The sequence below is a fragment of the Leptonotus elevatus genome, chromosome 15, assembly GCF_054856555.1.
Source record: "Leptonotus elevatus isolate MCC_2025b chromosome 15, RoL_Lele_1.0, whole genome shotgun sequence".
Taxonomy (NCBI): Eukaryota; Metazoa; Chordata; class Actinopteri; order Syngnathiformes; family Syngnathidae; genus Leptonotus; species Leptonotus elevatus.
Window position 1 is genome coordinate 15378637 of NC_141253.1, and position 141318 is coordinate 15519954.

The window sequence follows — 141318 nt, forward strand, 5'->3', positions numbered from 1 at the left end:
TTTTTACAATTCCAGTCCATACATTTTGTGATTTAAATTACATCTTTAATATCCATCCATCCATCCATTTTCTTAACCGCTTTTCCTCACAAGGGTCGCGGGGGGCACTGGAGCCTATCCCAGCTGGCTTCGGGCAGTAGGCGGGGTACACCCTGAACTGGTTGCCATCTTTAATATTTTCTTTCCAATTTTTTGACGTCAACCGGATAATTTCCAACCAATACTGTAGCGTGATGTCATCAGTAGGCGACCCCGATACAATCTGGCAGCCCGATCACATCTGATACCGACACCGATATTAGTGAATGGTAAGCATCTCCCTTAGTTAGTTCCCTAGGCCAGTGATTCTTAGCCATTGGGGCCGCGAGCGCCATCTAGTGGGCCCCAAAGTAATTTCCGTTTTGTAACTCTGGGCCCGCAGACAGCTTTCAATTGAGGCTTTGTACACATGGAGCAGGGTATTTTTAAAACCAAATATAGAAAAAACTATCTATATCACAAATCTATCTAAAATCTAAAATCTATTTAAAAACAAATATAATATCACCCGGTAATATTGCGCTGAATTCATTCATAATCCTCGGTATTCTGTTTAGCCACGCTGCTGTCAGCATGTTTGTGGGGCGGCGCAAACAGAGCGGAATGGCTCCTCTGGGTTACCGCACGCAATCCACGAGGCTGTTCCAAAATTAGAAACAGCGTCGCTGAACCTCCGTTGAATGAGCTGCTCGTGAGGTTTGCAAATATCTTGCATCAAATAACGGCAAAAATATGCAGGGTAGTAATGCAGCACGTTGGAATTTCATGGTTTTTTTCTATTTCCGAGTTTCGTTATGCGTTCAGCCCGACGTGATTACGCAATATACAGTACTTTTTATACAGTATATAAAGCACAGTGAACCGCACCAAAGATTGATAATGTGAAGAACTCCCTTGAGTGAATCACAATTATCAATCTGGTTGCACTGCCTCGTTTGTGTAACACGTTGTTTGCCAATGTGTATTTTTATGTACTTGCAATTAATTGACTACTATTTGTTTTGTGAATTATTAATTTTGGTTTTGTATTTTAGTTGTACATGCTTAAGTGTTTTTGTACTGCGCATGTCATGAGCGCAACAAAAAGAGAGAGCGGTGTAACCGAGTGAGCCTCGTTCGAGAAGGAGAGTTCAATAAAGAGAGGCGAGCTTGAATCCAGTCCTGGAAATATCAGAAACTTAAGCTATTTGTAACCTGCCTTTTACCCAGACACTGAAAACAACAACAACATGTTAGATTACATTTGTTTTAAAAAACAAAACAAAAAAAAACAATCAACATAAACACACACAAAAACGCAGAAGTTGATTCCGGCTTGTTGAGCATCTTATTGGGTGTCAGTGTTTACACATAAATAAATGGCCGCCCCGAGATGGATAAAAACTGCTGGATTTTGCTGCGTAACTCATATTCCACTAATGCAATATTAACCAGAATACCGTATTTAGACTAGTAGGGCTGCATATAACATATTATTGTCCCAAAAATATTTTGTAGTCTGTACACAAGAATGCCATTGCAAGAGCAATCTGTTTTTGTTGATTTGTTTTGCTTTTACCTCATTTTGGAAAAGAGCTCTTAATTTGTCGTATCTGCACTGGCAATATGAATATACTGAATATTCATAATGTACAGTATGTATATGACCAGTCTACTAAAAGCCAGTAAATTATTGTGTGAATGCACTTTTAATTTGCAGATAGCTGTGCTGAGAAGACATTTGAGCAACAAGATGGTGAAACTAGTGCTGTTAAAGTTAAAGCGTTAACTAATTAATTAATCGCAAAAAATTATGGCATTAATCATGTATTAACGCAGATTAATCACACTATTAATTTTGACCGCAGATTATCCTTGAGCTGACAGCGGATGGTTACATTAAAGGTAGCACAGGTTGTGCTTGAGTAATAAACATAATTACATGCATGCAAGTAAAGCATTTAATAAATGTTTGCGTTTGCCATTCAGAATATTTGTTCATGCCAATCTATTGGGGTCATCCCGCCCCACCCCACCCCCCCCCCCCCCCCATTTTAAATTACGCATGTAATTACCTGATTAGAAAAAGAGGAGGATGAGCGTGTGTAGCGGATCAAATTTTTTTGAAGATGGCCTCCTAACATTAAATGTCAAAAGAATGAACACATAACAGGTGCTCTTTAAATTTGGCGGGCAAAAATGTTGATTTAAAAAAGCCTTTTTAATTAAGCGATTAATCGTGATTAATCAAAATTCTAAGAAGCGATTAATCTGATTAAAAAATGTAATTGTTTGACAGCTCTAGTTGAAACCCAAACATTGAAAGAGAAAATGTTATTCTAGGACGCAGGTGTCAAACCCAAGGCCACATCTGCCCTGCCACACCATTTTATGTGGCCTGCAAAAGCAAATCATCTGCTTCGACTTGATCGGCTAAAATACAAAAAATTGCAATTTGTTTTCCCTTTTAAAAACATTGAGAAAACATTGAGATACTGTTTACATGTTGTACAGGCAGGATTGAAGGAGTAAAAGAAAGTGGTCGGAGTTGAAAGTGGAAGTCCCACCCTTCCCCCAAATTGAAAATAAATAAATGAAGATCTATCGACAGTGTTGCTGCTCTTATAGTGACACACACACACACACACACACACACACACACACACACACACACACACACACACAAAGTGATGCAAATGTTGCTGCCCTGAAAATGATTTATGATAAATTTCCTTTTGAAAGCCACGATTCTCAAAAAGCCTTCCTTACTTCTCTCATTTCCAAACGACATGTGGAGAAAGCAAATAGTAATTGTTGTTATTGCCCGCCAAGTTGTCTTCTCTGCAGGGTACCACAAACAACCCTTTCAAACTCTGAGATGCAAATGTGCAATTAGCGTTGATCACTTTGTTTGTCAGTCTAGCGAAAAGTTCAAGACAGCACAAAGAAACCACATTTGAATGTGTCAACAAGAATAGTTGGAAGGGAGGATAAACACGTCCTGGGGAGTTCAAGCAAACACACTGCTATTGATTTGTATCAAAACGTGATGAACATACAATAGCCATCATTATTAGGACACACACTACAGACACTGGTGTTTGCTTCCCATCACTTCAGGTCACTTCAGGTCAATATAAGGTGATACAATAGTACGCTTACATTTGGCCAAGTCAATGCGCTCTAATATACTTTCGCCACCACCTGATGTAAGCTATAGCTTTAATTACCAAGACACTGTGACAGTATAAGACACTTCCCCCTTTTTTAGCATCCAAAAACTAAGAAATTAAGTCACTGCTCTCTCCACCATAATGTCCAATCTACTCCGTAAACATTCTGTTGTGTATAAAAAAAGAAGAAAAAGATCCAATGAACAATCCTTTGGCTATTTTATGAAATGAACTGCTTCGCTCATGTCACCTCTAAGCTTGCTAAAACAAAGCCATGAACAAACACGTCAAAATTGTGACAATCCATTGCTTGGGTGCAGTGTGGTTGTAAAAGGTCAAAGCATAATTCCAGTGACAGCAGAGTGCCAACGGTGCCTCTGCAGGGCAAGTTTGATTGAACAATGCAAGAGTCTATTCCATGCTCTTCACCTCCTTCAATAGGCAGGATGATTACAGACAACTGCACTTAGCAGCAACTGCAACATATCTGTCTGACTCCATTAACTGGTACCTGGCAAAAAAAAAAATAATGTGGAATCACTGATCTAATGGAGGAGCTTGTTCTGCCTGTCACTATCTATCGCTGTCATAGATGAACAGAGATATATTTCTTATTATGGGCCTGCTGATTAATAAATTATAGTTTTCAGATAAATTAAGTGAAACTGGATAACCCTAGTTACTAGTCAGGTTTCCATCCAAATATTTTGAATTTTTTATGCGAATTTTGTGAAAATGCGCAAAACGGACATACGACTTATGCCCGTTTCCATCCGCTCTCCTTTTGCGAATATGCGCCGCGGGATGACGTTGTAGTGACGGAAATGAGGGACAATGGGGAGTTCCAGGCGGGAATGTTGGTTTTGACGGACTGAACGGAAGTGAAGTGTGTCGTGACATTGAGAGCTGATGTTAATAAAGCAGGAAAGCCTTGGGCAGCTGTGCTGAAAGTATCAGGCAGATCTGGTTAGTATAAGATTCGTTTTGGCCCCTAGATGGCAGCGATGACTCTCTTTGCACAGGGTTGGATGGGCCACCCACCGTGGGCGTCAGTAGAAGACGTGAGGCGGAGCTAGAGTGTTGAGGAGACATGGCTGAATAAGCCACAATAGCTGACCAAGCAACCGGTTGCAAGCAGCTCACGCTTGAGCATTTTTTTCAAAGACGGAAAGCATCGATCAATACTAAAAAGCGCATTGATGTCGACGATGATGATGACTCCGAGCTTGACGCCAAAGTTGGAAGCCTTGACGCGACTGTTATGATCACGTAGTAAGCCTCACCGGCTAAGCGCGGCTAAGCGCGGCTAGCGCTGCTAAGGCCGGAAAACGCGCACAATAACCGACCGGGTACTTCTACACAATCGAACATTCGATCGGGCGATGGAGAGTTGGCATCGACCAATGCAGATTGATGATGATGATGATGGTGAATCCCGAGGTTGACGCCACAGTTGGAAGCCTTGACGCGACTGTTATGATCACGTAGTAAGCCTCACCGGCTAAGCGCGGCTAGCGCGGCTACCGCTGCTAAGGCCGGAAAACGCGCACAATAACCGACCGGGTACTTCTACACAATCGGACATTCGTTCGGGCGATGGAGAGTTGGCATCGACCAATGCAGATTGATGATGATGGTGATGGTGAATCCCGAGGTTGACGCCACAGTTGGACGCCACAGTTGGACGCGGCCTTTATTCTCACGTCATAAAGCATCACCGGCTAGCTCTGCTAACGCCGGAGCTTTCACATGCGGACATTTTGTCGGACAATGAAGAGTCCAATGCATATTCATCGGAGGAGCGGGTACAGTCTGATCACGGAGAAGACACTGGTTCTGGACTACGATGCCACCATGAATGGAGTGGATAAAATGGATCAGAACATCTCTTACAACCCGGTTTAGCAACTGAAGGACATGAGGAAGCGAGACGTAACACCACCGTAACGTAACCGTAGCATGATCCTGATATTAGACTTGATGGCAACACACACTGCAGTATATACTTGCTATTCCCCGGAAAAAACGGCCTGCAAGAAAGTGGAGCACGCGAAGAGGCAATCTGTTGTGCAAATGCGGTTGCGTCTCCTTGCACGCAGGGGAGAAAAAACAAAAAGAAAAACTCGTTGAAACATCCACATATTTGTAAATAGCACCACAGTTGCACACATTTGTAAATAGTTTGCCAAATTGTTGTCAAATTGTTACACTGTTGAATGTAAATAAACGTATTTTGCTATCAAAAAACACTTTTTCATTCTTGGTGGTAGTGTTTTATAGAAGTAAAGCACTATTTAGGTGTTTGTGGCATCATTCATGGACAAAAAGAAGTGTAAAATTCACTAGAATGCATGAAATAATATCGTTTCACTAAAAGCTTGATTTCTCCGTATTTGTGTTCAAAACAAGCGAAATCGGGTGAAACTAACCATTTTCTATTGTTGATTACTAAAGAACGGAATAAGGTAGAAACAAACTTTTTTTTTTCTGATGAAAGATGAAAGTCCAGTCTTTCATTTGGTAGTACGTGTGTTTCCATAGTCCAAACAGAACATTTTCTGTGGACCTTGAAAGATCAGTCAAAATGCTTAAATCGGCTGGCACTGACGGCATCCCTTTTCTGAAAACGTCTGGCAGTCAAAGAGTTAAATATAAAAAGAATCGTGTTTCTTCGCCTCCCCAAACACATCTTACTTTATCATCCGGCATTTATTGTGACTACAAACGTGCGTGTGACGTCGTATTGGTCAAAAGGTGCAACGTTAATCCGGTCTTGTAGTCGCTTATTCGCAAAACCTGTTTCCATCGCCAAAATGCGCATTTTCCTTTTTTCGATGTGTTTCAAAAACCACCCCCTCCAAGCGTAAAACTTTTTTGCTAATTTTGGGCCTTTTTTCGAATTTCTGCCGTTTCCATTCAGTTTCTTTTTTGCAATTCTTGAAAATTCGGATGAAAATAAGTGGATGGAAACCCACCCACTGCTGTCAATTGATTGGTCAACGGACGATTGTCCATGGTGCAGAAAATGGATAGAGACCCTAATTGGGCCAAGTGGTATTGAAAATGGATGAATTGATGATGCAAAGAAGGCTTGTAATGTATTACAATAATTGTTGATGGTATGGAGAAAATTAAATTCAATTAAACAACAGAGAGCCCAGCAATAGGAGCTCAAAATATAAGGTCCTTGGAAAATCGCTTCTGAATGCTGAATGAACATCATGCTAAAATGTGCATCAATTGCAACGTTTGAATAGATTTCTTGTTTCTGGTGTCATTAAGATTCAAGGCTCAGCTTGCGAAGGTCACATGAGCAAACCTAGAAAACAGCTGAGGTGTGATTGGTCGTTACCTGAGCCCTTAGGCATTGTGATGTCATTTTCAGTCAAGTGGCAAAATGGCCGCCCACTGAGTTGGATGAGAATGGGTGGATTTTGCTGCTTAATTCATTTTCCACATACACAATATTAATCAGATTGACATGTTTAGAATAGTGGGAGTTGATACAACATATTGTTAATAATTTTTTTTGACCTGACTTACACTTTAATAATGCTAAAATGTTACAATTTTGTACAATTCATACTGCTTTTTGCAAGGGCAAATTTATGCCTCGAACGGAATACATTATTTCCCAGGGAAAACATTATTTTAAAATTGAAACAAGAAAAGTCAACCAGAGTGACAAAGCTGATGTTAACATTAAATTGTTAGACTAATTCTTCCTCTGCCAAAGAAATCAAATGGCTCTGTTTTATTAACTGGTGCAAATCCTACAAGACACTCCTTCTGCTTGCACGCATTCAAGCATCAGGCTCTGTCGGTATTTGTGCCATGGCACAGATGTGCGGTCTGAAAATAGAGTCCAAAGTGTTTATTAAGGTCAGTTGTTGCCTTATTACAATAAGGGTTCTACTCCTGTTTATTTTGTCATGTCTTTTTAGCGCCATTTTCTTCTTAAAATATGGGCAAATAGTATAAAAAGTGGAGCCAAGTTGCAAAACACAAACATCAGGTGAAAAACTTTTTACGCCTCTCCTGTTTTGAAAAGACTGGATTCTATCTTTCAATGCAGTTATGTCCTACTGCTCTGAGTGAAAAAAACAAATAAAAGAATGCAAAAATAATAGAAAAGAATACAGCTGTATTGTGTGTGATGGCTGCCAGCTGTGGGCCACTCAAACACGCTTCAGTATTCTTGTGTTGCACCAGGCCTTTGATCAGGTAATTGCCCCTTGGGCTGCCGGAGTTTGCATCTCCCATATGTTGCCACGGCAACCACCTCTCCAGCATCCTGCCCCCTCCGCTGCCTTTCAAGATATATTGTTTGTTATGAGACTCAGAGTGGCAAAGGGAAAAGGGCATTGGCGACACACCCTGACCCCTGTAACAACAAATCTTTTTTTTTTTGGTGGACTGGTGACGTGTGTGACCCAAAAAAAAAAGTGTCTTTTTTTTCTACCGTCCATGCACACATAACACGATCCGACTTCTGTGCCATAAGGCCCCGTGTCACTGTCACTCATGTTCCTTTATTTACACCTCCCATGTAGTTACTCAGAATTTACCAAATCGAAATTAGTTCAGCATTTGTATACATTTGCTCCTCCTGAACTGTATTTAAGCATAAAATATGTTTCTAAAACGGATAAGCTTACAAAAATAAGTACATTTAGCAGGATGAAATCCTTCCATGCAACTTCATATGGCTCTCCACAGGAAAATGTAAAATGAGAAAGCTTCAAAAACATACATTAGAACACATCTTTTTCAGGCCGTGGAGCTACATTTAATTTACTGTTGGAGAAAATAAGTGAAAAAAACTTTGTGGTTGCCTCGGAAATAGGCATTTGCTGTAAACAACATATACTATATATATATATATATATATATATATATATATATATATATATATATATATATATATATATATATATATATATATATATATATATATATATATATATATATATATATATATATATATATATATATATATATATACGTTTAACCTGCAGCAGCTTATTACATAACACAAAGTGATTTTTCTTGCAGGGAAAGACAATAATAAATGCCCACATTATAATTTTTTTTAAATGTCAACTGTTTAATTAAAGCACAGATGAACCCAGAAGACATCAACAAGTTTTCATATGCATATGGAAAATGTTAGTCTTAATTTTATAGATACAAAAATTAAAAATGGTGATCTGATTATTATTGTTAAACATTACAGAACAAGGTGAGGACCATAGAGCTTTTTCAACGCACATACCTCATGGTAATATTTAATACTTGGATGGTGATGGTGGAGTCAGCGTATTTTCTTTTATGGTCAGTCGCTTTACAGTCTGTGCAAGCAGCTCCTGTCAGGTTGGCGAAATTAAAAGGTATTCAGGGTCTGCAGAAATGACACTTGATGATTTTCTTAAAAGCCCCCTGAAAGTCTTTGTTGAAGTATGCGTAAATGATGGGATTGAGCAGAGAGTTGGAGTACCCCAGCCAGTTGATCACGTCCTCCAGCCAGCGGGGCATGTAACACGACTCCTGGCAGAAGGGCATGACCAGGGCGACGATAAAGAAGGGCAGCCAGCAGAGGATGAAGGTGCCCATGATGATGCCCAGCGTCTTTACCGTTTTGCGCTCCCGAGCCAGGGCGATCTTCCTTTTGGCCTCGGTTGCCTTCTCGTGCCTGCTCTCGAACAACGGCACTGTGCTCGGAGTATTCGGCAACGGGAGGTTGCCTTTGAGGCTGCTGTGAACCTCGATGATCTCCAGAGATTCTCCGTCCTCCGCGTGTTTGACCGCGCCGTTGACGCACGGCGCATGGCGCGGCTCCACGCTCCTTTTCCAGCTTTTCGTCTGCGCCTCTCTGGGCGTCTTTTTGTGGAAGAGCGCGGGAGATACAGCCGAGCAGGAGTCGGCCACTTTCTTTTTTTCGCTTTTACGCACAGTCCTTCGAATGCGGAACCTGGCGGCTTTAAATATACGCCCGTACAGAACCAGCATAAGCATGAGCGGGATGTAGAAAGCACCGAACGTGGAGTAAATGGTATACCAGAGGTCTTGCCTGATCTTACACTGCTTTGGGTTCTTCCTGTCTTCCTCCACGCTGTTCGACTGAGAGCGCATGATCAACATAGGCGGCACCGAAATAGAGAACCCAACCAGCCAAGTGACGCTGATCAAAATCGCTGCTCTCCGAGGCGTCCTCTTATTCATGTATTCTATGGGCTCGGTAATGGCCCAGTATCTGTCCAGTGCGATGGCGCACAGGTGCAATATGGACGAGGTGCAGCATAAAACATCCAAAGAGATGAAGATGTCGCACGGGATCTGTCCCAGAGTCCATCTGTTTAACACCTGGTATAGCGCTGCCATGGGTAGAACCAGCACCGACACCATTAAGTCGGTGACAGCGAGAGAGCCGATCAAATAGTTGGCTACATTCTGCAAAGAGCGCTCCAGGGCGATGGCCGCCACCACACACGCGTTCCCAAAGATTGCGCACAGAATCAGCGCGCAAAGGAGGAAGGAGGTGAGGATTTGATAACTCAGCCTCACCTCCTCATCTTCGGCTGCTTTGGTGGTATTGTTTACAGGGAGGTCAAATTGAGACAAGACTGTCGTGTTGTTTGCGTCCTCCATGCCGCTTTGACACTATTTAGAAATGCTCCCAGTCGGCACAGAGCGCACTGTCTCACTTTGAAGAGCACATAGCGGACTACTCCACTGTTTGAGGCTCTGCAGCTTAGAGAGATGTTGCTTATTTATACCAATGCGTCACTGTGTGTGAGGGTGCAGGGAGGACGCTTGCAACGCAGCAGTCTATCTGGTTGCTTTTGCGGAAATAGGGATGAAAATAGTCATTAATAATTTGTTTACTTGTTTTCAAAAATAAGTATGTTTATCGAAGAGTTCTAGGCTTGTTTTTGTGTTTCTTAATTTGCACCAAAAACAATCTAAAAGCCATTTAGAGCCATATAGGCTACACTGAAAGCAATCTGCATATAGACTACAAATACGAAGAATAAGTCAATGCAAACAACCAGTCAAACAAACTGTCGAACAGCCTATATATTTGAAGACTAGGCTTTGTCTGTCTGCCTGCTGTCTAAATATAGTTTTCTACTTTTCCTATCGCATAGGGGCGGAACATTGTATCTCCAAAATCTTCACTTTTCAGGAGATCCCCAGAACGAAATTTGCTCAACCATTAACATTACATCATCAAAGAGAACAGGTAATTTTCAACACTTTAGATTGGTCAATAATGTACAAAAATAACACCCACACATGGACTGGCTAACAGAATAGGTTTTTTTTTTTTAAGTATGAATTTTACCAAATCGCTTTTTGAGGTTTCAGCTCGAAGCTTGCAGCCATATAAATAACTTATACAATATAGCCTATATAGTGGGCAAACTCGGTCCTCAAGGGCCAGAGTCCTGCAGGTTTTGGAGGTTTCCCGGCTGCAACGCAGCTGATTCTAATCAACAGGATAATTACCAGGCTTATGCAGAGCTTGCTGGTGAGCTGATCATATATCAGCTGTGTTGGAGAAGGGAAACATCCAAAACCTGCAGGAGTCCGGCCCTCGATGACCGACTGTGCCCACCCCTGCTATATAGGCTACATATCATACAGTGGCTATAGGCCTCTATCACAGTTGTTTTCTAGTCTAGGTATACACTCTAAAAATTGATTGGTTAAAAAAAAAAAAAATCTAGTAAATTACGCTCATATTGGCTGGATTAACCAATAGATTGGTCAGACACTGACCATTCCGGGTGGTTACGGACACACCAATTTTATTGGTTAGCCAAAGAACCAATTAAATTGGTTACAATAGAAAGTAAGTCTAGATCGATCACTTGGAAATATATTTATTGTATAAATTTATTATATTCTAAATGTATTTATTAATTATTATAAGTGATTACAATATACAATATTAGCTATAATATTAGCCGTTAGCCGTAGCAAGACGGAGTATCTGTGTGTGAATGGGAGGGACCCAAGTGTAAGAGTGAGGTTACAGGGAGAAGAGACCAGGAAGGTGGAGGTGTTTAAGTATTTAGGGTCAACAGTCCAGAGCAATGGAGAGTGTGGAAAAGAAGTGATGAAGCGTGTGCAGGCAGGCCGGAACGGGTGGAGAAAAGTGTCAGGTGTGATAGAAGAGTTTCAGCTAAAATTAAAGGAAAGGTTTATTAAATGTGGTGAGACCAGCAATGTTGTTTGGTCTGGAGACAGTGCCACTGAGGATAAGACAGCAGGCAGAGCTGGAGGTGGCAGAGATGAAGATGCTGAGGTTCTCTTTGGGAGTGACCAGGATGCATAGAATTAGGAATGAGTACATCAGAGGGACAGCACATGTTAGAGGCTTTGGAGATAAAGTCAGAGAGGCCAGACTGACATGTCCAGAGGAGAGAGAGTGAGTATATTGGCAGAAGGATGCTGAGGACAGGGTTAGATGGAGGCAACTGACCCCTGAAGGAAAAAGCCCAAAGGAAAAGAAGAAGATTGGAAAAATGGAAATGTGTGTTTTGATATATCACTAAGCGTGACCAGATTAGTTGCCTAGAGGTAGAGTGTCTACCCTGAGACTGGGTGGTTGTGGGTTCAATCCCTGGCTGGGTCATACCAAAGACTACACAAAATCGGACCCATTTGCCTCCCACCTTGACACTCAACATTATGAGTTGGGATTGGGGGGTTGGATCACCAAATGATTCCAAAACGCAGCCCCTGCTGCTGCTCAAATGCGGAGAACAAATTTCGCCCCACTTAGGTGAGTGTGACAATCAGTGGTAGTTTTTTTTTCCGGAACTCGTGACCCTCGGGATTCCCAGAAAAATGTCAGCCTCTAACACAGATTAACCAATATCTTGGTCAGAATGACCAATTTGTATCGGTTGGCCCGATCACAAATATATATTGGTTGGAAACACCTGCCATTCTAGAGTGGTTATTTTAACCAAAGGATTTGTTGGACACATAATTTGGTCAAATGTAACCTTTTTTTTTTTTTTTGTAAATTTGACCAATCCGTTTTTAGGGATGGATGGATTAATGGATAGATAGATAGATAGATAGATAGATAGATAGATAGATAGATAGATAGATAGATAGATAGATAGATAGATAGATAGATAGATAGATAGATAGATAGATAGATAGATAGATAGATAGATAGATTTGTTGATGCAGGACTATTTACGTATTTAGGCTTTAAATGAGCCATTACACATTTGTGATTATGATGGAATTATTGGTTAGAGATACACATACAGTATTAATATAATTTCATATCAATATATTCATAGTTTTGCATTGGTTACTGCCACTTTAAACGCTGAAAATATTATCTCTGTTTTTCCTATCCGACTCGCCGTAGCACATTGTCTCATCAACAGGAAGTGCATTGAAGAGTTTGTCTACGAAGGAGGGTTATTCTTGACTTTCTCTGTTAAACTCGACCTAGACGTGGAAAAACCTTTATGTAGCAACACAATTTGTTAACGGAGCCAAGTTTGAGGACATTGGCTTTTGGTCGATACGAAACTTGTGTTCCTGTTCTTCTTGTCTCAGTCTTAATGTAAACGTTGTGTGGAAGCCATTGACGTTCTCTTAACCAGGATTTCTTCTCAACGCGTCTTCGTTTTGCATACCTGTTTTTCACTATTGACGTAACTGGTGGGCTACAAACTGAGAAAGGACAGCAATGCTTCGCTGTAGGAAGTGCCGGAAGGTTGTCGTCGATTGTCTGCAAGAGGTGACTTACATCATCACGTTATCGTCACTTTTATGTTAATTCTTCTGAGATCGATTTAAAAAATAAATAAATAAGTGGAATTTGCTCCGTGATTTAAATACCACAAACGCAAAATTAAGCAGAATGCCGAGTTTAGGCTATCTTGGGGTGGTGGTGCACAAAAGGCATAAAATAAAAATGTTGATTTGGCTTCCCCTTTAATGTTATACTGAGTCAGCATTAGTCAAGTCATCTTTATTTATACAGTGCTTTACAGAAATACATACAAATGTAAACTATTCAAACATGTAGTACGAACTGCCTTAAATTGTCTTATTGAAATTAGCATAGACATGACAGCAATTACAAACCTTCAAGCAACTGTTGCTTTAAGACACATGAAAAATCAGCATACAGCATTACTGAAAGGTATATAGCAGGGGTGGCTAAGTTCGGTCCTCGAGAGCCACTATCCAGCCTGTTTTCCATGTTTCTCTCCACTAACACACCTGATTCATGATCAGGATCGTTATCAGGCTTCTGCAAAGCTTGCTGATGAGCTGATCATTAGATTCAGCTGTGCTGAAGGAGGGAGACATGGAAAACAGGCTAGATAGTGGCTCTCGAGGGTTGAATTTGACCACCCCTGCTATATAGTATTTCTGCTCTCTCTGCTTTCTCTCCTGTGGGATTAGTTGGGGACCTTCTCTGCCTCTTTTCGCTCCGAAGTAAATGTTGCATCTCTACAATTAGTTCAGTGCTGAGGGGGCTATTAAGATTTTGATTTAAAATGCATGCTGTGGCGGGCTCATGAACGACGAATTGCAGTATAATAGTGGTTAACACTTGAAGATTGCCATCATGCTTAGAATAAAGATTGGTTTCATGACTGATAATAGTGTCTCAGAGATTGACTACTTAGTGATAACCAAGTGAGTTTCAGCAATTAAAAAAAAAGAAAAGAAAAAGGCTGACAATCACGAAAATTGAGTCATGTTGAAAATGTCCTATCTATTATATGTTTGCAGGTCACTGATGAAAGTTCAGAGGCAGCTTGCAACATTTGGCACATGGATGTTGACATGCTTCCAGAGTGGATACTGACCTCAGTGCACATGGTACAGTGCAGTGCACAAGTCGTCTTGGGAATGACTGATTAGCGCTTTCAAACAGCCATAGCTGTCACAAAGCGCTTTACAGAAACACATAACATAAAATTAGCAACCGTCGTGACTTTCTTTTTCTCTCTTCCTATAGGCCCTGTGGACTGTGGGGAGGCTGAACTGTCCTAATTGTAGGTCTCGTCTGGGAGGCTTCAACTTCATCCATCGCAGTAAGTGTCCTTGCGGCCGGGATGCCACCGTCCACTTTAGCAAATGTCGCGTGGACCACGACCACAAGCAGAACCATCTCAAAGTCCAGGGCAGTTGGTCATGGCCGCTGCTGACAGACAAAAGCGACGGTTTACAGCTCAACACTCTTTTTCACATGCCCCTCCCTGACACTGGCGAAGCCTCACAAGTAATGTCCCAAGGTGAGAACACAGAATTATTTATTGCATCTCTCATTGGAGGAGCTACAGCTTGGATAACTTCTTTTTTTGTTTCTGATTTGACTCTGCAGACAGGTCTACACTGTCCGCTGTCTTGTATCCCATGAACAGAGAGGATGAAGCCTCCTCTAGTGCTGTCTTTGTCTCTGCTGCAAGACAGATGGTACAAACTGAGGAAGATGAAGGGTCATCTGCAGAAAATACCCAAGAGCAGATTTCATTGTCCCTCAGTGGAACACCCATTATTTACAGCCCAGCCCAGCAGGAAGAAAAGATAGTGGTATGTTACACTTTATTGTGAATTATTCAAATTATTTACACAAACGCTTGCTTTCATTTGTGACACGATGTTAAAAAAAATAACAAAATAATCAGCCGCTATATTTTCTGGCGCAGAGCAGTTTTCAAAGTTTGCTGTTTGACATACTCTACTCACAATCAAGGAAATTGCAACAGTTTCTACTCACACAAAGTTACTTACACGTTAGAGTGTAACAAAAAAAAGTAGACCAAATTCTGCATATTTATTTCAAATAAAAACTAAAAACTAAAATTCAATCTAGCGGACAGCGTAAATGAAGAACCAACTACTGTAACACTTTCACTACACCGTATATTCTGTAGAGTAAATTTGACTCCAGAGTGGGACCAAATATACTTTGTTTTAGAGTAATATTTACAATAGGGAGAGAGTAAAATAAAGAATTGAAAAAATAAATAAAAGTCACTCAAGGATTGAGGATCGAACTCACGATCTTCAGCTTAGAAGACAGCTGTGTGTTAGTATATCGCTCGTGTCAGCTGGAATCTTTTTAACTCCATCGTAAATTTTTTGATCTCCTCATGGAGGTAAGCAAACAGTAGGAGGGGCATAGCTCAGGTGGCAGTGCGGCCATCTCCCAACCTGAAGGTTGTGAGTTTGTTCCTCAACCCTTGAGTGACTTCTTTTTTCTTTATTTTTTTGGGCCCGACTGACTAATCAGCCGCCAATTATAATTGTCCGATTATTGGCCTTCAAACATCAGCCAAAGCAATCATCCAATTGGGCCAAATGGCTGATTACTTTTAGGGACTGCAACATGAAAAATCAACTTTTTGGAGCTTTTAGCCATGTTAAAATGCTAATTTCTCACCAAAAACATGACCAAAGTTGTGTTTTCCTCCATTCGCCCCTGTATGAGAAATTTGAGGTTATACTGCTTTCCAAGTACCAGCCCCTCCCAACCTGAGAAAACGAACTGTTGGCACAGTTTGACGTCATTGCGTGTGGCCCCACCCCCGCACCGCCTCTGCGGACTAAACGCACGCCCACTTTCTCTGAGACCTCCCTCCTTGGGATGACAAAAGTAGCCTTTGTCAATAAAGATTCTGTCCAAATGAATTCAAAGCAATCAATTATTCTTCACATTTGCAATGCCAAATTGCAATGAAATGACAATTGGCGGTCTTACAATCCATTGGCTGACACTAGTGTAAACTACATGTAAAACATTTACGCTGATGATTTTAAATGAATGGATGGTGTAGTGGATAGTGCACTCACCCTATAAGGTGCGGGTTCGCGACCCGCTGTGGAGCTTTTCTTTTTCTCCTCCTTCTTTCCTCTAAACCTCTGCATTGTATATATTTTTTAAATATATAATAATATAGATTAATAGGTAACCGGTATTTTTTTTCTGCCAAAAATCGGAATCACATCGGCCTAAAAAAAAAAGCATATCGGTCGGACCCTATTTTTTTTTTCAATTCTTTATTTTACTCTCTTCCAAGTGTAAATATTAGCCTACTTTAAAACTGAGTGTAGTATTTGGTCCCACTCTAAATAGCGTCAAATTGACTGTGCAGTCACTATCGTCACCTTCCCCCTCTTTGCCATCGTCCTCATTCTCTTGGCCATCCATAACGCTGCTCTCTGTTTGGCCAAAGGTTTTCATCCACGTCTGAGCCGATATTTTCCTTTGCAATGCAGCAAAGGGGGGGGGGGGAACGGCATGAATGTCTTAACCATGCTCTACACTGATCCCCTGTGATATGCTTGACTAATTTTGACAGTTGAACAGATGATTTTGCATATTGTGACTTACACTCTGAAATCCTGCTGACATGTTTTGGAGAGGACAACCATTAGACTGAAAAACAACTAATCCAGTTTGATCAGCAAAATCTATTCATTTGGAAGGTGTGCTAAATGGGGGCACATTGTGCTAACTGTAGGCTAAATGTACACAACCATTTGTGCAGATCCACTGAGGCAATTGAGACATGCACTAATGCTGCATTCGAGGATGGTCGAAAGTCAGACTTTTCCAAGTTCAAACCAAGAAGTGTGTACAGGAATGCCCCCTTGAACTCGGAAATTCCACTTGCAAAGTCGGGGGGAAAAGTACCCTGACTTCTCCGACGGACTACAATGTGACGTCACTCTACAATGGTGACCGTGAATGGTAAAATACAAATTACTCGAGTATAAAACTAGATAGCTTTCTTCATTCATAAATATTCGACTTACTATTAAATAGTAATATTTATTAGTATGTTGTGATTCCAAGCCAGGGTTAAAAAAAACATATAGGTTGGTTGTATCAGGAAAGCATTGAGCATAAAAGCTACCAAACAAATCGTGTGAGTGACTCGTTTTGGCGAACCCTGACAGGACAAGCCAAAAGTCACAACTGCAACTTAATAGTACTTAGTAGTCTAATTAGTCATAGTAGTTTGTTGGTCCTAATATGTTTGTGCAACCCGCTGCAGCCTGGATCCTTGCTGGCCTCCGCAACCTTACACAGACAACATAAGAGGGAGAAGAACCGCCTAAAGAGCCAGCGGCGGAAACAGAGGCGGCGGGAAAAATGGCTGCAGAAGCAGGTGAGGCTCAAGACACATTATTATTCCTTGATAAATATGTCAAATTATGGTTATGTACTTGCATTTGTGGGACTAATAAAGTTTTTAAAGGTTATCTTATTTTATCTTTCCTGAGCAGAAACATGTTTAGCTTGACAAAATTGTGACTTTTTAAAAAAGTTTGGTGAATTCATTTTGAGCATTTTCATTCCCATTCAAAATGGGAAAACAATACGATAACGATAACAATATCAGTGTTAAATACATTACTACGTTGTTGTTTTTTACAGTTTGCCAGTTGTATTTTAAGTATTTTTCTTAAAGTTTACAATCCGGTGCTTTTTTTTCAGGAAGAAAATATCCTATTGTGATTATTGTTGTTTATGTCCAGGCCAGCATTTTGAATGATTTGATGCTCAACGGTGAAGAAGAGAACGCGGGAGACACGCAAGGCCTCACGTGTGCGGTGTGCCTCGACGTCTACTTCCACCCTCACAGCTGCCAACCGTGCAGTCACATCTTCTGCGAGCCGTGTCTCCGCCGGCTCGCCAAGAATCGAGAGGAAAACACGCCTTGCCCTCTGTGCCGCGCGCTCATCTTGCACACTCAATTTCACACAGGTAAACAATGTCCAGAAAAACGGAACTTCCACGGCTAGAGAACAGTGGTACCTCAACTTATAAATACCCCAACTAATGCCAAATTTTTTACTTTTACTTGCTTGAAAGAATAAAACACTAAAAGCGAAACATTTTATAAATATATGTAAATCTATTTTTAGACAAGCAGGATAAAGTAGCCTAAAGTTGCAATGGGGGAGGCAGCTATTTTTTTTTTTTTTTGTCTGCACTCACACACATATATGGTCTCCCAGGCAGGGAAGCGAACTCGCGCCAACCTGCACCGAAGGCAAGCAACGATAACCACTCTGCCACCCGGAGGCAATAGATGGGGGGCAGCCATTTTGTCACATCCTGTCAAATGAAAATGACATCACAGTTGCTCCTGGCTCAGTTAACGACCACTCACGGCTCCCCTGGTAGATACTGATTTAAGTCGTGATGTTCGCAAGCTGGTCGTTACTTGAGCACTGAGCAACTGTGATGTAATTTTCAGTCGACGGCAAGTGGTAAAATGGCCGCCCCCTGAGATGGATAAAAGTTGGATTTTGCTCTTTAATTCAAATTCCACAAACGCAATATTAATCAGAATACCACGTTTAGACTAATGGGGCTGCATAAAACATATTTTTGTAAAGGACGTTTTTGGGTTGACTTTCCCTTTGAAGTTTTTGAAGCGAGCAATGTTTTCTGTATTCCGCGTTCTTTTTCAGAGCTCAGCCAGAAAGCAGAAGCCTCCTTCCCAAGAGTGTACCACGCTCGCAAGCAGTACTTCCAAAATGCCTCATGTCTTAAATGGCCTCTGCCCAGATGTCGCAAACGCTTCCGTAACTTGTGTGGTGAGTAACGCTGGCTCAATAAAGGTTGCAAAACAGTAACGCATACCATACATAATACATTGATTCTGGTAACAACATACGGTTAGAAAAGTGTGTTAAACGTTTAAGTCGGGTCATTCAAAACAAATCAAGAGGCAACTTGGCCATATGTAGCATGCAGCGGTTCTTAACTTAATGCACACACTGATGTTGAAGGCTATCAGATAAGACAAGGACTAAAAAGGAATTGCCACAAAAAGGTCTCGGGTTCAATGCTGAGCTGGGGTGAGAAATCACTTTGGGTGCCCCATTGTCATTTGATCTTTTTTTTCCTTTCAGGATATTGGAGGCATGCGGTAAGGGCTGGCAGAAGGTGGCGCGTCGCGCTGCAGACTTTCGACCTCTCTGTGTGCAGCTGGTTCTTTGATATCGGACTGGCCGTAGCGTACACCTTCTCATCTAAATGCTTGCTGGCTTTCCTGATCATTGTTATACACATGTACTACTTGTGTATTTGATACTTGGAAGATAACTCAGCAGATTGCAAGGACGATTTAACTGCTTCCTTTTGAGGAAAGTTTAGACGAGTCGTCTGACTTTTGTTACACATTGTGTAAATTGAAATTAAATATTTTGTACCAAATGTTCTACAGATACACATTTTACAATCAGTTATTGTTTCAGAGTGGTATTTTAATGTAAACAAAATCAGTCCTTTTTAATAGTGAGAGATGGATCAGAAGCATAAATAAATATGATTCTAACAATTCTGCAAATTGCACCACTGTAACACAAGAACACAGGGAGTGATTTCACTTGCAACAGAATCTATATAGTCTACACAGTGATAACAGGTAATTAAAAAACAGCACTGTAAGCAAAAGCACACTCATTGATTAAAAATAATTTTAAGATTTCTCAGCACCGCACAGCTGTGGTAATTTACACAAAAAGTACAATCATGTACACTTCAACGTTTTTTAACTTTAATCACCTCACGTTCTCTTTTGTCATTAAAAAAAAATATGAGTAGTGTTTGAAATGAATAAAGTATAAGTACAGAAGTTGGGATAACTTGTGTTAAAAAACAACCCTGGTAAAAGCAAATTGAACTACTTACAGTAAATAAATGTAAGCCTATACAAGTTCAGACTCTGAAATTTCAATTTAATACAAAAGGGAATGCAATTTTTACTATCAATTACTGTGCATACAACAGCTGTTGTGATAATTAGGCATAACAAAACTCCACAAAATAATTTCCTATTATTAACTGTTGTGGGGGATATCATCTATATTGTTTAAGTACGACTTAGTGTTGGCTATGCGTTAATTTTATTAATATGTGTGCTTATAGCTTTGCTAATGCTGCGAACTATAAAAAAAAAAATTAAACTTTTTTCCCCGTGACGATTCATAGTATTTTTGTGTGTGTGTGTGTCATTAAGTGACCTTTAGCTTTTGTACTTTACAGCTGTGCTCATAAGTTAATGTTACCCCACAGTATATGTAAACTTTAAAGCGCGACCACATATTTTACCATAGTTTTTTTTCTCAGATTAAACAACACATTTTAAATGCCTAAAGCTTGTGGCTGGCGCAAGAATGCATTAATTTTTTCATGTGGAGGTTGAAAAAAAGTATAAAGCCAATTTTGACAAAGAAGTAAAAGATATATGTACGCATCTCAGTATCTGTTTACAAATGTAGCTAGCAAGATTTTAAAAAATTGTCAGAAAAAAAACAACTCATGTCATACTTGTTTTCAAAGTGGTTTGCCTTGAAGACCCCTTTGATATTGGGAAAGAGGAAAAAAGTCACATGAAACCAAGTCAGGTGAGTAGGTAGATTGCTCCAGCACATTAATGTGTCATTTTCAGCCAGGCACTGTCAGATGCTCAGGGCTTTGTAATCAGGCGCATCGGCCATGAGATCTCACCCCTTTCTCGCACCCTGAACGAAGCAAATGCGGAATTATTTTCAAAAAACTGTAGTTAGGTTTACTTTGAACTGAAAATCTTGTTGTGACATTTCTGATAACATTTCATAAACAGTAGTGTAGGCTGAAGTAATTGTACTAAACTCGACTTAAATTGATTAAACACTTATTTTCTTTTTTTTATTAGATTAATAGTTACCTATAACATGAAAGCTAAACTCATGTCTTGTAAAGTAGGAGACTACAATAATGCAGGTTTCCTCGGGCTCAGTCTGGGAAGCATCTGAAGGGTTAACACAAAGTCAGGCGGGAGGGTGACGACTTGTTTCCCTCCTCACACGTGAGCGTGCGGCGGAAGACGTCGGAGCCTCCCCCTCGGCCTTCACGAACGGCTGAAGGTGACTCCTCTCGGCTGGGGGATGCAGAGGGATCTGCTGGCGGTCCTTCCGCCACGCTACACTGTCCTCATCCGGGGAACATCCGTCGGCCTCAGCCGGAGCCCCGCACGTTAACTGCGCTTCTCTGCGGTGTCCGAGGCGGTGGTGTCGGTCTTTGTGCTCCGCTGAGAGGACACAGCAAGCCTCCAGACGAAGACGGGCGCTCTCTGCATGCATGAGTTCTGCACCGTGCGGGCGCAAAAAGCGCCCCCGATCTGCAGGCAGCGTCTTGCCCATTACGAGAGGGGCGCAGACGGATTCGGAGCGCCGGGAAAGCACCGTGGACGGCAGCAGGATGGTGAGTTAAGATAATAGCCGGAGCTCATTTCAGGGTGTGTAGGTGCAACACAGACAAGGAGACAAATCGCTTTTGCCGATCGTTTTAAAAACACAGCACGTAAACAATATCCGCGCTTGTCTACTATAGGAAAACATCAAGACGATGCTTTTTGCTCAGACTGTGCAGGAATTCAACACCCTGGTGGCGCTGTACCGTGAGCAGGTTATTTCTGTCGGTGAGATGTCAGCCGACTGTCCATCTCTGCGGGCTCAGATGCACTACACGCGAGCGAAAGGATGCTCCATCGCCCGGACTGCGCACCAAGACCTCGCCCTCATTGCTGTGTCTGGGTAAGCATGAGAGTCACCAGAGAACCTTCTTTGCCAGTATAATACAGTTTTGTAGCACAGTTTCTTTGTAGGTAAAAAGAAAAAGAGAGAAACTGCAGAAATGACAAAATATTTTGGATCACCATGGGCCGGTATGAGCATATGACATATTACAGAGGTTACATGAAACATTTGCGTCCAATAAATTAACGTTTGCATTCGCACAAAAGTATTAGCATCAGTCATTTTCTATAAGGCCTTGCTAGGGTCATAAGGTGGAGCCAATCCCAAACTTTGGGTGAAAAAGCGGAGTGGTCACCAGCCATTCACAGGGTACATGGAAAAACATTCATTTACATCCGTGCTTCTTGATTTTCTCTGCTGCGCCCCACTTAATATCATTAAAAAAAAGAAGAAAAACATCCATCAACTTAAAACAAAGAATAACTTTTGCATTGATTTACCTGGGGGACGCCACTGCCATCTACTGTAGGGGTGTGCAATTGCACTTAATTTTAGTACTATGCAGCAGAAAGAAGGAAGGAAGGAAGCAAGTATGTTACTCTGGGTCACAAGCAGCCATTGGACCATGCCTCCTCAGTGTTATTTGAAAAGCATGGTTTTACACTCACACCTATGAACAATTTTGAGTTTTCAATTCATCGAAAACACATTTTCATGAATTGTGGGAGGAGCTGGAGTACCCGGACGGAGAGGTAATCTGGATTTTCAGGCGGCTTCCCGGTGGGCCAGGGTGTCATATTCCCACTCACAGTGATCTTTTTTCGATCGTTAAATTAGCATCAGCCCGCTAAGTAGCGCACTGGAAGTGGTGTGAATTGATTTCAAATAAGAGCACAAACACAAAGGGCCCTGTTAGCTGCCTAAATGTTACTGACATAGCAGTGTTGTATAAATGTGCCTTGTTAAGTGTAAAGTCTTATCCCATTTTATGTACACTTGCCCATTTGTCCCTTTTTGTCTATTTTAACTGTTTATGTAACCTGTTCAAATAAACTCTGGTGGTGATCTTGTATATGCAAATTCAGTTATAAATTAGATTTTTGAGCAAATAGCTATAATATGAATATTGTTGGAGGGAATTGTAAGATATACCAAATGTATTCTGTGGATATCTAATAATATGAACTCTGGTAAATACAAAAATGAGCATTTCCAATATAACACCAACCAGCTGTCAAAGCAAGCGGCCAGTGGTCACAGCCTTATAAATATCAGCGGATATGAAGAAATGTGCTGTTTTATTGATTTGTACCAAGCCATTCACTATTGTCTGTACTAAAGTTGCGCCTTGATAATTCTTCATACAGTCAATACATTACACTCATGCATCGTCTTTATACACCCTGGGGTTAAGATCTCAAATATACTGCATTATCATTTTAAAATATTTCTTTTTACATCTTCTGTTTTACCGATTGTGTGCCCCTCTCTTGAATTCCAACCACTCCCTCATCACCAACCTACCGATGCAGCCCAGAGGATGGAGAGATCCACCCTGAGATATGTCGGCTCTTTATCCAGCTGCAGTGTTGCCTGGAGATGTTCATCACGGAGATGTTGAAGTCCATGTGCCTGCTGGGGGTGCTGCAGCTTCACAGAAAAAGTACCGTCACTATACAGTACACAGCAACAGCATTTTATTAGGCAGATGATGTTCCGTAATACAAACTCACAAAATGCAATGCACTTATAAACTAATTTCAGGAACTAAGCTAAACGCAACTAGCTAATGCTTTTATTTCAGAGTATTCCCAAATATATTTACAATGATACAAAAATTGACTCCATTCACATTATATATATAGTATTTTCTTGATGTAGACCATAATGTAACCATATTATTATTATTCTTTTACTTCAAGAAATGTAATTTTGTGGCCCCCAAGGAACCGACTCCGAGCCGAAGATGGACTTCAGGGTGGACGAGAGTTCTGATGTTCCCATCCTAGAGGACCGCTCCTCCTCACCCATTGACTTCCCTCATGATCCGTGGCTAGTGGGAGTCCATATTGAAAACATTGAGAGGTATGCAGACTTTTCAGAGGGATTTTCCAGTTGTGCTATAAAATGGTTGTTCATTTGTGTAAAATTTTAAATAAAAATGCAAAACTTGTCATTACTTGTGCTTTTGTATTGGCAGAGATATGCAGGAGATGAGAAATCTGCTCAGCAAACTCAGGGACACAATGCCTTTGCCACTGAAAAATCAAGGTGTGTAAAATTAGTGAATTCAGATTTTACTATTCCTGTTACATTGTCAGTCTATCATGTAGTTTGTTTGTTGTACAGTAAAAATGCCCTTATACTTCAGCCTTGTGACATACTGACGGTAGCTCTAAACTAAACTATGGGACCAGATTGCAAAATTGTGGAAAAGATTATTAAACTGTGGTAACAGATTAGTCAACTGTAGGTACAGATTAGTAAACTAGGTACAGATTAGTCAAATGTATGAACAGAGTAGTAAACTGTTGGTACAGATTACTAAACTGTGGATATAGATGAGTAAACTGTGGGCACAGATTGCCAGATTGTGGGAACAGATTATTAAACTGTGGGAACAGATTAGTAAACTATGAGTACAGATTAGTAAACTGTGGGAACAGATTGATAAATTGCGGTAACAGATTAGTAAACTGTGGCAACAGATTAGTAAACAGTTGGTACAAATGAGTCAAATGTAGGAACAGAGTAATAAACTGTTGGCACAGATTACGTACTTAATTTTGGGAACAGATGACTAAACTATGGGAACAGATTGCAAAATTGTGGAACAGATTATTAAACTGTGTTAACGGATTAGTAAACTGTAGGTACAGATTAGTAAACTGTGGCAACAGATTAGTAAACAGTTGGTACAAATGAGTCAAATGTAGGAACAGTAGTAAACTGTTGGCACAGATTACGTACTTAATTTTGGGAACAGATGACTAAACTATGGGAACAGATTGCAAAATTGTGGAACAGATTATTAAACTGTGGTAACAGATTAGTAAACTGTGGGTACAGATTAATAAAATGTATGAACAGAGTAGTAAACTGTTGGTACAGATTACTAAACTGGGTATAGATGAGTAAACTGTGGGCACAGATTGTGGAAATAGATTATTAAACTGTAGGAACAGACTATCAAACTGTGGGAACGGATTAGTAAACTATGGGTACAGATTAGCTAAGAATCCGTTTTCCTCATACTCTAGCACCAGAAGTGCTCCATATATTTCACTTTGTTTCACAGTATATTTATTGTCTCAAATATTTTTGGACCCTTTTTCAGTTGGGTTGTACAGTTAAAGGCCACGTTATTGGTCGAAATTTTTTTGAAATAATTTATTGGTCTATTGTTATATATAAAAGCAAATTCATTCAACCTCCGGCACAATTCAGAGTCTTCAATTAACTGAACATTGAAGTGGATTAAATGATGTATTTTGGAATTGTTGCTGACTGTTTGATGTAATATTTGAACCCGAGCAATGTGTGTCGCAGACGACAGCAGCTTGTTGAATCTGACTCCCCACCCGCTGGTCCGCCAAAGGAAGAGACGCTTTCCGGGACTCTGCTGCATGGTGTCTGGTTAAGAGTCCTAACTCAATTCATCATGTTATTGTACATCAACACTTTGGGTGATTCTTTTATCCTTAGACAGTAAACTGTAGTCATCTTCCTCCAGCATTTATTGATACGTGGCTATTTCGTTCCACAAACTGTACTATTTAGATTCCATCTGCCCTTTAGCATTTAGTTATGTTTCCAGGATCTTAGAAGGTACTTACGTTTGCAATCATTCAGTTTTCAACATATACTGTATATTGAATTAAATTGTATATATTTGGGCTATGCACAAGCATTATCATTTTTTATGTTCTCACTGTGCTTGTATCCTGTCAAACGTGTGTCACAATACACATTGTTTTACTGTAGTCCCAGATACTATGTTTCACAGCAGATACACACTGGACAAAAAAGTGTATTGATGTTATGTTGCAAACGCACAACTGGTTCCAATTACAGTATGTGTTTCATTTTACAGAGTGTGAATGGAATTGCAGTTAATACTTGACACGTCTAAACGTTTTTCTTTCTAGATGTTGTTCGACTTTGATTTCAGCCTTCTAGTGTTGATGCATGGTTGTATTGGTTGCTCGGTGCTTTACAATCGACTATGACATGTCTCAAACTGCAAGATTTATTCGCATGCCATTTAGTTTTAATGATCCCCACTGTTGTCCTTTCCATCAGCAGTTAAAGATCAGATTATCTAGTAAAAAATAAATACAATAAAATGTTCCTAGCGATTACCAGTTAAAGCAAAACTGGCCTCATCTGGCATTCCTGTCTTTATATTCTCCCCCCGTGGACCCCAAGTGCTAATTGTCAAAGTCTGCATTCATTAATAAAGGTTTAATTCCGTCATGATAGTTTTCTATTCTGCATGTGTAAATTGATCATTACCCCCTCTAGTGGACACTAGTAGACCTTGCAGTTGTTTTAATAAACAGCATGCCAAGCTCTGTCTTTTTTCAGCGTAACGTCTTTTGGGAGGTGGAAGACTCCTACCCTCACACAGGCTGAACACAATTCCACTTAAAAACAACATTCACTTATAGCATTGATTTGTTATTCTAGAGTCGTTTCTCCACTGAATGTAAATGCAATTGTATTGTATGGTCATTTGTAAAGTTTGTATTTATGTGGAGCATTTGTTTTCATGTGTATTTCTTTATCATGGCATGTATCGTGTAGTTAGTGTCCTTCTATGTAGACAAGCAACTGCTATGTATGTATAGCTTAATTTTATAATGTGAATAAAGTTTTCTATCCAGTTAGGGATGCATTTCTTCTTTTTTTAATTTGTGGTTAACTCGTAACCATATACGGCCATTAAAAATAAGGATATTGAAATGTTTTAGATTTCGATTAAGTTACCAATTTATGTATTCACATTTGCTTTTCAATTTGATGTCCAGAAATTATCCATCAAACTCTTCCTAAAAGAAAAAAAATAATTTTCAATATGAACAAAATATGTGCATAGCATATATATTTTATGGTGAAATGCATGTATGAAAGAACAATTTAAAAAAAAGCATTTTTTAGGCTCTCGTGCTTAAAAATTACCATTCGAGAATGGCACAAAAGTGCTAAACAAACTTTTGTTTTTGACCCCCCCCCCATAAAATCAACTCACTCAAAATTTGAATATAATTTTAAATATATTTGTCCATTGTGTCATTCAAAATACTCAAATTATAAGACCCAGTACAAGCACATACCTGTAAGTGATGCTTGGCATCGAGTGGTAAATGGTGCTATCAGAATCTGATTTATTGGCCAAATGTGAGAACACACAAATAATTTGCCCCTGTAGTCATAATTCATCCAAGAAACACCAAAAATAACAAGCAACAGAACGGGAAACCTGGCGGTTTGCTAGTTAGCGCCCCAATTTTTTTTAGATGGATAAAAAGAGACGTGAGGAAAGAGGGAGGGAAAAAAACATGGGCTAATCTGTGCTGCTTGAAACGGCAGCACAGTATGCATGAACATAGTAATAAAATGTCGACTTACTAAAACTTATTCAAACTAATTTCAAAGACTTGCATGTGTGTGGAAACACTGACCATGAGATTGATATTAATTACAATTTAGTTGAGAAAACATGTTTATAATTCAAGTCATTTGGGTGGAATTACCATTGTTGACGGTATGGTAGTCGGGGCACCTGAAGGCCCAAATTTTGTGTTGTTTGTTATTTGCTCGAGTCGAAATTATTGATCTCTTTGGAAAGGCTGAAAGGACGACATTTTATTGTGTCATTTGGAATAGGCTGAAATTCCCGTGGCCTTGAACAGGATATTGTCACAGTTTGGTGCCATTAGTTCCCAGTGTTTTTCTACTCAACCCTCCACTCGGCCTGTCGGCCTTGCCCACCTCGGCCAATCAGACACACCTGTTAATTTAAGGCTCTCCTGAAAGTTCCCTCATTGCCAGATTATTCTATATATGCCCGTACAAAATTCTCCGGTGTTTTTCCGTGGATCACATGAGGTTCACAGGACCTAACCCCAAGCCCTCTCCTAATCTTCAAAAACTCTTTATCACGACTTTGAAGTTAACTGCCGTGATATTAACCCATTTGTTGCTGCACTGCTCACAGCTGTTATTAAAAGTAAATTTAAAGTCTTCCTGCATTTGGATTTCACACACACACACACACACACGTTTGGTGTCACATATAAAAATGGATGGGTGGATGTTATAGTGTGGGGATCGTGTGTATTATTGCACATAAACAAGCCAGGAAAAGATGGAAAAATCGCCCAAAAGGCATCAAATTACACATGAGACATTCTTATAACATTTAAAAAAAATGACTGCAATAAAACCCCAAAGCATGATTGATCAACCCCCATAATTAACAGTTGGACAGAGGTTATTTTTCTGTGCCCTTTTCCAAACGCACTTTTTGCTCATTTTGGCCAAACAGTTGTAATTTAACCTCATCAGTCCATATAACTTGTTTCCAAAATGCATCAGGCTTGTCTTTGTTTATTTTCAAATTCAATCACTGAGAATGTAGATGGGGTTTTCTTCTGATGACTCTTCCATGAAGACCATATTAGCACAAGTGTCTCTTTATAGTGGAATAGTGGAGCACAACTCCAATGTCTGTCAGGTCTTTCTGGACAAAAACATTCATGTGTATTAACGTGCATCAAGAAGCCAAAAAAAAAAAACTGAAAAATTTCCCGTTAGTCGTCAACTTATGTACAGTATTATGTCATAAACAGAAAAGAATTAGCCGCCTCTGAAATTTTAAATTTCTTCAAGATTTCACAAAGTATTTTTTATTGATCAAGGAATTTTCAACATAGCACTTCTGCACATATTAGTTTTCTCTAAGAGGCACAAATTATTTATATACCAATACAGAATGAATCAAGAAAAAAACAAAAATGACCTGGGACATTATTATTAGCCCCCTATAAGAAATGACCATTTATTAAGTCGTTGCACAAACCACTGTTGTGCAGTGATTTAACTTCACAGGTGAATTTCACTCAAGTTGAAGTTTAAAAAATGGTTTAAAAGCTTCACTATGAGTCATTGAAGCTGTCTGTTGAGAAATCACCATGACGAAAACTAAAGAAATCAGTTTGGACTTGAGAAAAAGTATTACTGATGCACACAAAGCACAAGGACAAACAAAGCTATCAAAGCAATCCATTTTTAGAAATGAGCATGTAGCACAACACAATACAGTAATTATCAATACATTAGAAAACATAATCAAAACAATGTATGTAACTATAAGGGACAACTTTTAAAACAGTATTCTTGCACATTAAGTTAGATTTTTTAATATAACAAATTATATAATTCCTAAATATAGTAATGTCATTGTGCATTGTGTGAAAGTGAGGCTAAGTGCAAAAAAGGGAGGAAAAGTTTTCTTCTGTCACAAAATGAAAGTGTAGAGATTGAACACAACACATCTGGAGCACATCTTGCACATGCAAAATTCCTGTTTTACTTCCCGTAATTTGGAGGGACAAATATTTATGTTACTTCGTGTTCCGAATTCTGTTATCAAAAAAGGTGCGCCAGTTTGAGACTTTTTGGGATGCCGAGAGGGAAGTTGGACCAAAACAAACTTGAGAAATTCCAGTGGGAGGTTTTTAGATATAAATATCTGTCAAGACAAACTTCAGTTCAGATTCAGCTCTGCCTGCAGTGCAGACAATATCCCAAACTCAACAGCTCCTCTACCCTGTGTGCGGTAAGTCAGACGATTTAAACTATTTCTGTATTGTGTATTGCTGTAACATGATGTAAACGACAGTTCTAAAGCAGTGAATTAAAGTTAATTGAAACATTTTATTTTTATTAAATTAGCAGAAAATGCTATAGATATTATTGATTGTTGCATAATGTATATAATACCATGGGGGTGTTGGGAGGAGGGATGGGTTATCTTTTTAACGGTACTATGGATGTTTTAATTGTTCGGCACCTTGAGTTGCATTTCAATGTATGAAAGGTCCTTTATAAATAAAGTTTGATTTGATAAATCATGCATTAATGCCATTATTATGTTGATATTTCATTCAAAATAATAAACACTTTATTATATTTGATATATTGCAACATTTGCTATAAAGTAGTTATTATGCTTGTAGCTTTTTGATGTAATTATTTGTTAAAACATTTTGAGGGGAAAGCATGAAAAAATGTGTAATAGTTTAAAACGTGTAGTAAATACATAATGTATAGGACAAGTTGTATATGGATAAATGGACAATTGAAATAATTATGTAGTGCAATTGAAGTTCCTTTAATGTGTGCATTAAAAAGAAAAAAGAAAAAAAGAATTCCTTTTATGTGAAGGTTTAACTAACCGATAAATGTATGGATATCCTTCAGCTCTGTCAGGGTCTTTCCTCCTCCTGATGGACTCTTCCACAAGTTTGTTCCTGCTGCTCCATCTCCTCAGTTTGATTTCTGCCAGCCTATCTTGTTTTTGTGATCGATACCCCTGGGGCACATGGTCCGCCTGCTCTCAGACATGCAACCACGGCACGCAGAGAAGACATAGGCAAGGATCACAATAGGTGGACCGTGGATGCCAATGACAAATACTTGCTTCATATTTGTTTTGTTCATATCCGTTTGACAGAGCATTTCAATATGACGATTACTTCTGGAAGAGCAGCTGTCATCAGTTGTGCGAGAAAAACGACAGGAGGGCTTGTAATGTGCAGGCTTGTCCCATAAATTGCCTGCTGACAGAGTTTGGGCCCTGGTCTGACTGCTCTCCCTGTGCCAAGAAACAGGCAAGACAAGCATTGCAAAACCAGCACAAGAAGTTCTTTTGTCAGCACATTTCAGTTTGTAATCGTATCAAAGTCGGATGGAAGACAGAAATTATTAGAACATCTTTTAGAAGCCTGTCTTTTAGAATTGCATAAAGCAAATAATCAAATGACTTTGCCGTGATTGGTTCTTCTTTGATGTCGATATAGTTACGGACCCGGGCTATCCAAACACCATCCCAGTTTGGTGGTGCACCATGCAGTGTGGAACTGATGGAGGGGAGGCCCTGTTATCCCGCCACAGAATGCAAGTTGGCACCAGTTGACTGCAGAGACAACTTCAAATGTGACAATGGTATCGGCAGTGCACATCTATTGGGATTACAGTTTTACTTAAGTAGTATCTATCTTCTAGTTTACCACGGTGTAATTTAACAAATAAATGCCCCATTCCAAAAAGATACTGAGCTGTAATAATGTAACCACTTTACACCATGTAGACATCAATACTTGCATGAGCTCCTTCAAAAGAATGACAGTAAAGAGACACCGTCCTTTGTGGTGACATTATCTGGAAAAAACAAGAAACATAAACTTCTTTCTATCCGTTACCAATTGTAAAACACAGGCCTTACTGTGATTGGTTAATTTTCATACGGCAATGTATTATTTCTATTTTTAGTTTTGTCAATTCCAACTTTACGGTCACTATCGTTTTTTTCCCCTCTTAAAGTGGGTTTTAGACAATATCGTATCGATGTAGGTACATATAAAATTAATATAGTATGGTGTAAATATCTGCTTGTTTTAAATTATTATATTGTGTCAACATTATCTTGTCTTGTATCTACAACTAAAATTAAAAAACCTGACACGAGACCAAAGGAAGGAGGACTCAGATGCAAAGTAGGAAAAAAGGCCAAACAATGGTTAGAGTTTTACACACACACACACACACACACACACACGCACACACACACACAAATCACCTCTGAAAAAAGGAGGGAAAAAACAAGGCACTGGCAGAGACAAACAAACTGCGATCTAATAAGGGAGGTAAAAACGGGAACAAAAACACTCACGTGACGTGACGTGACGTGACGTGACGTGACGCGACGACCATGGAACGAAGCTGAGAAAACCGCTTCTGTGGACACATCGGCAAATGACAGGGAAGACGCGGACTATTTAACAGCGGGGGTTAACAAGGCACAAGTGGGAACAATCAGGGATAACAATATACAAGGAAAAGCAAGCAAACTGAAACGAGATGAGTCAGACTTCAAAATAAAACAGGAAACTGCTAGTATAACGAAAACAAAGATAGACAGTCCACACCACGGTGAAACAAACCCGTTTTCATTAACAAAAGATTGCTTTAAACAAAAAACAAATAACTAAAGGAACATTTTTCATTATTGCAAAATTAACTAAAACTAACTACAATGGCTATGAAGGGCCCTCGCAACCCTGGCCACGTTGGGGTACATGCAGGTTGGGTATTGTCAAAAATCCTCTAAAATATTCATGTTTTTGCCAGGCCTTATGTATGTGCATAGTTTCTTGAGTATTACCCCGGTTTCAACCCTAAAAAATAGCATGATTTTTCTTTGCACCGACCCAGCATCAGCGTGCAACGAAAGAAAAGGTTTCCAATAACTTTTTATCGTCTTTAGATGAAACCCAAGGTTTAAAGACGATCAGATACATTTGTAGGAAGAGTTTGCTAAGATGGGACCTCTATAAGAGGGCAACAATAGCGCAAAATTCTAAAATAAATTCAAAATGGTGGACTTCCTGTTAGGGTTAGTATAAGACTACAAAATACTTTTTGTAGGTCTTGGGCTGTTACATATGCCTCCAAAAAGTCACAGATAGATGTTAAACCACGGGTGCTTTGTTAAAAATGTGTAGGGGGCACTACTGAGCCAATTTTAAGAAACTGCACAGTAACCCTGTCAAAAACAAATGTTTTTGCCTGCCAGCCTGATGTGTGTACAGAGTTTCATTAGTTTTCACTCAAGTTAAGACCCTTAAAAACAGCATAATTGTTCTTTGCAAACAACAGCTACTCAGGCCCTAATTTTAGTCTTTTTCAATTGCTTTCATACATGAGCATTCAGGGTTTATTTTAAACATTTATCGCTGTATAGGTTAAACAGTCGTTTGGGAATTGCAGTTTACTTAACTTTATTACACAATATTTATTTTTAACTTGTTTTTTTAATCTTGTACTCAACAAATACCCCAAATATACATTTTGAAAACTAAAATATTTAAACAAAAACAAAAAACACTATAGCATAGAATTTCCTGAAAAATATAAACTAATAAAAACCGACAAACTCGCTCTAAAACTGAAAAAAAAATGTTTAATTTGAAATGAAATAAAAATTAAATATATTAATTTAAAAAAATCCAAAACCATTTTAAGCCTGGCATTAACAATTAGAATTTCCCTCTCTGTTTCAGGACGCTGCATCAACGCCACACTAACTTGCAACAAACAGAACGACTGTGAAGATAACTCTGATGAGAGGGACTGTAGTGACTTCAAAGTTGTGTGTCCGGCCGATAAGAGAGTGGCTCCTGGTGCTGACCTGGTGGGGAATGGGTAAGATGAAGGTCAATACGTCACTATTGACGTCTTGCATTACTTCCTGCTCTGGCCATAAATCTATCGCTTCTCCCAAGAATATCAGATGAACTGAACACCGTAACTTGGCTTGCTAAAAAAGAAAAGTGGAACAGAAAATGGACAGGTGGATGAATGAAAAACACATAAACACGTAAAACGCCAGAAATTCAGCTATTAGAAAATTACCACAATGATCATACTATATCGATTCCCAACTATTTCTACATGCCCAGGGCTGGACTAGCCATCTGGCATACCAGGCCTGGTGCCTGCTGGACCAGCTACTTTTAGGGCCGATGCAGTGCTATTTAATTATTAATTTCCAACATTGTACCCCAAGAGATCAAATTGGTACATGGGCGGTTCCGGCTGGATGCCAGCGATACACAAATTCTAACAATACATTTTTCACAATAACTTTTTGTATAGCTGACCTTGATCTTATTTCATGTTAAAAGTGTTCCAGTTTGACCTGCTCACTGAGATGTTTTGAAAGGTTTGATGCGCTTGCAAATGAACCGCGGGGTGCAGTCCTGGACAACATGTTTATGGGAGGAAGTTGCATCATCAGGAGGCCTCAGAGCACACTGCTTTACCATCGGATACCTCACAACTTTGAGAGCTTCGACATTAAGGTACCGTGAAGTAGCTTTCATCCCACTGTGCTGCATTATGTCAGGAATTCAAGATGTCCAACACATCCAATACAGTTTGTAGTCACTATCTGACAATAAACCAGCCACATCTTTCTATTTTGTTTTAGTATTATATAATCACTTAATTCAGTGGCCAATTCAATGTTTATTTATTTCAGTTTTGTTAAAAATATATATTTGTTATATAAAAAGTTAAACTAGATTTGTAGATGAATAGGGTTTGGAATAAAACAAAAACAAAACAAACCGTTTTAGCATGCTCTCTTAGAAACAACGGGACAAAGCTGCTTTAACTCACAAAGTTGTTGTTCATTTTGTTGTGTTCATAAAGGTTGGTGTGATCGAAGACTTCAGCACGGATCCCAGTCCTCTGCACTCAGAGTCCATTAATGTAAAGAAGTCCACTCAAGAGGAGAGAAACAAAAATATATTTATCTTTGGTTGGCTTCTTTTCCGTCCTTTGACGTCACATATAGAATCAAAGGATGCATTTGAAGCTTCAAAGAAAACGGTGAGTGAGCAAACAAGTGCAAAAAGTTATGTCAATGTCAGAACGATTGGGCCATCAATGACTTCACTAACTTCTTGATCTCATCCTAAGCCTCACCACACCAGTTCCACCTAAAATAAATAGAGGTGAAACAACATCATTTGCATTGTGTGGAACCTTTTGGAATTAATTCTTTAAAGATGCTCGGCCAGTGGATTTTTGTGCAACTTTACAGGCTTGTTTTTTTTCTGAAGGTGTTGGTCTGAATTCTGAAGTGTACAATTACCGGTAACAGGAAGTTTGACATATATTCTACTCATACATATATATTTTTTAGCTGAAATCAGCTGATGGTAAATGCAACTGCATACCAGAAATTGTCAATTAGGCTGAATCTCATAAATTTATTTTATCAGATGAAAAATATTGTGACAAATGTTGAACGATTACATGATAATTGTTTCATCTACCAAACTATCTCAAGTAGACTAAATGTTACGAAATTCTTCTGCTAGGATTCCAAGTTTTTCCGGGTGCACCAGGTTCTGCCTGTGTCCACATTCAAAGTGCGGCACCCAAGCAATTTGGTCCTGTCTGGGCCTTTCCTCAAGTTCCTCCACGCACTTCCCGTCGAATATAACTATGCCCTCTACAGAAACGTCTTTCAACTCTTTGGAACACATTACTACAGCTCAGGGACACTCGGAGGCCTCTATGACCTGGTCTACCAGTACAACCGAGAGGAGCTTACCAGCTCAGGTATGATAAGTCTACATAACATCATTTAAATGATACCCTGGGTTACAACAGCAATTAACTAATTTGCTCCCAAAAACTTATTTGTACGGTTTTTATGGGGGTTTTTTTAAGCTAGAGGATAGAGAAGGCTTTGATGCAGCCACTGAACCGAAGAGAAAGCCTGAAGCAATGGTAGTTATTACAAAAATGGAAAGCATGTGGTAGCAAAGTATAAGAGACCAACCAGGGCCATGTTGCAAAAAGCTATTTTCCCCACAGTTTTAAACAGATTTGTGAATAATGATGAAACTTAGCTATATTCTAATGCTAATCACTGCCACGAAAGCCTTAAACCATAGTTTCTCTCCAACAGGTGAATCAGAAGAGCATGTTAAAGGTTGTCTTGCCCGAGAGACCAAATGGACAATTGTCCTCGCTCAACAGAGGGCTCTACCCATGTGCTCTGACAACAAAATGACTCAAAAATATAAAGGTTTCTGCCACACAGCAACAACAACCGTTATTTATTTCTTATAAAGAATAATGTCAGTATACAGTTGTTCTCATTGTCTTGTCCGGGTCAGGCTCGTACATTCAGGCAGCAGAGAAGTCTTACTCTTCCGTGAAAGGCGGACGAACCAGAGAGGCAGCATCGCTGGCCTGGGAAAGGCAAGGCCCTGCTCCTGATCGAAACTCCTACAAGAACTGGGCCAAGTCTGTCCTCGATAATCCCGCTGTAGTTAATTTCAAGGTTAAACAGAGAAGATTCAAACAAATGGAATGTGTTGAATTTAATTCAAACACCGTAACATTTGTGATTATCCAGGTGGAGCCAATCATAGCTCTAGTGCGTGGGATCCCCTGTGCAGCCACAAAGAGGAGGCACCTGAGGAAAGCCTTGCAGCAGTACTTGCAAGAGTTTGATACCTGCAAGTGTGCTCCCTGCCCCAACAATGCCAGAGTTTTTCTCTTTGGTACTGAGTGCAAGTGTGCCTGTCACACCGGTACATTTGGGCCCAACTGTGAGCAACGAGCTCCTGACTTCAATTCAGGTACTGTTTACCACTGCAGAATACTTACAGGATGTTACCAGACACATTATCATCAGCTCTACAATTTAAAGAGATCCAAAACAACTTTTGAGAAGTTGTCCACAGGCAACTTTTAAAAAGCTGTCCATTGTAGTGACTATAATTCCCGAAAGGGTTTTAATGACTCTTCTCCTTGAGTGTCACCTTATCATGGCGGAGCGGTTTGTGTGTCCCAGTGATCCTTGGAGCTAGCATCCAGCAGAATCCGTTTGAGGAGAAAGTCCAAATAACGATTATTTTGGGAGCAGGCTGACGATAATTTCGGTCAGCCTTGAGTCTTTTTGCCTGTGACTCTCAGAGAGAAACAATTAGTCGTATTGGCAATCTTCAAGGCAATTCGCCAACGTCTCCACGTTATTCACCAATTTGTGCAGTGACTCAAGACTCTAGTCTCCAATTGAGTTCACTCATTGACTGAATAGATAGGCACACCATCTTCCGAGTGTTCCAGGAATCCAAGTTTTACCCTGCCAGACTCACCTCTACCAGTTTTTCTGAAAATGCTGTCAATTGTGTCAATTGTTGTGAAACCAGATGACCAATTCAATGGATAGATACTGTCTATCTCATGGACTTTCATATGATTTATACATTGCATATGTACGTCCCTGTGTTTACTACTCTTCAACCCATACGTCCCACTTTTATGATGTCATACTCGTTCTTCACTGATAGGATCTTTTCACTGTCACGATCGTTCCCAGACTCACCCGCTGCTAAAGCGATGAGTCTGCTTTCCAGGCTAGGAATACCTGTCGAATATTTATGTGTGTGGGATGCTGTGTTGAGATATGACCATAAATGTTAACTGCCCGATGTTTTAATATTTATGTGTAGGGTCTGCCAAAGATTTTAAAAAATCTTATATGATTTGAAAAATCCTTACATGTGTACCAGTCTTCAGTTGACAGGCCGCAGTAAATGTAGGAAACAAATTAAATGTGTGTTTTTATTCAATAATGTGTCTTATTTGCTAATATTTTCAGCACAGTGAAAACTAAATTTCTATTAACTTAACATGATCTTTTAAATAGTACTTGTATGTTTTGAAACTCACAGAGGAAGTAGATGGTTCCTGGAGCTGTTGGGGACCGTGGAGTCGCTGCTCAGCCTCCATGAAGAGACATCGCAGAAGGAGGTGTGACAACCCTGCCCCCTTGAGAGGAGGCCAAGTCTGCAACGGTCCTGACAGGGATGAGGAACCATGTCACATCTCGCTTTTCAAACTGTAGGTGAAAACGACAACACGTGGATATAATCATCGCTGCTGCTACAGCTGCTACAACAAAAACGCTTATTTCACAATAATAGTAATTTTACAATCCCAGAAATTAGTATGAAGCTTTATTTTCCCGCATCCAGACATGAAACATGTGAGAATGACGATGACTTCACTATGGGATGGAGGGAGGAGCTTCCTCCAGGTGTCCAGGGTTGTCCCAGGCCAAAGCCGCCTGACAACAGCTTCCTCAGGGTAAAGACCATATCATTGATATGCACTTCTTTTGTGTGTGTGTGTGTGTGTGTGTGTGTGTGTGTGTGTGTGTGTGTGTGTGTGTGTGTGTGTGTGTGTGTGGGGGTGTGTGTGTGTGTGTGTGTGTGTGTGTGTGTGTGTGTGTGTGTGTGTGTGTGTGATGGCTTGGGAGATACAAATGTAAAATGTAACAATATAAGTGTGCTTTTCTAAATTTTGATGAATTGTGATGTGACACTTTGGCTGATTTACATACTTATTTCAACCCTACTGAGTTCCTCTGCCCAAAGATCTGCCATTTTCATGTGACATTTGTGTAGTTTGGCCGTCCGATCACTATTATTTGAAAGCCCAAATTAATCAGACCCATAAGTATTAGCATTAGCTGATAGCATTAGCAGCGCTAGCTTCAGATAAGCGGTACATATTTGAAAAGGGTGACTAGATTTTCAAAACAAAAAATTAGGATGCTACAATTTCTCGGAAAATCAAATACACAATGAAGCTAAATCCTTTTTGTCGACATGCTAATAATGCTAAATGCTATCTTGGGTAACAGCACAGTTCATCAGTGCTAAACAAGTCAGTATCCTCACCATTATCCAACCGTTTTTTGCTGTTTCGGCAGCTATTTGGAAGCTGGCTTTGTAGTTTACCTTGCGCTGGTCCCACATTGGAAACATGCCTAGGATGACCAGATTTTCAAAATGAAAAAGCAGGACACTATAATTTCACCAAATTTCACCGCTAATCAATCTTCGTCAACGGGGTGCGGGTTAGCGAGACACTGCCAATATTTGTATCAATCGCTAATGCTAAATGCTATTTTGTTTGACTCTTTAACAGCGCTAAACAAGTCAATGCAGTGCGCTCACCATTATACAACTTTTTTGCTTGGTCCCGAAAGCTGGCTGTGCCATTTACCTCGCGCCGGTCACGCATTGTAACAGCGGAAATATCGCTAAAAAACTCAGCTTGCGTTGTCCGACCAGTGACATTGATGACCGCAGTTGATAGTAGGACAACATTTCCCATAATTCCTAAATGCAAAAGCAGGAAGTAGTTGTAGTTCCGACTATGGTCCCAGTCAACGCCTGCTACAGAAGTTTAAGTCTATGTTACACAACTTTAGTTAAGAGTTAAGAGGTTATCTGGTAGGATACATTTTTACTTTTGTGATGGCGAAACAGAAGTTATTTGCTGGGTCTTAACTCATTCACTCACAGCCATTCTCGCTGAAGCAAACCCCCTTCGCTCCCGGCTGTTTTACTGGATTTTGACTGATTTTGCATGGCCCACAGAATAAATGTTCTATTGCTAAAAAAAAACATAGAACCTACCAAAAGAAAGATTAGAGTCTCTTCTTTCATCAGGAAAATATTTGTATTTGTTTCCGTTTTGCAGTAATTAGCATTAGAATATAGCTAAGTTTCATCATTATTCACAAACCTGTTGAAAACACTGGAGAAAAGAGCCTTTTTTGCAACATGGCCCTGATTGATCTCTTATACTCTGCTGTCACCTGCTGGCCATTTTTTGTAACAACTACAATTGCTTTAAGTGACCTTTTCAAGTCAGAGGCTGCATCAAAGCCTTCTGTATGCTCTTGCATTAAAAAAAAAACAACAACATATAAATACGTTTTTGGGACCATGTCACTATTTAAAATATAACGTTTTTAGACATTTTGGGGACCAAATGAGTTAAAACTTTCCATGTTATATGTCCAGAAAGCAAAGCAGTACTATAATTTTGGTGAGGATGAAGAGTTCCAGTGCTTCACAGGATTTGACCGGGAAGGTTTCCAGTTCATCAACTGTCTTCCTGATGGGACATGGAGTCAACCGAGAGGAAGCTGCCTCAGTGGGTTTGGGATTCTTGGAATAAGTTACCATATAACAGTGTATCATTCTTCATTACTGCATGTTCTCCTCCACCTTTAGGAAAGGTATGCCTTCCCCTTGATATTCCTGATGACATGACGCTGTTCAACAGCAAAGAAGAATACAAAGTGGGTGATTCAGTGGGTTTGAACTGTGTTGAGCCGGGTTTGTCGCCACTGCCTCGAGGCTTTTACAGGTGCAGCACTAGTCTCACCTGGGAACCTTCCTTACCTGCAGAATTGCGCTGCACTAATGGTACATGGCATGTCGTTTTACAGCTTTACGTGCCAAAGAAAAGCGTTTATTTGTCTAGAAGCAGTGTTATGTAAATGCATATTTTCCCCAAGAAATAAAGGTTTCTTGTTACTTTATAGAGGAGCCTTTTGAACCTGACAGCCAGTGTGGTCCAGGTGAGAAACATCAAGGCCCTCAATGTGTCTGTATACAGCGGGAAGACTGCCTGTAAGATTTTTGCAAATACTCTTTCATTTTGTACATTATACATACAGTAACATGTGTGTGTGTGTGTGCGTGTGATCTTGTTTTTATGACATAGTGGGGCCAACATTTAGGGATTTCACAGAGTTGTGAGGTCCAGCCGTCCATGTGGGGCCATTTTGCTGGGCCCCACAAGTTTAGACCTCTTTTTGAGGGTCAAGACTTGGTTTTAGAGTTTAGGTTTGAATTGGGTTATGATTGAGGTTAGGGTAAGAAATAGCGGTAGGCAATCATTTCTGATGGCTGGGGTTAGGGGCTATTAAATGCATTATGTTAATTAGAAACCCCATAAAGATAGTGAAACAAACTTGTGTGTGAGTGTGTCTGTGTGTGTGTGCCCAGATCCGAACCAGAGAATCTCTGCATCCTGAACATTGACCTCAACGTCACCGTGTCGATGTCCCTCTGTTCCTTCCACGCCGGCCGTTGCCATGGCGATCCACTCTTCTTTGTAAGCGAAGGTGCTTGCGATATCGTGGATGCCGATAAACTGGAGTGGGCCAGGTTCCGAGCCAAGTTTGCCTCAAAAAGTTCTGTCAAGGAGTCGTGTGATCTTGACACGTGTTATGAATGGGAGAAATGTTCAAGTAAGTGTGACTGTTTTTTTTTGTTTTTTTGTCCCCTTTACAACTGAATGTAAATAATAAAAACAAATTAATTTCTGTCCTCAATGTGCTTTCAGCATCTAAGAAGTGTGAATGCATAGCTGCTCGGGACTGTCCCCAAGTTGAGACGCACAAGTTATGTCTGATGCTGACCAGGATCCAGAGAACTCGCAGTGTGGACCTTTGCTCCATGGTATCTTTGAAGTGTGCCAACTACCAATTTGAGATCCTCAATGAAGGCGTCTGTGAATCCAGATAATCCAAAATGATGTCACTCGATACGACAAGACGCATTTGTGACTCACATTTGTTACTCCACCACTACAGCAAAATGTGCAACAAATTTGTGGTGATTGTGAATACACTGATTAGATTTAGCGGAACCTCCCAAAACATACAATTTTTGTTAAATATTGTTAAAACTCATTCACTGCCAGCCATTTGAGAAATGTTCAAAATTGTCAATACCCACACGGTATTATGTTCAATAATTATATATAAACCAAATCTGACACACTCTTTCCTTTCTGCCTTGTCCTGAAAAATGAAGGTTGCCCAAAATGCAGCCATTACTCCCATGGACTCTCAAACTGTGTTTATTTCATATAAAATGGGGCAATTATGTCATCTACTGGTGGTTGTGCATCAGTAAAGTTATTTCCAAGTATGACATTTACAGTGGAGCATAAGCAGATTCTCCCCCATCTAGCCCCATTGAAAAAAAAATCATTGACAAGTATACTTGTCAAAGGCAGTGATTGTTAAGTATTTGCTCTTTTCAATTAGAAGCATTGTCATCTTTATCATTACAGGATGAGGAAAAAGTTTGGACATTCCTGATGTAGAATAAAGTATTATGGAGGCTATTTTGGAATTTGACATTCAATTTGAACAAAATGAGCTTGCGTAGGCTACCAATACTGTATATTATATTATACCACTATTTTTCATCTTTGCATATTTTAGAAACTCTGCACTACAAGTTATTTTAACCTATTTAGTAAATCCAGAGTATAACAAAATATACTGCTAAATTACCTCTGCGCTTACAACATTCCAATGTCATCAAAAGTCACACTATGTTATAAAGATACACTAGTGTGTGTGTGTGTGATTGTGTGCCGAAACATTTTGGAATGCATGTTTGAAGGTGCATTGTGGAACTTGTCGGTTTAAACAAGTGGTTTTTCCCCTCCAAAGTAGAGACTAAAAATACATGTTTCACAATATGTACAATAAATGCTTAAAAACGTCATTTTTACTGAGAGCTGCAATTTGCTTGGATCCAAAAAAAAATTAATCTAATATACTCCTGCATTGTATGTTGATGAACATTGGAATGTGTGTTTAACAACACTGATAATTATTTTTGATAAAGTAGAGATCAAGAAATGTTTCGCACATTTTGTTGTTTTTACTAAAGCTTTTATGCAGCTATGAATACAATATCAAGGAAGGACTATAGTAAGAGCAGGAGACCTACTACCACACAGGGAAGATGTGGAAATGTTGGATTGCTAAAAAATTCTGTACCTGAAGGTACACGCCAACAACCAACTGGACTGGTCCCACAATAGACCAATTCGTGATCTTCTACCAATCTGTAGTGTCCAGTGCACGCTGCTGCTGTGGGGAAGCATTACATCTGGTTAAATTACTAGGGTGAACAATAATGTGGTGAGGAAAACCATTTTCTGGTTGGGTTTGAACTGGACAACCCTCAAAGTCATAGCTGAGAGGAAGATGACATACAGACTTTAATTTTCCCTTTGGGAATCAATAAAGAATTATCTTGTAAAAAAATGTTTTTAATTTGTCATAACAATGTAATCACAAACATGTATTGTTTTCATCTAGAAAAAGGCCCATTCTCACCAGTTAAAAAAAGGAATTATTGACATAATTTCTTTTTTAACTCGAGAAAGAAACGGGCCTCTCTTTTTACTGGCAGTAATGGGTTACCACACCATACTTTTCAGCCTTTCATGACAAAAATAATAATAAAAGACATGGCCTTACATGTAGTTGTTAGACATTCAAACATTGCATCATGGACTCCAATCATACATGATGAGGGAAATGAAATATCTTTATTGGGGGCATACGTCGATGTCGATCACAGTGAGCTGCTCGCCAGCGCACCTCCTGAATCCCACTTGGCACTCGGTCATCGTCACGGCAACGCTGCCAACACCCAAGGTCACACACAGGGGGGGCGAGTCTTCTGGGCATTCTGATGCATTCTGGCATTGACAACTCCCAGCTAATTTTAGAAAACAAATGGAGAAGGTTGTTATTTGCCTTATCAAAAATTTATAGTATCAACATTTAAGACCGGTAATTTGTATTTTTTTTCAACAACAGAAATAACTAAAATGATTATCGGCCGGTTGTAAGTTTTACAACGCCAGCAAGGATAAAGGAACTCCATTTCTTTGCCCTGGGCATGTCAAGGTGGGGGGGTTCTGACCAAGAGACGCACCCCCACAGACAGCCCCACCCAGCTCTGGAATCCAGGAGATTGACAGACATGAAAAAAAAAACTTTTCCGAAACCTGTCCTATTTTTGCAACAGAACAATGAATTATGAAATGTTATGTGTTTGCCATTTTTGAAATGTTGACTCCATGAAGTATTGTGAAGGTGTTTCATTTGTGTGGCATATTCCCCACTTAACTAGTCATTTGTGTGCATGTTTAACAGTTGTAAACTCTAGGTAAGATTTATTTTGATGTGTCCAACTGTACGTGTTTGCATTGATTGAATTTTGACCTTAGAATCCCGGCTAACATGAGATCAAAAATGCAACCTGATTGACCTGATTGTGTACTGTGTGTGTGTTTTATCAATGTATATTAACCTCTAAGCTGAACAAAGAACTCACAAAATTGCTAAAGGGTACAGCCTTCATTTTAATGACTGCTTTAACGAGGTTCTCGTCTGTTATCCTGATAAAATGATCAAAATTAGATCTGGTGCTCCGCAGGCTCGGCCTCTAAATTATTTTAAATATTAAATTTGAGTCAATTGATTATAATTTAATAATTAACAATTATTGATTTAATAATTAATTTAACCGATTTACCATACATAACATTGTAATGTACTTTGAAAGTGTTCCTGACTCACGCTGACACTTTGTTCCAGAGGTGGTCCCTGTCGGCCAGTCACACTCGCTATCATTGACCAGTGTAAAACTGCGGCCCAAACATCGCAGAGCTCCAAGCTGGCAAACACCGAGCACACGAGGCTGGCTTGAGCTTAGTCTGGCGCATAACTCCAGAGAAGTCCTTCAGAAGATATAAAGAAACCGGTCATTGACTTCAATAAAAATTGCTAATAATTCAGTCTAAAGAATACATTAAGACAAATACTCACGGGCACTGGAATGGCATTTTACACACACACTGAGTTTTTCCGACATTCTCCCACAGTTTACACTTCAGGCCCTCGCTAGGGGTAGGAGCTGTGGGGCCTGAGAGAGAATGTAAAACTACTTTATTGATACAGTAAATAAATAAATCAGACGTTGGATTATGGCATATACTAGGGCTGTGTATTGCCAACAACCTCATGATAAGATATATATCACGATACAATACGTATCACGATACATATGTATCCCAATACATGATTTTCAAGGAGATATATATCCCAATACTTGACATTAATTCACTTCCATTTTTATTGTAAGTCATATGTATACCTAAATGATATGTTTATTATGTTGGATGGCAAAAAAAAATCTTTTAGCAGCTCTTCTGGTTTACCACCAAGCGTCATGCACTGCAGAGCAAGGAGCAGCTTTCACAGACACCCAGGGAAAATTTATGAATAGGCATATCAAAGTATTAAAATTACATCTTAAAATGTGCTTTGAAATATTTAGGGAAACAACATTTTTTTTCATGTAACACATTCTATTTAATTTTTAAACAAAATATAGAAAAATTGGTACATTTAGAAACATGTACCATGTTAAGTTTATAAGTAAATAAATATTTATTCTTCCTCTGTTTTATTTTTTTCTTAGCAAGACACAGTATCCAATCACTGATGAGCTATTTTTAAAACAGACTACCCACGTACACTTATTATTATTTTTTTTATTTAAGTAGGCTACAATGCTACAACTACAAGCACTCAAGGCACTCCCCCGCTCTGCTCATGCAACACGTGGGCTGATTGAAGGCAAATGACTTCAAAGGCTGCTTGTTAAGTACAATGCAAGCCCTTTGAAGGGAAAGCTTAAATACAGTACGAGGAACAGTTTGAAGGCAAAAGGCAGAAAAGACACTTGATTGGCCATTCTCACTGCATTCGCACCTAGTCAATGAGAATGAATCACTCCTAAATCGAGTGTGGGTGTGTGTGTGTGCGTGTGTGGGGGGGTGTGTGCGCGCGTGTGTGGGTGTGTGTGTGTGTGTGTGGGGGTGTGTGGGTGTGTGGGGGTGTGTCCTGATGGTGACCAGTGCACCTCTCGCCCAAAGTCAGCTGGGTTAGGAAACTAATGAGGACAAAATGGATGGATCAATGTATGCAGCAATGTTATTTATGATCACTATCACCTTCAACGCAGTGAGCTGTGGAGGGAGAAGGAGACCATTGAAGACTTGGATTACAGATACTGACTGAAACATCACCAGTCAGCATAAATCCCTCAGGACAGGAGAAGGTTATTTTGTCTCCGATCTCATAGACCACTTTAATGGGCGTGGCCGTCATGTCATTGTGGAGATGGGGAATGTTACATGTTGAACCTGTGAATGGAAGTGAAGAAAGCGTTTTATAGCAACTATGATTAATTTAAGAGTCTTATATTACACTCAGAGTACCAAAGGGAAGTGGCTTGGTGTGTAGCTGTTTGTGCATTTTTGGAAAGGACACTTACTTTTACAAACCATTGCTCCAGTCTTCCAGGTTTGACTTTGAGTACATTCAGCCAAAGAGTTTCCACTGAGGTAATAACCATATATGCAAGAGTATTCCACTGTGTTTCCAGCCAAATAAAAATCACTAGGATTCTGAAAAAGGCATGCAGAAGCAGGTACACTTAAAACATGAACTGCATGCTTGAGTATTAGCAAAAGATAATACCAATTCTACATTGATAGCCAAACATTATGTTATTTTCAATGGTGGGAAATCCAGATAACAGAAGACAGTTTTATACATTAGTCATCATACAAATCTCACCTGGATGAAACCATTTCTGAGGTTTGGAGGAGGTCCACAAGTCTTTGGTGGAGTCACAGACAAGCTGAAACAATGGGGCTCCATCATCCTGCACACATAGACAGAAAACAAAAACCCTCATGCATCAATTCAATCTTTATTTGTTGTCATTTAATTTTGGAATTTGATTAATGTGTATGTGTCCTTACTTCAAATACTGTATATCTGCATCTTCACAGGGCGATTGTTCTACAGAAAACCCCGAGCAGTCCTGGCCACCTCTGCTGGGGCTAGGGTTGTTGCAGGTGCGGGACCTTGACCTTTGACCTCCAGAACAAGAGCTCCAGGATGACCAGCAGCTCCAGCCACCATGGACCACTCCTTTGAAAAGAGTCGATTATCACTAAAAGGTGACATTGGGGCACAAAGGAATCATGTGGAAAATTTACATTTAAATATTCATCTTTTTTTTTCTTCTTTTTTTTTTTTTTTTGCTCAAAAGGTGGGTATCCTCATTTACAATACCTAGCTGTTCTCCAATCACAGCTCCATGCTCACATGCTCGTCCTGAGGTTCCAGGGCGACAGATGCACCGACACTCCGAACCAGTAAGGTGAGCCTGGCCATTGTTCTGGCAGGGTTGGCAGTGACATGGGTGTTCCTCTGTCAGGTATTCTTCAATGGCTCTTTTTAGGTGAAGCCTTTTGAGCCCAGCACACTGCACCTCCTTTATAAGCTCATACAGAGGGCGTAGCTGGAAGGCAAGTTTCAAGAGGATCAATGACCTCGTTTAGATGGAGTCAATATTTGGGTTGGGGTCAAAATGTCTGTCCTGAAACAGTCCAGAAACCTGTTTGTATGCACTGTTATCATAGAGTAATCTACTTAAGCAATAGGTCTAGTAGTGTTTGGTTAACTACAGTCAAAGTCAGTAGTGTTATTAGCTTAAGTCTGACAAACATGTTTGTTTTTTAAGCCTGACACTGGTTCATATAAGTGATTGAGCAAGCCTATTTATAATGTTGTTGTTTTTTAACCCAATCATGTCAATAGTCAGAGCTTGCTGTCATACCTTCTTGTCAATTACGTCAGGAAAGTCTTTGACAGAAGAGGCCCAGTTGTTGTAGGCCTCTCCATTTACTTCTGGATTTTCAAGATCTAAAACTTTCAAGACGTCTGAAAACGATGGATCGCCCCCAAATGTCTTTACTTTAATGGGCATCTTGTTCACACCTCTTTCTGTTGAGAAAACACACAAGTTGACACTGGCAAATTGTTCACAGAGTGTAACATCTTAACACGCCAAATACTTAAAACACTGACCTTCACCAAATGATAAAGACTTGGAGAATTTTTCACAGACGACTTTTACTTTTTTCCTGAACAGCCGTCGTTTAACCTTTCTCCAGCAGTGCTGGTAGTCTATTTGTGTTGCGCCTTTAGACAATTTCAAGGAAAAGACCACATGACATCAATTGCATGACTTAGAAAGCAACTCTGGTTTATGTTTGAGGACAGCATATTTTTCTTCACTTTACTTTCTTCACGTTTAGCTTGATTTTTTTTACAAATATATAGGTTCTTACTGGATGATACAAATGTCTGGCGGTCTAACTCCAGCAAGCCTTGGTATTCGCCTCCAAGCGAACCTTCAGAGAGATAATGTGTGCCGTATGTCTGCAGCAGTCGATGGTAGGCAGCGTAGTTGTACGTGAATGGAAGGGAGATTAAAGCCTTCCAGAATTCTTCAGCCAGGGTCAGATACTGGGGGGCTGAGTTTTGGAACTGGGCCAACTCCACTTTATTCTTTAAAATTAGGAGTCTGTGATTCTGTTTGACATTGGGATAGAATGAGAATTTAATGAAGACACAGCATGAATGACAAGAATCATTGCATTAATCATTTTTAATGTAAATGATTCAATTGTACCGTTGTTTCAGTGAGCTCTTTGTGAAAGGTGCGTCGATCATGTCCCACTAAGGCATTGACCTGGATGTGTTGCATGTAGGACCAAGCGCTTTTGTAGGATTCATCACTCTCCTCATTGTCCACTTTCACCTGCGAAAACAAAACGCAACTACCGGTAACATGTTTTTTTATTATTATTTTTTTTCATGCCGAAAGACACTTCTAAACTCTTAACACTGTATATTAATTAGATAATAATAATAATAATAATAATAATAATACTAATAATAATAATAATAATAATAATAACAACAACACAACACTATTGGAAAAAAAAACATTCACCTTGTAAATAATTTCTCATTTTTTTCATATAACTGGCACATGCTGGCAGCAACTACTTTGAGCCTGTTTTACTCACCTCAAAAGTGTACCTGAGAATGTTCTGTGGTAGTCGATAATAAATTTTATGGTCACCGCTGAACACCTTCCTGCACTGCCCTCCAAAACTCAGTGTATTGATCACACCTGCCCTCAGCTTCCCTGTAAGCACGTCATACCTGGTAATAGAAACAACAAACCCATCACATTTGCAAACAGCTATGTAATATCTAAAGTACAAAACACACTATTGTCAATCAATCAATCTTTATTTATGTAGCTTTACATAGTTTAAAATCAAATCCTCAGCCCACAACCCCCCACAATACCAAGTCACAAAAAAAGTACATAAAAAACATTCAAAACAAAGCAAAACAGCTGATCTAAGGCCCCTAAGACTCAGCACAAGGCAACCTGGTGACGAAAATTTTATCTCAGGGAGCCGTCTGCACCAGGAGAGGGTCAAAAGCTGTGGCCGCAGGCCCAACCCCAGCTCCCGCTGCAGAAGTCTCCTTCTGAGGAAACACTGGAAGAGTAAAATTACAAGACTAAAATAATATTAGGAAGATAAGCCAGAGCTAAAACTATAAATGAGAAAATACTAAAATAATAAAAAGAAGAGAGGAATAATAGTATATTATGATACATTTTCAAAACATAAATAATGGACCCAAAAATGTAAAAACAGAAAAACTAAGATTTAATTTAACATAAAATAAAAGCTATCCATCCATCCATCATCTACTGCATAGGTGTCAAACTGCAGTCCTGGAGGGCCGCAGTCTTGCAGGTTTTGGAGGTTTCCCTCTTCCAACACAAGCTGATTCCAATCAGCAGGATCGTTATCAGGCTAATGCAGAGCTTGCTGATGAGCTGATCATATATCAGCTTTGCTGGAGAACGGAAACATCCAAAACCTGCAAGACTGCGGCCCTCCAGGACCGGAGTTTGACACCTATGATCTACTGCTTATCCGAGGTCCGGTTGGTCCAGACTTCCCTCTCCCCAGCCACTTCAACCAGCTCCTCCGACGGGATCCCAAGGCGTTCCCAGGCCAGCGTGTCCTAGGTCGTCCTCGGGGCCTCTTGCCGTTGGGACATGCCCGGAACACCTCTCCAGGGAGGCGTCCAGGAGGCATCTGAACCAGATGCCCGAGCCACCTCAACTGGTTCCTCTCAACGTGGAGGAGTAGCGGCTCGACCCTGAGTCCTTCACGGATGATCGAGGTTCTTACCCTATCTCTAAGGGAGAGCCCGGACACCCTGCGGAAAAAAATGATTTCGACCGCTTATATACGAGATCTTGTTCTTTCGGTCACGACCCACAGCTCCTGACCATAGGTGAGGGTAGAAACGTAGATCGACTGGTAAATCGAGAGCTTTGCCTTTTGACTTAACTCCTTCTTCACCACAATGGACCGATGCATCACTGCAGACGCTGCACCGATCCGCCTGTTGATCTCCTGCTCCAACCTACCCTCACTCGTGAACATGACCACAAGATTCTTCCCCTTGGGGCAGGATCTCATCCCCGACCCGGAGAGGGCACCCCACCCTTTGGTCTCTGATTTGGAGGTGCTGATCTTCATCCCAACCGCTACACACTCGGCTGTGAACCGCTCCAGTGAGAGTTGAAGATCACAGCTTGAAGAAGCCAACAGCACCACATCATCTGCAAAAAGCAGAGATGCAATGTTGAGGCCACCAAACCGGACCCCCTCAACGCCTCGGCTGCGCCTAGAAATTATATCCACAAAAGTTTTGAACAGAATCGGTGACAAAAGGGCAACATTCCCAGAGTCCAGCCCTCACTGGGAACGAATCCAACTTACTGCCGGCAATGCGGAGCAAACTCCAACATTAGTCGTTCAGGGACCGAACAGCCCGTATCAGGGGCTCGGTACCCCGTACTCCCGAAGCACCGCCCACAGGAATCCCCAAGGGACACGGTCAAACGCCTTCTCCAAGTCCACAAAGCACACGTGGACTGGCTGAGCGAACTCCCATGCGCCCTCGAGTATCCTACTGAGGGTGTAGAGCTGATCCACTGTTCCACGGCCGGGACAAAAACCACATTGCTCCTCCTGAATCCGAGATTCGACTTCCCGACTGACCCTCCTCTCCAGCACCCCTGAATAGACCTTACCAGGGAGGCTGAGGACTGTGATCCCTCTATAGTTGGAGCACACGCTCCGGTCCCCCTTCTTAAAAAGGGGGACCACCACCCCAGTCCCCGATGTCCACGCGTTGGTGTAGAGGCGTGCCAACCACGACAGCCCCACAACATCCAGAGCCTTTAGGAACTCTGGGCGGATCTCATCCACCCCCGGGGCCTTGCCACCGAGGAGCTTTCCAACCACCTCAGTGACTTTGACCCCAGAGATAGGGGAGCCCACCTCAGGGTCCCCAGACCCTGCTTCCTCAAAGGAAGAATTGAGGAGGTCTTCGAAGTATTCTCCCCACCGACTCACGACGTCCAGAGTCGAGGTCAGCAGCACCCCATTTCCACTATACACAGTGTTAATGGTGCACTGATTTCCTCTCCTGAGACGCGGGATGGTGGAACAGAATTTCTTCAAAGCTGTCCGGAAGTCGTTTTCCATGGCCTCACCGAACTCGTCCCATGTCTGAGTTTGAGCGACCGCCGAAGCTGCATTCCGCTTGGCCAGCCGGTACCTGTCAGCTGCCTCTGGAGTCCCACAGGCCAAAAGGCCCGATAGTCCTTCTTCAGCTTGAAGGCATCCCTTACCGCTGGTGTCCATCAGCGGGTTCGAGGATTGCCGCCACGACAGGCACCGACCACCTTCCAGCCACAGCTCCGATCGGCCGCCTCAACAATGGAGGTGCGGAACATGGTCCACTCGGACTCAATGCAATTATTTATTTACAGATGTAAAGAAGAAGAGAAATATAACAAAAATAAAGGTGTATGCTGATCCTTGTTTATGCTGTCAAAGGTCAGAGAAACAAAAAAAAAATCAATTTTATATAATGAAGACAACATCCTTGGTGTCATAGAAATTGGACAACATGAATAAACAAAAGAAAGTGTTGTCCATTTGCTTTACAATACGTTATAGTGCAATTCTGAAAACTGCATGATGTATATTGTGAAAATCTGCTTTAAACATATTCAGGAAATGTAGAGAATACACAGTTGCGAAAGTATTTGGCAGGATAGGCGGTTTGGAAAATGGATGGATGGATATTTGTTGTTAGCAAAATGCTAAGGATGTAGGCCTAATTGCCTACATGCAGGGAAATGAACCTTAGAACAAATCCAATCTTGTATATGGCTAGTAAATTTAATATAAAAGCTAGAAATACAAAAAATGTAGGCCAATTATAAATAATAGTATTTAGAGCTTTGCATTTTACTTTGTATATACAGTGCCTCTGTAATGAGGTATAAAGACATCAACTCAACTCTTAGGTCTTATCATTGCATGCATTGGTGTAAATACTGTACTAAATATCAAATAGGATTATCCGATCATCAACTAACAACTCACCTACAATTCTTGTAAAGTTAAGTGATGTTGCATATAATGTACTGTAGAAAAGCTGTTGTAGAGATTTGACGTACTCACCCTCTGCCCGTCAAGTCCGAGTTGGGCGGTGTTTTATCAAAATCACATACAAACTGACTGTTATCTTCATTGCAGCCTCTCTCATCCAGACCGTCTTCACAGTCCTGATCTCCATTGCACACCAGAGACTGGCTAATGCATTGACCTTCATTGAGGACATTTGATCATTTATACTGGCAACATTGAAAAAAAAAATCCAAAAATTCAATTTTGATCTCAATGAGAAAATGCTTTTGATGGCTTATGCTTTTAGTTCACCAGATGTGCATCGGAACCTTCGTCCACAACCCGCTTCTAGAGGACACCACTTTTGTGGCACACAAGGATGAGATTCTGTGCTTTCGCCTGAACATGCCACACCCCCAAATTGGGCATACACCTGGACAGAACGAGTGCGCACCTAATGAAGAGAAAACAAAGTTGTTTGTTAAAAAACAACAACCACTTCAGAAATGTGTTAATATAGCAATTAAGTTCACATGTAGGGCACACCATTATCGACAGTTTTATGGGTTACCTTTGTTTTAGTGCAGCCATCACACTCAGACCAATCTCCAAAAGACCCCCACCTGCAGTTTATTGGCTGTTGACAGCTAAAACAAGTACAGTGTTTAAAACGGAATCTCATATATGTGAACAGGAAAAGGGCCAGATTCTCACATTACCGGCTAGGAAAACAGCTGGTAAACACAATGACATTTTTATGACAAATAAATGAAAGTTGCTGTAAAGGTTCATGGAGTATAATGGAAAAAAATACATATATATATATATATATATATATATATATATATATATATATATATATAAAACATTGTGACTATTGTGTTAGACCAGCATGTGGTTACTTATCACTTACCTAACTGGAAAAAGCAATGCAAGTAGCAAAACCAAACATGGCAAGGCTGCATCCAAATCCGACTGTTAACATAAAAGAAGACCAAACTTTACTTGACACATTTTAACTTGATTAAATGTGCTGAAAGCAAATATTGGTGGATTAAATTCCTTTCGGCATTTAGCATTCAAGTATTGTGAGCTCTGAACCAAAAATGACAACAGCACACTGAAGAACCAGAATCTGATGGATACAGTAATGAATCATAAGTACAACAAAAAACATTGTTGAACGTTTTAGAGGTTTACCTTCATGGTGTATTCCTTCTATGCCTTTTTTTCTTTTTGTCCAGCGTTGTAGCCCTCAGTGTCACATAACCCACAAAGAGAGATTACTCAACAGAAGTCCATATTTTGGAATTTCCCCCCTGGTGAAAGTCTCATCTATCAAATTGGAACAAGCACATTTCAAATTCCAGAGTACACATAGCGAGTCAGGAACAAATTCAGTGTGTTTTTGCCCTAAGACTTCCATTCATATTCTATTAAATATCATTCTTCTGAGTGTGTCTTACAACAAATTAATTTCAAGATTTTTTATTTTTTATTTTTATATTTGAATCTTAATTGAATGCATGTGCTGCATTCGTCCGTTGCGTAATAATTGTTTCTTCTGAACAGAGGCTTCAGCAACGGAGTGTGCTGGAACAGGACAAAGGTCCGTATTTGTTTATATTGTTGAATTAAAAAACACACAGAACAAGTATGCATTTGTCAGATATAAAGCACAACAAATATTTAATGCACCAGTCTACTAACACTTTATAACAAAACTAAACAGAATATTGATTTTATTTATTCCCTTTACAGATATAACCCACTCTTATGTGAGAACTTTCTGGGAAGATTCAGTGTGATTTTTGGATGTTTTTCCTTAGAAAAACATTTGTGAGGTTAGAGGTCACTAATGCTGGACAAGTGGGACTGGCTCCCAAGCATTCTCATGTCATCCAAAAGTAATTAATGACCTTTGTAGGAGGGATTTTTTTGTGTGCTCATGCTAAGTCCATGTACTGTAATATACTGTATGGAATTCAAACATGCACATCAGTTGCACATGATTAAAATCTGTTAAACTAACATACATTATTATTATTGTATTATTTTTCACTAAGTCAGAGTTGGCAACAGTTTTATTGTTCAATGAAAAGTCTATTATGTGGATACGTTTGTAGAGTGGTCTAGCGTGGCGACCTGTAGAACTATGCGTACCTGGAAGCGGACTAGAGAAAGAAAAAATAAACTGATGAGACAAAGAACATTTATAAGGAACATTTAGGAACGGGAGATCACAGATCTGTGAATTGCACAATCAGAGACCGCCTTCTGCCCCATTTGTCCATGACAATTTACAGGAACATCCACTTCTATGCCTCTCTGTGACTCCTCCAGAGTCTCTGTTGAGACATGACACTAAGGGCAGTGGCAACCTCCCTCTGAGAACATCCTGTTTAAGGCCTCACCTTGACTGTTGTTCATGGGAAGTGTAGTTTTTTCTTAATGAGGTCAAAGAACAGCATGAGGAAGAGGACTGTTAGCCCCACTTAAACACAAGTTGTAAACATTTGTCCGAGTAAGTTGTGCAAAAAGTAGTGCTACTGAAACATTGAACACTTGAACAAACAAATAAATAAAAGTATGGAAAAATATCCCCCAACTTTTTGCCATACACATAGAGGTGGTAGGACATGGAAAATGGACAAATAAATAAGGACTTGTCCTTGTTTCATGAGTGCAGGTCCTCCGTCTAAGAGGAGTACTCTTAAGAATTCCTAAAATTCTGGCGACTGCCCTGTTGGCTTCATACACGTCGTATTTCTAAGTTCCTGGAAATCTAACGTCTTCTCTTCCCCTTTTCCCCCTTTAGCCCTTCCCAAATTTCACCAACAGATGGCGCGCACAACTTCAACTCTCCCTTTGAACTGCTGCAGCACTGTGTCCTCACTTCACAGACTTCTATTCAACATAGCGTAGGTGGACCTTCCCGGTTGTAAATATAGGCAATTCCTTAGTGTTCCTAGAAGTTCAGTCTTCAAGTCTTGTGGCGCAGAAACAACAAAACCAATGGAATCGCGCGGATGTGACACGCTTATTTTCCACTTCTCAGCGGTGAGTGACTTGAAATCAGCTCTCGTGTTTCTCTTGTGTGCATGTTTCTGCATGTTTACTCCGTAGTTTAACCATCTAGTGTCCCATAATAGTCGTAAAACTCATTGATTTGGTAGTATGCTATAAAAAGGCAAGTTGGCAAGGCAAGCTAACCCAAACTCTGTTGTTATTGTTTTTACTTTTCTCGGAATGTTGCACAATCCTCGACAGCACATTAAGGTGAAAATTCGTCTCGCATTGAAAACTATAGTGGATGTAAACAGAATGTTATCAACAGGCGGAGTTTGTACACCGTGTACAAAAAAACAAAAACAAAAACAAAAACAAAAACACCTGTTTTGAATTTACCCCGTGTTGGAGCATTTGTTTGCTTGCAAATCGTGTCTTTGTGCCTGTTCCACTAATCTAAAAGTTGCTTTATAATGAAATACTGATTAGGCCTATTGAAGCAGATTCAACACACGTGTATTTTACAATGAAAAAAAAAAGTATGGTATCACACATCGCAGCACATCATAGCAATTTGACCAAGTTCCAAGCTAACGTGGCGGATAATAACCCAGGAACGTCCCCCTAAATCTCCACATTATAATTGAATGGCGAGGTAATTTGCATTATTTACTATATGTGTTGTGGCATGTAATTCCCCCCTCAGGTTATTAAACCATTTCAGTTGGAGGGGACTTGGGAGTCACGTAAGGTCAGATCTGGTTCAGACAGCGTATATTCAAATATACAGGAAAATACAATAAGTTGCCATGATTATTTCATTATTAGAGAGGAAGTTAACCCAAAAATATATTTTACAATAATATGTTAAATGCATCCCCACTAATTTAAGCATGGTATTCTGGTGAATATTACATTTGTGAAATATGAATGAAGCGGCAAAAGCCACCCGTCTCAGGGGGTGTCCATTTTGCCACTTGCTGACTGTTGCAAAGGGCCCTGTAACGACCAATCATGGCTGAGCTCGCAAATATCAAATGACCAATGTCAGAAAACAGGTGAGCCGTGATTGTTTTTTGCCCGAGTGACTGTGATGTCATCTTCGGTCGACTCGACAGTAAATGGCAAAATGGCCGCCCCGTGAGATGGATAAAAACTCGTGGAATTTTCTGCTTAATCCATATTTCACAAACACAATATTAATCAGAATTTTGTGTTTAGATTAGTTGGGACACATATATATTATTATAAAGATTTATTTGTGTTGACTTATTTTGTATTTATGGCTGTCTCATCCAAATATGTGTCTTTACACAAGTTTTGTCATAATGTGTGAAGTATCTCATGTCTGAGGTAGTTGTCTGCCCACTACTCTGCAGTCAGCTTTATCAGTGTTCCAATGTGGATGCTTTATGCAGACTGTTTCACGAGTGACAATGTAATTGGTCAAGTGAACAACAACAAAATATTTCCACAGGGGTCAAATTTAAGCTGAAGTTAATTGATAGGCCTATCCATTTATTGATACCTCCATTTCCATTTATAATTTTGGAGCTTGTTGCTCAGTAACGGTAACTTGACTTTATTTTGTTGTGCAAAACCAACTTGACAGGTAATTTCGATGGGTGTCAAGGGAACTTTTTTTTGGTGGGGTACGATTTTTATTTATTTATTTTTGGGCGTGTGGAGTGTATTCTAGTTTGCGTACTCTTGAAATCAAATCAGGACTGAGTGCCCCTGACGCTCAGTGCAGATGTGCTGTGCTGTTTGGATTCAACTACATGGGCTGTTCTGGACACTGAGCACATTTGCCATATGTTTTCCCCGCAGATCAACATAATGGCTGCTGGTTTCTGTCTTTTTCTTCACTGCTTCACTGCCTTAGCATTGGAATCCGCTTCTTACAAAGGTATGTTTTTACAGATAAGGATTTATTTACTCTCTATTGTTTTTGTCTGATTTGTTTAAGATACCATAAGACTTTGGAAAAATTGTTTTTAATACAAGACAAGTTGCATAATAGGGGAGAATATCATATAGATTGTAGGGTTGGAGAGTCCTACATTAGTGGTAAAATGTGTTGCGCAACCTCAAAACCCTCCACATGGAAAGCAGCCGGCAGATTTCTAGGGAAGTGGCTTCCCAGGAATTCTGCAAAGCAAAGAGATCTCTAACAATGGCGAGTTGTTTAAAGGGCGGAGCCTCCACTTTGCGACCACTCTACCATAATGGGGTAGGAAAAAACCCTGTGAACATGGATCCTGTTTTATCCACAGACATATTAGGTCCCCATTGACCATTCACATCCTGACATTCTGTGCTGCTTCTTGTTATGTAACTGTCTGTTTAGGGTAGAGAATATCTTCTTCTCTAAGGAATGGCCACAATTGGTTTCTATCATGTAATCTGTAATGCATGTGAAGCAGAAATCAGCATCTTTGTACCTTTTGTAGCAAACGTTTTCTGGTGCTGGACTGAGTGTCTCACGGCTGCTTTCCAGATATTGACATTGGCCAGGAAAAATATTTTTTACTGCGGTTGGCTCATGTCTTGGAATGTAAAGTTTTATCATTATGCATTTTGCTGCCATTTTTATCTGACATTTTTTCCTTTGGGTCAAATATGGCATTTCATGTTTAATTTATTTTTAATTGTTGAGGTATAATTTATTTTTTAAATCAAGATTAAGTGATCATTAATTTTCTCAATCAAGCAGTAGTCACCCAAAATAAACATTTTTCTTTTCCCAGTCCTCTTGCTACTTAAAATAAATGAGTGAGGACTGAATAAGAGCTCCGCATGGCACTGTTTCTGTCACTCAGGAAGCCAGGCATCCATTCTCAGTGGGATTACTTTGTTTAAACTGGGAGAGTCGTGCCACTCAAAATTAATTAACAGTAATCAATCATAAATTAAGTTAAATTAGGTTATTAGAAGAACGCATGAACTGACAAAGCCTGCTCAGATGAGAGACAAAATGTCTTCTGAGACGACCAGAACCATCAGGTTGCGAGCTCACCATAAAGATAATAGAAAGTTCAACTTAAAGGAGAATCTGTTTGGCACACTGTAATTGTTATAAAGTTAGTACAAAGAAACAAAGGAAGCCATAAATTATTATAATTAGCTCTAGAAGGCGTTGTCCAAAAATAAATCAGGAAAAAAAACAAGCCATTTCTGGCTATCCTGTAAGTCGCTAGGAGGAAATGCATCTGGACTAATCAAAATACAATAAAGGCGGATGCTTGTTTTCACCCTTAAGACTGCAGGAAAAAAAAGAAAGTGCAATGAAAAAAAAGAAAGTGAGGTGAAAAAGGCCAACTGCCTTGTAAACATGTTTACTTCTCAAGTTCTGGATTCAGAAAGAGTAATCTCAGAATGTGTCTTGAGGCCTTTAATTGTGAACAGGCTGAGAGTCTTGTACGCTCGTGTGATTGAGCAACCAAATACTTTGACATGGAAACAAAAAAATGCAGTCTGCTCAGTTTGCAGGTTGACTTTAAATATATGCTCTTACGAATAGCCCACGTGTTTAGTATAGTATTGCACAGCCATTTTCAAGGCGCTCTAATCAAAATAAAGTTGTATAGTAAATACAGGTTATACAAAGCTTGTTATTAATTTTCACATGACGTTCTTTGCTTCCGAGACCCGACTGTAGGGAAGTATGCTGCTGGCACTTCAATATCTTACATTTGGCGTGGTGGATCACAGATCCTTATCTCTCGATCACAGCAGAACTGGATTAAAGCCCCACTCATTAAATTTTTAACCTTCAATTCATATTTTCATAATTCTGCTGATGAAACATTGACTTACAGCTAAATTAATAGAAGCTTTGTCAAGGCCTGAGGGGGTCTGTACCATTTTTACTTGCACAAAACAACTTTGAGGAGGGTGGTCGGAACACTGCCACACACAAATAACTACAAATGTGCAGACTCCTTTACGGCATACGTCACGTCCCACTTTTCCCATTTGTACTCAAGTTGAACATCTATGGGCGATTGCTGTTGTCATGGGGAAACAAAGATTTTTGCCTGAGGAGTCAAACTAATAAATAAAATAGGTAGCCTACCTGGATACAAGCACAGTACAGGATTAATATTGGCCCGGCTTTCACTCACTCGCATGAGATGAAAGACGATGGGGGATTTCCAAGCGACGCTGCCTTTGCGGGGCTCGGCTCTTTTCCTGCTGGACTAGTAGGTAGCTTTACATGCTCAAATCAAAATAATCATGCTAATGTTAGCTATCAGAAATTTGCGTGGTAGCAATAAGTAGTCATCAACTTAATAGTTGGCTGTTCCACACTAACCCGACCAGCCACGCTACACACAAAAGTACTGTAACGAACTAGGTTGTGTTGTATGCTTGTAAATGCATCGCGGGAAGGGAGGGAGGGTGAGCATAGCCGTATGTGTGTTTACAATAAAGAAGGTAAGAGCACCAACAAACGTCCACTGTGAAACATTACAGACATAGAAAATAGATAAAATAGCTAGGGATGCTCCGGTCAGGGTTTTATGCTGCCGATACCAATACGATCAGCTGTGAGTAAGATCGGCCGATCCATCCATCCATCCATCATCTACCGCTTATCCGGAGTCGGGTCGCGGGGGCAGCAGCTTTAGCAAGGATGCCCAGACTTTGCACTCCCCAGCCACTTCAACCAGCTCCTCTGACGGGATCCCAAGGCGTTCCCAGACCAGCGTGTCCTAGGTCGTCCTCGGGGCTTCTCGCCGGTGGGACATGCCCGGAACACTTTTCCAGGGAGGTGTCCAGGAGATATTTGAACCAGAAGATGCCCGAGCCACCTCAACTGGTTCCTCTCAACGTGGAGGGGTAGCGGCCGGACACCCTGCGGAGGAAACTAATTTCGGCCACTTGTATCCAGGGTCTTGTTCTTTTGGTCACGACCCACAGCTCGTGACCATAGGTGAGGGTAGGAACGTAGATCGACCGGTAAATCGAGAGCTTTGCCTTTTGACTCAGCTCCTTCTTCACCACAACGCACCGATACAGAGTCCGCATCACTGCAGACGCTGCACCGATCCGCCTGTCGATCTACCACTCCAGATACTTGAACTCCTCCACTTGGGGCAGGATTTTATCCCCGATCCGGACACGGTACTCCACCCTTTTACGACTGAGGACCATGGTCTCGGATTTGGAGGTGCTGATCTTCATCCCAACCGCTTCACACTCTGCTGTGAACCGCTCCAGTGAGAGTTGAAGATCACGTCTTAAAGAAGCCAACATCACCACATCATCTGCAAAAAGAAGAGATGCAATGTTGAGGCCACCAAACCCGACCCCCTCAACGCCTCGGCTGCGCCTAGAAATTCTATCCATAAAATTTATTAACAGAATCGGTGACAAAGGGCAACATTGGCGGAATTCAACCCTCACTGGAAACAAATTCGACTTACTGCCGGCAATGCGGACCAAACTGACATTGTTTGTACAAGGACCGAACAGCCCGTATCATGGGGCTTTGTACCCCGTACTCCCGAAGCATTCCCCAGAGGACACCCCAAGGGACACGGTCAAACGCCTTCTCCAAGTCCACAAAGCACATGTGGACTGGTTGGGCGAACTCCCATGCACCCTCGAGGATCCTACGGAGGGTGTAGAGCTGGTCCACTGTTCCACGGCCGGGACGAAAACCACACTGCTCCTCCTGAATCCGAGATTCGACTTCCCAACGGACCGTCACTCCTGAATAGACCTTACCAGGGAGGCTGAAGAGTGTAATCCCTCTAGATCGATTATCTGTATTTTCCCCCCCAATATATTTATGGTGAGTGAGTGCCATTGGCTATATTATCTGAAAAAACAACAACAACTATATAATCACCTTAATTTTAGACAAAAACAATATTTACTTAATTCAAGAGAATTACTACAAAACCTTTGCTGGCACAATGCATCAACTATTAAGTAAAAAAGAAAGAGAAAAAAAAGAATTATGTCAAAAATAACTGAAAAACTTAAATTTACTAGCTTTTAGTAACACAATGTTCCATGTTTCCCGCGCAACGTACCTTTTCATGACATTACAGGTGACAAAGCATGAGCTGCGAGTGATCGGATTTTTGATCGTGAATAAAAGGTTTTGATTAAATATTTCGATCACGTATTTTTTCACGAATATCGGCAGCCTGATCATGACCGGTGGCCGATCGATCGGAGCATCCCTAAAATTAGCTCATTGCTATACTTCCTTCACACAGCCACCGCAAACAGAAATGTATTCCAATCCAACTCCAGGTTACCGGGAGATGAGGATTTCACGATGCTATGCGCTGGTCCACATGTAAAATGTGGTCTTCATTCACAGCAAATAAATAAATATAAATCAAGAAAGTGGTGGTGTTTGTTCGCTCTGGTGTGTCTAGTGATGTTTCTCATGTGCATTTGGGCTCCCTGTGACAATTTCGTCATTATATTTAGTTGGTGCAGTTGTCAAATTAATCTGTTTTATAATTGAGACAACTGACACAAGTGCAACTCGTTTTATCATTTCTGGACCTTTTTGTCAAGCTTGGCTTGATCACTACCTTACTCTTTATTTAGGGATCATAGCCATTATTTACAGCTAATCCATAATGCTGCTGATACCCTTAAACTTCTTTTGGCTTCCTATTCTTCATTCTTAAGTAATTGTGTCTGTTTTTGTACCTGCACTACATTAATGATATGCTCCACTCATCTTGTTCGCTCTGGTCGTCAGGCCAAATTCTTTCATTTGTTCCGATGGCCCAATGCAAGCTCAGAGGTGATGTTGCTGTGCCGATAAATCTTTAAAAACACATTTTTATTCTTTGGCTGTCCACCTAGCATGATAACCTTGTTTGTACTTGTTCACTTTACGTACCCCAGGAGCGCAATGTAGGAGTTTGCAAATGTGCATCTTACGTCTTTCTCCTCCTCCCAAGTGTGAGTTAAAAGCCACACAAGCTTGTTGTTACTTCTGAAAATACATAAATAGCGTGGATGGATGAATTTTTGTAATGACCATTACAGTTAGTTTAGGGCAACTGTGTAATAAACCTTACATTGTATTGTACCACTAATTTGATAACCAATGTATGTATTGTATGTTTGTATAGAGGAATGGTCATTTGTTGAACACCTTTAGGTGGATTTTTAAAAACTGCATGTTTTGGGACTGTCTGAGGAAGCTGTAGTATAAGGACAGAACACAGGAAAGCACTCTTGGGGGAAATAAATAATATGGATCTTTCCCTGCATCCTCTACGCTGTGTCTTTCCAAGTAGTAGTTTGTCATGTAGTAAACAGATTATATTTACCCACTGGCACTCTTCCCCTTATGAAGCTTGTGGAGCCAAGCAGAGTTATCAATCATCTGTACTGAGTGTTACCTCAGATCTTGTTCTCACTTTACTTCTCAGTACTTGGCTCATCCAGACTTATTATCGTTCCCTCTGGCAATGTTGGGTTTGGCTAACTGCTGCAGCTTTCCCAGAAATGTAAACAGGCGAATTTGCTGATAATATAAATTACATCTGTCAAGCATGGGACAATATAGGTGAATGACATTGTTTTTTTAAGGATTTTTTATTGTCATTACTTTATAAAATCAAGGACATACAGAAGAGTTGGAATGTCCTTTAACTCTCCCGTAACAATAAAATAACTGAAAACGAAAATATATAGTGTATATATAATACAATGAATTAAATTATTTAAATCCGTTTTGTTAGTTGCTTAGCAAGAGTCTACAAAATCTACAATTTTAATTGTCATTAAACTGTGGCTCTATGGTAATGGTGTCCAAACTATGGCCCGGGGGCCATATGTGGCCCAACGTCCATTTATGAACAGCCCGCAGCACATACTAGCAATGACATTTGCTATGAATAACTTTGTTCTATATGTTGTAGAGCTTTTCTAAATATGCAAAGATGCAAATTAAATATAAGCAAGCAACATTTTGCTTCATAAAATTGTGGAAAATAAAGATACTGGTAATTCATTTATACAAGAAAAAATGGTTACCTCCACTTTCTACTCTGTGCCAAGGTTCAAATTATGAACATATCAAATGATTACCACCAAGTCACTGCTTTAAAAATTACCCGCTTTTGACAGATTTCTCCTGTTTTATTTTGGTTCTGAGATGGGATTCAGCTGCTGTTAAGTGCAGGGGCAGATATTTTTGGGTGGTTTACAGAGTTTCTGACCACCACAGAACCTAAACTCATTGCCTTATAGAAAGCTATTTAGGTAGCAGTTTTACAACAACAATAAAAACACTGCACTATATAAACAATATGCAATTACGTGATTGGCTGATTTTTTTATGCTCGATAAATTAACTGAGTTTAATGCTCAATGAAACAAACCATCGTCTTTCCTACTCGCCATTTTGAATTTTATGAGGATGGACTTCCACCACCGAAGAGTGACATTGCTCACGGAGCAAATACATGAATTTGTACGGTTTACTTTTAACCTGTCCGAGTCCAGACCTATTACTTTTGTGCAAAAAGAAAGTGGGTTTGCCAGGATGTTTGTGCCTGCATGTGAATGTAAACGAATAATTGGCTGTACAAGTTAATTGCTGCTGGTAATTCAGTTTGTAACAGTACTTGAGATCTCAACATAGGCCCCAAAAAAATATAATGGTCAGCTGCGGCTAAGTGACTGTCACCCGCTACTGAGGGGGGGGACCCTGGTTCAAGACCATCCCCCCCAGGCACATGGCTGCAGTGTATATCAGCAAGACACTGATACCCCGAACCTGCTCCCCAGGCGCTCAAGCACCCCCTTGGTCCAATATGTATTCACTGTAATGGGTCAAATGCCGAGGTCAAATTTTGTGTGTACATGACAAAAAAAAGAGGATCTTCTTCTTCATCAGAGTGTTTCTCTTTCTTCAAGAATGTTGTGTTATTTTTGTCACACATTTAATGACATTGAAAAGACAGCTTTATTTGAGTTTATTGGAATTGCAGGTGGCAGTAGTATAGGTTTAGGGGCAAAGCTAGGAATGATGTTTTAAGAACTCTTTTTCACTTATTTGTAAGCAAGGTTTAATGAAATGAAACCCCAGTGAGGGGTGAACGGAATTGTTCCGCCCTACTATCAATGTTTTAAATATATGTTTTTGGAAGTCTGTGTCTAGAGATGAAAATGTTTGTGAAGCAGTGATTTAGACCAATTAATCAGCAGCATCTAACATACCAGTTTTGCCTAGGTTTCTGATTAATGTGCTGCTGTCTAGTAACTGATTAACCCAGCAAACTACTGGTGGCTAATATTCCCTGGTAAATGTTTGCTCAATGCTTCAGTGTGCATGAACAGAACAAAAATGTCTACAGTAGTCAGAAACTAACAAAAGAATGATTCCATTTTTGTTGAGCTCATATAGCCTGTGAAATTAGATCTAAAAATGTGTCCTAGTGTAGACAGAAAATAGCTGCTTCGGAGTGTGGGGATAATGTGGCAGCTTGCATTGAAGAGCAGTAAAATGACTTCCAGGAAGATGGGAGTGTTTGCACTGCGACTTAGCTTCAGTTGCTCCATTAAAGTACAGCTGACCTTCCCACCAAGGCAAAAGCCATAAAATTGTATTGTGTCATTTTTTAAATACATTTCTCTCTTGTCCTTACCTTTTATGCTTTTCTAGACTCTCCCATTAAGTACCCGCATCTCACTAGCTGTGTGTCCACCAACATGGAGACTTTCCACTGCAAATGGGAAGTTGGTACATTGCAGAACCTCTCCAAGCCAGAAAATGTGCGCTTATTCTACATTACCAAAATGTAAGTAGAAACGTTCTGTTTGGATTGACAAGTGACAACCAAGCAACAGTGTGTGGCATAGTCCCTAAAATGTATTATTATTATTATTATTATTTTAAATAATGCATTCAATGAAATGGAAATTACACACACTTTACTGGCAACTTCATAAATCAGTGCATTTTCAGAAATTGAAGTGCGGAGCGATATTAACCCTACCACCTAATTATTTAGCATGATCTGTCTGCTTAAAAAAAATAATTGAAAAATTATTATTTATACCTTACAGCTCTGCCCTGACATTTATAAGATAGAATTAATATAAAGTACGGCTTACATATTGTACAACTTTTCACTGACTTAGTTTTTTTTTACTAGAGCTAGTTTTACATCAAAGCTTTAGTTGTCAAATGGGCCATCTATCTGCACACTCACATAATAGACAAAAAGTCCACTTCACATTTAAACTCAACCCAAATATTTACTACTTGAAGTCAACCGGAGACAGAGATTTAACATTTTGCAAACATGATTGATCTAAACGGTTCATTCAGGGGTCCTGCTACCATATGTACGCACTGAGAGCAATCATGTCTGTGGCTGTTTTTAACTGCATGCCTTCCACCAGTCATAACATGATTTATGTCGGTCAAAGTTGATTTCATGACATACAAAAAAGGCTGATTGGAAATGACTAACATTCTCTTTCTCCTTATTTGTGACTAGTATTGTATTGTTTCCCATCATTGTAGTCCACTGCACACATCTTCTAAAGAGTGGAGTGAGTGTCCTCATTACTCCACAGAGAGGTTAAACGAGTGTTTCTTCAGTGAAAACCACACATCTGTCTGGATAGATTACAGCGTTCAGCTCCGCTCAAGAGATCAAACCGTTCTCTATGATGAGAAACACTTCAATGTTCAAGACATTGGTAAGTTTAATGCAAGACTGCTCGCTATCATTATCCAGTTTTAAAAACATGATTTCAAACAAACGTCTTCCAGAGTGCCACTGATTTCTTAGTTAAACCTTTCCTGAAGCACATGGGAAAAATAATTTGACAAAAATATCATGCAGGAATAATAATAATAATAATAATAAAAATCTCCTTGCAGTGCAACCTGATCCGCCTCTCGGCCTAAACTGGACAATGCTGAATGTGAGTGTGACTGGGAGCTTCTATGATATAATGCTCAGTTGGAAGCCGCCTCCTTCTGCAGATGTGAAGATGGGATGGATGACGTTGCAGTATGAAGTCCAACACTGCAGAGTGGATTCAGAACACTGGTATATGGTGGGTGTTAAATGTGCCTTGTATATACTGTATATTTTTTTTAGTATGATATATTTATATGCTCTCTTAGAAAGTATTAATACCAGTACTTTAAAAGACGATTGTTTTCCATTTAGACAAGTTGTTTGTTATGTTGTTGCCTTATTTATTAATGATACCAAATAATTGAACTATTAATACAAAATTGTTTCTGAAATGTGACTATTCTTTTGACCACAGGCCGAGCTTGTAAAAACCACACATCGTTCCCTATATGGGCTTCAAAGTAATGTCAATTATGAAGTTCGAGTCCGCTGCAAAAAGCACGGCGAGAAGAAGTTTGGAGGATTCAGTGATTCTATATTTGTCTACGTCCCATCTGAAGGTAAAAAAACAACAACACATCCTTACTCTAATTTATGGGAAAGGGTACTCTTTTTGATACAACAGCTCGTCTACATACGCATTTACAACATGCATGTTTCTAGAGTAAACCAGCTCACCACAGTTTACAGTGAGAACAAAAATGGACCTTGGACTTGTTTGTTTTCTGACTATATATTGCTTGTCTGTACTATATATATATATATATATATATATGCATACACATCAAAAAAGAAATGCGCTTAAATCTGAAAAATAATATTGCATGTACAGTCTTGCATATGGGTGAAGTGCAGACACTTCATATAAAACATTATTTAACAAAACTAATTGACTTTTGCACTGTTTAACACTTCAGCTAACTACCTACCAAGTAGCATGACTGAACAGCAAAAAACAAAACAAAAGCAGACTAGTAATGAAAATAATGTGTTGGTATTGAGCGGTAGAGTAATAAACCTTTCACATCCTGGTGAAAGTAAGGAACTTACAATTTCACTGGACTAGACAGTCACACTAGGGAGGTACCGCTGGAGGACAATCAATGCATGCTCAGCTTGTATGCAACAACAGGGGTGGGAGTAGAGGGCTGAGGCTGACCGAACCATTTTCTAATCAAATGGGGAATTACTGTATTTCTGTTGTTTAAATATTACTTTTAAACTATATGGTTTGTATACATATTATATAATTTGCTAGCTTGTTAAAAAGAACACACAGTAAAAAATACATGTATAGATATACTCTAAAATTGCGGGGGTGCTATTGTTCACTTTGCAAAAATGAGCTAAATGTGTGTCTGGCTGAGGGCACTGATTGGCTGACACAAGAGGGAGAGTAGATGAGCACAGGTGGACATGATCACACTTAACAAGACAAGGGGAGACGAGGAAAAAACAACAAAACCGGCCACAATGGCACCAAAAGTAAACAAAAACACAAAAAAACACAAACCAAAAAACAACCCTTAAACCCACACCATGACAGATCCACTGAAACATCAAGATTTTTCATTAGACAGATGTTAGTGTAGGTAGTTAGGAAGGTGATAACTTCATAGGAAAACAGACGGGACAATTCATAAGAACCCTATACAACACAACACTACATATAGGGATATCATAGTAATACCTACTACAAAAACAGATGCTTCAGAAATGCTAAAGGGTCTCTGGAATGACACTGTTCTCTGTGGTGTTGGGCTGTCATCCCTCTCAGTGTGGGTGCCTTTCCTCACATGGTTTCTCTGTGCCTCGCCATGTTTTTGTTTCTTCTCCTCTTTTCTTTTACACTCACTCGCTCACACGCAAACAAACAAACATGGTCTCCCAGGCGGGGAAGCGAACCCACGCCAACCTGCATCGTAGGCAAGTGACGGTACCACCTGGAGCCCACTTTGCCTCGCCATGTTGTTGTTTTTGTGTGGTGTGTGCGTGGTGTGTGGGTATGATCATGGAGATGTTGGGGGGAGTTTTTTTTTTTTTTATTGTTTTATTGTAAAATGGATGTTTAATTGTTCAGCACCTTGAGTTGCATTTTAATGTATGCAAGGTGCTATAGAAACAAAGTTTGATTGATAAATAAAGTTTGATTCATTGATAGATTAGAATGTTTTGTTTTGTTTTACTGTAGATTTTGATTGCAAATAATAGGCAGTGTTAGGTTTGTTTTTTGTTTGGATCTGTAGAAAGAATTAAAGAAAAATCACTGTTGATGTCTAATGCCACTTCTGCCAATAACTGTAGTTTCTGCTAACGAAAGTATTGGTGATTTAATTGTTAAAATGTTTAAATGTGTTTTAATATATTGTACTAATATGAATCATCAAATGAGAAATTTAATTTACACTCTGTTGTAATAGTATAAATAGTATTTTTGAGTACTGAACCACATGCACACACACACGGGCATTCCAGGAGTTTTTTTTATTTTATTTTTTTGACAAACTAAAATGTATGATACAGTGTGTTCATACCTTTACAGCATCAAGATTTCCTTTGCTGGCTTTACTCATCTTTGGCACCTTGTGCTTGGTAGCCATCCTGATGTTGGTCATCTTATCACAGCAAGAGAAGTAAGTAAATAACTATAACAATTATATGCGAGTACAATATGTATGTTTTTCCCCATGCCACTTCAATCACAGTAACACTTTGAACTTTTGGGTTTGTCATTGAAAAACTACAATGTTCATAAAGAACTTGAGTAATAAATATATTTAGCACTAAACCAACAGTGTTCCAGATCAGATATGCTTTTTATATTTGCATTTGACAGTTTCCCCTTTTCCTTTCTAAAGGTTGATGTTCATTCTTCTACCACCTGTTCCTGGACCAAAAATAAGAGGAATTGACCCTGAACTGCTCAAGGTATCCATGCATTGTTTAATACTGGTTTTAGACTTTTTTTTTTTCATGCAAAAATGCTTGGCAATGGAAAAAATACATTCTCATCCCAAATAACAGGGAAAACAATCACTTAATAACGTGACCAAGTACCACCTAAAAAAAAAAAAGTACTTAGCTCTTCAATTACTACTATCATGACTAAAATGCAGCACTCTTGTAGGCCTAAGCACAGTTTGCATATTAACACTGCACTTAAAAATGAAGAAACAAAAAACTGTACATGAATAATTATTCAATTCAAATGTATATAAATTAAAATTAAAATGTTTATCACCACAAATGAGGGCATAGCACCGAACTTATTATCTGACCCATGAGTTCCCAGCTCTTTATTTGCTTTTGAGATCTCTGTGACAGTGTTGTTTTACTCTTTTGAGTGGCTCTGTGGTACCTGCCGTTAAAGGTGTTTTCAACAGCGGGCACCTTAGGTTTGTCATGTAAAAATAAAATATTTTCCCAGATGTTCTCATGGCAAAATACCATGTTAACAAGGCGAGACCCCTTTTTGAGCATTGTATGTGTATATCATTATTGATATATTTGATGTGATTATCATACAAAAGTTGTCAACTTCTGAATCAAATTTATATTTTTCTAATCCCACAGAAAGGGAAGCTAAAGGAGTTGACATCCATCCTGGGCTCCCCACCTGATCTGAGGCCAGAGCTTTACACCAATGACCCCTGGGTGGAATTCATCGATCTGGACTTTGAAGAGCAGGGCGACAGACTAACGAACCTGGACACGGATTTTCTCATGGATCGATCTTTGTTCTCCAACTGTTCACATCTTTCCATCGCTTTCAGGGAAGATGACTCAGGCCATGCCAGCTGCTGTGATCCTGATCTTGCCAGTGATGCGGAAACATCACATTCCCATTCTCTTGTCACAAATCAAATCCGCAATAAGGAGCCGGCTACTGCTTCTGAACCTTGCTCTGCAAGCCCAAGCCCCACACCTCCATCTGAGGTGCCTGTCAGAGAGGCATTGTACACACAGGTAAGCGAGGTTAAGCCATGTGGCAAGGTGCTGTTGTCGCCTGAGGATGAGAAGGAGAAGAACACGGTCAAAGACGCCAAAGAAATCAAAACAGCAGAAAAGCATGAGGACAAGAACCATCTTCAGCTCCATGAAACCTACACCTCAGAGCTCAATGCAGGAAACATGTGTCTATCATTGCCTGCATGCAATTACAATGACTTATGTTCAACAGGGGAAGACTTGAGTTCTATCACATGTTCATCATCAGAAGACTACCAAAAACCTTCCCATGAGTCAGTTACAACTCTCACATCCCGCCTTCCCCCAACTCCTGCCTATACCATGGTAGAGGATGTCGACAGGCAAAACAGCCTTGTACTAACACCACATTCAATACCTGCCCAGCAGCTGACAGTCTCAAAAGTCATGCCGACACCAGATGGCTACCTGACTCCCGACCTTTTGGGAAGTATTACACCATAAACCTGCAACAACCTTTCTAAAATTAAAATTATTCAGTCAACAGTAGAGACAAACTCCTAAAACAGTCTTTATGATTGACTGAGAGGCTAATGCTTCAGTGTTGGATGTCACTTCACCTAAAATAGAAAGGGATGACCATCCTGCTACCCAACTCTACAACCTCTGGTCTACACTACCCCTAGTGGCAAATATGTGTATTACTTTATCAACAAAAAGGAACTGTTAACACATTGATGTTTTAGAGTTCATGAATTTGCTTGTTCACATATTTTTTTAAAATCAATTATTCGCCAAATGTCGGCTGTTTGCTGTTTTTGTGGTGAGGTCAGGGCAATTAATGTTTTGATTTGTTTGAGATGTCCTATTGTGTTGTCACCAACTTGTCGGTCCTTAAAAGTCAAAGCGATACTGAAAGTATGTTTTTGTTTCTCTTTTGACCCAATAGCCAGCTTGCTGCTACAATTTTTTGGCATTCGTAACTTACATTATTGTGTGTAAATGCCAAAAGGTCAGTTTAATGACTTGATACCCTCTGTGTAACCTGTTGATGCACGTGTGTTAGCCCATGCCATGTGTGATGTCACATCAGTTTGTGCTAGCATGTTATTTTGCGTAAAGGTGGTTAAGGTTTGTGCTACTGAATAATTTATGTAACATTGATTTGTGGTTGTGTATAAGCGAGAAGCATGATGTTTATTCTTTATGATCTTTTTGCTTTTTGCAACTGCCATTTTGGGGGACCTCAATTTTTCGCAGATTCTTGTTATTTGCAGCACGGCTCGGTCCGCATCGCCGCAGCAAATTATTATCCATCTGCTATCAGACAAAGACTTTAATTTTCCTTTTTTTGTTTTTTTAAATTAATTAATGGCCTCACTTCCGCTGCAGTAATGAAGATAACATCAATATTACCACTTAAAATGCATGTTGTCATTCATATAAACAGGTTCTGTATATACTGAAATCATTTTCTACAGACTGTATAGTGTATTTTGATTCCATATTCTGGGAGAATATTTATGTAAATACACTATTTTCATTTAAATTCCAAAACCTTCACGCAATGTGCTGCTTTGTTTTGATACAGCTATAATAAAAGTCATCTGTTACAAATGTTTCCTCAGCTTTCTAGTACTCCTTGCGTGTTTTTGTTGTCTGGTTTTTGTGCCGTGTAATTCGTTCTACACAAATACTGTGTCCATCCTTCCATCCATTTTCTGAACTGCTTAAACCACATGTGTCAAACAACTGATTCAAATGATCACCTCATCAGCAAGCTCTGTAGGAGCCTGATTACGATCCTACTCCCGACATTTGAAAACATCTACTGTAACAGTACTTTCTACTCCTTTGTCAAAATTGGCTTGTTACTTGTTTTTTTGTTTTGTTTTCAACCTTTGGGGATGATAGCACTTAAAAAAAAAAAAAGACAACTACAGAAAGCTAAAGCTGTTGAGATCTTGATTGACAGATATTGGGAATGTGAGACAGATAAACATTGAGAAGCGTAAACCGTTATCAGCAATGTAACATATTCTGAGAAACACGATGTTCCCCATAAATGGAGAAATTTAAGGATATGTTTTGATGCCTTCTCCAAAAATGATTTGTGGTGTGGTAAATATCTTGCTTTGTCAGCCGAAAAATCACGGTTATGGTGTTCAAAACTTCAGTCTTATCTTCAAAACATAAAAGTAGAGGAGTATTTTTGTCAGTCATGCAAGTAACACTGTCAAAATGTATCACATGCAGGACTTGTGAGTCCAGTACACAGTATCTTGTCAGAATTCATCTATAGCATCACAACTGTGTAGGCTACAGTGTTTTATTTTCTTATTTCTTATCTCTGTACAAGCACCATGCTCGTTTTGTGTGCTATGTTTTTCATTGTAGGCATACCAAGTTTTCACATTTGTTTGAATGGAAACATGTATTTTTGCTTTTGTTTTGAAGTGCATTTCTGTCTTTGTATCTACTTAAGTAAAAGAGATGAGTCAGTGTTTTTTTTTTTTTTAAATAACACATCACTGCTGTTTTTGCACATTACTCATACAGTAGGTTACATGTGAAATTAAAAGTTCTATTAATAAAATATACATTTATTTTCAATTGTATGGTGTAAATTTCAATTTAGGAAAAACAAATTGTAATGGTGGAGCCAATACATTTTTTAAGTTCAAAACTCAAAAGACGTACATTTCAGAGCTAACACTTAGCTGTGACTGCAGTGTTTATTGCGTTAGCTTTTAAGTTTGTGTAGCTAGCTCACGACGTTAGCTCTCTTCTCCCTTACTCAAACAGTTAAAGATATTTTAACGTTGGATTCCAACCGTATCTTCTACATGGCACTGTCAAATGGAATTAATCTCGACAAATTAACTGAGGAATTCACCGTACTCGAAAATGTAAGTTCATGTAAATTGAACTGTTCAACATTTAAAATAGGCATAGCCTACGTGCATTTTCAGTATAATGAATATAAACTGGGTGCTAAATAAAGGTGTGTTCACGTTGACGGACATCGTTTGTCACAATCTAATATATATATTTTTAATTATTATTAATAATAACAGAAAATTACAGAGTTAAATGGGAAAAACATGATGCTGGAGACGATGCTAGAAGACGCCAAAAGACAAGTGAAATTTTATGAGACTAAGGAGAAAGGAATCACTCAAGGTAAGTTCCAGTTTCATTTTAAACCTAGTGTTCCATTTGATATGTCCATTTTTTTTATTTTTTATTACAGCACTGAAGCTGATACTTTTTTTTCTTCCTGAGGCATATATCTGTCGCCCACTACTGGCCAGATATCTAGTTGGATAGACAACATGAAAAACAACTCAATCTCAACGAAAAGTTCAAACGCGGCAAAAATAACGATGGTGTATCGTGTTTTTATTCAAACTGTCTGAGAGGTACACATAAATGATATACTTAACCTCCAATAGTACCGCATTGCACTATAACTATGGTAAGCGTTCTCTTCTGTCAAAATGTGTGCTTTTATTTAATAATTTGTCGTGTTTATGTACCTAGATAAGGTAAATGTAACGGAGATATAATGTGTCTACGCATTAAATTCTGCAGGTGTTTCTAATAAAGTGAATGGTAAAACATACATACAAACAAAATACCTTCACTTTCAGCCAAGCCACATTATCAAACACACTTTACTTGTATAGTAATTGTAGGTGAAATAAACCTATAGTAATTAGTGCATTGTGTCACTTATCAAACTCTTTCAGAAAGAGATGTCCTACTTGCCACAGTGAATACGCTGCAGCAGGCTTTGTGGGAGCAGTGCAACCTCAGAGGTAACACAACCGTGTGTGTGTGTTGTATTAGAAAAGTATTGTTATTTATGGGCATGCCTTCTAACTTGTCAAAGAGGATGTCAATTCCTTTCTATATAGATCCCCACTATACTGTATTTTGTTTGCTACAGTATATGATGTGTATGACATAACAAATGTGAGGTTAAAGTAGGACCTAGGAATAATATTGCAAATGTTTTTTTGTTTGTTGTCTTGCCCTAGTGGAAAATGAGACATTGAAGAGCAATATGGCAATCTTGAAGCAACAAAATCAAAGAAAAGCAGAGGTAACATTTTAAATGAGTGAAATTCGACAATGTGTATCTATTGCGTGATGTATCGTGTTCTTCTGTCAGGATGGGGAGGCTGAGATCCAACAACTGCTTTGTGAAATTAAAGCACACAAAGACAACCACAAGAGGGAGGTAGAGACTGTCATGCAGGAGTGCAGGAGGCAAGTGGAGGAGGCCCACAAGGAAGCTTTCGCTCAGTGTAAGAGCAGTAGGCATTACGCTCACATTTCCTCATTGTGTTAAGAGCTTTTTCACTGAGCACTCTTTCTAAAATAATCCACCAATATGATATGCGAGACATCACTAGTCTGGTAGAGAATGTATATTGCATTCACATAAGCTTTAGAAAATGAAGTAGTAATCAAGGCAACTGTGAAGTTCCGTACTTTCATGCATCACACATTTGGAGGTCTGCACAGTTGAGTATTGAGCACACTTGGGATGCTATTTTTTAAACCAGTGTGGCAAAATTCCTGACGAATAGGTCAAATTTGTATTGAGAAGTAATCTGATCACCAAGCAAAGGGAGTATGTTTCACTGTGGTGAGCATTGCACTGGCATGTTTTCTCACTCGGTTTAAAAATGATTTAAGATATTCTACACAAAGGTCACTGAAAACAGTTTAAAAACTTTGAAAAGGATTAACACTTTTGGCAGTTTCTTCTTAAATGGGCTGATGTTATTATTGGTATCAATAGCCATTTTCAGGACTTCATTTCACTTTCAGTGCAAAGGTATTAGTTATGTAAAAATGTTGAACTGTAATTAACAGAAAATAGAGCTTTAAGAACAACAAAACCATAAATTGATCTGTTGCCAAATCAAGTCAAATTACATGAACCCGGCCTAAAATATTATGATGCACTAGCATCATTATAGTCTATGCTGCTACTGGGCTTTTGCCAGAATGATTTTTTACTATGAATATATGAATATAAATTAATGTGAGTGTAAGTGGTCATTCATATACTGTACAGCAGTGCTGCACAACCACCGCCACTTTGGACCGGGCTGTGGCGGGCCGCTCAGTTGAAAGAATAAAAAACTTACTGTACTTCCGTTTAATTGATTAGCCGAGGCTTAAAAATATGTTATTTTGGAAAGTGACAGGATTACGACGACGGACTCTTGACGCATGTCAAGATGCTAATTATCTCGGTTGCGTTAGTTAGTAAAATGAGTACAAAACACAGACGTATTTGGAATGTTTCTTTGTAACGTTGAAAAGGCCCAATGATAAGACAACACAAGAGCCTATGGATTTACGGTGACAAGTTATTCCCATGCATGAGGCGCTCTGTGGTGAGCGACTCTTGATTTAGCGTTATGATGAGTGAGTTATTCATGGACTTTATATTAGTTCTGTGGTGCTTTGTTATGTGGGCATATTTAAGGATGACACTGCTAATATAGTTACATAAAAATGTGGCTTCACATTTACTGTTATATTTACAAAATATGTTGCTCGTATCATTCATGATAAGCGTTACCATAGTGACCATATTAAAGCGTTGTTGTTACCCTTGTCTCTTGTTATGTTGTTTGTGGTGCTAGCACAGGTACATCAAAATACACAGTGGATTTGTGTTTGTTGTTGGAGCTTTTTATTAATTAGCCCCCCACCCCCCAAAAGTAATCAGCTATGATTTCATGAGTATGGACTCCATACGCATTCTATTTTAAGATGTGTCAACTGGTATTTCTACGTTTTAAGTCTGTAACTGCCAAACTGTCAAAAGCGCATTCGTACTAAACAGTTACCATGTAAACAAAACACCAGTTCAAGTGATGTCACACCATTTAATCCAAAACTGCAAATTAGGATTCAATTATTAATTTGCCATGCCCACTCAAACGAATGGCCAAATTACCACCCATTCGTGCACAGCTATAATATATACACTGTACATGTATGTGCATAAACAAATATTCGGGTGGAATTTCTATTACTGCAGCGCAAGCCAAAGAGGCTGAAGTTATGAAGTTACTGGAGCAAAGGGATCTGGATATGGAGGAGATGAACAGGAAGCTGAAGGACCAGGAGAAAAAACAGCAAGGCGATCTGCTGAAATTACAAATAGAGGTAAATTAAGTATTCCAACAAGGTTGCTTTATATGCTATAGATACGTGTCTTACCACCGGACCACTAGCCAAAATGGTAAATACAAATCTAAAGCAGCAGGTACCAGTGTGTATGAATGGACCTTTCTCAAAGTTTGTGCCCCAGCAACATGTGCATTCATCTAATATCGATCGGCCATACAATTGGCTTGGTGGAGGGTTGGCGGGCGGGTGCATTTCTGTGGATACCCTCTCAAATAGATGCCCGCCCTCTGCACGTCGCTGCACTAGTAGTAAAACAACCAACAGTAACAGTAACACAACAAATGCAAAGTGAGATGATTGTGCCTCACCGGTGCAATGACAGCAATGCCATTCTCCTCAGTACAAAGCAGTAGACCATCGACAAGTTAATTGAATATTAATAATACAAGTTGCTTTAAAGTTGAGTAATTTAGTACTTCAGTTAGGTTTTTGTTTTGAACGATATTGCTGCATCCGTGCTAACCCTACTTTTGTAATTTTATGTTTGTAGTTTGGTGAAAAGTTAGGGAGAATCCAGAATTCTGCTCAGATGAGCCAGCACCAGCAGAAACAACAGGACTCTGTTATTACTGCACAAAATTTCTTCAAGAGGGTGAGTATGTTGTTTGTGATTCTGCTTAGACCAATATTCATGCTCTAAAGCATAGGTGTCAAACTGTGGTCCTCGAGGGCCGCAGTCCTGCAGGTTTTGGAGGTTTCCCTCTTCCCACACAAGCTGATTCCAATCAGCAGGATCGTTGTCAGGCTTATGCAGAACTTGCTGATGAGCTGATCATATATCAGCTGTGTTGGTGAACGGAAACATACAAAACCTGCAGGACTGCGGCCCTCCAGGACCGGAGTTTGACACCTATTCTCTAAAGCAGTGGTCCTCAACCCTGGTCCTCGGGGACCGGTATCCAGCTTGTTTTCCATGTCTCCTACAGCCAACACAGGTGGGAATCGTTATCAGGCTTCTCCAGAGCTTGCTAATTAGCTGATGATATGAATCACCTGTGTTGGCTGCGGGAGACATGGAAAACAGGTTGGATACCGGTCCCCGAGGACCAGGGTTGAGGACCACTGCTCTAAAGCAAGGATGGTTTGGACCTTTACTTTAGTCAACTCTTAAAAGCTTAAAATGGCTTGTATTTTGTTATTTGCTTCATCCCACTTAGGGTAGAAACAGCCATTATGACTGTTAGGCCAGAGAGAACACAAATGTTGGATTAAAAACAATATAGCAACACTATTGTAGGCCATAACTGTTATATTAGTAAATGTTCTGAAAAATGTTTTCTTCGTGTTGCCTGTTTTGGTGACTGCTTGTTTGTCTGTTAGAAGCTGCATTTCATTCAGGAAGAAAAGGACAAGGAGATTGGGACTCTACGTCAAAGAATCAAAGAACTGGAAGACAGCCAGCGTATTGCCAGCCTGTCTAGCCGTTCGAAGAAAAGAAGGACCTAAATTGTTTAAAGGCTAATAGCACTAATAGGCTTCTGCCCTGCCACTTCTGAAGGTTCAAGCAACACTTCACAACTTTTTAAATGTCTTGGGTGTTAACATTTCCAGATTCTTTGAATTCAGGTATTTGACTTTTCATGGGGTCATTTAACAAGATAATCGTGTCACATGCGCTGTGTACTGTCATACACTGATTTGCAGTTTCACTGCCAAGCTGGCAGGTGACCAGTCTACTGAGATCACGGTTAAACAGGCTGTATTCTTGTCTAAGGCTTTAATCCAATCAGACACCTGAACCGGCAAGAGGCAGGCAGGCAAAGCACTAAGTAGAAAAACACGAGACCAATTGACATTCAAAAATCTATTCTGTCTATTCTGAGTTCAAAATTAATACCACTGGTGCTAGGGGTGTGCATCTCTCCAACAAAAGACGATTTGATACATATCTTGAAACGATACGATTCAAGAACGGTGCATATTCAAGTGGAACTATTCAATTCTGTGGGATTACGTTATGATTCGATATGGTATGGTTGTATTGTTTGTCCTGTTTATTAATATGCAACAACATGTAAAAGCCCTCCAATGCCCAAATTGTTCAAATTAATTAAATCTAATAAATCTAAAGAAACAACAAATCATCAGCAACATCAATCCAATTCATACCTGGTGTAATGTAATCTTTCATAAAAGACGATACGATGTTATGTATCTTGATGGGATGCAATATGATTCAATGATGTTATATTTTAAAATGTAACAATGGAATCAGCTTTGATAGTTTTGAACATTTATCTTACTTCACTGGTCTGTTCTTACTTAGTGATGGTGTGAATGTGAATGGTTGAGCCCATGGAATGAACAGTATAGAACATGGATGTACGGATGCATAGTTTATCGTATCTCAATATTTTTATTAAGATTTTCTGTCCACCCATTCTTCCATGTTCTATCGTGCTTGTCCTCATTAAGGTGGCAGGTGAGCTAGAGCATCTCCCACCTCACTGTGGGAAAGAAGCCAAAAGCAGTCAAATGATTTTTTTATCTGTATCATTGTCCACCTTACCATTAAAATCGCTTGTCGAGCTAAAAAAATTATGTATTATAGAGGTAAAAATTGAGTGTTTTGCTCTCATCCCCAGTGTTCCCACTTCAGTGCTCACCGTGTTGAAACACCCGAATGGAGAAGCTCCTCCTGGTGAAGCTTTGACACGATGCTTTGTAATCTCATTATCTGCGCTACTCAGTTTGAGAGCGAGCCCAGCGCTAATCTCACCAAGAACATTGTGTAATACAGTTGCGTAACATTTCATCTCACAAAAGCTATTAGATCAATTATTGCCACATTCAACACAGCCACGCGAACCGAAAGCATCCATATTTCACCGTTTGTTAGAAGAAGAAGTTACTGATGAGGTTGAGCTTCATTTTTTGTTGTGAGCTTGATATTGGCCTTTTCAGAGGGTCGGGGCAGACTTGAACTTAAAAACAGGATTATTCATGACACCAGCCTGTTCCCTCAACACCGAGGGGTGTGGCCTGAAAAACCTCCCTCATCAGTATTGTAATGCATCGGAGGGCTGCGATGGGTTACAATTCCAAAGATTGGAGTTAGCTTTGTTCCCCAAAATGGACACCACGGCTGTGTTTTGATGCCAACCAGCAGCTTGGAAACTTGGTAAGAACATCTTTTAAATATGTCTGATGAAGGCCTTGCATCTGTGTAGTACTTTTATTTGAGCGTACTGTAATGTACATTCGGGATGTCCAAACTACAGCAGCTGGGGCATTCACGGTCCGTTCATTTTTTTGTGGTGCGCATCATATACAAAAAACATTTGAATGGCCTGCACAACTACTGGATGTCGTTGAAAAAGTAGTAGGGTTTGACACGCCTGACAACTACAGTATGACTACTACTGGTAACAATAATAATAAAAATAATGGATTCGATTTATATATGAGTAGATTTTCTAGATAAACAAAGAAGCTATTTGCAAATGGATTAGTACCAAAATTCCTCTTTTTTTTAATGCCTCTGTGTCAAGGTCTGATTTGTGAACATATTACATTATTGATTAATTACCGGTATAATTGTTAAACTGATTAAGTATCAAACTAATGACATACCCTGTGTAGCACCATCTTTTTTTGAGCAGTTCACGTAGCAACTGTGATGTAACACGTAAATTCCACTTTTCATTTTTCACTTTGCTGGTCTATTTTGCTATAAAAAATGCCATATGGCGTCGTGAGGTATTGCCATCATTTAAAACGTTTGGACAGCCCAGGTGTACAATAACGTACTGAAATGTCATGTAATCTTTTCTCTTTAAAGAGAGTAAGGCAAGTGGTAAACAGAGAAACATGATCACACTCAGAATAATATTGTATCCTTTTATGTATTATGTTATAAGCATAAGTCCTGCTACACCACCTGCACCATAACCCCCCCCATTTTATTTCGAACATGTACAAAGTCTACATCGCGTTCCAAATTATGCAATGATGTTTTTCTCTATGAATAGTCTATGCAAATAGCACTCAACTTATTTTTAAGTCATCAACTGTTACATAATAATTTCAGTGTTTTTAATTAAACATCCCAATGATAAAGAAAAAATAAAACTTTTGTTCAAATGTTCTGTTCCAAATTATGCATAGCAGTGTTTCAAGACATTTTATCGGTTGTAAAGAATTGAAAATAGTCATTCGTTGAACTTGGTTGTATTTACGATGACATACTGTAGCTTTAGTAGTTACTGGAAAATTCTTCTGCTGTTTACAATTTGCTATGATGGCTTTACAGGTAAAAGCATCGTCCAAAATGCCTGCAGGACAGATGCAGGTAGCAAGCCCCAAACTCCACCACAGCCGTTACAGCCTTACAGACAGCTCAGACCCTGAACAAGAGGGTGATGAAGCAGATGGCTCGCAATGCCTCAACCCCCTACAGAAGCTCACAATGGACATGCACAAGGATGACAGAATCATCAAGGAACTGGTCATCGGCCGCAGGGTCGGATTCTACAAGGTTAGAGGAGAGATTGGCCATGGGACCTTCTCCAGAGTCAAACTGGCTTTTCACGCTCTGACAAAAGGTACCCATATGAGTGATTTCAATATTGTGCTTGTATTGTACTCATCCAGATGTGTGGCGTTGTATTATTGTATTGGGTTAATTTTACTTTGAAATGTATGTCATAGCTTGACAAAACTGCTACTCTTTTATGGTTTTTCCTGTACTTGTTTAGAGTTACGAGGAAGCTGCATAGACCCATGTCTATGGACAGTTGTCTAGTGTCAAGTCAGCTTCATTTATATAGCACCTTATCATGCTTGTGCAACTCAAATTGCCTTATTTTTTTAATCCACCGATAGAACCTGTCAACAAATCCATTCCCGTCCCCTTGAGCCTCCTTAAAAAACAAAACAAAACAAAAAACAACAACAACAAAAACCGACCTTCTCTGCAGCCCTGAGATCTTCCCGCAGTGGGTTTTGCTTCTAACCTCACATATTGTTAAACGGCCAGTGCCAGAGGACCTTCGGGCCTGCGAGGGTTGATATGACCCACAATAGTGGTTTGAGAACAAACAGCCACAATATAGATATAGAGCGGTTGCCCATTTTTTACATTTTGTCCACAGGACTTGAGCTGATGTGACCCACCAACTCCATAGCCCAGTTTTTCCAATAAGAATAAAAGCAAATAAACTGAATGTCCCTGAAAAGTATTATTCATCCACACACAAAAAAAATCAGAAAACAGCTGATTCACTTAAAGCACAAGTGTCAGAGTCCGGTCCTCGAAGGCCTGAGTCCTGCATTTTTTTCGAGGTTTCTCTACTCCAACACACCTGATTCAATGATCAAGATCATTATCATGCTCCTGCAGAGCTTGCTGATGCGGACTTTGACACCACTGATTTAAACACAGACTCAAACAGGTTAAGTAGTAAAATAGTAGTGATTGGACTAAAAATAAAGTAAATAAATAAATAAAAATATATATTGTTTTAGTGGCACGAGGTAACTAAGTTTTAGTTAATAATTGTCACTCAAAATAAACTGATATGAGTAAAATTTTAAAGGAGGTTTCACTTATGTTGTGCGTCATTAACTCATTCACTCTCAGCCATTTTCACTGAAGCAATCCCCTTCGCTCCTGGCTGTTTTACCGGATTTTGACTGATTCTGCAAGGCCCACAGAATATTGTGTTCTATTGCTATAAAACCATGGAACCTACCAAAAGAAAGATTAGAGTCTATTCTTTAATCAGAAAAAAAGTGAAATTGTAAATAAAAGTACATTTCTGTATGTTTCCATTTTGCAGCAATTAGCATTAGAATATAGCTAAGTTTCATCATTATTCACAAATCTGTTTAGAACTGTGGGTAAATGAGCTTGGTTGCAACATGGCCCTGGTAGATCTCTTATACTCTGATGCCACCTGCTGTCCGTTTTTGTAATTCCTACCATTGCTTCACCCATTCTCTGCAGTTCAGAGGCTGCATCAAAGCCTTCTGTATGCTCTAGCATAAAAAAAAACATTAAAAAAAACGTATAAATACGTAATAGAACGTATTTATACGTTTTTGGGAGCAAATGAAGTAAGGTTCTCAACGCTTTAACACTCTTCTCATACACCTACTGATGACAGCATCAGGACCAAATGGGAGTTATATATCTTAAGGACACTTAAACGTGGTCCAAGTGCTCGTTAAGCAAGATACTGAATTTCCAAGTAAAATGAGCGATTGGAGGTGGGAATGTGGGGCAATTAATTAATGTATATTATTTTTACTTAAGGCCTACTTGAAATGATCTAGAATTTTATGACTACAAAATGTATTTGTATTTTTTGCGATGAATGATTCTGTTTCCCCCGTTTTAGTTATGTTATCTTGTTTATTTTTATCAAGATGTATAGGATTCACAGTGCTGACCTGCTGCACTAATGAGGATAAGTGGTCTAGAAAATGGATGGATGGTATAGTAGCTGAAACAAACAATACAAATCAATCCAAAATAAATCAATAATTATTTCACTAATGCTTAGTTATCATTATCATCTGTATTGTTCGTCTGACCTGAATTAACTTTAATGACATCATTAAAAGCAACTATGACAAATTTAGATTCATTTCTAATTTGTCACATATAAAACTGCCATCCATTTCCTATACTCTAGTACAGTTATCCATCCTAACAGCTCGAGTGTTTGAAGCCGTATCACTTGTCCTTACAGACAAAGTGGCCCTTAAGATCCTGGACAAGACCAGATTTGACAATCAGGCCCAGCGGCTTCTCTCCAGAGAAGTCAGCAGCATGAACTCCATGCAGCACCCTAACGTGATTCGTCTCTATGAAGTTGTGGAGACACCAAGCCGCCTTTACCTGGTGCTGGAGTACGCTGGTGGGGGGGACCTCCACAACAAGATCTGCAATGAGGGAAAACTTGCAGACAACACCAGCAAGATCACATTCTCACAGATCCTCTCTGCCATTAAATTTATGGTGAGTCTGTGCAGCGAACATCCACGCAAAGTCAGAGATCATGTTGATGATGTCTTAATTTGAGGAAAAAAACGACTCAAATGAATGAATGTTGGTCAAACATAATCAAAATTGTACCATCGAATATGTTATAATGATATTTTGAATATTCAGAAATAAAATCAGCTGTAATGATTTACCTTGCAGCACAATAATAACATCATCCACCGAGACCTGAAGGCAGAAAATGTTCTGTTCGCCGCCAGTGGCTGTGTTAAGGTGGCAGACTTTGGATTCAGCACGCAGATTTCCAACCGCAATGATACACTCGACACCTTCTGCGGCTCACCTCCATATGCCGCCCCGGAGCTCTTCAGGGACGAGTGCTACCTGGGCCCTCCAGTGGACGTGTGGGCAATGGGGGTCCTCCTATTCTTTATGGTGACCGGCACCATGCCATTCCGTGCCGAAACCATGGGCAAGCTGAGGCGCTGCGTCATCCAGGGCAATTACAGTATCCCCCCCTGGGTTCCGGGTCCCTGTCAGAGGCTCATCAGGGGCATCTTAAAGGCAGATCCCATTGAGCGTTATGCTGTTGACCAGATGCTGGGCTGTGATTGGCTTTTATCTGTGGAATTCCCTTGGTCGTTAGCCTCCCCGGAACCAGCAAGCCCTCTGCAAGGCCTGTTGGATTCTGAAAATAGGGACCTTGTGAAGGAGGAGGAGACTGAGGAGGTCAGGTGCTCTCTGAAGAAACTCGGGTTTACCTCTGCACACCTACGGAACAATCAGCTGAACAACAGCCGCAGCCCTGTTACGGGGGTCTACCGGATTCTGCTGCACCGAGCGCAAAGGAGGAGGGGCTGTGACAGCCTGCCAGTGGTTCGAGGGATGGTGAGGGACCCCAAGCGGGAGGGACTTCGAGCATACAGGGGCCTCAGGCACACCTCCAAACTCTGTGTGCTTTCATAATAAAAATATCTGCTCAAACAGGTGTTTTTGATTATACAAGTTCTTTTTTTTCAATTACCTACTCATACAGTCAGCAGAACGCATTAAGAAAGCACATCATCAGTTTTAAGGACCTTAGATGCTTTTGCAATAGATGCCAACTCAATCCTTTGGAAGGTCATCTAGCCACAAATGAGTGAAAGGTAAAAATTGTCGCTATGGTAATAGTTCATATTTATATAATACAACATTTAATTACATCTTCTTTTTTTTAAGACAATAACAAAAAAGTGCCTGTTTAAGATGACCAAGTTGTGCATCTTTGGAGATTTGGGAGAATTATGAATCAGTGTGTGTGCGTGCGTGCGTGTGTGTGCGTGCGTGTGTGTGTGTGTGTGTGTGGCGGCAGTTTCTCTAGTATCCCTCACCACCACTAGGCCTACATGAAATGCTAACATTTGCTATCATTACATAATCATTTTTGCCCTTTGTATGGGGAATTTGTGACCCCGTGTGTAGTAAGGGGTCTTCAAGGATTTTTGATAAAAGTGGAATTGAGGGTTTATTAATGATTACAACCTGCGATGTCCTCTTGTTTTCTGGTTAAAATCCATTGACATTAAGCTTAAGTAAGAGTAAGTTAGTTTTCTTTATAAAAAAAAAGAAAAAAGAAGAGAATCGCTTTGTGGTTGTGTTGATAAAAAGTGCATTACAAATTGAATCTATTATTGTTAGTGTATGTGCGTGTGTGTGTGTGTCTTAACAGTAAAAGTACTTAATGGGCCCTTTGTTTGACTGTTTATTGATCCTATTCCTTTATTAGTTGAATTAATGATTCATTAATGTATGCAACATCGGTGGCACTATTTTAGAATATCTGCCACTGAAGATGATGCATAGCCATTCACCTCAACAGATCATATACTTTATTATTGTAATGGTGTTCCCTTAAAGTGGAAGTCAACCTTAAATATATGTGACCCTACTAGTCTAAACATGACATTCTGATTAATATGATATTTGTGAAATATGAGTTATGCAGCAAAATCCAGACATTTTTATCCATCTCAGGGGGCGGCCATTTTGCCACTTGTTGTCGAGTGAAGATGACATCAATGTTGCTCAGGTCTCAGGTAACAACCAATCACAGCTCAGCTTCAGAAAACAGGTGAGCTGTGATTGGTCATTGCCTGAGCCCTGAGCAACATTGATGTCATCTTCAGTGGACAGCAAGTGGCAAAATGGCCGCCCCCTGAGATGGATAAAAATGGCTGGATTTTGCTTCATAACTCTTATTCCACACATGTAATATTAACCAGAATACCATATTTAGACTAGTGGGGCTGCACATAACATATTATAGTAAAAAATAATAATAAAAAAATGAGATAGACTTCCACTTTGAGTTAATTTTGCTTTGTTTGTTTTTCATTTGTGCAATGCTGGGACTTGTTTTTTAATTTTATTTTTTGTCTTCATTTTAAATGTTTTTGTATGATGCTGTATTCTTACTAAATTGTTTCTAATTCAATATATTTTAAAGAAAATACAAGGTCCACTTCAGTGTGTTTTTCATTGGTGTGGGTGCCCGGGAGGGGTGGTGGTGGTCAGGTTTTAGTCTTGTTAAACTATTATAATCATTCTAAATTGAAATTGGAATATGTAAATAGCGAACTGCATATTCTGTTAATCCCAATTAATTTGATTTTATTCGCAATTTAATTTTTTGGGCCCCTACAGGAGTGCACAATAGGTCACTCAGATCATGACTTCAAAAAGTATGTGTAATTATTATTAGTTTTTTATATTCCTAAATAAATAGCTGCACTTCATAGAATAAGTGATTTAAAAAAAAAAAAGGCATTCGGTTAGTGGACCCCTACTTTGTCACGCTGGTTTTATTCTTCCATCATGGAGCAGGTGGCTGCTGCACCCAAACAGCTGAAACTGCTTCTTTATGTGGCCTGTTTGCCAAAGTTTCACCAAGTTCCTGCCAGTAAACAATAGTCCCGACAGCAGCTGGCAGAACACCAGATGCTGCACGGTCGGGACCCCTCTCTTTTTCACAACCGGCCCAAACCAGCTAGACCCAAACCCAACGTTCCCCTTTTTTGTAATACAGGAGAGCTGACTACTCCTCCCCTCTTTGCAATGCCCTGGCCGACCCCCTCCTGCAGGAAGAGCAGATGGCATGGCGTGGCTGTGGAGACATCTGCAGGGCAGACAATGGGGGGCTCTGTCCGGGCCGCTGGAGCTGACAGGCTTGGAGCTGCGCTTTTGTGTCTGACGCTTTACACATGCAGATTAGATGAAGGGTAAGGGAAGGGTGATGTTGTTTCTATCTTTTGCTGCAGGGGGACAGCAGTGAGCAGATGACAGACCAGAGCACCCCCCCCCCACCCCCACCCATGCAGATTTGCTGAGTTTGAAACTTTTGTTAGGACAATCCCCTCACTCCTGTATGAGCCCCTCACCTTCATTTGCTAATTATACAAACTCTGCAAAGGAAAGTACAACACACAAGCCAAAATTATAATTGAAGATCATTTTTATTACGCTTTTCCACTTGTAATTTTACATATTTTTTTTCAGAAGTGACATACAATTCTTTAATAATTAGCATTAATTTAATTAAGCCATATTCTAAAGTGAAACCTTTAGACAACAGGCTTAGGTTCTTTTTTTTCTTTTTTATATTTAGTTTATTTTTTGTCATTGTTAAACTTCTAAAGTGAAACCTTTAGAGAATTAAGACAATTCTGGAAAGTGGGAAACATTTTCGCCGACGGCAACTGTTGTCATGTTGCTCAGCCAAGAGGCCATGGTTAAAAAGTCTCTTTTTAACAAGTCCTCTTCCTCAGCACCGCTTCTTCTCCTGCTGCGCGTGCTTCAACGAGCGACGTGCGTCTCGTCAGACCGCAGCCCGCACACGTCGCTTCTCCTTCCTCTCCAAACCTCATCCGCACAAAGAATGAGGGTCGAATTGTCGCTCTTGAGGCATACCTGACCTCATTCACACAAAGAATGAGAGTCATCTTGGCATGGACGGGACAAGAGACGACGGTTCCACGGGGGCCCCTCGGGCCGGCGCCGTGCTGCCTGGATTGGGAATCCTCCTCAGGAGTATCCAGGGATGAGCAGAGACAGCTTCATCAGGTTGAGAGTTTCCTTGCATGGGAAGCTTCACAGAGAGGAGCCAAATCCCGCATCAGCGTCCGGGGAGGCTGATCTCGGGGACCCAGTCGTTCAGACGCCGGCTCTCCTCACAGAACAGGTGCAGCTTCTCCAGAGAGGGGTCCTCCCAAGACCCGTCAGATGGGTTCTGTTCCAACAAGAAGAGGAGACGGAATTCACACGCCTGCTCCTGTTTCACACACGCAGCGGACTGATTGGCTGTACGTACCGTGATGAGGACGCAGTGAGCGTCTTCCAGCTGCTCCGACTTGTCGGCAACGATCTCAGCCAGTCGCTGCTTGTCGCTCACTCGGACGATGCTGATGTCGTTGTCGAAGCAGAAGGACTGGATGAGGGTGAAGTGGATCTGCAAAGCGATGTCACACTCGAAATCCTCATCCACGGCCAGCACGCAGAAGGACACGCTGTCTGGATCACTAAGAAAGAAAAAAATCAGTTAACTATCATCCCCAAAATTTGCCAAAAGCGTGTGCAAATTCGGTCATCAATAGAACTTACAGGTTCATCACTTTTGCGCACTCGTAGACTCCCACGGTGAGGGAGGCGTTGTCCATGGCGGTAACCAGCACCTCTTCCAGGGCTTTGCCGGTGCACTGAGCACGCTCGGCAGATTTCTGGCTCAGAACTTCTTCAAGAGTCATGATGAAGACGATGATGATTTTCCTCGAGGGTGGCTAAGAAAGGCTGTGTGGAGTAGTTCCGCAGAAAGAGCAAGGTGCCCTCGGAAGGGAGACGTGCCTCTTTTATACAGAGCAGCTCGTGCGGGGCTGTGAAAAGAGCCGCTCTCTGATTGGCTGAAGCCGCGTGTATTGGTATGATAATGCTATTGTCACACTTCTGGCTCGTGGCAGATTGATGGAGGTCATGGAGCCACGCACGCTCCCCCTTTGGGATGTAGCTGCCTAGCGTGAATCTAAAAATAGCCTAATTTACGCACACATTAAAATTCGTGGTGCTTCTTTTCTGCAACTTGAACAAGTGTGGATTTCTTTCAGACACAATTCACCTAAAAATATGCAAAAACAAAGCTCGAGAACTGTGGAGTTTAATTATTTATTTAAATGTATAATTCATTTATTTTATGTCGTAGCCGTTATATAGAAAGTGTGCAACGCCCCACCTCTGTCCCTCAGTGGTCCTAGCAGAGAAAAGGCAGGTGGACGATGCCATCTGTGGACTCGGGGCTGGCCTGGCCATAAAGCAGCCCTATTGTGTGTGCCATTATCACAGTTCCCATACAAATGCAAATGAGCAGCGCGTGCCAGAACGTTGCGCTTGCGTGCTGCTGCAGGGGTCACGCAGACCACGTGATCATCAGCTGTACACAGAAAATCCTTGCCTGTTTTTTAAATTTAATTAATCTGGGGGTTGAAAACTTTGAATGCAAATTGCTCACGGTTCATTTGTGACACTTACTGATTTGATTATGTTGTACTGTTTGGACAATACAGCATAACATTCTGGTGAAATAATTGCATTAGCAGCATTACTTTATTTGGAAAAAATAAATTGTGCATAATAATCCAAAATGTCGTCAGGCGTGCTGCCACTGCTCTAAAAGAGGCGGTGCAGGATTCAGGTTCGGGCTGATTGATTCGCCCCATTGTTCATCTGCAGGCAAAACGGCAGATGGAGAAGTGTAGTGATGAGCCCCCTGCCCACTTTCCTAAACCCAGGTCAACCCCGACCCCGGGGCGCCGCATGGATCTTTTGTCTACAACTTTGCATGTGCTGCCCTGTCTGAGTTTTGATTAAATTTGAATGCCAAAGGGGCCACAGCAGATTGCGGTTCAAACTTTTACAATGGAAAGTAGATATGGGCTATCTGCCATGCATATAGGCGCGCAACGGTGATAAAATCGCCCGCATGTGTGTGTGTGTACTGTAAACATACGTAAATAATGTCGAGCGTGTGTTTTCTGCTTCAACAAACGCTTATCGGGCCATTATTGCAGCAACAAAAAGTGTTTACTCGCAAACTTTCCGTTTCTGTCCCGCATGGTATGTGCAGGTCGGATCAGACTCGCCTCAGTCCAACCTGGAGCTATTGAGGATTTGATGGCATCGCCACGGGGCAGGCGCGTGCAAATCGATACGATCCTTTGTGGCTGCAGCACATCTGCTTCACGGAGGCCTCCTCGGCCGGCAGTGGCGCGACAGGTGTTGCTTTGTGGACGAACGCCTGATCTCTGAAGACCTGCTGCCACTCAGCAACCCCCACGATCGTTGAGAGCTGTCAGATAAATCAACAAGGGAAGTTTTGGGCCGGACAGGCGATAATTACTCACGTTTTATAAATAAATAAATAAATAAATACATAAATAAATAAGGCCTGTTATTTCTCTGTCAATGTCTTAATGTTATTCTCTGATAATTGATGAGCAGTCAAACGTTTATCTAAATCCTCTGAAAAGTTTAAATCTACCAAACGCCTATAGAAATGTAAAACCAACAAACATAACACTGTACAGAACGTATAATATTATTCACTATATCTAAACTTCAGTGAATGTACAAGTGCCTCGTGTGCGGCCCACGCGCAGCAGGTGCTGGCCGACTTCCTTTGTCCACCCTCCCCTCACCTTCCCCAGGGGGACAGATGGCGCCCCTCGGTCGTCATGGAGATGAGTGCAGACAGAGAGATAAGACTCGGAGGTATAGCTCCAGATGCCACGCGCCTCGAGTGAGCTCGGTCCAAACGTATGCAAACGAGCGGCGCGTGCCACTGCATTATGGGAGCATGTCGTCTGAAGTTAAAAATGTCCGACTCAGAGTTGGTTTGTTTAATAATGACACATCCACAGGCACATTTTCTTTAAAAGAAAAACTTAATGAGCAAACTGTTGTTATTTCTTGCATTCTTGAATTTTATAGGACAACTGCAACATTAAGAGCAAGAAGAACTAACTTTTACTCTGAGAAATGAAACGTTACAATATATTGCACTGTATTTTTTTCCACAACTTCTGCTTTGTCTTTGGGTAAATATCAAATTATTATCAACAGCTTTTCTGAATAATGATTACCTCGCAAAATTCCATCAACTTCAGTGTCGTCACATGACACTAGCATGCAGAACATCACCATTCATTTATCATTAGGATTATTGCTTTTATAAACAAAAGTTTCACATCCCTAGCATACAATTAATATTTTTTTCTGGAAAAATCTCTATCCAAAGTTAATATTACTTCAAAACCTCTAAGTTGAAATAGACCACATTATTACACTGTATTACACTTAAATGTTTTCATTCGATCCCAAAGATGTTCTAATGTCATTTCAGAGTCCAGACATTATTATTATTATTATTATTATTATTATTATTATTATTATTAGTAGTAGTAGTAGTAGTAGTAGTAGTAGTAGTAGTATTATTTCAAGTGTTAGGGTAAAGGAGGATCTGAAAATAGGTGACACTAAAAAAGTCAACATGCCATTTAAATGTAACTTTTTTTTAAATGGCAGCTAATGTTAAACTATTACTAATAACGTCCCTGCACAGTTAATAATAGCATTATGGCCCTAATATGGATCATTTGTAGTTCTATCATTTCTTTTGGAACAGGTTTTGTGAGCAGACTTAAATAGAACATTTGTCAACGCACATAAAAATAAAGGCATTCTGAATTGTCCACAAATATATTCAAACATTCATAACCGTCCTCAACATGTTGATTTTTTCCCCCTTGTCAACAGAAGAGCTTTCCTCTTGTGTGGTTCAATTATTCCAAAATTATCTAGATCAAAACGTCTCTCCATCTGATCCTTTCATTCAAAAGAATCTGCTCCAACTTTGGAAGAGTTCTAAAGGCACGCGTCCCAGAGGGCAGGCGCAGGGCAGCAGGCCTGTTGTCACCATTGTGCCTAAACGAGCCAATCAGAAAGCGAGCGTGTGCCGGGACTGTCATATAAAAGGTGACCGAGTTTTTGAAGGCAGCACAAACTGCAACTGAACTGTAAGGTACAAGCTCACCATGCATTCTCCTGGAAAATCCTTGAAGGAAGCTCTGCTCTGTGCTCAGAGTGAGGATCGACTCACTGTTGGAGTCTATGAGAGCGCCAAAATCATGACTGAGTAAGTTTCAGTAGGACTTTTCACATTGTGTTTCTTTGAATTCTTTATCATCACCATGAGCGATCATCAAATCAATTGCAGCAGCTAACCATGTGGATTTATTCTGTGCTTTAACAGCGATCCAGACAGCGTGTCCTTCTGCGTGCTGGCCGTGGATGAGGATTTCGAGTGTGACATCGCTTTGCAGATCCACTTCACCCTCATCCAGTCCTTCTGCTTCGACAACGACATCAGCATCGTCCGAGTGAGCGACAAGCAGCGACTGGCTGAGATCGTTGCCGACAAGTCGGAGCAGCTGGAAGACGCTCACTGCGTCCTCATCACGGTACGTACAGCCAATCAGTCCGCTGCGTGTGTGAAACGGGAGCAGGCGTGTGAATTCCGTCTCCTCTTCTTGTTGGAACAGAACCCATCTGACGGGTCTTGGGAGGACCCCTCTCTGGAGAAGCTGCACCTGTTCTGTGAGGAGAGCCGGCGTCTGAACGACTGGGTCCCCGAGATCAGCCTCCCCGGACGCTGATGCGGGATTTGGCTCCTCTCTGTGAAGCTTCCCATGCAAGGAAACTCTCAACCTGATGAAGCTGTCTCTGCTCATCCCTGGATACTCCTGAGGAGGATTCCCAATCCAGGCAGCACGGCGCCGGCCCGAGGGCCCCCCGTGGAACCGTCGTCTCTTGTCCCGTCCATGCCAAGATGACTCTCATTCTTTGTGTGAATGAGGTCAGGTATGCCTCAAGAGCGACAATTCGACCCTCATTCTTTGTGCGGATGAGGTTTGGAGAGGAAGGAGAAGCGACGTGTGCGGGCTGCGGTCTGACGAGACGCACGTCGCTCGTTGAAGCACGCGCAGCAGGAGAAGAAGCGGTGCTGAGGAAGAGGACTTGTTAAAAAGAGACTTTTTAACCATGGCCTCTTGGCTGAGCAACATGACAACAGTTGCCGTCGGCGAAAATGTTTCCCACTTTCCAGAATTGTCTTAATTCTCTAAAGGTTTCACTTTAGAAGTTTAACAATGACAAAAAAAACAACTACATTTTAAAAAATAACCTGTGCCCGGTGTCTAAAGGTTTCACTTTAGAATATAGCCGAATAATGAAAATTACAAAAAAATATGAGAAAAAAATAGCATATAACATACTGTTAACATAATAAAGTAATATTGACTTAAAAGGTTCAACTAAACAGTAAACGTGTTTAAATATATATATCACAAAGAAACAAAAAAAAGTTGTCACTTTGTCAAATGTTTTGCCATGTTAGATGCAAAAACTATTTTTCAGAAAAAAATAAAATGCTTGAATTTATCATATCTCTCTTTTCTTGTCTGATCCTGTGAATCCAACATTGTTGAATATCAAATGTAAAACCTGTTTGACACTGTGATAATTCTTTGCAGGCTTACGTTCATATTTTTCACAACATGGTTCTTTAGTTGCCAACACTAATGTAATGTCCTTACTTACTTGCCCTATTGTGACGCACCAATGTCCACTCACAACTACATACGTAATTTTCAGATTTTGTTTGCAGTTGCCCCAGTACACAATACCAAACAAAAACTGAAATATGTGCAGTAACTCTCGTAGGACCCTCATTCTCTATTTTCAGAAAGGCCGCAATTGGCTGTTGCACATAAATCAGACAAAATCACACCACTGTTTCTTTATACTTTTAATCTTTTAGTGATTAAAAAACCCTCAACATTAGTATTTCAAAACACCAAATTAGCTGCTATGATCAAATTAAAAATAATATTAAAGTTTATTTTTTGCCATGCACATTAATGCCCACATGTGGCGATGGGTGTGAGTACACGTATACCTGACAGTCACAGTTGAGTGAACAACCAATCACGCCTCACCTGTTTTCTGGGTTTGGTCATGTGATGTTTGCAAGCTGAGCCCTGTGATGTCATTTGCAGTCAACAGCAATTGGCAACATGGCCACCTACTGGGGCTCCAGGTAGCGGAGTGGAACCATCACTTGCCTTCAATGCAGGTTGGCATGGGTTCGCTTCCCCGCCTGGGAGACCGTGTTTGTGTGAGTGAAAAAACAAACAAAAAAAAACATGGCCACCTGCTGAGATAGATAGAAACAGGGGGATTCTTCTGCTTAAATGTCAAACCCCTTTTTTTTTCATTATTATTATTTTTACAATAATATGTTGTATATGCCCCCACTAGTCTAAACACGACATTCTGATAAATATGGCATTTGTAGAATGAGTTAAGCAGCAAAATCCATGTCAGGGAACGGCCATTTTGTCACTTACTTTCAACTGAAAATGACATCACCTGTGTTTAGGACTCAGGTAAAGACTAATCACGGCTCACCTCTTTTCTGAAGCTGATTTCTGAAGCTCATATTTCACAAATGCAATATTAATCAGAATGTTGTGTTTAGACTTGTGGGGCTACATAGAACATATTATTGTCAAGATAGTCCTTGACTTCCTCTTTAAAATTTTCAGTGCAGTTGTGCAACTGTGCACCACTTTTGTGCACCCCTGATTGTACAGTATAGCTACAAATGGGGCAAATATGACATAAAAAATATATCTAGGTCAAATAAAAGTCCTTGATTACACTTGGCTTGGCTACAATTTCTGCTCCTAAATAATGTTTAAAAAAAAAGGTAAAATACAACAACATTGCTACTATAAGCATTTGAGGGTGTTTTAGATGAAATTTGGGTCAGTAAGGACTCAGACTACTAAATAAATACCTCCGACAGTGTCAAAAAGCAGAAGAAAAATAAGGATGATTTAAAAAAATAAATAAATTGCAATCTATGTAGAATGAGAAACAGCGTCATTGTTGTAAATCTTGATCCTACTCTCATGATCAAATTGATTCAATTCCACCTAACCAGGAAGTGTAGTGTAATGAATCCGACATTTTGGACTTGGCACGCGTACTTTATTCTCCTGCGCTGTTGCCATTCAGACATTTTTAGTCGTGCTTTGTGACTTTGAATTGAGACTCTAAAGTCAAACTGACTTTCAAGTATTGTGTCAGCATTGCAGAGTCAACAGCTGCTCTAGCCCCCACGCCCCACTGTCACACACAAAGCAGGACCAGCTGAAACGCAATCAGCACTTTAAATCTCCTCGGCAACCCACCCGGCACTCACTCCATCTGCTTTTCACTTTAATGAGCAGAAGAAGGAGCAGCTGAAGGGTGCTCGTGCAATCCATCGATACCCGACTGTAGTTTGAGACTAAAGCGAATGCTATTGTTATTTTGCAAACATCGTCTGAACAACTTTACCCTGAGCAACCTCATTCGCACTCTTCCTCAACCTGGGCCATAAAGAGGTCTGCTGCTGCAGCCACATGCTGCTTCTCAAGTGTCCCTTCAACGTAAATGTGGCCCTCCCCCCAAAATCTTTGAGAATTGAAGCAGATGGTCCTGATGGACTACATTCAGTGTGTGTGTGTGCATTTCCAGTACATCTATTTATTGAATGATTAAAATTAATTAATCAAAAAAGTCATTTTAATGTACAGATTCCGACCATTGCCAGTAAGCCAGCACCGTGCAAAGTTAGCTGACGTTTGGATATATTTTGCTTGCAGTAAAAACTCTATATATGGACTATTAATAATGTTAGATTTTTTTTTTAATGAGAGATAGTTGTAATGATGATGCCATACTAGTAAGGATAAAGGTCATCTGGTAATTATGCAAATATTATGCTGCATTATTACCATGAAAACACACACACAGGTTTGTTTTACTATCTTTGTGGGGCCATCTCATTGACATAATGCATATCCTCGCCCCTTCCCCTAACCCCAACCATCAAAAATGATTGCCTAGCGCTATTCCTTACCCTAACCTCAAACATAACCCAATTCAAACCTAAACTCTAAAAACAAGTCTTGACCCTCAAAAAGAGGTCTAAACTTGTGCTGGCCCCACAACTCCCAGAATGTTAGCCCCACTATGTAACAAAAACAAGACCACACACACACACACACACACACACACACACACACACCCCCCCCCCCCACACACACACACACACACACAGCTGTTGGAAAAACGTTGGCCTGCCCCAACATTCAGTGCTGCTGGAGGGTTGGAGCCCTCAAGACGTTTCATACAAACACAGCAGCAGTGATAGTAGATGGACGCTAAATAACAGCAATTAAACAATCACATTTGGATTGGATAAGGTGAGCTACTTTTTCTAAATACAGGTGACAACTTGACTTACAAGTTTTAATTGTTCTATGACCCACACTCGTAACTCAAACTCACTTGTATCACAAATCAACTGTCCTCATTGAAATGAATGAAAATAACATTCATCTAGACCAGCCTCCCATAAAACTCAAAAAAAAAAAAATTAAATAAGAAAAATAACACTTGTAGTCTTGTACTGTATAAAAAAACATAGTCATAATAATTAAAAACATGTAAACAATGAAACCGTTTTTGCAAAATGATTTTCTTAAAGGGATACTTGACTCATTTTCAGCTGTAAGAAGTTCATATTTTGTCTATAATTACTTTGATAACGTCATTATGTTTCATGTACAATTAATACATTTAAAAACACATTTGGCAACTTGCCGTCAACTGAAAACGACATCACATCTGCTCAGGGCTCAGCTAACGACCATTCATGGCTCAGTTTGCGAACGTTACATGACCAAACCCAGGAAACAGGTAAGTTGTGATTGGTCGTTACCTGAGCCCTGAGCACCTGTGATGTTTTTTTTTTTTTTTGGTCAACGTTAGTATTTTTTAATTGATGCCCCTGTATTTTGTGTGGGTGGGTCTGGAATGTATTCCCAGTGGTAAATGGGGCCTTAGTTGTTGATTTTGTATTACGCTGCAGAAACAGTATGATCACCCACCACAAAATAAAACCTAAAAAGCCCCTTTCGGACCTCCATCGTTATCTTTGTGAGAGTTTATGTTATGTGCTGCTAGCAGGCTGCCAGTTAGTAAGCAATTTTCTCATAACCACTGTCAAATTTTTGCTTTATCAATAAACTCATGTATTTATCGCAAACACCACAGTGAGTTTGTGTCGTGCGTCTGTGTTCAGAAAAACATCAGGTGGCACTTGTAACCCCCCCCCCCCCCCAAACACACACACACACATACACATTACCACACAACCTACTCACTAAAACAAAACTCAGACAAAAGCTGCAGCCAACACTTCTGCACCCTCTTCAATGGACGCAAAGAGCAGAAAAACGAGGGGAGGGGCCTCCAACAAAGGTGCATGGGGACCCTGGACCTCTCTCCTCTTTTGTCCTAAAGAAAAGAGAGGTCCAGCAGCAGCTGCTGCGGCAGCATTGGACATTTGAGACGGTGCCTTTCACTCCAAACACAAAGTCTGGAGCTGCGAGTGTGCAGGCTGCGGGAAGGGGAGGGCTGTGGGCGGGTTCAGTGGGGGCACAGGGTCGGGGCACACAAAACGAAAGGCACACTTTGCCAGATCAACGTGGAGCTGACTCGACATTCAGTCGGCAGATCAGCAGAAGGGGGAGGAGGACTTAAAGTGCCTTTAAAGTTGTGAGGCGCATCAGTCACATGACAAAAGAGGCCTCGAGGTCCACCATATGGACGCACGTTGTCATCTGTTGTCCAAAGAAATCCAGACTCAACCAATAGAAACTCATACTTTGTCACATCTCTACCTGGTGACAACAAGTCTCTGGTTTCTGATTGGTTCTCTGTTGGTGTCATTAGCAAATATTTTTGCTTTAAAGTTTCAGCTTGTATAATTCTAATTGTTGTGTGCTGTTGAAAGTGCACATCAGAAGCCGTTTTCGAAGTTTGCTTACTTAAGGGACTTTCAAAAATCCATATAATTTTTTTAGACTATCACTTGTAGTTAAAACTGGATTAGAAGCATGACGTTCTGTTGACTATTCAACGTTTTTTTCCCCCCTTATCATGATACAAAATTAACTATATGAAACATATATTCATACAAGCATCCTTAAGACACACCCATCCATCATATTATTGATTTCGAGGCATCAGTTTAAGTCCAACCCCCTTCATACTAAATCAGTTGAAGTGAAGTCATTTGAGGCGTCACATTCTGTTGAAACAGATTGATTAAGTTTTACTGCCACCTGGTGGCAAAATAGAAATACTGCAGGTTGAAATTGCTCAAAGCTTCTTTGGTTTAACTGCATTCAATACTACCGCCTTGTGGTGAAAAGTTACTCATGCAACATGGTTGTTAGAAATTATAATCAATATTATCGCAATATTATCAATAACCACTAATGTAATCAAATTGTCAAATGTCAATAGTGATTTTATAGAAATGACACACTTTCCCTAGTTAGATTAATTTTAATTGCCATTTTACCTCAATAATATATATATTTTTGTTGCAAATATAATGCTTTATTTAAAATAAAATAACTCACAGAATACATTAATACATTATAATAATTCAGACGTTTTTGTTTTTTGAATAATGCTTTTTTAATTTTTTTTTTTTTAATATATAATAATTACTTCTGGGTCTATGAGTAAAGAACTTCAATTTTAAAAGGAAAGTGAAGCCATAAATTTTCTTTACAAAAATATGCACTACGCACCCCACTGGTCTAAGGTATTCTGATTAATGTTGCATTTGTGGAATATGAGTTCAGCGACAAGATCCACCCATTTTTATCCATCTAAGGGGGCGGCCATTTTGCCACTTGCTCTCGATTGAAAATTACATCGCAGTTCAGGTAACAACCAATCATGTCTCACCAGTTCCCTGAAGTTGAACCGTGATTGGTCAGACTTGTTTCCTAGGCCCTGAGCAACTGTGATGTCATTTTCAGTCAACAGCATTTGGCAAAATGGACACCCCATGAGATGGATAAAAATGGGCTAATTTTGCTACTTTACTCATATTCCACAAATGCAATATTAATCAGAATGCCATGTTTAGACTCATGGGGGCGCATACAACATCTTATTGTAAATAGTAATCAATAAGTAATCCATATTAAGATATACAAATAGGAAAAGTGTGCTAATCAAAGCATAGGCCAAGTCACCGACTTTTATCTCAAAGGTCCCATGCCTTCAAAATCCTTTTTTTTCTCCATTGTATTAGGCACACCACAGGTAAAAATGAGTTTGTGACTTGGTTTCAGTTTGACATCTATGCAGTTTGTCAATTGTTTGTCAAAAGATGATAAAAGTGAAAGGATGGCACAATGTGACTGGGGGGTGAGGCAGCCACATATCCAAACTCTCGCTCCATTCTATGTTACTCTATATTTTCATGATTTATTAAGTGAAATGAAGTCCATCCATCCCTCCATCCATCCATCCATCCATTTTCTTAACCGCTTGTCCTCACAAGAGTCGCAGGGGGCGCTGGAGCCTATCCCAGCTGGCTTCGGGCAGTAGGCGGGGTACACCCTGAACTGGTTGGAAATGAAGTACAATATATTGTATTTAGAGCCTAAAAAGCTTATACAGGCTCATTCAGAACGTGCATGTCCCTGAACGTGCATGTCCCGGAACATGCATGTCCCTGAACGTGCATGTCCCTGAACGTGTGGGTCTGCGACATCGGCAAAAGATGCTAAGATATCACCAACTACCAATCATGTTAAATTTGAGAGGAACAGTGATCCAATCAGAGAAAAGCTTATTTACATATCAATGAATAAGGACATTATCCCATTGAAGGTAGTCGGCTTGAAAACGGCATCCTGGGCATTTCCACTCCAATTTATTTTGCAAACCTTTTAAAAGGACATCAAAGATCATTAAAAAAAATTGCAAACCAAAAACAAACTATTTAAAAAAATGCTCATAAACCTCCAATATGAGTTTTCCACAAAGAATGGGAGTTGGCTCAACCCCCCAAAAATCCACAAATAGGTGAATCCGTGTTTCTAATTTCTCCCTCATTTTGAAGGGAAAATAATTAATTATTTATCACTCAGAGTGCACATCTCTGATGTATCTTCTTGTGTAGACACAATCACACGACCGTCTCACCTTCCAGCCCCCCCCCCCCCCCCCCACCCAGATATTTTATTTGGTCAAAATTGCCTGGCAGATTGAGACAGATGGATCTCATTAATATTAAACATGTAAATAAGTTTGGCTCTGATTGGATAGCTGTTCTCTTGGCTACAGTAGTCGAGTACACACCAAACTTGTATTCAGACATACCTGTTCAGAAAGCTGAAGGCCTCTCTGTCAGCAACAAGATCCAACTGGTATTCCATCCATCCATTTTCTTAACCGCTTTTCCTCACAAGGGCCGCAGGGGGCGCTGGGGCCTATCCCAGCTGGCTTCGGGCAGTAGGCGGGGTACACCCTGAACTGGTTGCCTGCCAATCAATCGCAGGGCACACAGAGACGAACAACCATCCACACTCGAATTACACCTATGGACAATTTGGAAGTGTTCAATTAACCTGCCATGCATGTCTTTGGAATGTGGGAGGAAACCGGAGCAAGCACGGGGAGAGAACCAACTGATATTCATACGGGAATTCATCCTTCATTGAGCCATTGAGTCATGTTGTGTTGAGTGATCTGCTAGTACCATTTACCAAAGCATTTTTGTACCACAAAAACTCAACAGCAAAGAACAGATTGTGTTAATATGAAGTCAACAAGTTTATGTCCTTATCTTTAAATCATGCTCAATGGAAGAATTTTAATTGTACATAACCTCTGATAATGGTTATTTTCCCCTCCTTACTAATTTCCCCTCATCTTCTCTCTATGTGTGTGTGTGTGTGTGTCAATGGGTGGGTGCGCACACAGCAGACTGGAAGTCATTTCGAAAAGAAATTAACACCAGTGTCTAATACTCTATTGCTCCCGACACCGCAAATTGGATTCATTCGCTTCACGGACTCTGGATAGCAGTAAATTACAGGACACAAAGCCTCCTTGCAGCTTGTCGGAAACACACACTCAAGCAACAGACAATGTCTTGACTTTCCTAAGCGTTCTAGATTCAGACATTTGACGAAAAACAACGCTTCAGGGCTTAAATTTGTGTATGAGTACAGAAAAAGCTGCTTATTATGTTCATGGTTGATCGAGCTAGTGTCTGTGCCAGCTAATTTACGGTGAGAGGTGGGGTACACTCAGGACTGATCACCAGTCATTCACATGACCGACACTGATTGCAGCAAAAAATAAAAATAAAAATAAAAATAAAAATAATAATAATAATAAATAAAAATAAAAAAACCTGTAGGATCAGCTAAGTCGCCGTGTAGAGGCTGGAAACTCTGCACCCCCGAACCTCAATGCCCTTCAAGAAGAGTGAGATGTCATGCCTCAGCAGACAAAGAGTCGACTTGTGAACAGCACGAGACGTCGTTGTCAAGCTGTGATTGATTGAGACGTTGAAATTTGTTGTTGTGTTGTACGCATATTTGTTGTTAACTTTTCTTTCAATGAATTGTTTGAGATGACGAAATCACCAGTGCATCCTTCGACTTAAATGTCCTACTTTCATGATATGATATCGCTGTCGCGTGAACTTTTGACATTTTCCATAAATTTCTTCTGAAAGCCAAATATTCCTAACTTTTTGTGAGTAGTGTATATTGTGTTTCACAATATTACTTAACCCTATAAAGCGTGAACCATAAAATACTTACGTATATGAGAGAAAAGTCTTTGTAAATAGAGTATTTATTGGTCCTTTTGAACAAACAAACAAAAGAAAAAAAGAAAATCAACTTCCACATTTGACTGTCAAAAATTTAATAATAAATAGGCATATCAAACATATTAGTATTTTAAAAAATCAGAAAGAATATTTACCACTATAAAGTATTGGTGTCTATCCTTTTTCAATTGGGGCGATCTTGCAAGGTCGCTGGGTGATACTGCCCTCTAATGGATTATCCGTGCAATGCACGTGTCACATCATATACGTCAGGGTTTATACTCATGAAATAGAGGGCTCAAAATGTCTTGTATTTAATATGATACGTTTGATGTTATAAGGTTAATCAAATTTACAATTGCATATCTACCAATGGATGAAATAGTAAAGCTTGTAGCGGTTAAAGTCTTTGCACTGAGAATAAAAGCAATATAGTCTTTCAAATCGGTACTTTGCGAATTTAAGACTTTGTGAATTTTCACAACTTTCAAACTGTTTAGCCAGAATCTCATTTCAACCTTTCAGGATGAACGACTTAAAATAACTGCAATATGTTATTTTAAACATGAAATATGAATTCCTTTATTTCTGTGTCCTGTGAGTGGACTTTAACAGACCATTATTTGGATTTAGCACATTCAACATGTTTTGCAAGAACAACGTTGATCCACAGCCATGATGGAAATATTCAACATTGCTACGTTTTGCTGTCACCTTTGGAACCTTTCTGAATTGTTAATCTGACACACAACGATCATATTCTAGCCCCATTATCACCCTGCATTTACGCATAATCAAACAAATTAGCCTTTATGCAAATGACATGGGAATCAATTATGTTAAAAGGGTGGCTTAAATGACAGCCATAATTAAGATCACAATGCTGGTAGAGATATTAGTGGAGAGCAATGATAATGGATATGAAGAAAAAGGCTGTATGTGATTGTGTTCTATGAAGAAATAAACTAGCTAGTTTGTTGTTTTTGTTCAACACCACAGAGGTTTGAGGTCGGGACTTTGGAATTTTTTATTATATATATATATATATATATATATATATATATATATATATATATATATATGTATGTATGTATATATATGTAAAAAAAAGAAAAAAGAAAAGAAAGAAGTAATTTTACAAAATAAAGAATGTAAAACATTTTGAAAGCAATTGTGCCAGTACCCCTGGCAAATTTTGAATATGTGGATATTTTAGCATGACAAAATCCCAAAACACACAGCAAAAGGTTCACAGAAATATTAAAGTTTTGCAGTGGCCCAGACAGTCCAGACTTGAGTCAGGTTCAGAATCTGTGGAAGGAACTTTAAAGATCAGAGTGATGACAAGAAAAGCTCATCGCTAAAGATGAATGAGCAAAAATATCAGCGAAGTCATGCAAAAAGCTGATCAGCAACAATAGGATGTGTTTTATTTGCTGTAATAGCCAATATAGGCTTTCTATTGATTTTTGAGAAGGGTATGAATAATTTTGGACGTGCGACTTTTTGTTCAAATAGCTGAGAATTGTTTTTTTCCACAGTGATGCTTCTTGTACAAGATCCTACAATCTTCTGGGAGACACCTGTGTCATTTACAATCCGGGGAAAAAAATACTGGTTGAAACAAATAACTTTAAATCAAAATTTGCCTGGGGCTTGAAAAATTGTGATGATGATAATAATAATAATAATAATAATAATCATCATAATAATAATAATCATAATAATAATAATAATAATAATAATAATAATAATAATAATAATAATAATAATAATAATAATAATAATAATAATAATAATAATAATTATTATTATTATTGATTGTATGTTTTCTTGTATTTATTGCTTAATATAAATTAACAATTGATTCATTAAGTGTGGTATGTAATAGGGCTGGACATAGATTATAATTTCCTCAATCGATTCGATTCACGATTTCATTTTTTTTATATTTGATTCACTTCACTTCAATCCAATATTGATTAATTATGGAACATCAAGTATTTTTAAATATCAAGGACATGATGACAAGAGGAAGGTCACTGGTTAAATGATTTAGTGTTATAATCACTTAAGTGTTACACAAACATTGGCGTCAGCATTAATGAGATGAAAATAATTTCATAATTCTAATTCAATAATTGTAATGACAAATTATAAAGATTCTGAATTGTCTTTAAGTACAATAAGTCAAGTCTTTCCTAAATGTAGGAAAAATACATTTAAATTAATGTGACCAGTAAATGTCAAGAAAACTGTAAAAAATAAAAGAAAATAAATAATAATAATTAAAAAAATTCTTCCTTTCAAATTCTATTTTCTTATCAATTTATGGGAAAAATAGATCACTCAAAAAGTAATTTAATGTAAAGAGAACAAAAAGGCAAACAAGGTCCTTGTGTTAAACAAAAATCCAAAATCAACAGAAATTCAAAATAAGAAGGTTCAAAGTACCTAAACAAATACATGGGAAAAGACTAGACTTGACTTGAGCTGAATTAAATTGGACAAGGACTGCTAACAATAAGTGGTTGACGACACACATGGACAAGTGAGACACAAGGAAAATGTGACAAAACCTAAATCTAATCGAACGCAAATCAACATAAGAGCATATGTTGCTGGCAAATGTGCGTAATGTTAAAGTGCACTTGTATATATGATAAGGTTTATATTTTCTTTTGTTGAAATACATTAACCTTATCATTGTATCTACATAAAACGAATAAGGGGTAGGACTAGATACGTTTTTAACTTCCTCCTACCCCTTTTGAAAATATAAACTCTTTTCTTTCTTCTTGTTTTTCTTTTTTACTTCAACTTATATTTTATACTTGTAATGTGTTTTGTGTTTTCTTTATGTTTTTGTGTTCAACAAAACCTTAAACCAAACCAAACAAGCACAATTAGAAGACAAGAAGATTAAAAAAGAAAAGAAAAAAGTTCCAAAGGCGTAATAAAGCCATGTATAAATATATATATATATTTTTTTAGAGGGTGGGGGCAATATTCAGAGGAAAAAAACTCAGAAACTTACGACAAATACACGTAGCGTGCTACTCGGATGTTTGTGCTAGTACTTTTCGGTCGGGATTTCAAATAAAGAGATAGTAATTGCTTTAGCAGAGATGAACCATTTCATGTTAAGCATTCACACTTTCAAGCGTTGGGTACTGCCAGGGATGAAGACGCCTCGCTTTGCGAAGGTCCACACCTTGAGGATTAAGCATTTAAGTTAATTTGTTAAAATGTACATTTATGTTTCCAAAATTATTATTTACACATTGATACTTTTTAGCTAAGCTGATGTGTCGAATCTGCTGCTCTCTGTCATTTACTTGCATTTCCTTAAAGTATGCTAGCTTCTGATTGGTTAGTGTTAGTCAGCTGATAGGGGATCAGGAAGTGTCGCTCTCGCTCTCGCTCTCGCTCTCGCTCTCGCTCTCGTGTCTGATGAGTAAAGTTTAAATCAAGAATGAATCTGTCTCCATCCTGCCTTTTCATTTTATAAACAGTGTCCCATTAACCACCAACGAATCCTCACATTAGACTATAGCTACGCTTACGTGTTTTGTCGTAAGTTTCTGAGTTTTTTTCCCCTCAAATTTGTCACTTTATAAAGTCATGCACAGGTTCACACAAAGTGACATGTGACAGTGAATGCAAATGTCAACATATCTGGCAGTTGTTTGACTTGTGTCACAAATTGAATCTACCCGTTACATACTCACATTCAGCAATTAGCCTTTCCTTCATTGTGTGTGAAGGAAATTACAAGCTCTCACTGATATATAACCTTTTAATTACCATTGCTGAACAAAGGTCAATCACATGTCTCCTGTGACCTATTGTGTTATTTCTCCTAACATGTGACATTTGGCTTGCTCATGTTTAGTCATTAGTTTTGACGACTTCTTTGTATCCAAACCCTGCATGATGTTTAATTAACCTTCCTATATGCCATACGTGTCACATAGACGGGTTACTAGTATGGCATCAAATGGAACAACACAGAAACCTGGATTATTAAGTGTTGAGATGAAAAACAAATGAAGAGGATTGAAGATTATGTTGCTCTTCTCTGGAGTGAATTAAGGAAATAATGAATATTCATGTGTAGATCAGTAACGGTTAGTTATGGTTCTAAATCTTGAGCAGACAAGATGATACGCTGACTTGATACATGCTTATTGGTGTCTCTAATGCTTTGCTGTCTCCATCATCATTTGGAGCAGGATACAGATTGTTGCTGTTATCACTCCACCGCACTGTGAGTCGGATAACGTCGTCCAATGGGATCACAGCAACCGCTCACGCTCGTTGTCTCAGCTCACTTGTGAGTGTGACAAATATGACAATTGCTGCAAGAATCAGGAGCTTGCCCTTGTTTCTGTTATGTGTAAACAGGTTGACAAGACTGAGGTATCTCATAAAGTCTGTATTTGAATTCTTAATGGGTCACAATCTTACCGAGCTGTCAAATGCGCTTTGACGTGTGAATGAGTGTCATCAACACGTATAGGAAGAAGATTATACTCTATGTATTTCAAGAGATAGTATTTCTGTGTGACAGCAGAATGACATTAAATCAGACATGCTGCAAGGAAAATTGGATATATGAATCAAAACATGAAGCTCCAGGAGAGACCCTGACCGCAGAGCAGGATAAAACACACCATATGTGCTCGGATATACTCTGTAAATTGATTTGTGTGAGATGCTTCTCATTGTTTTTAGAAAGACTATATGGACTCACGGGGACAGCGGTGAGTCATCCAACAAAACAAAGTGTCTGTAAATCACATCGATAAAGAAGACATTCTTGGTGTCTTACTCAATAACTTAATAACATTCATTATGCCTTCTCGTGTTCAACTTTCTATTGTTGTACTTCAAGTTGACTGTAATGGAAATGTCCTAGATTACATCACATTGGAAAATACTGTTTTTGTCTTGAGACTTGGTGAAGTAGCACGTGGCTCATTACTCAAGGTTCTTTTTCAACTCTGGCATCCAAGTAACTGTAAACAATTGTATGTTTGTGATCATGAGGTGTGGTTCCGGTTTAGTGTATTGTAGCAGCTGTTGTTTTCATCAGAAGACTTTGCGTACTGGCCCTGTGATTGGCTGGCAACCAGTTCAGGGTGTACCCTGCCTCCTGCCCGAAGACAGCTGGGATAGGCTCCAGCGGTTAAGAAAATGGATGGATGGATGGACTTTGCGTACTGCTTTCAAAACTTCTGCTCTATAGATAGTATTCAGTATCACATGACGTCCTGTGCCCCACATTGTGTGTCGTTCACGGGTTCATGATGTAACACATATTGCCCGTAACCCTCAATTTTTTTGGGAATCTCTTTGAATTTCCCTCCAGCAGGGACTGAATTTCGTTTTTACAACCCACAGGAAACACATACCTCGGCGCCTACCGAGATCTAAAAGCCTGTTTAGCAAGCAGACTAGCGATAAGACTGCTTATCAGTCCTCAGACCACTTATATGGTCCGGTCTATCCACAGGAGTCAGCCACGTGTTTTTTGGAAACAACACCCCTTGGAAGTTATACGGTACAACAGTGCCCTCCAGCGGTCACTATCGGTATTATCCTCAAGAATCCTGCCGCTCGTAATTAATCTGAAGTCTACATAATTCGGGACATAAACGGACTCTATGTACTTGACTGACATCAAGTGACTTCTGTTGTTTATCTTTGTACACAACCTGTATGTCTATCTCAAATGAATGATGTGTGTTAGTTTAGTTAATTATTAAGCGGATTAGCGGTAATGTTTGAAATGTTTTCAGAATGATAAATGAAGCATCTAGCTTGTCAATTCTGACCAAAAATGATCAAATGCTATCCCATAACTTGGTCTCAGTCGACCAAGTCTGCTTCAAGCGCACGGAAGAGTCCCTCTCTCTCCCGTGCACCTGAACCAGTCCGTAAGTGCGCCTTCATTGCAATCTGACCGTATACGACTGGTGCAACGCTTTAATTCAAATATAAGGATTGACAGGTCAAAACGCTTCCATCTCTATTTTATCTACCTTTTTCATTCCCTTTTTATCTTAGTTCGTTAGGTTGCATGGTTTCTTTTTATCTTTGATTCACATTGTTTATTGCGTTTCATTAATAGGTTAGACTGTGACTGATACAGGTGTGTTTACTAAATAAATTTGTTGTCTAGAAATTCATTTTCTGATGAATCATTTGTGTTTACTGAGTCGATTAGTAATTGTCTTATTAAAGCAAAGAAATCCATGATTAACTAAAGTAGCAACTTTAACAATACTTGATAATAGGATTTTTATCGTTTATTTTACTCCTATAAACAAGCAAAGTTAACGTGGTGCCCCCAGAGGTTGCTGAGGAAATAACAACTCCCCTCAGTACCGTCTAAATTTGTCGTTCGCCATTACGGCAACCCAAATAATCGCTACAATGACATGTCGTATTCGAATGGACAAAGAAATGTCTGGAATTACACAGAAAGGATTTGTGTTCTGACCAAATGTCATTGTAAGACGGTATGCTAGTATGCCATCGTGATATATGTGAGCCGCTAGCTCTAGCTAAAAATAGATCTGGTGGTCAAGATGTTCGATTTTGAGATCTCTCCAAATATCCCCCTTGAGGTCTCTTATTTTCCTTTTCCAGCAGTCCAAAAGTTGAAATTGTTGTTAAATTACACGAAAGTAAGTGATGAATCAACCATGTTGTCATTTTTGTTGCGACATGCTAGCGCTCGTAGCTAGGCGGTTATGGAACTAGCTAACTTGGTTTAAAAATAACCCGAGATTCTTCACCTCAAATTCACAATTAAATGCACGTAGCAAACAATAAAAGATGAAAGTACAGAAGACGCAAGAATGTCAGCGTTTTGGGATCGAGCCATCCTACCTCAGAGGATACGTGTTGTTGCTTTGTCGTCCGTCCGGTCCGGGCAGTCACATCGGCAAATGTTTGTAATCCAATCGATTCCACTAATCAAACGTTTCAACGTGTACCGCTGCAAGGACAGTTGAGCTAAACGAATACTATCTATACGCTTCATACTCGTTTTTCAATAAGTGATCAAACTTTGGTGATTTCGAGTGTTGTAAAACAGAAAATATTGCCACAACAGTGACAAAGAATCTATCTTAACTGTTGAGGTTTAGAACTGACCTTAGCAATTTTTAGGCCTATATATCTAACAAGTTTGGAGACAATAGGATACAAATGGTAAACTTATTGGAAAGAAAGTAATTCATCAGTAATTTCGGGAAGATGGTGTCACAGGAGAGACAAAAGATTACGTCCTACGTCTTATGCAAATGAGAAGTACTTTCATGTCTTTTTGCAATGTACCCTCATATATCAGATGTAATCCACTTTCACAGTGATGTTGTCCTCATCACACCAGTAATGGTGGTTATTATGCTTCATCTGATTTGATTTTTGTCTCATTGCCTGGTGGTAAGTGAATATATTTATGAGTGGGTGAAAATTGCTGTTAAATGACTTTCACTTAGCATAGATGCAAAGTCGTAGCCAGCCATTGCTTGACACGCTCATTAGATGGTTGTTATAATCTTTGTATCATTTCATAGTTTCAGAATTAGCGCTGCTGTTGGTATCCATGCTTCATTCTTGATTATGTTGACTTCTCTCCAGGTGGCATGGTGAATGAGTGGTTAACACATCCGGTTCACAGGTCTGAGGACTTTCATGCATCTTGCATCCTCCCATATCCCAAAAGCATGTATGATAAGTACATTAAATAGTCAATACGCATGATTGTTGAACAGAATAAGGCAATAAGTGATATAGAAAATGGGTGGATGATGGATGGGAGTTGTTGTTTTTTTTTTTTTACAATTCCAACAGGCTGGAAAGGTCAGTCAAACTGTTATTCAAGATTAACAGCAGATGTAACACCCGCTTAAGCAATAACATGCTTTCATGATTGAAAGAATTGTTCTTGTATTTCAACGTTAGCCTATAATTTTTTTTTGATTTAACTGAAAGAGTCTTTACAACGATTGCAGGCAGACTGTTTATTGTACTTCAATGATTGTTTATGTCTGGACTTAAGTGAAAACATGCTTTCTTATCATCTAACACACGGGACTGGCATCCACATGGACACTTTATTTTTCCTCTCAGGAATTCTTTCTTCCTGGCAACCTGGTGAGTCCTTCCCATGCTCAAGGGATGACCGATACCTGATCTGGTCCAAGACCCAGAAGGTGTCCATCTAAGCCAAACTGAATGCTCCTTGTGATGAATAAATACCGGTTTAAATGCACCGCCAGTAAGCATGGTTTGAATTAGAACGCAGTTGGGGAAGGCGACACAGAAAGTAAACTGCAAAGGAAATAAAAAAGAAGCAGAATAACAGTTATCAGTAGGGGTGGGAATCTTTGAATGTCTCACAATTCGTTTCAATTCCGATTTTGGGGTCTGCGATTCGATTCAAAATCGATTTTTGATTAAGAAAGATTTTTGATTCAAAATTATTTGATTGACAATGATTTTTGCTTCAATCTATAGATGTGCAAAGAATTGTAATGATCAACTCCAGACTCGTTAATGCTAATTAGCGCGCTACTCACGGCACTTTTATCACTCAAAAAAACGTCTCCACACTGCAAAAAAACAACTTTTATTGTGATAACGTGATCGTGACTTTTTCCTTCTACTCTCTAATGTGGCTACAACTTAACAGTGTATTAGACCGCGTGAAACCACACTGCCCCTAAGTGGCCAAATCGGGTACAACATGAACAGCGCTCCTAATAAAGGCAACACAGACAAAGGCAAGACAGTATAAAATAATTTAAATAAAATCGATTTTGGGACATTTAAAATCGATTCTGAATCGTACTAAATGAGAATCGAGATTCTTATGAGAATCGATTTTTTGGCACACCCCTAGTTATCAGCGCATTGTAATGGCTTTGTTTCAGCCTTTGCTTACATTAGGACAGGAGAGCACAGCGTTTGATGAAAATCAACTTGCTGTTTTATGCCCTTCCATGATGGCATGCAGAAGGACTGTCAGGAATCCCACAAATCAGCTGCAACAGAGCCCTGAAAGAACATCGAGCATTCAGTCACCCTTTCTTTTTACACACTAGTTATCAAAGATCTTTATTTGGTATTTACCAATAAAGCTAGCTTTGTTAAACAAAAGTTTAACAACAACTAGCAGCAATGTAGTACAATATTTTGGGCTTTGCTTTGAAGGCTTTAACTGATAAAATATGAAATCAGATGAAATGGGAACTATAGTATTACAGTAATCTACACCAATATACGGAAGCTGTCAATGAAATTGCTTTTGAATGTATTTGCAAATACGCTTAAACGTATTTGCAAGTACGTTCCAACCTAGGCTAAAAGTTTGAACTGTGTTTTGGGTTGGTTCATGGGTCATTGTGTTGTTTTGGTCCTGTAATTGCCCCAAGTGTTGATATAACGTCAGTTGCTATACAGTTGCTATGGTCACTCTTATTTTTTCTAGTCTGTTTGATAGGTCTTCATTCTGTCATGTAGAATTTTACTTTGCTCTTGTGGGAGTTACTGACTGACACTTTTGTCAGTGTTGAGGTTTTCTCTCAGCCAGGGTTATTGAAATGTTTTCTAATTCGTTTTCAGGGTGATTCTGTTAATTTTTATTAGTTTTAGTTATTTAAAAAAATACTTCATTTTAGTTTAGTTTTAGTTAGTTTCAATATTAGTTTTTGTTTAAAAAAATGTGGATTACTTGTATGCAATATTTAATAAACACTAGGGGTGTTAGAAAAAATAGATTCTGCAATATATCGCAATATTACAGAGCGCAATTCTCGAACCAATTCGATATGCGGCCGAATTGATTTTTAAACATCACATTTTGATGGAAATATTCAGCAAAACGTCTTACTTAGGGTTAGGATTCACACATTAAGCATGGAAGAATGTTATATTAATGGAAGATTAAGCCTTAATATTTTATTTCAATGCTGTTTAAACATTAAACAAACTGCAACCTGTTTGTTAAATGCAGTGGCTCAGTTATAAGCCTGAATTTTCAGATAATATAAATATATAATATATAATAAATATTTAAAAAAAATAATACAAATCTTACAGTGTACATGTACAAGTTTACTGATGAGTATTTTGAAAATTTGAGTAATAAAAAAATCGCAATAATCAAGTTATAGATTTGTATTGGGATTAATCGGTATCGAATCGAATCGTGACCTATGAATCGTGATACAAATTTAATCACCAGGTACCAGGCAATTCACACCCCTAATAAACACCATGGTAAAATGAAAAAAAGTAATGCATTTCTTAACTAGCATTATATTTCAACTGAGTAAAATGAGAAAGCAGCCGTTGGAGCCGTTGGAGCCAAAGGTCAAAATTTTCGCCAAAGGCTCATGTATTAAATTAACTACCAAAGACTAAAACAAAGGACATTTTTGCGATAATTATATAGTTAGTTTTAGTTAGTTTTGTAAACGTAAAATGAAGTTTCAGTTAATTTTCATTTTTTTAAAGCATTTTCGTCATTTTGTTTCGTTAACGATTTTTTCATTTTTATTTTAGATTTTAATTTTTTAAATAACTTGCTCTCAGCACATCGAAATTTGCTATCCCATACTCTTCCATGCAATCAAGGTTTCTCAATCAAGTTTCTCTTCTTCTTCTTAATTCCACATTTCACGTGACACTAAATGCTCAAGACTTTGCATGTTTTATGTTCAAATGTAATTAAATAGGTTTGAATGTACGTACTCACAAATACGGTTGAACATATTTGCAAATACATTTAAATGTATTAACAAGGCACAAATGTTTACTCCACATTGACAGTCCTACCCTTCTCCACCAATATGCAGTACAAAGTACTTGAGAAGGTAATTGCACCCTTTCCAAGACTAAAATGGTAAACATCTGTGATAAAAGTGTCAGTCATTCCTTGAGGGCACCGCTTCGGTAATAACAATGGTATTTTTACAGAATGAATTTTGAAAGATACTTTTGGTCAGCGAGTGTTCGCACATTTGAGCACCTGTTAAAACAATGGTTCGCCAACAGCATTGCTGGAAGCAAAGGTGACGTTTCAATGTTAACTTAATTGTCTGTCTTAACTGTATGCTTCATTTAAAAAATGTTAGTCTAGTGTTGTGTATCACTTGAAGAGTGTCTGTTTTCAGAAGCCCTGCGGACTCTCTGCCGTGCAGGCGGAACCCAGTGTGACCGCATGCTCTAAATAGCCCATATGGTGGATCCTACAGGAAGCCAATGACAAAATGCCTTATTCTTATTATTTTTTAAGTCAGGAAGTGTTTATTTGGTTATTTTTGTGCAAGTTCGCACATTGTTTACTTTAAGTATGCATTATTTATTTGTACACAAGAGAGACCGATTTCTTAAATATCTGCATCCAAGGGAATAAATGCTGAATGTAAAGCTTGGCAAATTGCTGTTATTGTTAATTTGACGTTGTTGAAACAAAACATAAAAATGACAGAATTTGAGGCCTCAAGAGCAGACAAAATGTGAGAAAGTCACAAAGGTTACGAATCATTTATTTACAAAGCGTTCTGTTATGTTGTAAAAACCTCATTGAACAAACCTCGTGTGCTGACTGACAAAAGTGATTATTTTGTTAAAAAGTGTCTACATAATGTTTAGGCATTAGCGTCTGGAGGCAGTCAGATGAAACATGGTGTTTTTTTGAAGGGGGCCCATACATGAGCTGAGGCCCCCAAGGGCCTTCTCACTCAGTGGGCACTGCTCCTCATGTCATGACCCTGAGGTGACCTTCACCACTTCTCTCTTCCCACTACGAATTTTCCCACCGACATGACGACACAATGTTGATGACCTGAGCGGCACTTCTGACACGGCTGTTGGTTGCCTCTTCATTTCATTTGAACTCGATTGTCCAAAGATTTTCCGACTTGTCCTTTTCAGAATAAAATACAACTAATAAAATAAAATTGTTTTTGGTGTGACAACCATGTCAAATAAATATAATTTGATCCATCAGCCCCTGGTCCCACCTTTCCCTACCAAAGGTCGTGTATATTTTTTGATTCTTGCATGTGTACCTCTCTGGAGAGTTGGTCATGCACAGCTAAATGAATTTTAATGACCGTTCACGGTACACATCTCTTATAAGGACTCTTGTTTTAACAAAGCAGTGTATAATTTAAACGCTTGAGAAACCTCATTCTAAGCTACAAATAAAGGAATGCCCAAGAGATGCATGTAATATTTCCCCAGTTATGAATTTAATGCCATTGTATGCTTATGAGTAATGTGCTGCCTCAAAAAGGTATATCACACGGACTCTAAGGACAATGTTTACTGCCCTTTGAATAATTCATAGCAGTAAGGTCGCATTAAAATGCATAAATAAAATTGCAGTTACCAAATATGTTATTTGTCGCAAGCTACATCACGCCTTGGCTCGAAACTCTCCATTTGTAGAACTATAGGTGCGTCCATCTGCACTTTCTGTGTCCAAAGTTTTTTCTTCACTTCTGACTTTTACTTAGAAATTCTTTACGGCATCATCACCAAGTTATTCACATTTGTCAATGATCCAGCAAACTTATACAGAATTCTTAAAAGTATCCATTTCCTCAGGACCGAATTCTAAATTTAGATCACATGATAGCAATAATGAATGATAAATTGACTTGGCAGGGCTTAATATCAGGACATCTGGAGAAAAAAGCTCCTCTGGCGAGGTTGTAATCATCCTTGGATAGATCAGTAGCACCTTCAATAGAGAATATGAACGTATCGTGATTCATAGGAAAGTAGCTTGATGTGTGTTCGATCACCTTCACTGAGACCTCTTTTGAGGGATAGTTTTTTTTCCTCAATTGATTCAAGTTGATTAGCACAATTCTGCAGTAAATTCTGTAGACTAAATTTTATGGTCTCTTTTTGGATATAAGCAGGCTTGAGGAGTAACAGAAAACAATGTACCCGCCGTTACGTAATCAGATTACAAAAATGTAACCGTATTCCATTACAGTTACAGGAAAAAACATGTAATCAGATAACAAATTGAAAATTATTAAAAATGGGGATTACTTCGAGGGATTACAATTTCTATGAGAGAGAGAGAGAGAGAGAGAGAGAGAGAGAGAGAGAGAGAGAGAGAAGAGAGAGAGAGAGAGAGAGAGAGAGAGAGAGAGGAAATAAACATTTAATATGGCTAAATTTCAAGTTTATAGTCTGAAAAAGTTTCACGGACGGTAGGAGGAAATGGCGTCCGGTATTCTTTACTTGGAGCGAAAGTTTGCGCTAAGAGTCCAGCAGCTTGCTACGCGCTGTAGCTTCTTGCTCGCTAGCCCGCTAGCCTACAACCATAATGTGAGTTACACCTTCCAAACAAATCTTCCTCCCACCAATTCACTATTTAAACATCATGCACAACTATACACGGCTATCAAACTGTGTGGTTGCTTTCAGTGACAGTTCGAAAACAGCATATGGGCTTCAATCAATCAATCAATCAATAGCCTACATGCTTTTTAATTACACAAGGATTTTTACTATTTGTAGGCTGCTTGGGTCCCTATCGGGGGCACATTGTATAGAATATATATTGTGGTGATATTTATTTTTATTTTGTCTACATGAGCATACTCAATATTGGAGTAATCCAAAAGTAATCCAGTTATATTACTTTAATATTATGGTACTTGGATTACGTTACTAACTACGTTTTTTAGCAGGTAACTTGTAACTGTAACGGATTACATTTTAAAAGTAACCCTCCCAACCCTGGATACAAGCAAACAGTACCATAGCTCAGGTTGTAGAGTGGCGGTTTCCGATGCTGAAGGTTGTGAGTTCGTTCCGCAACCATTGTGTAACTTTTTTCATTTTTTTTTATAATGAACTAGTAAAATATAGTCAAAATATCTCCTTGCAAAATTGACCATTTCTGTCTGAAAAATCTTGAATAGTTTTTTTCATGCAGGCCAATTCTCTTGTACACACTAAAAAGACTTTGAGTAAAATTTACTCTGAATATTTTACAAGTGTAAATTTTACTCTGCTTAGAGTGGGACCTGTTTAGAGCCAGATTTACTCTACAGAATTTGCTGTGGGTTTGGGCTTTCGTGCGTTTGTGTGTTCAGCTTCCATCCTAATTCCAAAAAACAATGCATGCTAGCTAAAGTGGCGGGGATTGCTCACCCTATAAAGAATAAGAATAAAATCAGATGAAATGATTAGTGTAAATTCATATGACCTCATCTCATTCCACTTTTTAGGAGATATTGATACATGCATGGACAGTAACTTATTCTTCAGCCACGTCTGCCTATAGGCGCAACACAGTCCCAAACACAGTAGACTGACTACACTTGCCCCGTCACCAAAATGAAGAGGCGGAAGTTTTTAAGCCGAGCACACAGCTGCCTGTCTATGAAAATAGGGGCCTGCCGTCCTAGATCTGGAAAATGTAGGGATGGTATCAGGTATCAGTATTGGGTCGACACCCACGGTATCAAGGTATTTGTGTTCACAACGGGCATCTTGTGGCCGTTTTACGATCAGCAACTAGAATTTAGAATTGAGTGGGCGAATGCTCAGATTCATTGCTGTCTAGCACATTGGAGTGGTGTTCTCTTAACGGATGACATCTGATCAACTCTATACAAAGGAGATGCAAATAGTGGTCAGACTTAAAACGGACTGGTTTTCTTAAAGCCCCCAGACCCCCACAGTAAAGCAAAACTGCACATTTTTGATTGGCATTTTATTGTGGCAAGTCTAAGGCACACCTCTGCAATAATCATGCTGCCTATTCAGCATATTGACACCTGCGAGGTGGGATGGATTGTCTCGGCAAAGGAGAAATGCTCACTAACACAGTTTGAGACAGATTTGTGATTTGAGTGAAATTGAGTGTGTTTATATTTTTGTTCAAAGTATAACTCTTCAGACAGTTTTTTTTTTATTATGTTGACTCTCTTCCCACATAAGAACAACATGGATTTTTTTTTTGGGGGGGGGGGGATTATCTCATGTTTGTATTTGTAAACTTACCAACTTTATATGTAGCAATTTTAACATGAACGTCATGCAAATCAACTTGCTATTGGATTGGTTAGCTAGGATCCAATGGTTTGGTTTAGACATGCAAATGTGTCATGTCCACAGCAATCATCTTTGGATCCAAAGGGGTTAAGGCGCTGTATTTTTTAGATTAAATATTTCAATTTTCTATGAACATTTTTTTCTAAGAGTCATTATTTTATTGTTTTAAAACAAATGTGTGAATGATATTGTTCCCTGCATTGTGTTATGTCCAAAGTGACAATGTTGAAGTGTACAGGTTTGTATGTCCTTTCAAGTATGGACATTAGAAGTTATTAGTTCATATAGTGACCTCACAGCCCTACTGGGAGATAATTACTGGGTGAGGTCATTTGTTCTGTATCTCCCCAAGTGATGAAGTCAGGCAAAGTAGTTTAAAAGTTTGTGTTATGTTCCGTAGAAGGTGTCCGAATGAGCTCACACACAAATACCACTTTGTTTGATTTGAATGAATATTATAGTTAAGGTTAGAATAAGTACTTCACAATGGTTAGGAAATTACTGGTAAATGTTAAATTAAATGGAGATTGCTACATAAATAAGCACATGGTTAATGTAAGCGGACAAATGTGAGCATAACTTCAAAAAAAGGAAGAAATGGACACAGTGACCTCCCACCAATTAATCCCAACCTCTTCACTTGAATTTGACTTCTCACTGTTACTTTGTAATAAAGTCAGTAAATGCCCTCCTTGGCTCCTCTTTCATCCCGTACAGCAGCATAAGTGCTAGTTTTTTCAAAATGGTTAGCTATGATAACAGTTAATGACCATACTGTTGAAGGAAACGAAGATATTTACTGACCAATTTTAAGACAATTTTTTTTTTAACTTGAATTGTAATTCTGATACTTGCTGTAAGGAGTATGATTTATCTTCTTTTATATATTTTTTCGAATATTGTATAAGTGATGTTCTATAATTAGTGTCATTTATCATAATTAGGGATGGCCGAGTAATAGTACTGACACCTCGTATATTATTGGGCCAATATATTTCAAGGTATCAATACCAGCATTGGCCGCCCTCTTGTGATCGTTTTACAATCCAGAAATGGTAATTAGAAGAATAGAAAACTGCTATTGATTTCATGCAATTTTAAGGAAAAATGCTATGTTGGGATATATGCATCTTACTGCCTTTCTTTAAACTTATCTTTCACAGTTTTTTGGGGTGGGGGGGTTATGTAGCAAAAGTACAAGTACTGGTATCGGTGATTACTCAAAGTATGAGTGCTTATTATTATTATTATTATTATTATTATTATTATTATTATTATTATTATTATTATTACTACTACTACTAGTAGTAGTAGTATTAGGGTGCTTCTTGGAGTAATACATGAGAGTACAATTTACTAATGTTGCCAGCAGAGGGCGCCACAAATTACCACTTCTCTGGTAAAATGCCTATTTGTATATTTCTCAGCTTTCAACATATTTTTCATGACCTGTGTGCATGTGTGTGTGTGTGTATGTGTGTGCGTGTGCCTGGTCAGAGGGTAGTTTGGCCTTCTGATGCTCTAGAGTAAATATAAAAATAAAGCATCACACAGGAAAGCCCTAATTAGTCTGTCAGTACTTCTCAGTGAAGCCCACAATCCCGACCCCCACAGCACCAACTCTTCACCTAACACTCCCTGACGCCACTCCACACTCCCTGACGCCACTCCACCCTCCTCACCCCTCCATATTTTCTCTCACTGTCAGAGAGCTGGTCATCAGTGTGAGACTGAATCTGTCATTGGGTCAAATGAGCGCGGGTGTGTTTATCATAGATAAAACAGATAGAGGCAATGGCTCGGCCCTGGAGAAGGAAACAGCCTGACAAACACAATAATTCAATAAAACACCTCAGAGGAGTATTACTGTTGCTTTCTGCTTCACTTAGTCTCTCACCAATGAATATGAATGTGTCTAAATATGACATGCAGCAAATTACCGTGTTGTGAATATTGTCTCATATTTCCTGGACCACTCCTCAGCTCGCTCGTTCCTCAGAGTGAATCCCATTACACGTGTCACCATCGCTCACCTTGGCTGATGGAGTGAATAATATAGACAATTTATAGATTGCTAAGAGGGAACTGTATTGATGATATGCATGCTGCACCAATCAATTAATAGCACGTGAGCCTCTGAATTGTTCAACATTGGAGGCACGCAAGAGGTTTAATTAAAGGCCTCCATTACCTGTGCACATCCACTGATGAGCCAAGTGCCCTCCCCCCCAAAAAAAAGAAAAGAAAATCAACTGAATGTCAGATATGAGTTTGTTTCTTGGCAATAAAGTCTCTTAACAGAAACAGAATCTGTACATGCCCTTTAATTTAATGTGATGTATTTCTTAATTATTACAGTATTTTGAAGAGAGTTTTAAATTGTAAAAAAATATATAAAAAATAAAAAATAAATAAGTAAGTACCGGTACAACTTTTATAATGTGTGTTGGTAATAAAAACAATTTTTTTTCAAGTTTTCTTTCATGTGGCTTATTGACAATGATAATAAGCAAAGCATTGACCCATATTTGCTGAAGCAAATACACATAATCATAGTGTGATCTGTTTTTTGGCCCCTGGGGTCACACTTAAGTAGTCAGGGTTAAAGATGCCGAGAACCAGGCTGCCCTCTGTTTTAGAGGCCGAGGGCAAAAATCTCTCTAATCAATGATAATTAGCTTTCAAAGACAAAAAATGTAGCAAGACTCCAAAGAGGATTCTCAAAATTTAGAATCTACTTTCATTGATTAGTTGTATCCCACAGAGGGAAAGCTGGAAACCACTAACATTAATGTAAACAACCAATCAAGCTTTAAACCAGCCAATCACCTAACCACATTGAAAAATAACTCAAAAAGTAGCAAAAGCTATCTTAGCAAATACTTAAGTGGCAACCTTCCCAAACAAAGTGACATTACAATTAAATATTGACTCAATGATACAAATTTACTGCTCTGCAGATCATATGGAGTACACACGTACAGGATGCCACAAGCCATCCAGAATGCCAGAAAATATAAAGAAGAAGAACGAATTATAGTAGGAGAGGAAATAGAATAAGACAGGCTGACTGTTAGCTTATCTGGTAACTACGCAGTTGTTGCAAACTCAGCATTTTTGCTGTGATGGATAACTTGTGAACTCAGCCAAACTCAGTGTTGACCACATCTTAGGGCTTGAGCTTGGAGATATTTACGAGTTTTAACATTCATGGTTGGGGGCCCTCCATCATTTTCAGGGTAGATCAGGGAGGGAAAGTCACTTGTAACAGGCCCCACGCCACTCAGGATAACTTTATCGAGACATCTCAGGATTTGCCGTTTGTTTGTTGTTATTTTTATTGCAAGAGCGTAACCTAACAAACAAACTAACAAACAAAATGATCGGGCAAAAATGACTTTACCTCTAAAAAAGTGTGAAAATAATTTGATCATAGGGACATGTTCAACCAAGGTGTGTCTCATAATTAACATCACAGGTAATGAGTCGGGCAACTGACTGTGTGTTAGTGTATACCATACTAAGCATTGGCCAGAGAAAGTGAGAGTTGTCACGGAAGATTAGAGAGAAATGTATAAACCAGCACATTAACTCATTCACTGCCATTGACGGCTATGGACGTCAAAAATTCATTTGAACTATTGCTATTAGTTTCACATTTTTTCCCACTTTTGTTAACAAGAGTATGAAAACCTTGGAAAAAATGTATTGTACATTTAGAACAGATATAAATTTTGTGATTACTCTTGAGTTAACTAGTGAAGTCATGTGATTAATTACAATTAAGAATTTTAATCACCTGATGCCTCCAATTAAAAACAAAGAGAACAAATATTATTTAAAATTAGGCGCGTCAGGCAATTAATTTTTTGTAATTGTAATTAATCGCATGACTTTAATAGTTAACTCACGATTAATAACACATTTTATATTTGTTTTAAATTTACAATATTTTTTTCTAGGTTTTCATACTCTTGTTAACAAAAGTGGGAACAAATTTGAAACTAATAGCAATAGTTCAAATGAATTTTTGACGTCTATAGCTGTCAATGGCAGTTAATGAGTTAAAGGTAAAGGCTACATGACCATCTCCAAGCAGCTCGATGTTCTCGTGACCACAGTTGCACTTATTACTCAGAAATTTAAGATCCACCGGACTTGTGCCAACCTTCCTGGATGTGGCAACAGGAGGAAAATTGATGACAAATTGAAGGGACGGATAATACATATTGTGACTAAAGCGCACAATACAACCTCCAAAGAAAATAAAGGTAAACTCCAAGGCCAAGGTACAGTGTCAGCTTGCATCATCCGCAGTTGTTTGAGCCAAATTGGACATCATGGGAGACAACAATTTGTTGGGATCATGCTATGTATGTATGTGTACTGTACTTTGTACATTTAGAGTCTGAATATGAGACTCAGCACAACTCAGTTCAACGAGTGTCGAAGAATGAAGTCTACTGCACGTCATTTTCTTCTTGTGTCTTTTTATGGACCAGCGATTCACTTATCATGTCTCACCATTCATAATTGCATGACTATTAATTCAACATAAACATTGCCCGTACAGTTGCTATAGGATTCATGATGGCGCTTGGAATGGACTCTTTCTATTTCCATTTTTTTCCTGTTAAACAACAATCGACCAATGTCTAGAATTGGTAGGTCGTTAGGCGTGATGTCATATTGTCAACTCTAAATTTTGGGGATTACGCCTAGACTTGCTTCAAGTGCTGCTCATCAATACTTTGGTGGTTACAATGAGCCATTTGAGCTGCTCCTCAGGGTGAGTAGTCTGAAATAATCCTCCAATTAATGAGCCAACTGGTATTTTTATAGTTAACACCTGGGATAGCCCTGAACTCTGCAGAATTAATTGCACTAAGTGCTATGTTTCAAAACATGCAATCCCTTCTACACCCTTGTCTTCTTCTGGCTGCATGAAGATAGATTCGAATACAGCCCATTCGTTCCTTTCTGTTGACGGGGAAATCCCAACTCTGACTCCTTTCAACACTACAATATGTCTGTACAGGTTCTGAAGGACGGAGCCATTCAGGTTGGCTCCTGGTAGGCATACATTTCACTTCTATGTATTAGTCTGTTTACTTACTGCTCTTCTCAGATTCCTCCAACACAGCATGGAAGCTCTGGCCCAGCTCACATGGGCTAAATGATTTTATCCAGGCAAACACGACTACATTAACCAGGAATGTGTATGGGGAAAGAGCAGCCAGCAGGGAACCTATGCACAGTCTCTTCGAGATTGTCTTCACTTCAAACCACATCCATAAAAACATGTGAGCTGTGATTAATCACTGTCATGGAACTATTAGAATTAATATATCTCCATGGTAGTACATTTAAGATTTAAAATCTATGTGCTCTTCATTTCTCTGTATAAGCTTCATCAATATTTTGCTGGTGTCTGTGATTTAAGAGATGTCACATGACAAGTGAAAAACAAGGTGGGAATGAAAACAACAACAACAACAACCAAATAAAACAAGAAAAGTAAATTAGAAGTTAATATACAGTAAGTAGAAACGAAGGAAGAAAAGAAACGTAGTAGAATTATTTAAGAACACATCAGATGCACATCACTTGTATGACTTGTTTTACAAAGATTAATATCAGTTTTGATTAACAGGGCAGGGAGATATTACTTGAAAATATACTAATTAATTAATTACAGTATAATCTTAAAATTTAGCCATATTAAATGTTCATTTCCTCTCTCTCTCTCTTTCTTACTCTCTCTCTCTCTTTCTCTCTCATAGTTTAAAAATCGTGCTGGATTTTTTTTTTTAAATGATGATACGTGACATCAACTGCAAAAGGAACTTTTATCCCAGTCACAAGTTTAGCCTTGTATATGTTGTTTAAATGGTGAATTGGTGGGAGGAAGATTTGTTTGGAAGGTGTAACATTATGGTTGTAGGCTAGCGAGCTAGCTAGCAAGAAGCTACAGCGCGTAGCATACCGCTGGACTCTTAGCTCAAAGTTTCGCTCCGAGTAATTCCAGTGAATACCAGTCGCCATTTCCTCCCGTCCGTGAAGCTTTTTCAAACTGCCCGCTCTCGCTCTTGAATAAGAAATGTAACAGAATAGCCAGGTTTGGCGAGGTTGAACTCTTACTCTGATTAAGAAGCTAGCGGCACCTGACAGTAGTGTAGGGTGGCCAGACGTCCAGATTTAAGCCGGACAGTCGTACTTTACAGTGACGTGTCCGGCGTGAGCAGTCGCGACTGGTTTCACGCTTTCTACACGCTTTGACGGTGTGATGTCGACGTGAGCAGTCAGGGCAAAGCAGTCAGAATGTCACGCGGGGAGTAGAGTTCGCCAGTCCGCGAGCTGGCGGACTCAGTAACAGGGGTTAATTTTCACAAAGAACGCTGGGGTGACGACCGGGGCCTTCCCCCGCTGGGCCTGGGGTTCGGGGGTGTCGGCCGCCCTCCGGTGCCCCCATCTCCCCCTTCTGCCCCCGGTGTTCCGTCCTTCCACACGGCGGGGGGTGGGGTGGGCGCGGCTGCCCTCTCCGCTCCGCTGTCCGGCCCCTCTTCGGCGCCGGTGCCTGGGTGCGGGTGGTCCCCGGGGGCTGGGGGTCGGGGGTTGGGGGGCTGCCGGTTGGTCGGGGTGGGGTCGGGGGGGGGCGGCTTTGTTGGGGGGGGGGGGGGCGGTGGTGGGGGTTGCGGGGTGGGGGGTACTGGGGGTGGGGGGTGTCTGGGGGATTGGGGGCATGGGGGCGGCTGGGGCTGGGTTGGGGTGGGTGGCGGGGGTGGATGGGGGGCGGGGGGTTGTGGGGGGGCGGGGTTGGGGGCCGGTGGGGTGCCTGGTGGGCCTGCAGTGCCCCGTCCTGCTGCGTTGGGCCGGGGGCGCGGGCCGTGTTGGGGCGGGGGGCGCTCCTGCTCCTGGGTTTGCTCTCCGGCCGGTGGCCCTGGTGGGGCCCGGGGGTCGTCCTTTGGCGCTGCCGCGGCCTGGGGGGCCCTGAGGTGTTGCGCTTGCTCTGTTCCGGCGGGGGTCGACGGCTCCCCTCTTTGGTGGAGATTTTCATGCATGCCAGATCCACCACACCAGCATCTACCGAAACTCAGACACAATCTGTTTCCTCCTCAGGTTATTGAATCGGTGGAGGCTGGTGTCTCGGATCTCACGCGGCTTCGTCTGTCCTTCCTTCCTTTTCTCGGTCTCTCCGTTGGTCTCTTGAGGCCTCCCTGATTTTATGTTTTTTTGGATTTGTTGGGGTCTGGATGTTTCTTGGGCTGGGGAGGAGTTCTGGTGGGGGGTGTCTGGTCGGTGCTGGATTTCACCTTCCTTGGTTTTCTTCGGTCCCCTCGGGTCTCCTGGTGTTCGATTTAGGTGAACGGTATGAGATTTTTTTTCTAATAGGTTTTCTGGTGAGCTAACAAATACACACACGCACGCACGCACGCACGCACATACACATACTCACCCACACACACAAAAAAAAAAATGTATGTATGTATGTATGTATATATGTATATATGTATGTATATATGTGTATATATATATATATATATATATTTAAAAAAAAAAAAAAAAAAAAAAAAAAGAGCAATGATGATGACATTTCCGAATGAACAATACTGAGCTCTTAGAAAAAAAAACAAAGAAAAAAAAAAAAGAAAAAAAAAAAGAATGTCACGCGGGGACGGAGAAGCTTGAAGCAAGAGGCAAGCAGCAGCTGCGTCATCATTGAATTGTTTTACATTTAGTATAAATGTTTTACCCCTCACCACACAGTTCATACACTTTTCTCATCGAGGCATTTACATTTTCTCATATTTCTCCTGTTTAAACATTCTCAATGTTCAAACCTTCATAAATTGTATAAAAAAGGCAGATTACTGTAAAAAAAAATTGCACTAAAAAGAAATCAGCGAAATAGCGAGGCCGTGAAAAGTGAACCGCGTTATAGCGAGGGAACACTATGTCCTCCTTTTTGAAATTATGCAAGTGGCCACCCTACAGAAGAGTGCCGAAAAGAGGCACACGGGTCGCTGTTTTTGTTTGGTTTCGACGACCACACTTATCAGCTAACGGAGGTAGAAACTTTACAGACTGTATTTTCAATACAAACTTTGCAGTAGTAGCTAAGTCAACACTTGCTCTCAATATGATGTTGCACACATGTGCAAATTACACCCACGATATTACGTTTGTTTTGTTTTTTTACTTTGTAAACCACTTGATTTACGTCTACTTTCTTTAGCACTATCGGATCTCATTGGAGCAGCTGCACCTAATGTTTTGACAGGTGAGTGTATACTATATGCCAGTAACCTGTTGATGGTTTGACATTCAGGTTTTTTTTTTACTATATGGCACCCTTGCTGCTTTAGATACACAGCAGAGGGGGCCGTGGGAGAAAGTGACAAAACTTGGAGGGAAAACATGCAGGAGCAAGGAGAACGTGCATAGTCTTCTCAGAAAGACTCATACTGTGAGAAAACAGAGATTCCGCACCACTGTGCTGCTCAGCTATCCGGCATTTTACGATAAACATCCTAAGGTAAATACTGCACATTATAAATCTTTGGAGGACATCCTGCTTGTGAACCTTTGCTTATACAAATAGTGTGAAAGTGGGTAAAAGATACATATACAGCACGACTTAATGCTGTACGCGTAACACAAATTCAGTGTACATCATGAAAAAAGAGAAGAATATATTTAAAAACTGATGATAATTAATGCTCTGGATATGCAGGGCAGTTTAATGGCAAGGGCACATTTGAGATGCTTTCTTGTATGATCAGGAATAGAATCGAAGCTCATTAGGATGAGTTTGCTTGCCGAAAATGATCAAAGTTGACTCATACGCATCTCCCCAGGAAGTTCCCGCTATGGTTTTGTCCTGTCGCCTGGGGGCTCGACACGCCATATGGAAGACATGTGCACGTGGTTATTTCCTCATGTACAGACAACCCGCCTCTTTGCTGTGTTCTGTGATGTAATTAGTAGCTTCCCTTGTCAAGAATAAGGCTACTGTTTGTCTTTGTCGAACCCTGTCCGTTAAATCATTATTAGCTCGCTAAATCCTGTTGGAGGAGTGAACTGCCTCGGTGTGAGTTATGACCAAATATCTGCTGTGTCTGACTGCCCTATAATAGATGGCTCAGGCTTTAGCGCAGGTCCGGTATGAAGAGCGTTGTGGTTCCTACAGGATTGAAACTGAGGAAATATGAGATAGGGGCGGCGGTGAGTCACAGGAGGATGTCAAAATCCCCACATGAAAGCAAGAAAAGACATGACATACATCAGCGTAATGTAGTTTTGCTCTTGTCCACCGAGATCATACTATTACTTCTCCAGAGATGAAGACAAACTCAAAAGGTGACTCTCCTGAGTCCCGCGGCCTTTATAATGGTTTAATTTCCGCATGTTTTTGGCATGCGGTGTTTCATCTTCATGCGTTTGCAGATCTGGGATGCTGTGTTCATGTGTGTATATGCAAAGGTTGTTTTACATTTGCAGTTGCTGGCCCGAACACTATCAGAACAACTGACATACATTTACCTATATTCTAATGCATGTAATTCTTCAATGAAATTGTATTAAGGCTGCACTGCTTTCAGTAAATGCGTATGCTAGATTTATTTATTTTTGTCCAATCACATTTCAGGCTCTATGTGCTGCCGCGTCAATCTAATAAGCCCCGGGGCCTTCAGAAACAGTAGTGCTGGCTGACATTAACTTAAACTATATAAGCAATGGGATTGTTTCCTTAGCAAATCAGATTTCAAATTCGCCTTAGAGGCTCAGCTAGCTGGCCTGCAATAACATCAGCATTTCTGTCCTGATTGGTTGATCAGAGCAAACCAAGTTTGATTAGCAAAAAACGGCTGTGGCAACCTACACACAATAGGCCTCCATTCAATCAATATCTCTTGTGATCATGATGTGTTTTATTTATTTGAGGTAAATATTGATTCTGAACTGCTACAAATAATGTGTGTGTTTTTGTGTAGTATTAATTATTGGTTTCTATTGTTGCGACATGATAGTGGCGCTATAAAGAAAATGATGAAGTTAGGGAAGTCTCCACTATTATTATGTACCGGGACCAGACTATGATATTTAGCCAGCAAAAGTCACCCTATACCCTAATTTTAACTCCTGATAATTGATTTTTTTTTTAATAAATGCAATGAATGTTCTCTAACTGCGTCAAAAAAAGCCGCCGAGCAGTAAGTAAGTGTCCAGTTAACACAAATACAAAGATAGAAGGCAAAAGTGTTACAGAAATAAATAAATATATATATAAACTTACATTTTACAGCACCACACATTCTTTGCACGTCAGTTTAAAGGCTTGAACACAATAAATAACTATTTGAGTCGATACCTGTATTTTGCCATGTTCACATTAAAGGAGAAGAACATTTCTTGACAATATGTTCTAGGCAGCCCCAGTAGTCTAAATACGGTATTGTGGTTAATATTGTGTTGGTGCAATATCCAAAATCCAGCATTTTTTAAAATCAATATCAGAAAAGCTTCAGAAAACTGGTGAGCTGTGATTGGTCGTTGCCTGAGCCCTGAGCAACTGTGATGTCATCTTCAGTCGACAGCAAGTGGCAAAATGGCCGCCCCCTGAGAAGGCTGGATTTTGCTACAAATGTAATATCAATCAGAATGCATATCTGGTTTGGTGCACTGCAGTAGAATATTTTAAAGAGCAATGGAAAATGGTTAATTAAAAAAAAAACTTGTCAAGAGCTTTGACTATTCAATTATTGCCGATTATCAAACCCTCTTTTTAATTTCTGGCTTTATGTTGTCATTATCTTTTTCTCGCTTGCTCATCACTGATGTCCTAATCTGTTGGCATCTCCAAAAATTCAAAAAGCAGAAGATAAAGAAAAACACACTTTGAGAGTTATTCCTTGAGATGATCACCTTTTTTTCATTTTTTTTTTTCATCCACTCGTTTTATACAGTCATTGGTCAGATGAGCAGCGGTATCACCTGAAGCTGGCAAACTGCATGAGGAGATGTCACGGACTATGCAGTACAATGATTAATGTGGCCAAACATTTCCTGTGCTTATTATACAAGGAACAATTGCTTGCTGACTATCAAAGGGCAACCGCGGCCTGAAGTTCGGGGAATACAGTTCAAGAGCACAACAGAATGATTAATGCTGCTGGCCAAAGTTACCAATATCATTAATTCTTGAATCATATACATATTTATGTATCAACTTTCTCAAAATATAACTTCAAAAATATTCAGTAATCAATAGAAGGTAATAAAGTTGACTTTGTGGAGCTTCAAGAAAACTTTACCAAAGTCATTTATCATGGAATTGCATTTGTTGAAATGCTAAATCATTGAACACTGATTGAAGTAATAAACAACGCAATTGCACATTATAATATTTAAAATAGAAGTAATTTTTTTTGGGTGGTGTATCAACAACCTCTTCAAATATATTGTGAATTATTAGTTCCATGGGAGCTCAGTTCTCTTATGGCACACATAACTCAAACTTCATATTTCAAGCCAAATGACATCGTACATATTTAAATCACATTAAGCATTGAGAAAAAAAACCTCCAAACTATACAACTAATGTATTTACAACATTCAAAGGCAAGCTAGGGAATTAGGATGTGCCTGTATGTGTCATTAATCATTCACTGAATACGTGAATCCCCACAGCATAGTTGTTGACACATTGATGACATACGCACGAAAATTATTTTGACTCAGATGACGACGAACGGTCACCATAAAGTCAGAAAAATTCGGCCATGTTACAAACGATGGTGATCTTCGTCTAACCCATGTACCAATTTGTGACTGCACGGTCCTAGCTGGATTCAACTAGTATGTGCGCCAAAGATATGGAAGGCCAAGTAGAAGCAAGTAGAAAGGTCACATTGAGCTAGCTTAAGTCACCTACTGTATCTAATTATGCGTACCAAAGAGGCCTAATCTAAGACTGTTACTATTAGGCAAGACCCACTGTCTAAGTTAGTTGCCCTACAATCAGTTTATGTAATTTAAGTCGACCATTTGATGACATTGCTGCTCTGCTAATCAGAAGACCCTACAAGCTCCTCTATCCTGTCTTTCCTATCACATGCATGCAATAGAAACCAAAATGCACTCGGTGGTTCCTTGTGTTTATTAAGGTAGACAGACGTCTTGTTCAACCTAAAAAAAAAAGACAAGTTTGGCATTTAGCTGGATAGAGAGGAGCCACTTTGTTTGAAGAAGCGAATGAAGTCAGCTGTGTTTTTATTATTATTATTATTATTATATTTTTTAGGGGTGTCAAAATTGGTGCTTTAATTTTGAGTTCATTTAAAGTTCCTTTAACACCACAATTTTTTTTTACGCACAATTAATGCCCGCCCATTACTTGGAAAGCCTGTACTGGGGGAATTGCAGTCGCAAAGCAGCAGACACGTCCACGTCAACATTTAGCACTAATAAATGTAATAATAATGCATATATTTGTGGAGCCTGGGGTCAAGTTGTATTTTACAATTTAAAAAATGTGCAGAATTTCACAGGTTACTTCATGTTAAAGATTAGATAGCTCTTAATGTGAAAAGAAAAATGCACTGAGCTGTCACCAATGTCTTACAAATCCAATTATGCCATCTAGTGGCAGAAAAATGGCCTCAACACAAATCAATATCACCTTCATTTTTTTTATAGTACATCTTTTTAATTTCAACTAAATGTCATGAATTATTATGAAATTGCTAATCAATGACTAAAAGATGCATTCATATTTCTATTAGTTTAACATTTTGTTAAACTTTTATGTTAACAAGATTATGAAATTATATATATTTTTTAATTTAGAAAGGATATAAAATTTGCGATTAATCGTGAGTTCTTTATTGAAGTCATGCGATTATTTATTTATTTTTACATCCACCATCGGGTCTGCAAAAATTCTAAAACAAGGTCTACTCTGCCTTTTGGCTAATTTAGACCGCACCTCTTGCTGGGCATGAAAACAGACCCTTTTAAGTGAAATCATCACTTTATGAGTGTGATGACCACATTTGTTGGACAAATAAGTGTCATGTTTGGGTTCTGTTTTCCTTGTGTGTTCTCCCTTGGCCTTGTTAAGTGTGTAATCCTGCCCTTCCTCGTGTGAACCAATCAGTGCCCTCAGCCACTTGTGTCTTGCCCCAGGTGTGTCTTGTTGTGTCATTAGCGTCTATGTATTTAGTCTCCAGTCTCCCCTCTGTCTGGGTTGGTTCATTGTCTTTCCCTAATGTCATGCTGCCCGTTTTTGCCTTGTTGTCCTCCCCATGTTTTGTTTTACCTTGTAATTTGGAGTTCGCTTTTTGTTTTGTAGAAATTAAAGTCCCTTTTTTCACTTCACCTTCGCCTCCTTGCCCTGCTTCCCTGCGACTGGGTCCTCCACCAAACTTTACCCACTTGACAGACCCTCTTGACAATAAGCCATCAAAAGTATTAAATATGATAAACAAAACTGTGCGTTTGCAAAAGTTATTTGAATTTACTTCCTGTATTTTTATTTATTGCTGTATTACGAACCTGACAGGATAGGTCACAGTTTCTGTAAAAACTGACACCCGCAAGCTGTGTGCTGGTACTAAGAAGCACGATTTACAAGGTTACTAAAAAACTTCAAAGTGTGCGGCAATATATGTTTATGTGGGGGGAAAAAAGAAGACAAGTTGATTCCTGACAATAACGAGGTGAGAGGCGTACTCCTGAGGCCGCGTAACAAGCGTCGGCTGTGGCGCGCCAAACTGCGATTTCCGCCTATTAAAAACACAAACCCTGAGCTCACCCTGGTCGTCATTATGGAGACTTGTTTCCGTGAGGGTCAACGTTGACATGGTGCTTGGCTCTGATAGCGTGTCTCCATCTAATTGTAAGAACACTCATTATGGCTGATAAGGAAGAACATAAATCACTCAGAAAGGTTTGACCTGCAGCTGCCCCTGGATGTTTTTGGCTGGGAGGGGGGCTCTCATGGGCTGACTCAAAAGATCTCATTATATCTTTGTCTTGACCAAGATAGCCGCATCTATCAGAGAGTTGGAAAGACCTGCTGTCATATATTTGGCCTCTTTTCTGTGTGGTCGGATAAAAGCAACCTGACACAGAGTGGCTGTTCATCGCCCGGAGAAAAAAATTGATGAGTTTCTGAATACAGATACGGACTGTAGTATGTAATGGAATTCTTCCATCGTTTTCTGCTGTTATATAATTTAATGATGGCATGCGCTTTTTTTTTAACTTTTTTTTTTTATCAATTTGCTTTTTCCTGGGGGAGTGTAAAAAAACTTGACTTGACTGCAGATTTCACTTACCGTCACTTTAACTTGTAAAATCTATGTTGAGTTACCTCAAGCTAATAGCTTGCGTTTACCTCTTCTCGGTAATTTGCTGCTTTATTGTTTATTTGAAATTTGGCAATTCGCTCCTCTCAAGTTGCAATGTCAGGTTTCAGCTGTCGCTAGGGTTGGGAATCTTTGGACACTTCACGATTCAATTCTGATTACGATTCAGGGGCTATGATTCGATTATGAAACAATTATTTATGTATTTTTAATTTATGTATATCGATGCACTTTTATACAACACACATTTATGTTTGTCTCACTAAGCTATAATCACTTGCAATTTTTTTCCCCATGCATCGGCATCTCAACAGTACCGGTACATTAAATCTTCAGTGAAACAAAAAGCCTGGTCTGAGTTACATAAATGTATAATCCTGTACCTATGGCTTTATTTTATTTTTAAACTGTAACAAACAATGTGCCCCCTATTTACAAAAATATTAATTTTACTTCAGACTAAGTGCTTGGCACAGAATCCATTCCAATGACAAAACATAAATTCCTTTTAAAAGTGCTTTCAAGAAGCCATTGCTACAAAACCCTAAAATACAAGTCAATTGAAATGTGCTTAGCTACAGTGAGTGTTGTGCAAATTTGCAATTTCTTATCTAAGATCAAAACTTAATCAACATGCTCAGATAATAGTGTGCTGTGAAATAGAGTCGGGATGGTTTGTACCTGTGCTCCAACATTTGCAGCAGTGCTCAAAATCCCTTATTTTCCAAGACGGAATAAGAACGCTAATCCTAGGTAATAAATGACATGAGGGCCTTTATAATTTGCTTTGTCTTTTCCGATGAGGCTGTCAGCTTTGGAATTGCTTCCTCGAATGTTCTCTGGTTGTACTCACAGTAACAACAGCTGTCTCCCCAACTCCTCCGCAGGGTATAATTGAGTTATATGAATTCTCATGTTTGTTGTGTTCCAATCGAAATTATTTCATTTTAGCGTGACACTTCCACTCTCGACATTGTAGAAGCCAAAATGTTTCCACTCGTCTAGTCTAGGCTTCCTTGCTGCTGCCCTCGCAACGCAACTCCGCAAGTAGAAGAAAATGGATGGATGGATGGCATTATTTGGCATGCCTTAGGCAGGACTGCACTGCATTTTTTTTTTTTTAGTAGACATGTGGTTTAAGTAATGCTTCCTGTCCTTTATCTAAATCGTCCTATGTGGGAACTCGGTATGCCTCTCAACCTTGCGTTTGAAGGCTGAATGAAAAAATATAGAAATGTGGAATGACATTGAATGAGTTGGAATGTTGTTGAAAGATATGGTGCCAAATGGTAATGAATGATTAGGAATGATATTCAATGATATAAAATAATTATCTTGAATGATAGTGGTGACAATATGCCATATTTTTGTAAAAATGTTGAATGATATTGAATGAATTTTAAAAACGTTGAATGATATGCAATGATGTTAAATGATATATAATCATATTCTATATTATAGTATATTACATAATATCATGTTATATTACATTACATTCATTCGTGGCGGCCATGGCTCAGGGTGTAGAGACGGTCGTTCATTAACCAGAAGGTCGGCTGTTTGGTCCTCGCTTTCCCCAAGTCATGTGTCATTGTGTCCTTGGGCAAGGCACTTCACACGGATTGCCTCTAGTGCTACTTACACTGTTGTATGAATGATCCGAATGTTTGGTGGTAGTCGGAGGGGCCGTAGGCGCACACTGGCAGCCACGCTTCCGTCAGCCTGCCCCAGGGCAGCTGTGGCTACTAAAGTAGTTAACTGCCACCAGAGTGTAATAATTAGGGGTATGCTCAAAAATCGATTCTCATAAGGATCGCTATTCTCATTTATATTAATTTATTACAATTATTTTATACTGTCTGTGTGTGCCTTTATTTGGAGCGCTGTTCATGTTGTACCCGGCTTGGCTACTGAGGAGCAGTGTGGTTCCACGCGGTCTAATACACTGTTAAGTTGTAGCCACATTAGAGAGTAGAAGGAAAAAGTCAAGATCAAGTTATTCCAATAAAAGTTGGGGTTTTTTCAGCGTGGAGCCGTTCTTTTGAGTGATAAAAGTGCCGCGAGTAGCGCGCTAATTAGCATTAGCGAGTCAGATTGGAGTAGATCATTACAATTCCTTGCACATCTATAGATTGAGGCAAAACCAATCAATCAAATAATTTTGAATAAAAAAACGTTCTTAATCAAAAATCGATTCTGAATCGAATCGCAGACCCAAAAATCGGAATTTAATCGAATCGCGAGACATTCAAAGATTTCCACCCCTCGTAATAATGTATCCATTCCATTGTCTTTGAGTGTCTAGAAAAGCGCTATATACATTTGATGTATTATTATTGTTATTATTATTGTTATTATTACTATTATTCTATATATTATATGGAATTAGGTGAAATGTGAACTGAAGGTGAATTAAATGAGTTGAACATTTTGAATGCAGAATGAGAACAAATTGTTTAAGGTGCCATGTCAATGAATGGGGAATTTGTGGATCGGATTGAATGACAAGGTGAATTGAATGAGGAATGATACGAGCCCTAGCCTAACTCTAACCTTAACCTGCCCCTCGGAAATGAATGAGGAATTTTGGGGGTAAAAAATATGCAATAAACTGGTGAAAAATTTGGAATCTTTGCGATTTGGGAATTGGATCAATGTTGAAAATTTATCCCAACGTAAACTGAATGACCTGAACATTTTCAATTTCGAATGGGAGCAAAGAACATGCCATTAGAAATGAATGGGAAATATTTGGATACAAAAGCTGAAATTGCAGGAAAACAGTGAATACTTGGAATCAGTAAGATAGAAGCCCAACTGGCGTGAATTTTTGGAGCATGTTGAAGGAATTGTTGAATTGTAGAAGGAGTAGCACGTCAAAATAAGTGTGAGGAATAACATAGCGGAATAGTAAAAAAGTCAAAGTTGTAGAATATCGTGTGTGAAGTCTTCACACTAAAGTCCATGTATGTCCTCTTGAGGTTTACGGAGGATTTTTTTCCTTTAAATATATTGAGCAAAAAACTTTTGGGTTTTGGGGGAAAAAAACAACAACCTGACGCCTGCTAGTAGGAACCTTGTGTACCTAACTGGACAGACACTAGCTAGACAGAAAATTTAAATCAGTGGATTTATTCAATGTGCATCAATTACAACAAAGACCAGAAAGAGAGCGACTCTTTAGTGCAGCTATAATAAATTGAATGTTATGAAATGCATTTGTACAAATAGAACATTAATAAGAGCAAATAAATGAATAAACAGTATTTTTGTAGTGTTTTACAATGACAGAAAATGGTTACGTTTATTTGTCCTCTTTTTACCCCAGGTAAACTTCAGTTTTGAGTTTGAGGGGGGATATGGCACTGTTCAGCAGGGAATGTGTTTCGTCATGAAATTGGTTGGCCTTTGACCCCGCCTCCACGCTAATTCGCTGCTTGAGCGTTGACAACGCGTTTCTTCGTACGTCCAAACACACCTCCCCTGTCTCCTCCACGGAGCAGACCTGCACATGACTGCAGGAGTCTGACACACACTGTTATTTCAGCACATGGATAATTTTCTTCTTGACACACCGTAATCCAGGACAAATATTCTCTTTCTTTCTCCTGTGTGAATTTGGATTTGCAATCAGCGATTTGACTGAACAGTATGGAAAGAGCAGACTGGAACATTTTGCTTCTCAGGAGCACTGTTTGGACTCAAAAGAAAAACAATCATTGCACTGGACAAAAAGTTTATTTTTACTTGCCAAATGAGACATGGATGTATCCATGAATCAATGCAAACACTCACTATTAACATTCCACCACTCACTACATTTATTCCAACTTTACTTCAAGAATGCATTCTACTATCTCACTACAACAATGAATGATGATTCTCATTCTGTGGAACAATTTTCTGCCTTGTGTGTTTCATATGAAGCGCAAAAGAGCAGTAATTTCACTTGAGTGACTTTGCGCTAGATTATGCTCTATGCTCTATAAACTTCCACAAGTATCTAAGTCAATTCCACCATCTTCTCCAGAAGACACAGAGAGACAAACGCTGCACACAGAGAGACAAACGCTGCTTTAACATTTCAGGCATGGAACATTACACCTCACTGGGCTGTGCAAACAGACAGAAATGCATGACAGCTAACAGTTCTGAATGTGGGACAACAATTACAACTCATGAAGCAACTCATTCAAAAAATTTTTTTGTATCCACACAACACACGAGCACTTGAGAGTGCGTGTTATCACACAAGGGGAAACACACGAGGAGTGGTAAGTAGGAAACTGGCTCCTTCTAAAAAGTAGATTTGGGTAAGGTAACCAAAAATTTTATTGGGTATTGAGTCAAAATATGTATTACTCAAGTAAAAATAAAAAGTATTACTTGAGTTGAGTAACAGTAAATATGTATTTAGTGAAAAAAAAATGTTTAAAACATTTTACTGAGTAATTGGCAAGTTCTGATTTATTATATATTTGTTTTTTTTTAATTATTATTATTATTATTATTAATTTTTTTCTTCATTTTTTTACTCAGATTTATTATATTTTTAATCAGCGCATGAATGTCAAAAAAAAATAAATATATAAAGAATATGGAAATTCAAAAATGTCACAAATTAAAACAAATAAACATATTAAATAACAAATTAACTTCCTTTGTTTACACTCATGAAGAGCACAAATGCCGTATTTCAAATAAATGATTCATAGTGAAAACTGGATCTCACGTTTCTTAATTACGGAATTCATAGCTTCTCTATGCTCCATACTTAAAAGGAGCATATCAGTCACCTTAAATGTGCATTAAGGTGCGAGGTAGTGTCATGTTTTTCCTTTTGGCATTTTTATAGGCACTGTTAGAAATGGGCATCTGCGCTGTTGAGGGCATGAATACAGCCGACTGCGCTTGTGTATGTACATATAGTACATAATGTTTAGTTATTATTAATACATTAGCTCTCCATATACCACCGTGTAAACAACGCACTAAAGCGTAAAAACTTTAGCTCATCTCTAAAATGCCCCAAAACAAGTTGAGCATGTGACAAGTCAATGAAACATTTTAAACATTTCTACAGCCATTGATAAATTACAATAAACAAATGCAGCCGGACAAATTGTCGGTGAAGAAAATTTCTTGTTACACTGCAGTGAAGGTGTGTGTTTATCTAATTAACAAACCCTGTAAATGTGTTCACACAAAAGAACGAGTAGACCTGATTCCCAGCTGGTCAGTGCACTGCATCGCACTGTAGCATGGGAAACTGACCCAGGTGTCGCCTCACTGTAAAGTTACCCTAATTGGCCCGGCAATAAAAACATTCAAGCTAATTAACAAAGAAAAGGCTTTTAAAAAGAGAGGAATGTCAAACATAGAGGAGGAGGAGGGTCCCTCAAATTACTGGTCACACACTTAAGGAATGTAAAAGACAGAATGCAGAAAAAAAATGGGGGATGAAAAAACAGTTTCAAGAAGTGGTGGAAAATCCAGGTTCAGAAAGTAAAAACCCTGCCACAATTTGGCTTTAGCCATTGATGCTAGTTAGCTAGCTCCCTAGCAGGTAAACCAGCACCATGGGAGCTAGCTAGCTAGCACCTAGGGCTAAAGCCAAACTGTGGCAGAGTTTTTACTTTCTGGACCTGGATTAGCCACCTCTGGTTTAAAGTAAGAAAACATTTCACTGTGATGAGAACAAAGATACAATATAGTTACATTGCAGGGAATCACATAACCCTGTCAACTCATTATTAAAAAAAAAGAAGAAAGTGCAATGGATGAAAGTACAATCAATATTACTTATAATGGTTTTAGTTTAAGTACAGTTACGATTTTACGATTCTATGGTCATTACCCCCCCCCCCCCCCCAAAAATAAACCCCAACAACAAAGAAACTGTGTTAATTCTTGGTATGCTTACTCATTTGAAGTCTCACAAAATATCCAGAAATTTCCTGTGACGCATGTTTACAGTTTGACCTTCAAATCTTTGAGTGACTTTAGCACCAGATTTTTCGGCAAAAGTTTTGCTCTTTTTACAACCTTTACAATCAATCATTCAAATGAGCCTCTACTGCTCCACATAAATTACTAACACACCTGTCCAAAAAATAACGGAGCAGTTATTTTTAATGTAAATCTAAAACTTGATTTTGACATAAAAAGATGATTATGAAATTAACCTTTCATCTTTTCCCCCTGACTTTTACAATTGGATGTAATCTTTTGCATGCACTTACATATTGGAACATGTTGCCGAGCCGAGTTGGCACATATTTAATAATAATAATAATAATAATAATAATAATAAAACAAATTACAGTAAATAAAACAGTTACAACCTTACCATAAAATCTAACAGAGCCCTCATTTTATTCCATTTCATTGATTGCGCAAAAAAAATAAAATAGTGTTGAATGTCAGATCCACAACATTTGCATTTACCTGCACTACTGTGTTCTGTTACTTTGTTTTATTTTGTACAAATTCTACTGGGGCCGAGCTTGTTCCTCTAGTGGCAGGTCGTGTATTTGTATGTGCATGTTAAAGTGTGTTGCTCTGCCCTGTCAGCGAGTTGGCTCACCCGATCTCATGAGGTTACAAGTGTGTGTGTGTGGGTGTGTGTGTGTGCGTGTATGTGGGGGTGTGTGTGCGTGCGTGTATGCATACAGTAACAATGTGCGTTTATTTGTGTGCCAGGTGGCCTCCTGGGTGGGAAGAACACCTGCCTCTGCTCTATCTGCAATGCCCTTGAATCCCCAGCGTTTTGTTTTGATCTTGTTGTTATGTCACTGTAACACATTGTCAAAGGAATCACTGAGATACCTGGCAAACCAAAACAGTTACCCAATGAGAGATGGTGACCATTATTAATGAAAATGAAACATTTTAGGTTCCATTTTGAGTTGCCGACACTCAAGCCTGATTTGAATATTTTCTCTAACAATCATTAATGTACTTTTGCAATGTGTTACGCTAAACCCTGATAGTCATTTGGCTTCTTTCATGTGCAGTACACAAATAAGACATTCATCGTATTATACATAGTGTAGATAAGGGCTTTGCAGTCCTCTTGTGTCTGAATAAAAAATTTAGACAAATTCAATGGCCTTGAGTCAATCACAAAATGGTGCTCGCTCTGCGCCTTTTCTCCTTTCACAGATCTCATCCAGTTTCGAGCCATTGACAGCAAGAGGAGAAAGCCATGAATGTGTTCTCTTCCACTCAGTCTTTATATTTAGTGTCGAGTAGAATTGCGCATGGCCTACATAAAAGTGAAAGGGGCTTCATTTCAACAGTGGGGCATAGATGTGGTCAGCGTGCCATTGTGTGGTTTCCATTATGGAATACGGGGGAGTTTAGGAATACTGATGGCAAACAATGGGATTTTTCAAGATAGTTTAAAAAAAAAACAAGGTTTATGTCTGAATTCCCACAAGGTCAAAGGTCATTGCTACTAAGGAAGGCAGCCCAATTGTTTGGTTACTGATATTATCTCTTCTCCTTCTCCTAAATGGTTCGTTTAGCAAAAGCTCCAGCCAAATTCCATCTGTTTAAGCATTCAACTAAATTGAAGCAGACAGGAGGAAAAAAAAACATGTAGTGGAAGCATTGAGGATTGAAGTGGATATTTTACAGGAGGCTCCCCTTGTGAGATCAAATTAACACAAGCCACAGGAGACATTCTTAGGACCGACATGACAGGAAAATTAATCAAGTTAAATGAAGGATTATAAATTCGAGGGCGTCAAACTGGTGACGTACCAGTCTGTAAAATATACTGGGTAGTTCCCAGTACGGCCTCACATCACAATTTTATTCTGGTGACAGTCGATTTATTGAGTCTTATTTAACTTGAAATCACATTACAACAACTTTTGCATTCTTTTTTTTCACTTCATTTCATTCTGTGGCTATTTTTCTCGACTGTTTCTGCTTCTTCATAGGAATCTAATGTTTAAAATAAACTTATTTTTGTGCATTTGAAAGCAGACTCACAACCACAACACAACTGTCTCCAACTCCTCTCCATAGGGCCCTATTTTCGTGCCCATGTTAAGCCAAAATGCGCATGGGCATTTGCATTTGCAGCCGACTACCGGACAATTGCAGTAGCTGCCCTCGTTCTCATCTCATCTAGCTTTTCTCAACGTGGAGGATCTGCGACACTATTTTGAGGCCTTTCCGGAGGAGCAAGTTGCTCGCTGTATCTCTATTAAGAAGACATCCTGCGGAGGAAGTCTTCGAAGTACTCTCTTCACAGAAAGTCCCAAGTTGGGAAATTGTTCACGCTCACGTTTATTGGCACAGATGAGCAATTAGTCTTCAATGAACCTGACTCACATGTACAGTATGTGGTTTTGGGCTGTGGTTGGAAGTACCCACAGAGAAATCCTTCTAAGCAAAGGGAAAACATGCAAAAATGTCCCATCTGTGATTTGAACCCAAAAGCTTCTTGCTGGGAGGCTCATCGACTATGCACGACAAGTGTTTTTCATTTGTACTTATTCTGTGTTTTACATTTCATTGCAGTTTGGCGGCGGTGTTAGCTTGCAGCTGCTTTGTCAATCGACACTCCATCTCCTCTCACAGACCAAACAACAGCAGACACGCTTCTTGCTCCCTGTGACATTCTCCCAAGGCGGCAAGTTTCATCACCGTTGACTTAATGAAAGTGACGAGCCTCGAACCACCCGCCAAGTAGTCTGCTGCTAGGGTTGCACTGCACATGAAGGAACTGACACAAAACAGCCTTTTGGGTTTACTGTTTTTTTTCTAGTCTTTTCCCTCTTGCAGTGAGATGGTCAATACTGTTACATGAATGGTGAATCACAATATTCAAAATGTTATGATTATTTAAATAATGGCTCTTTTGGCGTTTGTGACAAAATGATGGGTTGTAAAGGATTACATCCCTAAAATAATTTGCATATTTTACAGTCTTAAACTGATTTAGCAGAGTAGACACAGTGAGTGGCAAATCCTGATGTGGGCATGCTTCTGGCTTTAGTCTCTGTAATTGAGAGGCACACACACAACTCTGAGACGCATAGGTTAAAATTAAGTACAGTATATCCCTCATGGATTACACTGATTGAATGTTTACTTCTTGACACTTTATTACTTTAAAATCCGAAAATCACATAATCTCAAGATCCTTAAAGATGCAGTGATGGATCAATGTCAAGACTGCATAACTATTTCTCATCCAGCTTCTTAAATCATTGAGTCACCCATTCAGTGCTTGGAGCACAGCGGACGGGAAGTGTCAGTCTGATATATATTTTCTACAGCCAAAATACGCAGATAACAAGAGACTGGTTATCAGTGGGAAATCCAGTTTAAGACATTCCCACAATCCACCATCAATCAACATGAAACATACTTACAGGATGTGGTCGAAGTAATAGAAAAGGTTCAGAGGTGAAAGGGCTTTAATCATCCTACTGCTAGCTACAAGTTGGAAAATAACTAGCTAGCTAACTAGATGATTAGGTAGCATCGATAGATAGATAGATTGCACAGCATGCTCATATTGCCAGAAAATTCAAGTCGCACAAAACGTACAACAGACTCAGCAGAACATGACACAATTTGAACGTTTTGTGAGATGCCAGGTAATACATACTGTATGCCTCCCGTCCCACGATGGACCACTTCCAAGTTTTGATATGCCCTATTATGTACTGTCAGGTTTAGTTGCCTTCAACCCCCTTTACTACAGCTGACAATGTTTCTCATGACCTTCTCATGACTGCCGTGGCAAATTTTTTGACAGTTTTGCTGGGCATTGGCAGCAATTATGGTCTGTTCAGTATACCCGTCATGCCCCGAGCGTTGTCTCACGATCCTCCTGTTTTGTCCAAAGTGGTCTGACAGGGGCTGCCGGGTACATAGTGTAAACGCAGTTTACATAATTACAACTGTTGATCATGAAAACACTGCATAACATTGGGACCTGACTCATACACTGCTTTAGTTTGTTGGCAGTCTGGCTCCATGGCAGCAATGGCTTGTGTGCCTTTCAAAAAGACACATGATCAAAGTCAGATTTGACCTTGGAATGATTTGTAATTACATTCAAAGACAGGAGAGGCTGTTTCATATTGTTTCTCCCGTCTGTCTTGTCTAGGACATAGGAGGAGAAAAAAAAAAGCCATTGAGGCATCTCTCCTTGGTTGATGGTTGACGTTTTCATTGAGTGTAACCTTCAGACAAGATGTGTGGACAGACGAAGGACTTGAGAGTGCTCTTTTTTTCTCTCTCTCTTTTTAAATAAATAAATAAAATAAAAGCTCTTATGCTTGGAGCAGACTTTAAATCATTTCAAAAAATCTTAGTTGGAAGATTTTAACAATTTCAACAATGATACTCTTATTTTTCTTGCATCTTGAGAGAAAAAGGTGCTAAATTGCTAAATTACTAAGTGTATCCTATCAATCAATCCATTTTATGCACACTCTTCACTAGGGTTGCGGAGTTCACACTGGACTGGATGCCAGAGAGCAGCACAAGCAGCAGAAAAAAATACATTGCCTATTATGTACTAAATAGATTTTACCTCACCGCTGATACATCCACATCCCCCAAATTCCACACGGGGCCCTATTTTCGTAGATTGGCACACATGCGCTTGGCATAAAGACGAGCTCATTTTCATTTTTGTTCCAGGTTAAGTCTAGTTTATCGTGTTTGTGAATGTGGTAGACCGCAAAACATCTCTATATGTGTTCTTCCGTATTCCATTGCACACCTGGCAGTTTGGTGACCAAAAGCAGACTACATTTTACACGAGCTAAAAGCAGGTCTAAATTGTGGCGCAGGTGGTGTAACACAATTTTGGCGTATTTGATCTAGGAGCAGGCAGACAGATCCGGTCTTTACATATTCACCACTCTTTTGGGTCTTTAGTTAGCCTTGTAAATCATTCACTTTTGTGCAAAACTGCGCTGTTGCTAGGAATAAAAGTGGCCCTTTTGTCAAAACGGCATTATTGACCTTTTCTCTGAAAATTGTCTGCAACAGAGTACTCGAAAGGGTTATATTTGTTTGCTGTTGTCATTATAGTTCCTTTTGATTTTGTTTTGAGTTTTGTTTTTTAAATTTAGTATTAATTAGCTTTCAGAACAGCTTTGTTAGTTTTTTCAGTTTTTTTTAACCCAAAAATGCTTGGTTTTAGTATAGTTCTTCCGTTTTAATATTAGGTTGTTTTTTTTGATGAGTATTTCTGGCAAGATTAAAAAGAACGTCACGGTAAGTATTGTCTAGTATAAATTCAACAAAAAAAATATTTTCAAACATTAAAAAAAGTTACCTATATATA

The 141318-nt window shown here is 39.5% G+C and overlaps 10 protein-coding genes across 10 annotated transcripts; 7 read left to right on the forward strand and 3 right to left on the reverse strand.

The window, feature by feature from the left end:
- Positions 1 to 8343: 8343 nt before the first annotated feature.
- htr1ab (5-hydroxytryptamine (serotonin) receptor 1A b) lies at positions 8344 to 9920 on the reverse strand. The gene has a single exon (XM_086096935.1). It carries the CDS (start codon positions 9837 to 9839, stop codon positions 8586 to 8588), a length of 1254 nt encoding a protein of 417 aa, XP_085953061.1. The 5' UTR covers positions 9840 to 9920; the 3' UTR covers positions 8344 to 8585.
- A 2687-nt stretch (positions 9921 to 12607) lies between these two features.
- rnf180b (ring finger protein 180b) lies at positions 12608 to 20139 on the forward strand. The gene is made up of 8 exons (XM_086096529.1): positions 12608 to 12966; positions 13974 to 14063; positions 14203 to 14479; positions 14569 to 14777; positions 17249 to 17362; positions 17733 to 17961; positions 18675 to 18800; positions 19119 to 20139. Exons 1-8 carry the CDS (start codon positions 12916 to 12918, stop codon positions 19295 to 19297), a joined length of 1275 nt encoding a protein of 424 aa, XP_085952655.1. The 5' UTR covers positions 12608 to 12915; the 3' UTR covers positions 19298 to 20139.
- A 903-nt stretch (positions 20140 to 21042) lies between these two features.
- On the forward strand, positions 21043 to 26614 carry LOC147162130 (regulator of G protein signaling 7-binding protein B-like). Its single transcript, XM_086096531.1, has 6 exons — positions 21043 to 21453; positions 21613 to 21785; positions 23261 to 23391; positions 23675 to 23813; positions 23929 to 23999; positions 25278 to 26614. The coding sequence occupies exons 1-6, from the start codon at positions 21331 to 21333 to the stop codon at positions 25367 to 25369; spliced, it is 729 nt and encodes a 242-aa protein (XP_085952657.1). The 5' UTR covers positions 21043 to 21330; the 3' UTR covers positions 25370 to 26614.
- Positions 26615 to 29510: 2896 nt separating this feature from the next.
- c6.2 (complement component 6, duplicate 2) lies at positions 29511 to 42069 on the forward strand. Its single transcript, XM_086096526.1, has 18 exons — positions 29511 to 29571; positions 30216 to 30387; positions 30469 to 30625; positions 30815 to 30959; positions 33077 to 33218; positions 33739 to 33877; positions 34230 to 34409; positions 34904 to 35147; positions 35500 to 35619; positions 35711 to 35877; positions 35953 to 36178; positions 37277 to 37445; positions 37580 to 37691; positions 39422 to 39554; positions 39635 to 39829; positions 39949 to 40036; positions 40415 to 40659; positions 40755 to 42069. The coding sequence occupies exons 2-18, from the start codon at positions 30242 to 30244 to the stop codon at positions 40934 to 40936; spliced, it is 2790 nt and encodes a 929-aa protein (XP_085952652.1). The 5' UTR covers positions 29511 to 29571; positions 30216 to 30241; the 3' UTR covers positions 40937 to 42069.
- A 672-nt stretch (positions 42070 to 42741) lies between these two features.
- LOC147162132 (complement component C7-like) lies at positions 42742 to 53031 on the reverse strand. The gene is made up of 18 exons (XM_086096527.1): positions 52878 to 53031; positions 52591 to 52652; positions 52249 to 52324; positions 51990 to 52131; positions 51732 to 51876; positions 48183 to 48321; positions 47783 to 47911; positions 47439 to 47682; positions 47176 to 47289; positions 46925 to 47091; positions 46378 to 46606; positions 46062 to 46233; positions 45874 to 45961; positions 45569 to 45701; positions 45246 to 45437; positions 44056 to 44152; positions 43807 to 43967; positions 42742 to 42940 (listed from the first exon to the last, which is right to left on the reverse strand). The coding sequence occupies exons 1-18, from the start codon at positions 52881 to 52883 to the stop codon at positions 42768 to 42770; spliced, it is 2469 nt and encodes an 822-aa protein (XP_085952653.1). The 5' UTR covers positions 52884 to 53031; the 3' UTR covers positions 42742 to 42767.
- Positions 53032 to 53075: 44 nt separating this feature from the next.
- Positions 53076 to 71105, forward strand: LOC147162133 (growth hormone receptor-like). The gene is made up of 10 exons (XM_086096528.1): positions 53076 to 53286; positions 54496 to 54737; positions 56517 to 56595; positions 64345 to 64480; positions 65212 to 65390; positions 65575 to 65753; positions 65973 to 66117; positions 68100 to 68190; positions 68416 to 68485; positions 69131 to 71105. Exons 2-10 carry the CDS (start codon positions 54693 to 54695, stop codon positions 69986 to 69988), a joined length of 1782 nt encoding a protein of 593 aa, XP_085952654.1. The 5' UTR covers positions 53076 to 53286; positions 54496 to 54692; the 3' UTR covers positions 69989 to 71105.
- Positions 71106 to 72181: 1076 nt separating this feature from the next.
- ccdc152 (coiled-coil domain containing 152) lies at positions 72182 to 77808 on the forward strand. The gene is made up of 8 exons (XM_086097055.1): positions 72182 to 72393; positions 72562 to 72667; positions 73237 to 73305; positions 73528 to 73592; positions 73662 to 73797; positions 75555 to 75682; positions 76197 to 76298; positions 77027 to 77808. Exons 1-8 carry the CDS (start codon positions 72331 to 72333, stop codon positions 77150 to 77152), a joined length of 795 nt encoding a protein of 264 aa, XP_085953181.1. The 5' UTR covers positions 72182 to 72330; the 3' UTR covers positions 77153 to 77808.
- Positions 77809 to 78466: 658 nt separating this feature from the next.
- On the forward strand, positions 78467 to 84644 carry nim1kb (NIM1 serine/threonine protein kinase). Its single transcript, XM_086097054.1, has 4 exons — positions 78467 to 78827; positions 79959 to 80250; positions 82402 to 82670; positions 82857 to 84644. Exons 2-4 carry the CDS (start codon positions 79977 to 79979, stop codon positions 83619 to 83621), a joined length of 1308 nt encoding a protein of 435 aa, XP_085953180.1. The 5' UTR covers positions 78467 to 78827; positions 79959 to 79976; the 3' UTR covers positions 83622 to 84644.
- A 1529-nt stretch (positions 84645 to 86173) lies between these two features.
- Positions 86174 to 87495, reverse strand: LOC147162136 (growth arrest and DNA damage-inducible protein GADD45 gamma-like). The gene is made up of 3 exons (XM_086097056.1): positions 87294 to 87495; positions 87004 to 87211; positions 86174 to 86922 (listed from the first exon to the last, which is right to left on the reverse strand). The coding sequence occupies exons 1-3, from the start codon at positions 87434 to 87436 to the stop codon at positions 86809 to 86811; spliced, it is 465 nt and encodes a 154-aa protein (XP_085953182.1). The 5' UTR covers positions 87437 to 87495; the 3' UTR covers positions 86174 to 86808.
- Positions 87496 to 90764: 3269 nt separating this feature from the next.
- LOC147162137 (growth arrest and DNA damage-inducible protein GADD45 gamma-like) lies at positions 90765 to 91879 on the forward strand. The gene is made up of 3 exons (XM_086096682.1): positions 90765 to 90873; positions 90991 to 91198; positions 91280 to 91879. The coding sequence occupies exons 1-3, from the start codon at positions 90773 to 90775 to the stop codon at positions 91391 to 91393; spliced, it is 423 nt and encodes a 140-aa protein (XP_085952808.1). The 5' UTR covers positions 90765 to 90772; the 3' UTR covers positions 91394 to 91879.
- The last annotated feature ends 49439 nt before the right edge of the window (positions 91880 to 141318 follow it).

Excerpts from the sequence above, each read along its gene's own strand:
- htr1ab (XM_086096935.1), bottom strand. The coding sequence starts at position 9,839 with ATGGAGGACGCAAACAACACGACAGTCTTGTCTCAATTTGACCTCCCT.
- rnf180b (XM_086096529.1), top strand. The coding sequence starts at position 12,916 with ATGCTTCGCTGTAGGAAGTGCCGGAAGGTTGTCGTCGATTGTCTGCAA. Across the intron at positions 14,778-17,248 it reads AGCAGGAAGAAAAGATAGTG|CCTGGATCCTTGCTGGCCTC; the intron begins GTATGTTACACT and ends AACCCGCTGCAG. Across the intron at positions 18,801-19,118 it reads ACGCTTCCGTAACTTGTGTG|GATATTGGAGGCATGCGGTA; the intron begins GTGAGTAACGCT and ends TTTTCCTTTCAG.
- LOC147162130 (XM_086096531.1), top strand. The coding sequence starts at position 21,331 with ATGAGTTCTGCACCGTGCGGGCGCAAAAAGCGCCCCCGATCTGCAGGC. Across the intron at positions 21,454-21,612 it reads CCGTGGACGGCAGCAGGATG|ACTGTGCAGGAATTCAACAC; the intron begins GTGAGTTAAGAT and ends CTTTTTGCTCAG. Across the intron at positions 23,814-23,928 it reads CATATTGAAAACATTGAGAG|AGATATGCAGGAGATGAGAA; the intron begins GTATGCAGACTT and ends TTGTATTGGCAG.
- c6.2 (XM_086096526.1), top strand. The coding sequence starts at position 30,242 with ATGGACTCTTCCACAAGTTTGTTCCTGCTGCTCCATCTCCTCAGTTTG. Across the intron at positions 34,410-34,903 it reads TTGAAGCTTCAAAGAAAACG|GATTCCAAGTTTTTCCGGGT; the intron begins GTGAGTGAGCAA and ends TTCTTCTGCTAG. Across the intron at positions 35,878-35,952 it reads CCGCTGTAGTTAATTTCAAG|GTGGAGCCAATCATAGCTCT; the intron begins GTTAAACAGAGA and ends GTGATTATCCAG.
- LOC147162132 (XM_086096527.1), bottom strand. Across the intron at positions 52,132-52,248 it reads ATGGCTGCACTAAAACAAAG|GTGCGCACTCGTTCTGTCCA; the intron begins GTAACCCATAAA and ends TCTCTTCATTAG. Across the intron at positions 45,962-46,061 it reads GCAGATATACAGTATTTGAA|GATGATGGAGCCCCATTGTT; the intron begins GTAAGGACACAT and ends CTATGTGTGCAG.
- LOC147162133 (XM_086096528.1), top strand. The coding sequence starts at position 54,693 with ATGGAATCGCGCGGATGTGACACGCTTATTTTCCACTTCTCAGCG. Across the intron at positions 66,118-68,099 it reads TGTCTACGTCCCATCTGAAG|CATCAAGATTTCCTTTGCTG; the intron begins GTAAAAAAACAA and ends ATACCTTTACAG. Across the intron at positions 68,486-69,130 it reads TTGACCCTGAACTGCTCAAG|AAAGGGAAGCTAAAGGAGTT; the intron begins GTATCCATGCAT and ends CTAATCCCACAG.
- ccdc152 (XM_086097055.1), top strand. The coding sequence starts at position 72,331 with ATGGCACTGTCAAATGGAATTAATCTCGACAAATTAACTGAGGAATTC. Across the intron at positions 73,593-73,661 it reads AAAATCAAAGAAAAGCAGAG|GATGGGGAGGCTGAGATCCA; the intron begins GTAACATTTTAA and ends TTCTTCTGTCAG. Across the intron at positions 73,798-75,554 it reads CAAGGAAGCTTTCGCTCAGT|CGCAAGCCAAAGAGGCTGAA; the intron begins GTAAGAGCAGTA and ends CTATTACTGCAG.
- nim1kb (XM_086097054.1), top strand. The coding sequence starts at position 79,977 with ATGCCTGCAGGACAGATGCAGGTAGCAAGCCCCAAACTCCACCACAGC. Across the intron at positions 80,251-82,401 it reads TTTTCACGCTCTGACAAAAG|ACAAAGTGGCCCTTAAGATC; the intron begins GTACCCATATGA and ends TTGTCCTTACAG. Across the intron at positions 82,671-82,856 it reads TCTCTGCCATTAAATTTATG|CACAATAATAACATCATCCA; the intron begins GTGAGTCTGTGC and ends TTTACCTTGCAG.
- LOC147162136 (XM_086097056.1), bottom strand. The coding sequence starts at position 87,436 with ATGACTCTTGAAGAAGTTCTGAGCCAGAAATCTGCCGAGCGTGCTCAG. Across the intron at positions 87,212-87,293 it reads TGCGCAAAAGTGATGAACCT|TGATCCAGACAGCGTGTCCT; the intron begins GTAAGTTCTATT and ends TTTCTTTCTTAG. Across the intron at positions 86,923-87,003 it reads CTCACTGCGTCCTCATCACG|AACCCATCTGACGGGTCTTG; the intron begins GTACGTACAGCC and ends TTGTTGGAACAG.
- LOC147162137 (XM_086096682.1), top strand. The coding sequence starts at position 90,773 with ATGCATTCTCCTGGAAAATCCTTGAAGGAAGCTCTGCTCTGTGCTCAG. Across the intron at positions 90,874-90,990 it reads AGCGCCAAAATCATGACTGA|CGATCCAGACAGCGTGTCCT; the intron begins GTAAGTTTCAGT and ends GTGCTTTAACAG. Across the intron at positions 91,199-91,279 it reads CTCACTGCGTCCTCATCACG|AACCCATCTGACGGGTCTTG; the intron begins GTACGTACAGCC and ends TTGTTGGAACAG.